The sequence below is a fragment of the Megascapheus bottae genome, chromosome 6 (assembly GCF_031878675.1).
Source record: "Megascapheus bottae isolate mThoBot1 chromosome 6, mThoBot2.hap1, whole genome shotgun sequence".
In the NCBI taxonomy this organism is placed as follows: Eukaryota; Metazoa; Chordata; class Mammalia; order Rodentia; family Geomyidae; genus Megascapheus; species Megascapheus bottae.
Genome location: NC_143514.1, coordinates 61,030,796 through 61,170,899, shown reverse-complemented (window position 1 = coordinate 61,170,899; position 140,104 = coordinate 61,030,796). Strand labels below are relative to the sequence as shown.

The 140,104-nt window shown below is 46.3% G+C and overlaps 6 protein-coding genes, 1 non-coding gene and 1 pseudogene across 13 annotated transcripts; 3 read left to right on the top strand and 5 right to left on the bottom strand.

Annotated features, from left to right (window-relative positions):
• Positions 1-1,238: 1,238 nt before the first annotated feature.
• Positions 1,239-1,487, top strand: LOC150062092 (cytochrome c oxidase subunit FA4 pseudogene; annotated as a pseudogene).
• Positions 1,488-11,695: 10,208 nt separating this feature from the next.
• Zc3h12a (zinc finger CCCH-type containing 12A) lies at positions 11,696-20,989 on the top strand. The gene is made up of 6 exons (XM_090335205.1): positions 11,696-11,794; positions 12,518-12,997; positions 16,996-17,135; positions 18,421-18,655; positions 19,063-19,169; positions 19,269-20,989. Exons 2-6 carry the CDS (start codon positions 12,552-12,554, stop codon positions 20,141-20,143), a joined length of 1,803 nt encoding a protein of 600 aa, XP_090191331.1. The 5' UTR covers positions 11,696-11,794; positions 12,518-12,551; the 3' UTR covers positions 20,144-20,989.
• Positions 20,990-32,333: 11,344 nt separating this feature from the next.
• On the bottom strand, positions 32,334-56,262 carry Meaf6 (MYST/Esa1 associated factor 6). 4 transcript variants are annotated; one of them, XR_016535992.1, is made up of 9 exons: positions 56,085-56,262; positions 54,112-54,227; positions 51,664-51,751; positions 51,524-51,569; positions 39,290-39,482; positions 35,484-35,513; positions 35,321-35,378; positions 34,674-34,707; positions 32,334-32,958 (listed from the first exon to the last, which is right to left on the bottom strand). XR_016535992.1 is itself a non-coding variant. In XM_090335202.1 (8 exons), exons 1-8 carry the CDS (start codon positions 56,172-56,174, stop codon positions 32,950-32,952), a joined length of 606 nt encoding a protein of 201 aa, XP_090191328.1. In that variant the 5' UTR covers positions 56,175-56,262; the 3' UTR covers positions 32,334-32,949. The 4 variants fall into 4 exon arrangements, 2 of the variants coding, with proteins under 2 accessions (XP_090191328.1, XP_090191329.1); XR_016535993.1 differs by lacking the exon at positions 35,484-35,513; XM_090335202.1 differs by lacking the exon at positions 35,321-35,378.
• A 3,357-nt stretch (positions 56,263-59,619) lies between these two features.
• Positions 59,620-67,472, bottom strand: Snip1 (Smad nuclear interacting protein 1). The gene is made up of 4 exons (XM_090335201.1): positions 67,167-67,472; positions 65,597-65,699; positions 62,156-62,748; positions 59,620-61,273 (listed from the first exon to the last, which is right to left on the bottom strand). The coding sequence occupies exons 1-4, from the start codon at positions 67,388-67,390 to the stop codon at positions 61,009-61,011; spliced, it is 1,185 nt and encodes a 394-aa protein (XP_090191327.1). The 5' UTR covers positions 67,391-67,472; the 3' UTR covers positions 59,620-61,008.
• On the bottom strand, positions 60,014-60,120 carry LOC150062089 (U6 spliceosomal RNA). Its single transcript, XR_016536080.1, has one exon. It is a non-coding gene; the product is annotated as a U6 spliceosomal RNA (small nuclear RNA).
• A 2,615-nt stretch (positions 67,473-70,087) lies between the features above and the next one.
• Positions 70,088-78,122, top strand: Dnali1 (dynein axonemal light intermediate chain 1). Its single transcript, XM_090335200.1, has 6 exons — positions 70,088-70,240; positions 70,661-70,806; positions 72,407-72,576; positions 73,601-73,779; positions 74,118-74,282; positions 76,958-78,122. Exons 1-6 carry the CDS (start codon positions 70,160-70,162, stop codon positions 76,991-76,993), a joined length of 777 nt encoding a protein of 258 aa, XP_090191326.1. The 5' UTR covers positions 70,088-70,159; the 3' UTR covers positions 76,994-78,122.
• A 421-nt stretch (positions 78,123-78,543) lies between these two features.
• Positions 78,544-103,245, bottom strand: Gnl2 (G protein nucleolar 2). Of its 2 annotated transcripts, none has more exons than XM_090335195.1 (16): positions 103,092-103,245; positions 101,634-101,718; positions 100,628-100,722; positions 98,347-98,486; positions 95,454-95,638; positions 95,013-95,079; positions 92,753-92,911; positions 92,100-92,213; positions 86,840-86,968; positions 85,792-85,896; positions 84,639-84,797; positions 84,338-84,451; positions 81,965-82,416; positions 80,498-80,595; positions 79,615-79,700; positions 78,544-78,711 (listed from the first exon to the last, which is right to left on the bottom strand). In XM_090335195.1, the coding sequence occupies exons 1-16, from the start codon at positions 103,153-103,155 to the stop codon at positions 78,559-78,561; spliced, it is 2,205 nt and encodes a 734-aa protein (XP_090191321.1). In that variant the 5' UTR covers positions 103,156-103,245; the 3' UTR covers positions 78,544-78,558. The 2 variants fall into 2 exon arrangements, with proteins under 2 accessions (XP_090191321.1, XP_090191322.1); XM_090335196.1 differs by lacking the exon at positions 103,092-103,245 and adding an exon at positions 102,630-102,893.
• Positions 103,246-119,807: 16,562 nt separating this feature from the next.
• On the bottom strand, positions 119,808-139,855 carry Rspo1 (R-spondin 1). Of its 3 annotated transcripts, none has more exons than XM_090335198.1 (6): positions 139,798-139,855; positions 134,833-135,214; positions 124,754-124,945; positions 121,870-122,031; positions 121,178-121,366; positions 119,808-120,414 (listed from the first exon to the last, which is right to left on the bottom strand). In XM_090335198.1, the coding sequence occupies exons 2-6, from the start codon at positions 134,924-134,926 to the stop codon at positions 120,251-120,253; spliced, it is 801 nt and encodes a 266-aa protein (XP_090191324.1). In that variant the 5' UTR covers positions 134,927-135,214; positions 139,798-139,855; the 3' UTR covers positions 119,808-120,250. The 3 variants fall into 3 exon arrangements, with proteins under 3 accessions (XP_090191324.1, XP_090191323.1, XP_090191325.1); XM_090335197.1 differs by lacking the exon at positions 139,798-139,855 and adding an exon at positions 136,029-136,280 and having other exon boundaries at positions 134,833-135,690; XM_090335199.1 differs by lacking the exon at positions 139,798-139,855 and adding an exon at positions 136,029-136,278 and having other exon boundaries at positions 121,870-122,019; positions 134,833-135,690.
• Between the last annotated feature and the right edge of the window lie 249 nt (positions 139,856-140,104).

Sequence of the window (140,104 nt, the reverse complement as noted above, 5' to 3'; positions counted from 1 at the left end):
GCTTTTCATCTTTTGAAAATAACAGCTATTCACAACTAAAATGAGTTCTTTGAAGGAGTGAGAGGCTCTTTCTATCTCTTCATTTAGAAAGAAAGCACATGATTTGTTTTTAAAACAACTAAAGAAATCACAAAAATAGAGTCCAAGATGCAAGAATTCTAACCCTCCGTGTAGTAAAAGCAAATAGATTCCTTTTTTAAAATTCATAGCCTGTAAGGTTTTGATCTGTAATGATCATTTCGATATACAGTCAGCTCTCAAAACAAGCCTAGCAAATTATTTTTAATCCACTTACCTATAAATCTTAGTTTTCTTGAGAAAACTAATTTAAATTCTATTAAACAATAAGCCTCATTTATTAAGTAGAAAACAATCAAAAGTAGCCTTTAAGAATAATGAATCTAAAGCCAGGAGCAGTGGTTCACACCTGTAATCCTAGCTACTCAGGAAGCTGATCACAGTTCAAAGCCAGCCCAGGCAGAAAAGTCCATGAGATTCTTATCTCTTATTAACCACCAAAAAATCAGAAGTGGCACTGTGACTCAAAGTGACAGAGCTCTAGCCTTGAGCAAAAGAGCTCAAGGACAGTACCCAGGCAGAGTTCAAGCCCCAAGACACACACACACACACAGAATAATGAATTTTTACACATAAAACTTTTTTTTTTGTCTTTCGTGGAGCTTGAACTCAGGACCTGGGCCCTGTCCCTGAGCTCTTTTGCTCAAAGCTAGTGTTCTACTGTTTTGAGCCATAACACCACTTCTGGCTTTCTGGTGGTTAACTAGAAATAAGCTTCTCATAGATTTTCCTACCTGGGCTGGCTTTAAACTGCTTTCCTCATATCTCAGCCTCCTGAGTAGCTAGGATTACAAGCGTGAGCCACTGGCACCTGGCCAATACATAAATTTTTTACTAGAACTTATGAATTGTACAAAGTGAGGGTTTTTCCTTGTGGTATTTCCATATGTGGATATGCGTGTATATACTCCTACCTATAACTCCCGGATAGCTGGTCTTACAGCTTCATAATTAATCTGAAGACCCATTAACTTTTTGCCTGAGCTGGTTTCCTGATCACTGTTTCCCACGTAGCTGCCATGACAGGCATGTGCCACCATGCTCACCTCCGACCTCCCTTTTCAAACTTCCTTACAAAAATCCTCTATGCGAGAGGCAGCCTGAGTCTCGCCTGAAAGATTTATTTATCCTCTTTTGAACACCAGGCCTCTGCTGCAAAGATGCTCCATCAGATCATCAATCAGGCCAGGAAGCATCCAAGCTTGGTCCCCCTTTTTGTATTTATTGGAGTGGGAGGTACTCGAGCAGTGCTGTCCGAGACATACCTGGCTCGGTTCATTTCGGATGTTAGTTGGGACAGGAAGAAAAACCCAGAATCCTGGAACAAACTGGGCCCCTGTGATCAGTACAAGTTTGACTCTGTGTATGTGGACTACAGCAAATGTAAGAATGAAGGTCCAGACTTCTAAATTTGAAAAAGCCTCGCAATAAAGCTACTGCAAATGAAGGTCCTTCAGAAGCCATCACAATTTTCCACTTCACCAGGAAATATCTCCTGCAAATGCATGCCATAATTATGTTGATTGGTTGGATTTATTACACTGATTAATAAACCTCTGAAACTTGAAAAAAATTCTGTACGCACCTCATCATGACTTTCTCACATGCGTATACAGGTGCTTTGATCATATTTTCCCCTCATCCCTTTTTCCCTTCCTACTTCCAAATGTATCCTCCCTCCCTGTAACAGTTGTCCATTTGTGTTTCTGTTGCTCTCTAATTGTATCCATTATTTTGCAAGTGACATTCATTTTTCATTATTCTTTATGACTGAATAATAACCCTACTTACACATAAACTTTCTAGTCTAGTCTTTGGATTAGACCCAACTAAAGTGCTATAAAGTTTCTCATTTTCTAGACCCTGTAAAAACACTAGAATGATTTTTTTCCCCTCTGATTCAAAATAAGGTTTGCGAGGTCATCCACTGCTGTGAAAATCATCTGAGTGTCTACACATATTGAGCAACGCAACTAGATCTGCCATGTGTGGTTGTACAGTACACATCAGAACCCACAATGCACAGTGTGCCACCTGTGTGGCCACACACACCGGGTATAGAAAATGTCAGCGAGACACAGATGACTTGAGAGGAAAGAGAGGGCCATTGTCCAGAGCTGGGGTCAGGAGGATTGTGAGGCCAAAGTCTCTCACATACAGCTTTAGGCTGACCTCCCTTTTGAAGGATCTGGCAACTGAAATGTCCTAGAGTTGCTATAAAGTTGAAGGGGAGGACTGGTTTGTCAGCTTCCCTATCTCTTTCTCCACCTGTGCAGCTTTTCAATCACTCAGGAGCTGAGAAGGAAGGCCAGGAGAGGGCCCACCATGCTCCACCCCTCTACTCCTACAGCTTCAAGCAAGGCTTGAATCTGTGCTCCTTCAATTTCTTAGTCCTATCTCCTCTTCTATGGCCTGACAGTCCTTGCTTTTATTCTTTCTTTCTTGCCAGTCCTGGGCCTTGAACTCAGGGTCTGGGCTCTGTCCCTGAACCTCTTATGATCAAGGATGAACCTGTACCACTCAAACCACAGCACCACTTCAAGCTCTCTTTCTGTTTATGTGGTACTGATGAATCGAACCCAGGGTTTCATGCATGCTAGACAAGCACTCTACCACTAAGCCACATTCCAGTCCATTCCTTGCTTTTATTTGTAATTGGCAAGAAAACATTGACTTCGCGGTTAGCTCAAAGAGGAGACCCTGAATTAAGACTCAGTAGCTCCAACTGGCCTAAATGGGGGCATGGGTCTTTTCTGGACCGATTACCATATCCTGGAAGAAGACTTTTTCTGGTTTGCTGAGCCCAGCTAGGCACCACCCCTCAAAGGAAATTCTCAGTCCAGTTAAGAAGAGCCAGCAGGTCTCAGTAACATGATTATCTGACCAGCTGGGGAGTGGCACAACTGTGGACCCCAAGGCCTTGGGATGCACCTGCAATGGCCTCTCCATTTCACCCAGCTGTGACTTTGCTTGCTTCAATGGACCCTGGCTCTGCATTCAGAACCGGTCTCATTGTTGGCCCATCCCTGCCCAGCTCCTATGGCATCTCCACACACAGCCCAGTTGGACCCCCCTCAAGCATTGTGCTCTCTCTCAGCTCTGAGTCCCCAGGCCTCTGACCCCAGGAGGTGACTCCAGAAGAGGTGGCCAGGCAAAGCAACATGGGAGCTGTTAGGCTCCTCCCACATCCACTTCCCAGGCATGAGCCAACCTGTGCCAAACCAGAGCCTTATCCTCAGGCCAGAGTTCCAGACAGAAAACATAGCGAGGAGACTTTCAACACCCCCCACCCCAGCCTGCAGACACAAATGCCCACCCAGGGCCCTACTTACCATGCCCAGAAGACACAGTTTTCTCTGGCAGCATCCAGTATATCACCAAAGCCAAGACCCCTAGTGCAGACCACGGACTTCAACCCAAACATGGGACCCAGGCCCTCTTGGCAGACCCAGGGCTATGCAGAATCCTCCCATGGGTAATGGCCTTAGGGCCTAGCTGGGAGGGGTAGAGACCATTAATCCTTTACCTACTTCTAGGTTCCACCTCTTCTAAGAGCTTCAAATCAGGTGGGATTCACCTGTGAGCAAAGGGCAAGAAGGTAGAACCTTCCACTCCATCAGCACTGAGGTTCTTCCCTTCCTTAAGTGTTACTCCTCACCAGGGCGCCAGGTGAGTCACAGGTACTTTGGTGGCCCTGTGTGGGTCTGGCTGCCATCAGATGAGGCCAGGGGTAGTCTTTGAGGTTTAAAGGAGCCTGGCATGTGGCCAGAAGCAAAGTCCTATCGTCCTTCCCTCCCTGATGTCTGTCTTTCCCTCTATAAACCCAAGTTTCAGGTTAATCAATCTCTAGGGGCTTTCCAGTTTCAGCAGTCAGACTCAAGGTTCAGAGAAGAGGGAGCAAAGGCAGCAGGACTGGGGGAGAGGGCATCAGGCTGGCAGGGAAGGCTGAGCAAAAAAGTTTAGACCTTGGACATCTTCCCAAATTGGAGTTGATTTAGCCATAAGAGAACTGAACCAGGGCTGGGAGTTTGGCCTAATGGTAGAGTGCTTGCCTAGCATGCATGAAGACCAGGGTTCAATTTCTCAGTACCACATACATAAGAAAAGCCAAAGTGGTGCTGTGGCTCAAGTGGTAGTGCTCTACCCTTGAGAAAGTCCAAGGACAGTGCTCAGGTCCTGAGTTCAAGCCCAGGACTGGAAAAGAGAGGGGGGGAGGCGGGAAGGGAACTGAACACACACACTGTGGATCTATAAGGGACATGAGCTCAAATTGTAGTTTCTAGGGCAAACATTTAGATTTGAGCATTAACTTTGGGTGTACAGGAGTTTCTGTCCTTCCTTGTGTGTGTGTGTGTGTGTGTGTGTGTGTGTGTGTGTGCTCGCGCGCGCGTGCGTGCGTGCGTGCGTGCGCGCACTCCCGCCAGTCAGTACTGAACTGAGGCTCTGAACTGAACTGAGCGCCGAACATAGGCACTGTCTTGTAGCTTTTCCTGTGTTCAGCCTGATGCTCTACCACTTGAACCACACACAAAAACCTCCACTTCCAGGTTTTTACTGATTAATTGGAGATACATCTCATAGATGTTTCCATCCTGGCTGACTTCAAACTTTGATCCTCAGATCTCAGCCTCCAGGGTAGCTAGGGTTACAGGCATGAGCCACCAGTGCCCAGCCATCTTCCTAACATCTGATACCACAAGGCTCAGGGATTCCTGGTAACTTACTTCCAGGTGTTGGTGATGTTTTTCCTCTGCTGTTTTCATCACTTCTCTTTCTGTCCCCAGTTCCAACGCTGGACACCTTTGCATCATGTCAGTATAGGTTCTTGGGTTTATGACCACTCTGGCCTGTCGGTGCTTCTCTTGACTGTAGACAGTTTTTGCGGAGCCCTCATCTGCTTTAATCTGGGTTTGCCTCAGGTGTTGCTCTGGGGTGTTGGGTACCACAGAGGCAAAGTGTCTATGGTCATAGCATCTCTTGGCAGGGAGAAACTTCTCGCTACTAAGTTTCTCCCTGCCAAGTTTATAACCTTGGCTTCCCAATTGACGTGCTGTCTCTGCAGATAAACTTACTGGCTTTCCTTTTCCTCACATGAGTGGTCTCCAATCTCCAATCAGCATCTCCAGAACACACCCAAGCTCCACCTCCTGGGGAAGCAGGATTATTTTGTAAGGAAGATTTGCCTCAGGCCAGCATGACTGTAACCCCAGTACAAGGAGGCTGAGGCAGGAGGATGGTAGGCTTGAGGTCTTAAGGAAAGAGCTGTGCTGGGGCCCAGAGTTTGGCCTAGTGGAAGAGTGCTTGCCTATCATCCACAAAGACCTGGGTTCGATTCCTCATACCACATACATAGAAAAGCCGGAAATGGCCAAGAGTTTGGCCTAGTGGTAGAGTGCTTGCCTAGCATGCACAAAGACCCGGGTTCAATTCCTCAGTACCACATACGTAGCAAAAAGCCAGAAGTGGTGCTGTGGCTCAAGTGGTAGAGCTCTAGCCTTGAGAAAAAAATCCAGGGACAGTGCTCAGGCCCTGAGCCCAAGCCCAGGACTGGAAAAAAAAAAAAGAAAAGAAAAAAAGAAAAGAAAAGAAAAGCCGGAAATGGTGCTGTGGCTCAAGTGGTAGAGTACTTTCCTTGAGGAAAGCCCAAGGACAGTGCTCTGACCTTGAGTACAGTCCCCAGGACTGGCAAGGAATGAAGAGGAAGAAAGGAAAGAAGGAAGGAAGTTGTGCTAAGTGTTAGTGGCTCATGCCTGTAATCCTAGCTATTCAGGAGCCTGTGAGACTCCTATTTCTAAATAACCACCAGAGAAACAGAAGTGGTGCTGTGGCTCCAACTAGTAGAAAGATAGCTTTGAGGAAAAAAAAAAGCTTAGGTAAAGTGCCCAGGCCCTGGTTCAAGCCCCATGACTGATAAAAGGAAAAGAAGGAGGAGGAGGAGGTGAAGGAGGAGGAGGGGGCGGGGAGAAAGAGAAGGAGGGAGAAAGTTACAGAGAGCTGCAGGGTGCTCTGAAACTAGGAAAATGTTTTCTTGGATTCAGACATCCAGGCATGCTGTGGCACCTGGGACTCAGAGATCCAGACATTCAAACTGACAAGAGGTATTAGTTTTGCACAGAGAGACCTTGTCTCAAAAGAGAGAGAGAGAGAGAAAGAGAGAAAGAGAGAGAGAGAGAGAGGGAAAAGATCCACCTCTTTGCCCTTCGCTGTATATTTAATACACTTGTGTCCATCCCCTGCTCCCGTGGCTAGCTGCTTTGGCTCAGGCACTCTGCTGTGCTACTCGGAACTGTTCTTTACCTTCTTGCACCACAAGAGGCTCCGGGCACACACTTCATAGCTCCATGCTTACAATCAGGTATGCCTTCAAGGAAATACTTTTAAAACAAATCCTCCAATCATCTTGCCAATAATCCAAATATACTGTGCCATATCTGAATGCATTCTTTTTTTTAAGTTAGCTGCTTGATTTTTGTAGCCCTACTGTGATGAATCTTTGTAAAATATACAGTCCTTTTGCCACTTCAGAAGGCCTTGCTGATTTTAAGGGTTAGCTCTGCAGCTAAGGCAAGGGAGTATTCCACCCCCCCACTCCCCCTCCTTCTTCTCTTGCTCCTCCTCATTCTCTTCCTCTTCATTTGTTCCATATCAGGGTTTAAACTGAGGGCCTGAGCACTGTCCCTTGGCTTTTTCATTCAAAGCTGGTGTTCTGTCATTTAAGCCACAGCTCCACTTCTAGCTTTTGATCAACTAATTGGAGATTAGTCTTTTCTTGCCCAGGGCAGGACTTTCCTGCCCTAGCTGGCTTCAAACTTTGTTCCTCAGATCTCAACCTCCTGAGTAGCTAGGATTACAAGCATGGCCTCCAGTGTCTGACCCAAACTTCTTACAGATTTGCCCGTCTCTGGAGTCCTCCCCAAGCTGAGATGCCCAAGGTCATTCCTGGGGAGGCCAGCTTTGTAGACTTCACACAGCTGTGTGGGAAGCAAGTGGGCAAGTGAAGCCCCCAAGTCATGCCTGGAGCGAAGCAGGCTCAGCTTCGTGACCAGCGCCATGAATCTAGTGGGTTTCTGAGGTCTGGGGCTGAGGTTTTCAAAATCCAGCTATAAATGGAGCAGGGCTTCCCCAGAGAAGCCCTGGGTTCTACAGAAGAGAGGCAGTTCACAGGAAGGAGCTACTGTCACCAAGAGCAAGAGAGAGACTGTGGTTCACGGAGGAGAGCAGAGAACTGCCTGACTCATCATCCAGTCCTGTGGGCTCCCCTGGCAAGGGCTGGCAAGCAGAGATCTGAGCCCATGAGGCAAGCTAGAAAAGGTCCTGGCAGGGACATCCCAGTGTGTAAAGAGGACACAGCAGGGAGCCAAGGAGGAGGCCACTCAACTTCTGGAAGGTCCCACAGAGAAGGTGACATCACCAAAAAGATGAATGGAATTGGGCAGAAGGTGGGGGGAGAAGGGCAGGAAAGGGCAGAGGGCAGCGTGAGACACTCCTAGCTTAGGAAAGTGCTGACAGAGAGGCACAGAAGTGTCTGCCATGGGCAGACATTCTGCCCACCACCAGGAGAGCACTGTCTACGTGTGAGGCATTATCACTGTGGTAGATCACGAGCACTACTTGTAGATGAACTCGGACATGTCATTTAGTGTAAGTATGTGTGTGTGTCCAGTCTTGGGGCTTGAACTCAGGGCCTGGGTACTGTCCTTGTGCTCTTTTTGTTCCAGGCTTTGAGTCACAGATCTACTTCCAGCTTTCTGGAAGCAGTTTATGGAGATAAGAGTCTCACATCCGGGCTGGGAGTTTGGCTTAGTGGTTAAAGTGCTTGCCTAGCATGCACGAAGACCCGGGTTCGATTCCTTGGTACCACATACATACAAAAAAAAAAAAGCCAGAAGTGGTGCTGAGGCTCAAGTGGTAGAGCTCTAGCCTTGAGAAAGTCCAAGGACAGTGCTCAAGCCCTGAGCCCAAGCACAGGACTGGCAAAAAAAAAAAAAAAAAAAAAAAGAGTCTCACATCCTTTCCCAGCTGGCTTTGAACTGTAATTCTCAGATCTCAGCCTGCTAAGGAACTAGGATTATAGGTGTGAGCCACTGAGGCCCTTCATGGTTTTACCACCCTAAAAGTAGTGAGCTCGGTGAAGAATCTGCCTTCACCAAGCTCTTCTGAAACAAAAGAGGGCCAGAGGCAGATGAGCAGACAGTATGCCTGGTGCTGGCTGTGGGAACTGGGGTAGATGAGGTACTCAGAATCAGGCTGGGGCTGGCACTTATAGTAGAGCAGCCTTGGCCCCCTCTCCCCTCATCCTGTGGACCCCAAGGGCAGTTGTGCTTGGGGGAATGCTTTGGGCTCTTCCAAGATGACTCAAACTCCAAAACAGACATAGGACTAGAGGAACAGCCGTGGGCTCTCCTCCCCTTCCCTGTGGTCTTCTGTGATCTCCCTGTCCAAGGTGAGACGCTCTGTGTCAGGGAGGGCTTGGGACTTCCAGCCCCCCAGACCCAACCTTCACATCCATTGCCTCAATTCTGCCACTAAATGCTACTTCATCCACTACATTAAGGTACGGGCATGTATAACCACGATATGCTGCATGTTTTTTAGTACCGAGTGCTTTCTTGGTTTGCTTGAACAAATGGCATTCCACCACTTCAGCCACATCTCAAGCCAGAGTTTTTGCTGTCTAATTGAAGAGTCTCATGGACATTATCTGCCCAGGTTGGTTTTGAAACATGCTCCTCCAGCCTCCTGGGTAGATAGGATTACAGGTGAGAGTCACTGCTTTTTTTTTTTTTAATTTTATTTTATTTTTGCCAGTCGTGGGGCTTGACTGCAGGGCCTGAGCACTGTCCTCGGACTTTTCTCAAGGCAAGAGCTCTACCACTTGAGCTACAGCACCACTTCCAGCTTTGTTCTATGCATGTGGTATGGAGGAATTGAACCCGGGTCTTCGTGCATGCTAGGCAAGCACTCTACCACTAGGCCAAACTCCTGCCCTCTCCCCGCCCCCAGCCACTTTTTTTTTTTTTTGGCCAATCCTGTGGCTTGAACTCAGAGCCTGGGCATTATCCGTGAATTCCTTTTGCTCAAGGCTAGCACTCTACTACTTGAGCCACAACTCCACTTCTGGCTTTTTCTGTGATTAATTGGCAATCAGAGTCTCACAGATTTTTCTGTCTTTGAACCCCAATCCTCAGATCTCAGCCTCCTGAGTAGCTAGGATTACAGGTGTAAGTCACTGGTACCTGGTGACGTGGATTTAAAAAAAAAACAAATTTATTTGCATGAAGTAAAAAGGAAGCAAAACTAAACAATATACTATGTAGGGAGTCCCACAAAGATGGTACATTTGAAAGTAAGGGAATGACTGCCAGAAAATTCAAGAAAACAGTTTTAGGAAGTAGGGAAGAAAGGGTACAGGGGCACCGACTATACCTCTCAAGCTGCTGGCACTGGCTTATTTTCTAAGTTAAATGATATGTGGGTTCTTTGAAATTATTGCTATTGATTGTTTTTCTTTTTCGTTTTTGTATGTGCTAGTACTGAGTCTTAAACTCAGGGATTGGATGTTGTCCTTTAGCTTTTTCACTCAAGCCTGGCACTAACCACTTGAGCCACAACTCCACTTCTGACTTTTTACTGATTTACTGAAGATAGGAGTCTCAGATTTCTCTGCCTGGGATGGCTTCAAACCACAACCCTCAGATCTTAGTTTCCTCAGTAGTCAGAATTATAGGTATGAACCACCAGCACCTAGCTATTATTATTCTCTAGGCTGTACAGATGCAGTTGTATCTATATTATCTTTCAAAATAAAAAAACATTTGATTCTCACAAGGATAGCACTTTGTGCTTTTGATAAGGTAGAGATTATGTAATTAAAGAGCCAGCACTCAGTAGTAGGCACTTAATTTTGAGGGCTCTGGCCCTCTGGACTTCAGTATCACCAGGTACAATGTAAGCCAGTGGTATGACTGAGACTTTGTCTTCTAGCTGTAGCTTCTGTTCCCTTTCTCCCTTTCCCCTTCCTCTTGCTCCTTTTTCTTTCACTTGCAGTGAAAGTATCTGCAGCCATGTATACTCACGCACTGAAAGCCAGGCTCTCTGGTCCTGGGGCACTGGGGTTTTCCCAAATGGCAAAGCAGACCCTTGAAACACTGGAGTAGGTGCTCTTGGTTCCAGTTCCATCCACAACTTTCTTGCTGGGGAAATGGGGCCTTTTCTGAGTTTCTCAAGGGTAAATGTATACAAGCCTGGTCAGCCTCCTTCATCTTAGCCTCTGGGTAAATCCCGTGAAGTGCTGAGGTCCCAGCTGGGCACTATGGTCTCACACCTGTAATCCTAGTTACTCACCAAGCCTGGGCAGGGAAGTTCTGGAGACTCTTATCTCCAATTCACCAGCAAAAAGCCAGAAGTGAATGGATGGCCCTAAAACAAATCAAGTTAAGTGGTAAGCCAAGCTAAGAGAGACAAATGGCACATATTTTCTCTCCTATGCAGAAGCTAGAGCTAAAATACACGGGGACATGATAAATGATACAGTACTCTAGGTATTCACACACAGTGAGGCCAAAGGATACTCTAAGGAGAGGAAAACAGGGGCTCAATGGCTATGTACCTCTGATCATACAAAATAGTATTTATTGAAATGAACTTCAGGAAAGGGAAAAAAGAGGTTTTTTTTCTTTGTTGCTTTTTTCTGTTGTTGTTTTCTTTCTTGTTTATTCCTGTAAATGGTAAAGAGGGCATAGGCATGGAGGGACAAAAAGTGAACAAATGTAGCCGAGGTATTCACTATGTTGAAAATGAATTATAAAGCTTGCAGGAGGGGAAAAATCTGGGAGAGGGTGCACGGGAAGGTACAAATAACACTGTCCAAAAAGAAATGTACTGGTACCGGACTTACAGAACTGTGACCTCTCTGTTCATCACCTTCCTAATAAGCAAAAAAAGAACTAAAAGTAATCCCGGTCCAAGAAAGACAAGTCAGAAGTGAAGCTGTGGCTCGAGTGCTGGCTCGAGGAGAAAAGCCGAGGTCCCCCACCAACACTGACCCCCGCAACTTCAGGTGGCAGCGATCTTTCCATCCTGGGGAGGGACTTATTTCGGAAAATCTGGACGGGGCCCCTGCGCGTGCGCCCACCTCTGCGGACTGGTCCTCAGTGTGGGACGGGGGCGGGGGCTCCGTCTGAAGGGTGCACCGGCTGGGTGGACCCGCTCTCCGGACCCCCTTCTCTGCCCCTACACCTCCGGCAGGCCAGTGTACCAGTCCAGTCTCTGGGTGGGGCTGCACCGGCCTCCCCGCACGCCGCCAAGCCTCAGTGGGTCGGTCGGTACCGACTAGGTGCGCACAGCTGGTGCTGCCGCGTGCTTGCCTGGCATGCGACGGGCCGTGCGCGCCCCGCAGCCGTGCGCAGCGTGGCCGCGGAGACCCGGGCCCCGGGGCTGCAGACTCAAAGCCCTGCTCTGACTCTCGGCCCACTGCACGCAGGCGGCGGGCGAGGCGGGCCGGGGGCGTGGCCTCGAGGGGGCGTGGCCTCGAGTGGGTGTGTTGGGGGCGTGGCGTCCCAGGGGCGGAGCAGGAAGGGGCGGTGGCCGCAGCCGGCTTCCGCGTCGAGGTCCTTAAAGCACCTGCTCGCCTCCCACTCGTACAAAAGCACCGCCTGCTGACCCCCGGGACGCGGCCCCATGGAGACGCCGCCAGCCGTGGCTGGCGCTTGGCAGGGTGAGTGGGCGGCGGGGAACGCGCGCGGCCGGCGGGATCCGGGCGGAAGGGGCTGGTGGGGGGTGGGGGCCTCCGGCGGGGTCGGAGCCCAGCGGAGGAACACGGGCTCGGGGATCGCAGCCTCGCCCGTCCGGCCCCCCCTCGCCTCGCCAGTCCTCAGGCGGCGCCCGGCAGCCAACCAGAGTCTCCCAGTAACTTTTCTCCCCGATTGGTCACCCCGGAAACTTGTCCTTCCCTTCCCCACCCCCACCCCCCCGTCCCGTCCGGTCCCGTCCGGGAATCCGGCTACGGGCCCGATCCCTCCTAGGCCAGGGCTGTGCGCGTGGGACGGGTGGACGGAGGGGATGGCTTCCACCGGGAACTCCCCGCCTGCCGTCCCCAGCCGTTCCTCCTCCCCCCTCCAGGGCACTAAACAACCCCAAGTTTCCATCTGAGAGCTCCGCCCCGGCCTTCTGGGTCCCCTGGGCTGACGTGGGGGTGGCTTTGGGTGGGGGATGTGAAATTAGACCAAGTTCAAACTCTTATGTCACCAGTGAACTGCAGAACGACCTTGAGCAAGTGCCTCCGTTTCCCCTTTATATCCTGAGAGGGGTGATGGTCCTCAACTGAGGAGATAGCTTGAGCTGACACATGTGGATGGCTTTGAGTAGTCAGTGTGGTGGGGCAGGCAGGAGAGAATGAAAGTGACGTTCCTGGTTCCTCAACTCTGTGGTTGTCCCACAGGAGCCATGACAGATGCCCTTCTGCAATCCGAGATATGAATGGCCCCCGTGACACAGACCAGCCCATCCAGGAAGCCAACCCCATCATGAGTTTGTGGGGTCCTGAGGACAGCCACAGCTGTCAGGGAACCCCACAGCCGGCCCAGGAACCTGCCACTGAAGAGGCCTTGGCTTCAGAACTGCAAATGAAGGTGGACTTCTTCCGGAAACTGGGCTATTCATCCTCTGAGATCCATGGAGTCCTACAGAAACTGGGGGCCCAAGCAGACACTAACACCGTGCTTGGGGAGCTAGTGAAACATGGCTCAGCCCCAGAGCGGGAGCATCAAGCCCCGCCAGACCCCTGCCCTCAGCCCCCTCTGGTGCCCCGGGGTGGGGGCACCCCTAAAGTTCCCACCCTGGAGCCCGTACTCCCAGAAGAGGACAAAGAAGGTAGCCACCTGAGGCCTGTGGTCATCGATGGAAGCAATGTCGCCATGAGGTATGTGCCACCTCAGGAGAGGATGTGTAGCATGGAATGGCTGTGGTATGCTCTGTCCCCTGTGGTAGAGGGGCATACAGGAAGGAGGCTGACCTCCCCCCATGGACTGCTGGTGAGGGGAAGGGGAAGTCCTCCGTGTGGCCCTACTGCATGCCAGCTGGCTTCTTGAAACCAAAGGACTTCATGTTCTTTGGCAATGGCCTAGGATTGAAAAACCGGGGTTCTCAAAGCCTTGTCCAGGGCCACAGTACTGCTGAGTAGTAAAGCAAGGATTCAAATCTCAAGATAGGTCTGTCCCCAGAACTCGCTTTTTTGCTGTGTGGTCTCTGATGGAGCCACTCTCTCAAACCTCCATTCCTCACTTGTGACAGGATGCCAGATGGTGCCAGGCGCCTGTAGCCTGTAGGCGCCCCAGCTCTCTGTAGGCGCCCCAGCTCTCTGTAGGCGCCCCAGCTCTCTGTAGGAGCCAATCACATAAATGAGCCTCATTTCCTCATCTGAAGAACCGAGCTAACCCTCAAGTGGTCCTCATGGGCAGTGACTGCACAGAACCTGGAGGGTCCTGAGTGTCTGGTAAACAGTAGTTGTTGTTATTCAAGAGCTAGGTATTCTTAGGCTTCCAGAGGAAGCAGGCCCAGGTAGGTTGTGGGCAGGTAGCTGATGCTCTGGCTGCAGGTGAATGCACAGTGATCCAGATGGACTATCTGGACTAGATTGGCCTCTAGGTGCTCCCAGCCCTTTACTTGTCCCCATGCACATCTCAGAGGGACTAGAATGAGGTAGAGGCAGAAGGTGAGGAGAAGCTGTCATTGACCTTAAAGAACCCTGACTTCTCCCTTCAATTTAGGCCCCACCCTCTGGCCCTCCTTTCTCCCAGTTGCCTGCACTTGTGTGGCTGGTGAGTCAAGTCTGGGTGGCTCACCCAGAAGGAAAAGTTCCTGTTTGACATAGACTTGGGGAGACCCCAGACACAGGAGGGGTGGGGAGGGTTTCTTTCCCTGCTAGCCTGAGGGATCAGGTGAGCCTCTGGAGGCTGGCATGATAGCAGCCTCTTCTCTCTGGCACTTGGCCACGCCTACTCCCAGCAAGTGAGCTGTTCAGCTGGCCATGACCCAGCTCAGCAGGCATGCATGTGAGCGCTCTCCCACCCCCCTAACATGTCTTCTGGTCTCTGAATATGAACCGACCCTGGGCAGGAAGCTGAGAAGCATTAGTCTCTGTGCTGGAGCGCAGCAGGTCACACCCTGTGCTTTGAGAGTTCAGGGTCCCCTCTCAGACTCGAGCCTGATCTGGGCTAGGAGGGTCTGTGACTTCTAGGTATGAGCCAGTGTGCCTCGGTGGGGGGAGAGGGGAGGTTGTGCTGCAAGTATTTATGTCTCAGCAGAAGGAGAAGGGGTCTGAGGGCAGGGAAGGAGGGCCCAGTGGTGGAGGGGCCGGAGGAACTGTGGACGACCTGAGGGTGCCTTTGCCTGCCCGTCTGACTGCTGGGGGTTTCTAGGCTGGGGTAGAGGCAAGAGGGGAATTCCAACCTCGTACTTCCTGTCTCAGCTGCCGCTAGGTTCCTGCCTTACTTGCCCCCCCCCCTCCAGTGCAGGCGGGCTAGCCCCTACCATATGCAAATTGTGGGGAAATTCACCTCCATTTCCTTCTAAGGGAATTTTTCTCCACTAGCCCAGCCCAGCCCAGGCATATCTTCTCACCTGAGGAACCTGGCCCAGCCCTGCCCTTCTGTCCTGGGGCGGGAGCCACAAAACTGGAGTCTCACACATAAATACATTTCTCCAATCTGGTTGAATGGGCTGGGCTGGGCTGGGCTGGGCTGCTGGGCTCCTGACCTTCAGGCAAGCTGGACTCTGTGGATAGAAACCTATCTAGTTTTTCCTGGGCCAGCCAGGTTCCTGAGTTGCTGTCTAAGGTACCCAGGCCTGGGTGTTGTAGTTCTGCCAAGAGTAGGGCTCCTGCCTACTTGCTAAAGGAACATTTCAGGTGCCAGGGCTCCTGAGAACAGACTCATTCCCAGTGTCCAGAGACAGCACACACCCTGGACACCCTGGCATGCCTCATTCCAGGCGTGGCAGTTCTGGCCTAGGAGAAGCAGGCCCATGTAGAGGAAGGTGGTGTGTGTGACCCGCGTAAAACTACCACCTGGGGAAGACAGCCGAGGGCCCACAGAAAGGGACCCCATGATGGGGGAGCACTGGATATGGCAAAGACACATCATTTCTCTTGTTCCCAGCCTGCTCTTCCCTTTTCTCTCAAAGAAGTTTTTGTGGGAACATACACCTATATTCTTAGCACTTAGGAGGCAGGAGCTTTGAGAGTTCAAAGTCAGCCTGGGCTACATAGAAAGTTTTGTCTAACTTGGGTAAAACCCTTTCTCCACACTTTCTCCGTGTCTTCTGTTTGAGGCAGAAAGGTAATCCAGTGGCACCATCTGTTCTTGGACCAGTCAGGGAGGAGGAAATGATGCTTCTGGCCTCGTGTTGGCGTCAGCCCTGCTCATACGTGTGTGAGCATCAGCAGAGTGGTTATGAACTATGGCTCTGGTTCTGCATCTCTGCTCCAGTATTGCTGTGTGACTTTAGTGACTAAGGACCCTCTCCGGGCCAGTTTCCTCATCTGAAAAAAAGGATGGAAAAGCCCATGACAGTACTCATGGGCTTGCTGCTGATTCAGTGTTGAAACTTAGACCACCAGGTTGGCAGCTTTTGATAAAAGTTAAACGTACATTCAAGGGAGTGCTAGGATGGCGCCAGGCAGGGGCGATGGTTGTCTTGGGGCTGGACTGTGTCTCCCTGCAATTTACACTAGACCCTGGAGCCCCACTCTACCCCTGGACAGCCTCCATGCCCTTCCCTGCTCCACTTCCCACTCTACCTTCTCTTGGGGATCCAGCTGTGCCCCCCGCCCCCACCAGCCACCCACAGGATGTGGTCTGCCATGGACTTGCCTCTTTTGCGTAACATTTATTCTGTCTTATTTACCAAACACAGGAGTCTGAGTTGCTCATTAAGGGGCCAATGATAGGCAAAGCTGTGGGCAGGGAACCCCCCCACCAGCCCCAGACCATCCCTCCCCTGCCAGGAAATCCACTTTGCTGGGCTGGCCTTGGCATCATGTCAACATGGAAGTTGTCCACTGGCATGGCCTGTGTAAGGAAACTACTTACGGTCCACTGGGCCTATTTTTCTGATGGAAAAACAGAGTCAGGGCAACCCGTTCAAGACTGTCTTCCCAGTCGCCCAGCCATAATTGGTGAGGTCTGGTCCACAGACCAGGGCTGGCAGGATACCCTTGCCCTAGCTCTCCTGGCCACCAGTGGACTCCAGCACTGTCTAGCCATGTTTTTGTCTCAGTCCCCGAGGGAGCAAAGGAGGCAGGGAATTGGCCTCTTGGGAGGAAAAGCTTTGCCTTTCACTTTCACACTGCGAGTCTAAAGACGCACTGTCACTTCCTGTCCCAAGTGTGGAAGGTAAACCGAGGCCCCTTTGGGGTCCTAGCCTGTGGCATGGTACACAGACTGAACTCTAATCCAGAAAGATCTGGTTTCTCTCTGGCGAGTCTGGCTGGTGCTTCCCCTGCCCCCACCGCAGCACAGTGCTGTGTCACGGCGTTTGTGTGGAGCCGTGGTGTTGGAGGGGGGTGACTCAGTGGGCGTGTGCACATGTGTCCCTGTGGTCCCAGCAGCGTGGGGCGGGGCTGGAACCCGGTACCTTTTCCTCACCCCCAGGTGTGTTGTAAGTGGTCCAACACTCAAGCATGGAGAACCACTGCTGCCAGATTCCTGGGTGGATCCTTGCTTTGAGGAGATGGAATCTCAGGGAAAGTCCCTGGGCTGGGGCTGGCCATGCTGGCAGGATGGGAACCAGGCCTCAGGCCCCACTGGCCACAGGCCAGAGGCTGGAGCAAGAGCTGCCTCGTGTTCCTTCTCAGACCATGGTGACAGCATGCTGGCTGGCTGCCCTTGGGAGCTGACCTGTCCTTCTCCTCCCTCCCAGCCACGGGAACAAGGAGATCTTCTCCTGCCGGGGCATCCTGCTGGCTGTGAACTGGTTTCTAGAGCGGGGCCACACCGACATCACAGTGTTTGTGCCCTCCTGGAGGAAGGAGCAGCCTCGGCCCGATGTGCCCATTACAGGTACGTGCACTTCCCCGGGCCCCCCTTTTCCCCAGGAGATCTAAGCCAGGAGCAGCAATTCTTGTCCCAGTTTTAACTCTCCTCCAAAATCACCTTTGTCAGCCAAGTGCTGGCGGCTCATGTCTGTAATCTTTAGCTACCCAAGAGGCTGAGATCAGAGGACTGCTGTTCATGTCAGCCTGGGCAGAAGAGCCTGTGAGACTCCACCTCCAGTTAACTAGCAAAAAGCAGGGCTGGAGGCATGACAAGCAGTAGAGCAAGCAAGCTGAGCAAAACTTTGAAACACTGAATTAAAAATAGGAAAAAAAAATAGGGCAAGAAATAGAATCACTTTAAGCTGGGAGTTTGGTCCAGTGGTAAGAGTGTTTGTCTATCATGCAGGAAGCCCAGGGTTCGATTCCACATACATAGAAAAAGCTAGAAGTGATGCTGTGGCTCAAGTGGTAGAGCACTAGCCTTGAGAAAACCCAAGGACAGTGCTCAGGGCCTGAGTTCAAGCCCCAGGACTGGCAAAAAAGAAATCAAATTGCGTGCAGCCTCTGCCTCCAATCCTATGTCACCCCCTCAATCTTACCAGTGGCAGAGGAATTTAATACTTGCAGCTGTGGGCACTGAAGCAGGGCAGCCAAGTTTGGAATGTGACTCTCTGCACCAGATAAGGACTTCGAATGGCCCTCTCTGTGGGCCTCTTGCCCAGAGGGTCAGGAGTGAGGTGAAGGCTGGGTGACAGCCCTCTTCCCAAGGCTGCACGCATCAGTCTAGGACTACTTAGGTGTGTGTTGGGTGTAGGGTGAGTGTTTAGTACATATGTGCTGCTTCTTTGTCCTTGCAAGACACCCCACCCCCCACACCAACTTCAGAGAGAAACTTGTTCCTCTCAGAGTCTGGAGTTGTAGAGGGCAGGGTAATGGGACTGTGGGCTTCCAGGAAGAGCTGTCCCTTCCAAACAGGAACTAGTAAGTAGCCTTGTTTTGCCTATGTAAGGGACTGAGCTTCTCCATGAACACCTACAGGATAGGCTGTTGAATAGCCAAAGCCAAGACCACCTCTGCCTCCAACAACCCCTGCCAACCAGAGCAGGGGAAGTAGACAGGCCTGTAGGACAGCCCTGGCACAGTTCTTGGCCTTCAGGCAGGCAGCAGACTCTGGCAGTGAACTTGGCACAGCTGGGTTTCTGCTGTACATTGAGCTGCTCACAGGCCCTGGCCACTAGGAGATTGGACAGCCCTGTGGGCGTGGCTCTGGGTCCCTGCGGGGCCCTGACCTCTGCCACGTCACCCCTCAGACCAGCACATCCTTCGGGAGCTGGAGAAGAAGAAGATCCTGGTGTTCACCCCGTCCCGGCGAGTGGGCGGCAAGCGGGTGGTGTGCTACGACGACCGCTTCATCGTGAAGCTGGCCTTCGAGTCTGATGGCGTCGTCGTCTCCAATGACACCTACCGCGACCTCCAGAGCGAGCGGCAGGAGTGGAAGCGCTTCATAGAGGAGCGGCTGCTCATGTACTCCTTCGTCAGTGACAAGTATGCTTCCAGAACCCTGGGGTCCCCGAGCTCTGGGCAGCAGGCATGCATCTCTGGGAGGAAAGTGGATGGGCAGAGTGCAGGCTGGGACCTAGCAGGATGATGATCTTGATTTGGGGGTGGCACAGACTAGGATGGCACAACTAGAATGCAGTCTCTTGACCACCTGGCCAGCTCCCAGCCTTGGAGTTGCCCTAGCGGTGTCCCTGGGCTGTGACCCTCTAGAGAGGGATCCCCCTTTCTTTTGGCTAACCCCACAGGCTTAGCAGAGCTTGGAGACTGGGACACGGGCACCCATGGCTACTCCCAGTCTTCTCAGTGAGGCTGCCCATCCAGCCTGGCCCTCCACACACGGAGGGCCCTCAGGTGCCTCACTCCTGTTGAGAGAGCTTTCTCCCCCTCTGTAGGTTCATGCCCCCCGATGACCCCCTGGGCAGGCATGGGCCCAGCCTAGACAATTTCCTGCGTAAGAAGCCACTGCCTTCTGAGCACAAGAAGCAGCCCTGTCCCTATGGTAAGACCAGCTCTGCCTTTACGCCTTCCTTACCCCTGCCCCTCTGCTCATCCGAGCCTGCCTCTGCCCCAGCTCACCTTGTCTCCCCTCCTCTGGCAGGGAGGAAGTGCACCTACGGGATCAAGTGCCGATTCTTCCACCCCGAGCGGCCAAGCCGTCCCCAGCGCTCTGTGGCTGACGAGCTCCGTGCCAATGCCCTCCTCTCACCCCCCCGGACCCCTGGCAAGGACAAAAGTAGCCAGCGGCCTTCATCTACCCTGAAGTCCACATCTGTGCCCCCAGACAGTGAGCACAACAGCCTGGATGGGAAGAAGCTGGGGGTCCAGGCATCCCCAGGGTCCCACCAGGACAGCCTGACACCAGGCTTTGCCCCAGCAGGCAGGAACGTCCCGCTTAGTGGCAGCGGCAGCAGCAGCAGCAGCAGCAGCAGCAGCTTCGGGCCCATAGATTGGCCCCCCCAAACCCTGGACTCACTCCCATACACCTCCCAGGACTGCCTGGATTCTGGCATTGGCTCCTTGGAGAGTCAGATGTCAGAACTGTGGGGCCTGCGAGGAGGTGGTGCTGGAGAGCCGGGGCCCCCTCCAGGCCCTTACTCTGGCTACCGCCCCTATGGATCTGAGCACCCAACCACACCTGCCTTCTCTGCTTTTGGTCACTTTAGTGTCCCTGCTGACTATGCACCTCCCCCACCTGCCTTTGCACCTCGAGAGTACTGGTCTGAGCCATACCCACTGCCCCCATCCACCCCAGGCCTTCAGAAGTCCCAGGTGCCTGGCCCAGGAACTGGCGCCATCCCCTGGGGCAGGGCAGACAGCCTTGCCAAAGAGCGAGCTGGTGTGTACACCAAGCTGTGTGGCGTCTTCCCCCCACACCTGGTGGAGGCTGTGATGGCCCGCTTCCCACAGCTCCTGGACCCCCAGCAGCTGGCCGCCGAGATCCTCTCCTATAAGTCCCAGCACCTCAACGAGTAAGCCAGCATGTGGCCCGTAGCCCCCAGGGGCTCTTCTAGTCCCCGGCAGAGGAAAAATTAGGGGAGGGAAAGGAACCCCAAACCAAAGATACTGTAGGATTGTTTCTGGCCTCTATGGCTCCTCTAGCTGCGTTGGTCAGAAGCGATCACCCTGTTGATACACATTGTATCTCTGTCATTTAGGCCCTCGGTCCACGGCTGAGGCCCAAACCCTCTTTTCTCAGTGGGTGAGGAAGAAGGCCTTGGGGGAGCAGAGGCCTCAGCAGGGGTCCTATGCTCAGCTCCTCTCCTGCCCCCCCTCACCGCTGAGATGCCGGTGTGGTCGGCTAGTTGGGCACTGTGTGCCTTCCCTCCAGAAACCCTCCTCAAAGCCTATGCAGCCTCAGCCCTGTTCTTGCAGGCCGTGAGGCTTCATGTTAGTAAGCAAGATGCTCCTTAATAACCCACCTCTGCCCCTCCACTCTCCCCTCCCATCGCTCCCGCCAGGATCCAGGGCCCTCTGTCCAGTTCCTTCTCTCTCTCTCTCTCTCTTTCTCTCTCTCTCTCTCTCTCTCTCTCTCTCTCCCTCCTCCCCCACCTCGCCATTCTCCAAAAATGGGGGATGACATGTATGCTGTGTACAGACATAAGTTTAAAATATTTTAAGTGAAAAGTCCTTACCTCTTATAAGGCATCAATAAAGGACATCGGCCATTTAAAAAAGTCATCTTTGTTGTACATGGCCAGTGGGGGTGGCCTTGAGTGAGGGAAGGCAGGCTATTCCCAGCTTGCCCGGCCCAGGAGTGCTGTGTCCCTGTGTGGCTGGGGCGTCTTTCTTAAGGCTTAGGGCTGGCCTTAGTGCAAGCCTGGAGCAATGGACACACAGCAGGGGATCAGGCTGAGGGGGGGAGGGGGCAGGGAGGAGACAAAGTTGAAATGCAAAGGGTAGCACTGGGGGGACAGGATAGAGCTGTTGCTCTACGCTGTGCTGACCAGAGGTGAGGATGAGAAATGACCTGGCAGATAAAATGGCTTGTGAAGGAGCCCTAGGGTGCCCTCCAGCCCCTCCCAGATACTGTGTCCTTCAGCTTGCATCACAGAGCAGGGAAGGGCGGGCTGGGTGGCAGCAGCTTGGGGAGGTGATGCCAGGGGGCCCTCCAATAGGTGTGGGGGTCCTAGAACCAACTCAAGAGCAGGCTGTACCACTGGTTTTATCACCAGGAGCAAGTGGCTGTCCCACAGTGGGTCTCATCTGTGAAATGAAGCAGTTTCCTTACAGGGTTGTCATGAGGGTTCCACAAGGTGATACACACTGGGTGTGTGACCTGCCTACCACACAGGAACTGCTCATTAAGAGGCCTTGGATGTGAGTTCTGTGGGCTAGCTGTTTATCTGTGCCTGAAAGAGAGGCTGGGCATTCCAACATCCTTCCACCCCACCCCAGTTACAGCCAAGTAGTAATAATAATAATAATAATAATAATAATAATAATGATTCCTATATTAAATAGCTGAAGTAAAAAGCAGAGCTATCAGATGATCTCCCAAATACTATCATCTGGGGAAAATGGATGAATAATCACAATTTTGAATCTCAGATGATTTGCACTTGTTGGTGCAGTTTTTTTTTTGTAACTGTATCAGCTGTACAGTTTGTACAAGGATCACCCACTGTCTCCCTTGCATGCAGCAAAGCGAAGTTCACTCTTTACCATAAGCATGCTCAAACACAGGTGTAAGGCAGGGCTCAGGGCCAGGGAAACAGCTCTGGCAAGCAAGAGCTCAAAACCTCCCATCAAGTGTGCTTCAAGGTGTCTGGTGACTATTGCCTCTAGCCTCCTCATCAGGTTTTATCTGCACTAAGCAATGTCATTGCTTTGTTTTATATGTTAGTTTTCCCAATCAATTAGTACTTCTGGATTAAAAGGCTATTTATGGGCCTCTCTTTGTTTTTATGGGACAGGAAGTAAAAATACCAGACTGTCCAGTTCATTATCAGCCACTTGGCAATGTTGACTGACTTGTCCAAGGTGCCAGGAAGGACAGGCTAGGGCAGCACATGAGCATGAGTCCCCTGGCCCCAAAACCTGAGGGAATAAGGAACTGGGAGTACCCCAGCCCCATACTTCAACACCCTCTGAGTTGATGGCATTCACACAGGAGTCCCCAGCACAGCATCTGGAGTGACCACCCACCGGTCTGTTTGGGAGTCGAACCTACAGCCCCACCTGCCAAGGCCCATCTCTGCACACCTAGTGGAGCAACAGGCTATAAGGCCCAGGAGTCCTTGGAAGGAGAAACAGGGAGCTCTCTACACTTGCTTTTCTTTTACTTTTTTTTTGGCCTGTCCTAGGGCTTTAACTCAGGACCTAGATGCTGTCCCTAAGCCTTCTTTGTGCTCAAGGCTACTACTTGAGCCACAGCACCACTTCTGGCTTTTTCTGAGTAGTTTATTGGAGATAAGAGTCTCACCGATTTTCTGTCTGGGCTGGCTTCAAACCTCAATCCTTAGATCTCAGCCTCTTGAGTGGCTAGGATTATAGACATAAGCCACTAGCACCCCAAGACTCTTGATTTTCAAGATAGGTCTCAATACTAAGCTTGTGACCCATTCTGCTATTGAACAGGTTACAAATGTGTTTGACAATGGAGGGTCTTCTTTATTTAGTAACATTTGGAAAGACACATTTGCTGTTAGGCAAGAGCTGAACTCTAGTCATTTTCTGTTCCTGCTTCTGCAGGTATGAAGGGGTTAGGTGTTCCTACAGCAGATAAGCAATGGCATTTGTACCGGGAACTATGGGTAATGTAAGGAGGCTGTGTCCGACAGTTCTCATTCAGTAGGCAGCCATAAGGAATGGGGAATCCGTGAGGCAAGTGCCAGCCAGGGCTAGGCCTGGGGTCAGGTCATGGCGTTCAATACCTTTAATGGCCCACATTGGCATTCTATGCTTTCTGGACAGGCCTGGTCTGGCTAAGCAGGCCTGCCAAGGATCAGAACCTCCCTTCCAGGTCTCTTTCCCAATCTAGCCTCTGGCAGAGGCACTCAGAAACTTTAGGTCCCAATGCCAAGGCTGTTTCTTTCCCTTGATTTGGGTTTTAACTCTTAAGTTTTCCCTTCCATCCCCTCTACCACTGCCCACTCAAGTCTCCCCACTTGTGCAAGGGACAGTGTTCACTGCCTGTCTGGATGTGACAAGAGGATACTTCAGTTCACGGTAGCAGCAGGAGGGAGTAGAAGCCCATTCCCTAGCTGTGTGGAGCTGGGCAGCCCACTCCCTTGCCAGGGTCTCAGCTGTCTACCTACAACAGCTCCATGTATGCACAGCAAGCGAGAGACTGGCAAGGAAGGAATGTGATTCCTGAGACCAAAGCTCAAGCCACGGAGGCGGGTGTGCTGGAAGGGATCAAATTCCGAGTAGCTGCCCCACTTGCTCTTTCCGCCTCCATTTTCCTGGTTCTAGGAGCCAAGAAACGGATGGGGAAACCAGAGTATGCAAATTCCTGCACTGTTGAGAAATAAGCCTGGGGAGCACTGAGGACAGCCACTTTTCCCCACGTCCACCACCCCCATCTCACCACAGGAACAGACCTTCAGCTTTCCTCTTAAGTTCCGCCAGACAATGTTAACACCAGCAGGGCACAGGTTACCCGGTAGCCAGGACAGCAGCCTGGCTCCCTTGTGGGCCAATTCAGCTCACAATGGAATGGAATAAATACCTGTTGTAGATACCCTGCCCACTTGTCCAGCTAGGGAAAACTCCAAGTCTCCAAATCCCTCAAGATCTAGGCACCAAATCTAAGAGCAGGAAAGCTGGGGCTCGGGGAGTGGGGAGAGGCCTTCCCAGTGCTGATCCTCAAGACCGGCTATACCCTTTAGGCTGGGAAGTATCAGGCCCACCTCTCCACTTCTAGCCCTTCCCACCAGCAGCCAAGTCCTCTGCACTCCCCTCTCCGGGATAAAAAGCTTAAAAAGAGCAAAGCCCTGCCTGCCACGGTGCTGGATCAGCCCTCTGACAAGAGTTGAGGGGGAAGACAGTAGTGTCATCAGTCTGAGCCCCAGGTTTCCTCCAACCCTGCCTCATCCTTTTTCCCTAGCCCTTAGCAGAGTGGGTGAGGCAGATTTGCATTCTAGCTTGTTCCAGTTCATGGGAAGGGTGTGGGAGATTTGGCTGAAAGAGGCAGGAAGTAGGGCCCAGTAATTAAGGAAACCCAAGCCATCCCAGGCCATGGCATGTAAAGACTTCCAGCTAGTTCCTGGAGGTGGAGGCGGCCCAGGCTGTCACCTTGGGTGTGGCCTCCTCACACTTCTCTCAAGGCCACTGGTAGTACTCTTAAAAACTGCTTCCCAATTTAAGAACTGTCAGTAAGACATAGTGGGAGGAAAGGCTCAAGGGCCCCAGCCCACACTACACTGGACCTGAGGCTGGGAACAGTCCAGTGGCAGATTCTGGCTGCTCTCCAAGGCCTTGCTGAAGGCGCCTGGTGGCCCACCTGCCATCTACTGGTAGCTCCTGGTAGTACTGCTGGTGGACAAGAACGTCCTTAGAGGCTGCTACCACTTAACGTGGGTGGCCTGAAGGAGGATCAAGAGGAGTAGTAACAAGTCAACAAAGTGCTAAGGCAAATGCAGAGTTAAAAAAAATATCTTGGCAAAGCCAGGTACTGGTGGCTCATATCTGTAATCACAGTTACTCAGGAGGCTGAAATCTGAGGATTGCAGTTCAAATTCAGCCCAGGCACAAAAGTCCGTGAGACTCTTCTCTCCAATTAACCACTAGAAAACTGGAAGTGGCGCTGTGACTCAAAGTGGCAGAGCACTGACTTTAAGCTAAAATGCTCAGGGACAGAGCCCAGCCCCAGAGTTCAACCAACCAAAAAAAAAAAAAAATGCGCTTTAGAGATCCATCATGACATCTACATTCTAACACTGCATGAAATTCAGTGGTAGGCAGACCACTGGCCTAGCATGAACAAGCCCTTAGGCTCCATTTCCAGCACCAGAGACCAACACAGGAACTAGAATAATAATGAAAGGAAAAGAGAAAAATATTCATACTTAGTGTAAAATCACAATGATATACCATTCTTTTGACTTTGTTATGGTAAGGAGGGGTGAGGGAAATGAGCCTATCAATACTCGGAACTTGAGGTTTTCCAAGACTCACATCTTCGACAGAGATCCCACTGCTATGAATGCAACCCATGTGCACACATCTGAAGGAAGTGTAGGGCTGTTCACCACAGGACTGAAATGGCAGAAGACAGGAAATAATACAGTACTGAGTCAAAGTGTGACAGTACCCCCCTGCTCTTATAAAAAGCACTTTGCGGGGCTGGGAGTTTGGCCTAGTGGTACAGTGCTTGCCTAGCATGCACGAAGACCCGGGTTCGATTCCTCAGTACCATATACATAGACAAAAAAAACCAGAAATGGTGCTGAGGCTCAAGAGGTAGAGCTCTAGCCTTGAGAAAGTCCAAGGACAGTGCTCAGGCCCTGAGCTCAAGCCCAGGACTGGCAAAAAAAAAAAAAGCACTTTGCAAATTTTTTATGATACACATACAAAAAGGTATTAAGGAGGGGGGGTGGGGGGGACGGTAATGGGTACCAAGACATGTGAAAGGGTATCAATGTATGTAAATTAATGCACCTTCTATCTGGCAAATATCATGTAACCCTTTCACTAATTACAATAAAAAATTAAAAAAAAATTTTAAAAAAAGATATTAAGGAGTCAATAAAAAGGAGGTAGCTGTAGTTGGAATGTTCACTAAGCCACATCTGTAGATGAACAGAGCAAATGCACACTGCTCACACATGTATACAAAGTTCCTGTAAAAGGAAAACATGCTTTTGGATAAAATGTGAGTCAATGCTCTTTCCAGGTTGTGTAGTCTGGTGCTCACCTCCTTCCCCAATTCCTCTTCCAACTCTAACCCCAGGACCAGATCATCTGGGTGTGGGAAATGACCAGATCACAAAGGCCTTCATGAGAGGGGCCACAGGAGCTTGCTCCCCTCCACCATCTGAGGACTCGGCAGAGGCCCTCTGTGAACCACCTGCTGGGCCTCACCTCGACCCCATTTTCCACAACTGCTAGAAATGGGTTAACATAAGCCATCTATTTTGTGCTTTTTGTTATAGAAGCCCAAAGAGACAAAGGCACATGTATTCATATATTTTAAACTCCCCGCCCCTCCAAGGATACAGAAATAAATTATTGGGTGGAAGTGTGGATCTGGGGAGACACAAGTATACTGTCCAGGGAAAATACTCCAGCACACAGGTTGTTAAACCATAACAACTGCCACTTTAGTAAACTAAAGCAATTGGAATACAACATCTGGTGGTTCAACCTAGTATTTATTTATAAATGATCTACATATATTAATGGACTAATACTTAGGCATATTATACAACACATTCAAAGTGAAGGGACTATATAAGACCGACCCCCAAAGAGAATACATGTCAAAGATCTAACCTCTCCTCACACCTGAGCATTCACACCCACCTGTTCCCTTGGAGACCAGCACCCTTAGTGTGGTCAGTGTCCCCAGTGAGGCCGGCATGGACTCCAGCAGAGCCCCCATTGGTGGTGACAACAGTCACGCCACAGAGACGGTTTCCCAAGTGGTAACTCTGCTTCACATCACAATGTTTACCACTTAAAGACGATTCAGTTGCAAACCTTCACTTAGATTGACACAGGAATGAATGCCTTCCTAGGCACTGAATGTGGCCCCAAACTAGGAGAAGTAAACATGAATCAGAGTCCTGCACTTTCCCCTACCCAAAAGGTATCCAGGGTTTACAGGTGACAATGCCTCTACAGCCTGGAATAGGGTTGAGGGGTAGAAAAATCAGAATAAACACAAAACATTAATTCAGAGCACTCAAAACAACACAAGTAACTATTGCCAAGCAAAGGCTATTTAACACTCATTTTAATTCTCTTATTTACCATGAGTCAAGGTATTAGAGCTCTAAGATGGGGACAGTGGTACACATTTGTAATCCCTGCTACTCAGGAGGCAGAGGCAGAGGCAGGAAGATCTTGAATCTGAACCAGCCTGGGCAAAATCAGCAAGACTTTGTGTCAAAGACAAAATAAAAGCTAGGTGCCAGTGGCTCATGCTGTAGCTACTCAGGAGGTTGACAGGATAACAGCTCAAAGCCAGCCAAAGTAGAATCTATAGATACTTCATCTTCAAAATAGCAAAAACAGCTGGTAGGCTGGAAGCATGGCTCAAGCATAGAGGACTAGGGGGGCTGGGAGTTTGGCCTAGTGGCAGAGTGCTTGCCTAGCACACACGAAGACTTGGATTCAATTCCTCGGTACCACATACACAGAAAAGCCAGAAGTGGTGCTGTGGCTCAAGTGGGAGAGCAGTAGCCTTGAGGAAAGCCCGAGGACTGTGCTCAGGCCCTGAGTTTAGTCCCCAGAATTGGCCAAAAAATAAAATAAATAAAAAGGCATAGAGGACCAGCAGGCCTGAGTCCAAAGCTCTGAGTTCAAGCCCTAGTACTAGCACTAAATAAATACATAAATGATGAGACCTAAAAGGACTACAATCACCCAGGGACTCATCACGGGGACTTTACCACTCTAATTTTTTCCTTTCTCCATTTTTACTCTTCTCTAGCTTTGATGCATACGTGCGTGTGCATGTGTGCAGATGTGTACATGCACCATTACTAGAGTTTGAACCCAGGTTCAAACTTCGAATTTTTGCTGAAAGCTAGCACTCTACCATTTGAGCCACATTTACACTTAATGCCTTCACATTGTTTAACCAAAATCTGTATTTGAAACTGTCTAATGGTAAATACATTATGGATAACTTTGTCACTTTTTTGTTGGTGGTGTGACTTTGAACTCTGGGCCTGGGTACTGTCCCTGAGCTCTTCAACTCAAGGCTACTGTCCTACCCCTCGAGTCACAGCCCTGCACTACTTCCAGTTTTCTGGTGGTTAAATGGAGATGATTTTCATGGACTTTTGTTGTGTGGGCTGTCTTTGAATCGTAACTCTCAGATGTCAGCCTCCAGAGTAGCTAGGATTACAGGCATGAGCCACTGGTGCCTGGCCAACTCTCACCTCTATGAGGCTTTTTTTTTTTTTTTGCCAGTCCTGGGTCTTGAACTCAGGACCTGGGCACTGCCCTTGGACACTTTTTGCTCAAGGCTATTGTCTTGCCACTTGAGCCACAGCACCACATCCAGCTTTTTCTGAGTATTTGAAAATCGAACCCAGGGCTTTGTGCATGCTAGGCAAGCACTCTACCACTAGGCTATGCTCCCAGCCCCCAAACTCTGGGCACTTTTAAACTGTCTTTCAATGTATCTTTTTCTGCATGTGTCCAAAAGGTCTCAAACATGCGGTGTAATTTTTACTATGGTTGCTTCAACTTCTCTTAGCAGCAATTATTCTGCATTGACTGTATAAAACATTAAAATTTATTCACATAATGGAGAAATAAGGGCTACAGGTGTGGTTTAAGTGGTAGGCAGGTGTAAAGCTCTAGGCTCAATCTTCAGTACCATCAAATAATAAATACTCTTAAGAAAAAAAAAAATCACACAATACTTAACAGACCTTGCACCCAAAGGCTTAAGTTTGGAAGAGGAAATAATCCTGGTGCCTGCTTCCTTTTCTTTCAGAATACAGGTCTTTCTTCGAAGCAAATAGTATTAACCCAATATGGCATGAACCTAAATAACAGCGGGGGTACTGTGAGAACAGCATGCCAAGGCCCCAAGTGGCCTATCCATACCAGTGGAGAGGGGACACCAGGCCTCACTCGGCTCACATCATCCTAAGCTTCCCTGCAGTCCCTCCTCCGACCCCATATGGCCTCCAATCACATACTCTGGTGGTTGCTCGGCTCTCCAGCCTCACCTTGTAGTCTGAGGGCATTCAGAGCCATCTGAGTTTAAGCAGAATGAACTACTTTTTCAGTCATTGGAAGAACATATTTGCAACCCCCGACACTTGATACTAGCGTTCTCCCAGTTAAAAACCAAAAATGTTAGCATAGAGGCTCTGGATATTTTTTTAATTAGGGGCTGAGAAAATGTGGCTAAGTGGTAGAGTGCATGCCTAGCATGCATGAAGCCCTGGGTTTGACTCCTCAGTACCATAGAAACAGAAAGATCCCTTACACAGCTGTGGCTCAAGTGGTAGAGTGCTGTGCTGTACCTCTGGAGCCAAGCTCCTAGCCTTTTGCTTTCGTTTTTTCAGATGTCTCCCACTTTTGCCTAGGCTACTTTCAGAACTTGATCCTCCTACCAACAACCCATCTGGTCCTCCAATTCTGAGTTTTTAAAAGCTATTTTTTCCATCCTTACAATGAGCAAGAGTAGACAGTACTGTTCTAAAAGCAGGTAATAAGCACCTTCATAGGGGATCTCAGCAACGCTCCAATTTAGGGGTGGCTGGTGGGCTAAGACAGTCGACACAGGTCATCCCACAGTCTCTCTGCACAGATATTCCCTGACATGAGCGTATCTGTTCTTTTGATCAATGACTTGAAAGGTATTACTTCGTTCTCATCTTCAACGTAGACAAACTTGGTTGATCACCAAAATAGGACAAGCATGGTATATGGCAGGCAAGGACCCCTTGGCATCTTTCTCTCCCCCACCTGGTACAGGGAAATTAAGCGATTGCTCACATCTTGGCTATCTTCAGTATTCCTTGCCATCTCATAGGCAAAATTGGAAGAACTTCTCATCAATGATGAAGTCTTGCAGAGAAAGTATAAATCAAGTAGACTGACCAGGTTTTGTTTTGTTTTTGCCAGTCTTGGGGCTTCTGGGCACTGTCCTTGGACACTTTCTGCTCAAGGCTAGTGCTCTGCCACTCGAGCCATCACACCACTTCCAGCTTTTTCTGAGTACGTGGTACCAAGGAATTGAACTCAGGGCTTGGTGAATGCTAGGCAAGCACTCTACCACTAAGCTATACTTCTGGCCCTGACTAGGGTTTTATATACACAGACAGGTGAAATCATATACAGACATGCTTTTAAAATAGCACACATTTCCAAGTACAGGTGGTTCTAACCATAATCTCACCATAGCCTTCTGAATACATGGGATCAAAAATACCATCACTCAGCTGTATGAACTGCGTTCCCCCCCTCAAATTTTTTTTGGCCAAGGCAAACCGCAACACCCCCCTCTCCCCATCCCAATGTCTACCTAAATATCTAGGATTAAAAGAATGGGCCACAACACCTGGCAAGACAAGGGCATACAAAAAGGACTATAACTAAATAAAATCAATGGGAAAGGAAGGCAAATCCCCAAATCTTATTCACTCAACTGATGCAAAGATAGTACTTAATATAGTGGATCCCAATTTGGATTTTAATGAGAATCTAAAGGGACTCTAAAAGGAATTTCCAACATCAAGGCTGCACCCCAGAGTCCATGGAGCTGGGGTCCAGGCGGCATATTTTGGCAGACATACCAGGTGACTGCAATATGCAACTGGGGGTACTGTTTCTAGAGACAGGATGTAACCATAATGGTTCAATTCCCTTGAATCATTGACCTTACAAAGGGGAGGATGCTCAGCTGGTAATGCTAGCTCACTGATGCCACCTTAGACTACTCAAGAAACCTTGCTTTGGGTGCAATTTTGAGCCTCTTATTGTCTTCATAATTTTAGAGCAATATTTAATCAGGTGAATACCAGCACATAGATGAAGGATGGAAAATGAAATTTCTACAAGGCATGACATGAATAAATGAAAATAAAAAACTTCAATGAGTCAGGCACGGTGGCTCATGCCACTGTAATTCTAGCTACTCAAGAAGCTGAGATCTGAGAATCCTGGTTCAAAGCCAGCCCATGCACTAAAGTCAGTGAGACTCTTATCTCCAATTAACCAGTGGAAAACCAGAAGTGGCGCTCTGGCTCCATGGGTAGGGCAGTACCCTTGAGCTGAAGAGCCCAGAGACAGCACTCAGGCCCAGAGTTCAAGTCCCAAGACTGACCAAAAAAAACCCCTAAAACCTCAAATTTAAAAATAAAGCATAAGGGCAAAGAGTTTGGCCTAGTGATAGAGTGCTTGCCTAGCATGCACGAAGGCCCGGTTCAAGTCCTTGGTACCACATACATAGAAAAAAGATGGAAGTGGTGCTGTGGCTCAAGTGGTAGACCTCTAGCCTTGAGAAAAGTCCATGGACAGTGCTCAGGCCCTGCAGTCAAGCCCCACGACTGGCAAAAATAAATAAAAATAAAGCATAGGCCAGGAGCGTAGCATAATGGTAGAGTGCTAAGCGAGCATGCATGCACGAAGCCCTAGGTTCAATTACTTGGTACCAAATACACAGAAAAAGCCAGAAGTGGCACTGTGACTCAAATGGCAGAACAATAATGTTGAGCAAAAAATGTCCAAGGACAGTGCCGAGGCCTCGAGTTCAAGCCCCAAACCTGGCAGAAAAACAAAAAAAAGTAAATAAAAAATAAAGCATAAAACAGTCCAAAGTAAAATCCAAGAAGTTTTAGTGTGTGTGTGTGTGTGTGTGTGCACGCACACTCGTGTGTGTTTGACTGTGGAGCTTGAACTCAGTCTGAGTGCTGTCCCTGGGCTCTTTTGCTCAAGGCTAGCACTCTACCCCTTGAAATCACAGCACCACTTCTGGTCTTCTGGTGGTTAATTGAAGACTTTCCTGCCTGAGCTGACTTTGAATAGCGATCCCCAGATCTCAGCCACCTGAGCAGCTAGGATTATAGGCATGAGCCACCAGCTCTCAGCTAATATTTTATTTTCATAAACTAATTTTTAAAATACCTATTTTTAAAAAATTAAACTTGCATTTCCCCCTTATTCTTATGTGTGGTGTGTGTGTGTGTGTGGGGGGTGTCATGGGGCTTGAACTTGGCCTGGACGCTGCCCCTGAGCTCTTCAGCTCAAGGCTATCACCCTACCCTTGAGCCAAGCCTCACTTCCCATTTTCTAGAGGTTAGAGATAAGAGTCTCAGGTCCTTTTGTGCCCAGGCTGGCTTTGAACCTTGACCCTCAGATCTCAGCCTCCTGAGTAGCTAGGATTATAGGCGTGAGCCACCTTGCTAGCTTCCCCCTTATCTTTTCTTTAACAAGAAACTGCTTCTAACTCAGAATGATTTAAGATTTAAATAAACACTATTAAACAAACACAAGCAGACAAACAAACACAAGCAGACAAACAAACAAAAAATAAATAAAACAGAGCCAAGTTGCCACTTTACTTATGGTAAACTACATTATTTTCAGGTAAGAATAGTGACAGCCACATTAAACAGATGATCAGATGTGTCATCAAGAAGGTATGAGCTGCACAAAGTCATTACAAAAAGTCCCAAAAGAAAATAAGATGGTAAAAACAACAGTAGAAAAACAATAAAACACACAACAAAAAAAGAGAATGCCAGATATTTACAGCCTCCATCCGAAAGGTGATGTGTGTTCTACTTTTAGCACAAAACAAAACCAGAGAGGATTTTTTGGTGGAATTACAGGTGCCGCTGGTGCCAGCCAGTCTGGGGGGAGATGGTCATTCTAAGGGAGAAAGATCAGTTAACCACTTGCTGGCATTAGAACCATGGAATGGTCTTCTTGCAGTTCTGTTGCTAAAAATGACACAGAAAAATGATCCAGTATCTTGCTGAAATGACTTGTCACCACATTTAGAACAAAGTACTGAGTCACAGGCACTGGGTCTGGGAGAGCAGAGGTGGGCGGCCACACACTCAAGTGAGGGACGTTTATCTCCGTGAGACTGGAGAGGGGAGGCAGGCCTCTACAGCCTGGACACTTCTGCACTAAACAGTCTTCTAATAGTCCTAAAAAGAAAAAAAGAGAAAAGTCCCAACTTACTCTCAGCAGAACTAAGAGAAAAAGAAAAACACATAACATTTGTGCTTGGGGATTGTTGTGTAGCTGAAGAGCTTATGTCAAATGCACTGAACTGTATTTCACATCTGAAAATGGACTGTCTTCCGTGTCCATAAAGGAACAGCAAACATCAATTCTGTTCTTAATAGAGCATCTAAACTAGAAAGTCAGAAAAAGAAAAAGCAAGAAAAAAGGGAGCTAGCATAAACAATCTATTAATAATCAACAGGAATTTTTCTTCACTAAAAATGTGTGTGAGCCAGGTGTTGGTGGTTCACTTGTAACTGTAGCTCCTCCAGAGGCTGAGACCTGAGGCTTGCAGTTCAAGGCCAGCCCAAGCAGGAAAGTTCATGAGACTATGATATCCAATTAAATACCAATATAGACCCAAAGCAGAGCTGTGGTTCAAGTGGTAGAAGGCCAGCTTTGAGCAAAAAAAAGCTCAGGGACAGTGCCTAGGCCCTGAGTACATGCCCCAGTATGAAAAACATTCAGTTGTGAGCCAGGCTCAGTGGCTCAGGCTTATAATCCTAGCTACTTGGGAGTTTGAGATTGGAGTATCGCTGGCCGTTCAAGGTTAGTTCTGACATAATGGTATGTAAGACTCCATCTCAACCAGGATGGGTGGCACCTGTTGGTCCTGCTACTGCCAGCGGAGTCATCCATGGCAATATAAAGAACAGGTAGAAGAAGCACAGCCCAGCCAGACATAAACTGAAACCCTACTCTAGAAGTAATCAATGCAAAAGGGGCTGTGTGAGGCATTGTGTTTAATGCCCAGTATCATCCATACCACACACAAAAAGCACATGACTTTTTTTTTCTCCAGTCCTGGGGCTTGAACTCAGGGCCTGGGTGCTATCCCTGAGCTCTTCAGCTCAAGGTTACCACCCTACCTCTTTGAGCCACATCACCACTTCCGGCTTTTTCTGAGTATGTGGTACGGAGGAATCGAACCCAGGGCTTTGTGCATGTGAGGTGACCACTCTACCACTAGGCTGTGCTCCTGGCCTATTTCTTTAAAATACAAAAAAATAAGTAACAACTGAAATGTATCTAGATGGATGGATAATCTTTTTTCTTTCTTTTTCTTTTTCTGGGGGGATGGTAGGGGGTTTTGGCAGGACCTCAGTTTGCTCTATCACTTGAGCAACACCTCCTCCAGCTCTTTCTTGCTTTCAGATATTTTTCAAATAGGGTAGAGTGGTTGTGCTCAGGCTGAATTCCTTCCATCTTCAGCCTCTGGTGGAGCTAGGATCACGGACATGCACCACCACAGCTGGCTTGTTACTTGAAACTGAGGGTGGAGGGGTGGATGGGATGTCATTAACTTTTTGCCTGGGCTAACCTTAAACTTCAATTCTCTCCATTTCCACTTCACCCTGAGACTTAGTGGTTCTAACACCTTTCAGACTATGGACAGGTAATAAACAATATATACATGACATGACTGCCTTTTCTTTCCCAGATTAGGAGCAATTCCAACTCTGAAGATATTACATTGCTCTAATCCAGATTGTGGGCTGGGGATGTAGCTCAGCGGTAGAGCACTCACCTAGTATGCATGAGGCCCTAGGTTTGATCCTCAGCACTAACAAAAAAAATTTTTTTAAGTAAACATGAAAATCTGCCGGCCTCCCTGAGTTATTTGGCTGATACTTACAGCTCGTGGCTTTTTGTTTAACTTCAGATCAATCCTGTGATAGGAAAAATTAAAAAATATTTGCATTTTAATTTACAGAAAAAGGGTCTAACAATCAGCTACTGTTTAGGACAAGCTATAACAAAGGCTATTTGGTTAAGTAAGATCCATATTCTTCATTAGACTATGTCACATTTAGTTGTTTACCCAAATACTATCAAGCAAATATTAAAAAATATAAGCAGATATTTTTGCCATAAGGTAAACTTAAGATAATTCAAAAAAAAGAAATATACTGCCATTATAAAGTCATATAATTTCCAAACACTATTTCAAAATTACATGTTAAAAAGATTGGATTAAGAAAGCATGCTCTATGTTAACATGTTAGCTCTATAACTTTATCACTGAGACAAACGGTGACTAGAAATACCAGAGAGACTGAGTTTCTACTCTGGATATGAAACACAACAGAAGTTACTACTTAAATCTCAACTTTTAAATCTTTCCAAAAATACAGATCAAAATCTTTAAACTATTCTTATGAAGCAAAGCCAGGAAACAATTTAAATATGAATTAAAAGTAAAGGTTATCTATTTAAAAGAAATTAAAAGGCATAAAAGTGAAGTTTACTTAATTTTGCTTAAGTTATTAAATAAAATGTTACCTCCATCACGTTTTTCTGTTTTTAAAAAAAACTTCCCAGCCTAACCTAATATACATACCTACAATTAAACAGATAAACTATGGGTTAGAAAGGTCTCAAAAAGGCATACCAGTATCTATACACTAAACAAAACAGCACAAATACTAATTCAAATTAAACTTACTCAAAGTCATAATCAAACATGCCAGACGGGCTGAGGGGCAGCATTTGAAAGGAAGAAAGCAATAGAAATTAATACACTAATTGAATAAATTAGTCGATTAGCCATCCTAGCAAGATTTATAGAAACACAATCAGCTTTAAGAACTTTAAGTCGCAAAGTTTCAAACATCAAAGAACCAAAGATTGTGTGATTCCCTTCCCTCCATAGAGTCGATAGAAGAACAGACGATGAAAGGAAGTTATTTCATTAGAAAACTAGATACCTAGAGCCCTTTTATGAGCTGCCAGATTCAGAGTTAGAACTTTTAAAACATTTGTACTGGAAAATACAATTAAGAGCATTAGAAAGGACAAAAGGAAGGAAAGTTTAGTCACATAAATGAAAGGTGCTCCTAACAATTCAGCACAATAGACTTTCATTAAAACAAAAGGTGACACAAATTATTTAAATCTTTAAAAAGGAAAAGCATTTTGTGAATTTTCTGCTTAAGCAATAAGTTCTAAACTTCTAAACATGTCCAACCAAGAACACTGTGCTCCTTTGCTACAGTAGCCAATCTAGAAGCCAAGGGGTCCACGAATAAACTCCAGCAGTAGTTATCTTGATCCAGGTGTGAAGAGCTGGTAATATTCTGCCTGGTAATTTGGTGATGGCAGTCACCTGTTTATGGCAGGGCAACAACTAGGGAATAGTGAAGTCTGCAGAGCCCTATCAAAACAAAACAAACTGACATCCACAAGCACCCAAGCCCCGGAGGATGCTTAAGAGAATGCATGGTGGAGGCCATTTTGCACTAACAGTCTGCATTCTGGGGGAGATCTCCAAAGCAAACATTAACCCACAGAATGACACCTGTCCCTTGCTTGTTTACTCAGGGTAAACAATATGCACATGCTGCATTTTCCGCCTAGATGTTTGTAATAGTGAAGGTGGAAAAAAGCCTAAGTCCTTCCTACTTCCTTCATTTTAACTTTGGAAAAGTATGTACTGAGTCTGAGTACATAAAACAAGTACAAAAATGCTTTTGACTTTTAGACTGACTTTACTATGTTCACAAACTGAGCTGGAGGTGGGGGGAAGAGGCAACTCACTGGAGAATGCATGCTAACTTTGCATAAGGCTCTAGATTCCATATCTAAATTAAAAGTAATGAGGGACCAGGAGTTTGGCCTAGTGGTAGAGTGCTTGCCTAGCATGCACAAAGACTGGGGTTCAATTCCTCAGTACCACATACATAGCAAAAAGCCAGAAATGGTGCTGTGGCTCAAGTGGTAGAGCTCTAGCCTTGAGAAAACCCATGGATAGTGCTCAGGCCCTGAGCTCAAGCCCAGGACTGGCAAAAAAAAAAATGAGTGTACCTACTTAGTCAAAATGTGGGTTTGATGCTGAAATAGCAGTAGGTGCATCTGGAAGGCTGACATATGAGTTCAAGACCAGCCCAGTACAGTCTACAAAGTAAGCCTGAAGCATACCTGAGTTACACAGTGAGACACTGTCTCAAAAGATTTCTTTAAAAAAGGGGGGAGTGGGGGAAGAGGAGCCAGGTGCTGGCGGCTCATGTCTGTAACCCTAAATACTCAGAAAGCTGAGATGTGAGGATAGGGATTCAAAGTCAGCCCAGGCAGGAGAGTTTGTGAGACTCACCTACAATTACTCACATAAAAACCTGGAAGTAGAGCTGTGACTCAAGGTGGTAAAGTGTGGGCCTTGAGTAAAAGGAGCTCAGGGATAGTGTCCCCAGAGGTCAAGCCCCAGGACCAAAAAGAAAAAGAAAAAAAAAAAGAGTGAGAGGAGAGGAAGGGGAGCAAAAGGTACCTATACCAAGAATAAGACCCTAAGTTCAAACCCCAGTACACCCCACAAAATGGGGGGGAGCTAGGATCTGAGGATCTAAGTCAGCCTGTGCAGAAACGTCTATGAGACTCTAATTAAGAGAGAGCTCAACGACCTGAGTTCAAGCACCAGTACTGGCACATACACAAAAAAATAGTAAAGCACATGATATGCATATATAGAAATAGCTCAATGAAGTCTTCAGTGTACAATTAATAATCCTTCTCTTAAATAGCATATTTACTTCACTACTAATCAGTGCCTGAAACATACTGACTCAAACATCTATTGAAACAGTTCACTGCTGTCTCTAAAGGAAAAAGCAGCACTGGTTCTGAAGGCCAACTTACCAGTGTATATGGACAAAATGCTCCATCCCACCCCAATCTGTCAGCAAACTAGCCATCAATCAGACAAGGGTATTGGGCCTATGTAACTGCCTATATAACTGCCAAGATTCCAACAACCTTCAATGCTCCCTGAGGAAGCACTCAGGCACACTAAACCTGGTTTCCTGAGAAATAAAAAGCAACTCAGCTCTTCTCTTCTCCCTTGGAGTGGTCAAGCACCTAAGGCCAAGGAGGGAGAGTAGCCAGATGTTAAATAGTGGGAAAGAATAAAAAGGCCAGGATCATGCATTCTGAATTAAAAAAAAAAAAACCAAACCATGTGTGAAAGCAATAACTAACACCAGCAATCTTCATGAATGTTAATTTGTCTGGAGTACCAGATTAAGAAAAAAGTGTTGTTCTCATGAAAATTTAAAACTTTCTTACTCCCTTTGATCAGCAACAGTTTGATCACATCATTAGTGAAATAACCACCGATCTAAAGTGGTTATTTAATTAGTAATGGAAATTCCCAGACATATTCTTTTCTTTTTTTTTTTTTTCTTAATGCTAATACTGGGATCTGAACTCAGGGCCCTTGAGCTCTTATTTGGCATTTTCTAATCTTGGCTGAAGCTCACCACTTATGCCATCCCTCCAATTCCAGTTTTTTGTTGGTTAAGCAGAGATGAAAGTCCCAGGGATTTATCTGCTCTGGCTGGCTTTGAATCTCAATACTCAGGTCTTAGCATCTTGAGTAGCTACAATTATAGGCATGAGCCACCAGCCATGGCTCCAGACACAAGGAATTTCCTCCCTATTCTAGACAACTTGAAATAAGAAAGGAACCATTTTAAAGGTCCAAGATGAGGACTCAAACTCAGTATCTGCCACTGCCTTTGCTCCTGGCGTGCTACCAACTAAGCCAGGCCTCCAACTCCAGAAATTACTATTATTAGTTTAATGGCAATGGAGTCAGGCACTGATGGCAACACCTATAATCTTACCTACTTAGGAGGACAGGACCTGAGAATCCCTGTTCTAAGTCAGCCAGAGCATGAAAGTCCATGAGACTCTGATGTCCAATAAACCAGCAAAACCACTGAAGTGGAGCTGTGGCTAAAGTGGCAGAGCACCAGCTTGAGAGAAAAAAGCCTGGGTATGGGAGATGGTCTTGAGTTCAAGTCCCAGCACTGGCACCACCACCCCCCCCCACCAAAAAAAAAGGCAGACCCAATCAGTTCTTCTGAAAATAGACAAGGGATCAGGAGCAAGAGCCAAACATTTTATCCTACTTGACAGCTTCCCTCCTTATTTATATACTAGGACCATTTTTCAAGTATTACTGAACAGATTCCATTTCCCTTTTCCTCTTCTCAAAGGACTTCCAATTGACCACATTAGCAGGTCGTTTTGGCAATTCCACTCTTCAAAACCAACAGCTGAAGGGGCCCTAGTCCTCCTTCAGAGTTACTCTACTGCCCACCAATTCCATCCTTAAGAGAGAAGAGCAAATAACTTTCTATCCCACCCCCTGGCCCTGGCAGCAGAAAGGCTCTCCAACAACCAGAAGCACTTTTACTCTCCAAATCCCTTCCCAACAATGGTCATGTAGTTCTGGGAGGCAGGGTTTTTGCCACTGACCTGTGCCGGTTTTTATTCTTCCGTTTTTTGTGGCTGCTGTGATGACTCCCTGAGGAGGTAGAAGAAGCCGCCTTCTGAGGCTTCACTCCCTGCACAGATCCATCTAGATCCTCAGGGTCCTCTTGGGCGGGTTCGTTTTCCTGATTATGGAAGTCTGGAGAGGTATCACTTTCTGTCCCACTTCCTGGCTCCCCTACAGAGTAAAACACAAGTTCCCAAAATTCTCATCAATACTCTTAGGCCCTAACATTGGCCATCATCAAGAATAAAAAAACAAATGCTGGTGGGAGAAGGGGAGGGAAGAACCCTAATGTAAGGTTAATAGGAATGTAAACCACAGCAACCACTCTACAAGATGGTTTGGAGATTTCTAAAAGAAAAAAGAAACAAACCCCACAGAACTACCCTGTGATCCGATGATACCACTCCTGGGCATTGCTCAAGAGCACTGCAGGTCAGAACACAGGAATGACACCTACAAATCCATGCTCTCTGCTGCACTATTCAAAGTAGCCAAGTTATGGAAAAGCCCAGCCGAGATGCCCTACAACAAATGAGTGGATCACCAAAATGTGGTACACATATATACAACAGAATTTTACTTATCCATTAGAATAAACTACGGCAAAAGCAAGGAAATAGATGGACCAAGGAAAAATTAAGTGAAGTTAAGCTCAAAGACAAACAGCACATTTTCTTTCATACGTGGAAATTATATCTACTGTAAAAATGTAATACATAACAACATACACAGGATTATATACATATGTACAAGTGACAAAACACCTGCTATATTCAGCATAAAGCCCTAAAGTTCAAGCCCAAGAACTGCCATAAAGAAAGAAATGGGGTTATGTGATCAACAGGACCAGGGATCAGTTGTCTTCCTTTTATATCTATTATGAATTTCTATGAAGAAGTATATGGATACCAGCAGTAGAAGAAAGACTGTCTCAAAAAAAAAGGGGGGGGGCAGGAGTTTGGCCTAGTGGTTAAAGTGCTTGCCTAGCATGCATGAAGACCCGGGTTCGATTCCTCCGTACCACATACATAGAAAAAAAAAAAAAAAAAAAGCCAGAAGTGGTGCTGAGGCTCAAGTGGCAGAGCTCTAGCCTTGAGAAAGTCCAAGGACAGTGCTCAGGCCCTGAGCTCAAGCCCAGGACTGGGGGAAAAAAAAAAAAAAAAAACAGCAAATAGACAAGCCAGATTTCAGTAATCCTGAAAGCTGTTTTGGACATTTCATGAAAGCAACAGAAGAGGGAGCTCAAGAGCTACCACAAATTGAAAAAATATTCTGAGCCGGGAGTTTTGCCTAGTGGTTTGGCCTAGCATGCACGAAGACGAGGGTTCAATTCCTCATTACCACATACATAGAAAAGCCAGAAGTGGTGCTATGGCTCAATTGGCAGAGTGTTAACCTTGAGGAAAAAGCCCAAGGACCATGCTCACGCCCTGAGTTCAAGCCCCAGGACTGGCAGAAATAAATAAATAAATGTATAAATAAATACAGGGGCCAGGAGCATGGTCTAGTGGTAGAGTGCTTGCCTAGCATGCACAAAGCCCTGATTTTCTTTGGTACCACATACACAGAAAAGACCAGAAGTGGTGCTGTGGCTCAAGTGGTAGAGTGCTAGCCTTGACAAAGACAGAGTTCAAGCCCCAGGGCTGGCAAAATACACACACACACACCACCATGAAAGTGAAAAAACAATTCCTAAGGCAGGAGAAAGTACTGCATATACCATACAAATTTTGACAAGAGATATACATCCAGATATATAAATAACTACCAGCTACTCCAGAGACAGAGACAGGAAGATTCCAGTTTGGAGACAGACAAGCCTAACCCCAGGTAAACAAGTTAGCAAGACCATATCTCAAAAAACAGGAATTGATGGCTCACCCCTGTAATTCTAGCTACACAGGAGGCTAAGATCTGAGAAGTTCAAAACTAGCCTAGACAGAATAGTTACTGACACCCTTATCTCCAACTAACCACTGAAAAAGCCAGAGGTAAAGCTGTAGCTCAAGTGACAGAGTGCTAGCCTGGAGCAAAAGAAACTGAGGGGCAGTGACAAAGCCTGAGTTCAAGCTCCATGGCTGGCAAGAACTGGTGGCTCACACCACTCAGGAGACTGAGATCTGGAAATAAACTTGTGGTAGAACACTTAGCCTTTAGCAAAAAGAGCTCAGGGACAGTGCCCAAGCCCTGAGTTCAAGCTTAACAACTGACCAAAAATATCATTTTTAAAACATAAATAGTGGAAGCACTGAGAATGGCTGACAGAACACAAGGCTACAAAGTAGAGACTCAACACAAAGCGAGAAAGGGACGAAGTAAAACATGAGAGACAAGCAAGGAAGCAAAGCAGGACAGCACAGTCGCCTACACTGCAATTCCACTGACAGGCAAAACCAACTGCTCATGCATTTGGAGTCAGCTGCTGTGGGAATACCAGGTACTTACACACTTACAAAACAGTGTCTATCTGGTCAAGATTAGAGAACTACCACTCTAATAAGGTAGCCTTCAAGAAAACAGCAGATATCCAAAGTACCATGGAAGTCAGAAAGTACACAATTTCAGCCCAGGAGTTTGGCCTAGTGGTTGAGTGCTTGTTTAGCACGCACGAAGACCCAGGTTCAATTCCTTGGTACCACATACATAGAAAAAATCCAGAAGTGGTGCTGTGGCTCATAGTGATAGAGCCCCAGCCTTGAAAAAGTCCAAAGACAGTGCTTAAGTCCTGAACTCAAGCCCAGGACTGTAAAAAAAAAAAAAAAAAAAAGCACAATTCAGAAGAAGCTTCAGTGTGTGTGTGTATTCATGCACACATGCCATTCCTGAGGCTTGAAATGGGGCTTGATCTCAGAGCCTGGACATTGTCCCTGAGCTTTTTAGCTCAAGGCTAGCAGTATTCTACAACTTGAGCCAAAGTTCTACTTCTGAATTTTTTTATTTATTTATTTTTGTTATAGGAGATAAAGAGTTTCACTGGTTTTCCTGCCCATGCTGGCTGTCTTCAACCCTCCTAACTCAGTCCTCCTGAGCAACTAGGATTACAGGTGTCAGCTTCAGTAGCCCCTGGGAGTGGAATTTTAAATGGACTCATAGGACTCCCTTAGTGGACGGGATGCTCTGAGCTCAATACCCAACACTGTTATCTAAGCATGGTGGCTATAATCCTAGCTCTATGAGAGGCTGAAACAAGAGGACTACAAATTTGAAGCCAGCTTACTAATTTAGTGAAACTGAAAGGACTGGAAGCAGTGCTTGAGCAGTAGAGTACCTGCCTAGCAAGTCTTGTGTTCAGAACTCCTAAGTACAGAAGGAAAAAAAAAAAAACTAGAAATGTATCCCAATGGTACAGAGCTTGTATGTAAGTTTACCAGGCCCTAAGTCCCTCCTCAGTTCCTCCACCCAATTAATTGGACTTTCAGAAATAAAAAGCCAAAATAAATACACACGTATCACAAAGGTACAGAAGAATCTGAGACTAATGATTCAATAGTTTCTCTTAAACAGAGAGAGACTGGGAACTAAAAGGTAAAATGGGAAGACATGTCATAAAATGCGAAACCTTGGGTAGCAGAAATGGGAACTTTTCCCTGCCAAAGGCCATTTGGATATTTGTAACACTATGTGAAGTCATCAATATAGGCACACATATCACATATCACAGGAAGCTGACGAGAAGTATAGTCATCTATCATGGACCAAAGGCTTTATATGGCCAACAACCCAGGCATCCCATCCCTGCCTAGGAAAACTATGTGAGGCAGAGGTAAGAGAATTCATTTGTTGCTATCCTTCTGAGCCTATCTCCCAAAAGTAAAGCAGGAATTCTCTATTGAGTGAACATCAGCTAGATACAGACTATAGCAATGTTCCCCACCCTTGTATAACCTACAATCTCATTCTCAAAGAGGAGCTACGAGGCTTAAAAAGGAGGTAGCAGAAGGGGCCGGGAGTTTGGCCTACTGGTAGAGTGCTTGCCTAGCATGCATCAATACCCGGGTTCAATTCCTCGGTACCACATACATAGAAAAAAGCTGGAAGTGGTGCTGAGGCTCAAGTGGTAGAGCTCTAGCCTTGAGAAAGTCCAAGGACAGTGCTCAGGCCCTGAGTCCAAGCCCAAGACTGGCAAAAAAAGAAAAAAGAAGTAGCACAAGTACTGACCAGAGTCAGTATCCCAGTAAGTATTCAAATCTCAGTATCCTTGAGATCTTCAAACATCCAAGTCAAATTCTAAATAAAGAGGTACAATGATCTGTAGATTCTTTTTTGTTGAGGAGTGGCAACAGGGTCTCATTATGCCGCCCACGCTGGACTAGAAGTTGTGAGCCTCCTGACTATGTCCCTATTATTGGGATTACAGGCATGTCTACCATGCCTGGCCCGAGCACTTACTCGTAGGAAAAGAACTGTGGGAAGCCATAAAAAAGGGAAAATTGGAGGAATTTCCAAACAGGAATGATATCTAACAGTACTGGGCTCTCAAAAAGGCCTGTGTTTTGGAATTACTAGGCTGGAAGTAGCATATAGCCAGCCCATGGAGAGCAGATGCTACCAATATACAAAAGCAGATCACAGGACTGTCAAAAAAAAAAGTTACATATCTCTAAGTGAAACAGCAAAGTTGATCATTATTTCAATGATGACACCACAAAAGACATATAAATTTGCTTCTTATGGACATAAAATATGAACAGCTCATTTTTAGTGCAAAGATCAAATTTTCACTAACTTAGTAAGCCTACAAATGAGGAAATCTACTTATAAAAGGTAGGATTAGCTGTAACTTTTGATAAGCACAAAAGGTTTAAAGGAGGAGGGCAAGATATCCAAAACACTTACTTGCCACTGGAATGATGTAAATGCAGGAGACTGGTTTAATGAAAGCTTCAAAGAAGCCCAATAAAAGAAAAAGTTAATCCTTTAAAGAATGCAAGATAAAAATAGGCCTGTTTTTCTTTTATTTTTTTTATAAAAAAACATACAAAATATTTCACAAATTTGCATGAAATTCCTCTCTGGCAACCATGCAAATCCCCTCTTTAGTCTGGGTATACATGTAGTCAAAAGAAGCAGAAAGTATGTAAAACATTTTTGAGGAAAATTTTCGGAATAGTTTAAAAGCAAAATGTCAAAAGTGCATAAATCCCAAATCCTTGAAATCTAAGAACATCCTAGGCAAAATTCTAAGGAGAATAAAATGTTTGTTTTATTCCCAAAAATCAAAGGGATTACAAGCACAGAAACACTGAGGCACTGAGGGGAGGGGGAAGGGGAAGAGGTTCCACCCAAAGGAAAAGGATTAAAAGGCAAAGAGGACAATTTCTCTCATGGAATTAAAGCTTGCTTTGAGCCTGAGCTTCAAACCCCCAAGGCTTAGACTGGTTTAAAAAGACTCTAGCACCTATCAGTAGTAAATCATGTCTTCTCTGGAAAACAGTACTTTCATTGTAGTCCTCAAGTTATTTCACTAAACCCCAAATCAACAACAACAAGAAAAACAAAACGGGGTCTGAGTAGTATAGGTTACCATAAGGTCCCTGGAAAACAGTACTTTGATTGTAGTCTTCAAGTTATTTCACTAAATCCAAAATCAACAACCACAAGAAAAACAAAATGGGGTCTGAGTAGTATAGGTTACCATAAGGCCCCATGCTTGATTCTCAGCAATAAAAAATAGATTAAAAAAAAAGCAGAGATATTAAAAAAAAAACAGATATTCAAAGCCAGAAAAATTAAAAGAAATACCTAGACACATTATAGTTAACTTAAAAAAATCCAAATGAAAATTGAATTTTGGAGAGACAGATGTGGTTATAAGGCAGGATAAATTAGGGAAAATAAGATGAGTATCACCCAGAAAATTAGAAACTATATTTCAAAACATAGCACTATCTTCTTTGTTTTAACCCTTGCACTCCTATATAAGTTGCAGTATTATTAACACATTGGGGGAAAAAACAGAATCAAGAGCAATTTTCTCCATGTGACCTTGCCTGATGACCCCAAGCAATCAGTATGCTCTAAAGCTGAGAAAGGATAACACAAAAAAAGACATGTAGGCCGGGAGTTTGGCCTAGTGGTTAAAGTGCTTGCCTGGCATGCACGAAGACCCGAGTTCGATTCCTCGGTACCACATACATAGCAAAAAGCCGGAGGTGGTGCTGAGGCTCAAGTGGTAGAGCTCTAGCCTTGAGAAAATCCAAGGACAGGACTCAGGCATTGAGCTCAAGCCCAGGACTGGCAAAAAAAAAAAAAAAAAAAAAAAAAAAAAGACATGTAGTGGGCTGGCTGCATGGCCTAGTGGTAAAGTGCTTGCCCTAGTATGTAAAAAGCCCTGGGTTTGATTTCTTGGTACCACAAACACAGAAAAAAGCCGTAGTAGTGCCCAAGTGGTAGAGCACAAGCCGTGAGAAAGCCCAAGGACAGTGCCCAGGCCCTGAGTGCAAGCCCCAGGATTGGCCAAAAAAAAAAAAAAAAAGACCAAGAGCTCAAATAATAAGACACTTGCTGTCAAGCAAAAGGCCATGAGTTAAAAGCCTAGTACTGTCAGAAAAGGCTGGGAAAGAGGGAGAGCTATTTGAATTAATGGATATTAATTAATAGTATTAATTGGGCCGGGAGTTTGGCCTAGTGGTTAAAGTGCTTGCCTCGCATGCATGAAGACTCGGGTTCGATTCCTCAGTACCCCACATACATAGAAAAAGCCAGAAGTGGTGCTGAGGCTCAAGTGGTAGAGCTCTAGCCTTGAGAAAGTCCAAGGACAGTGCTCAAGCCCTAAGCTCAAGCCCAGGACTGGCAAAAAAAAAAAAAAAATTAATAGTATTAATTAAGATTTGCATGCAATTCCCCATATCATGTTTTATCCCCAGAAGAATTCAAGGCAGCTTATCAAGACTCATATAATGAAACACAATAAAGTAAGGCCGATTATAGAGTTAAAAGCAATGAGAAATAGAAGAATAAAGCAAGCTGGATATTCTTCTAAGATTCAGTCTCAAAATACATGGTATAAATTTCTTTCTTTTTTTTTGGGGGGGGGGGGCCAGTCCTGGAGCTTGAACTCAGGGCCTGGGCACTGTCAGTCAACACTCTTTGCTCAAGGTTAGCACTCCGCCACTTAAGCCACAGCACCACTTCTGGCTTTTTCTGTGTATGTGGTACCAAGGAATCGAACCCAGTGCATGCTAGGCTAGCACTCTACCTCTACACTCCTGGCCCTGCATGGTATAAATTTCTATTTGCTCTATCAGAGGAAACCACAAATTTGGCTCTAGGATTTCAGCAAACAATATTTTGAATTAAAAACACAAAAAACTGGGGCCAGGAGTTTGGCCTAGTGGTAGAGTGCTTGCCTAGCATGCACAAAGACCGAGGTTCAATTCCTTGGTACCACATACATAGAAAAAATCCAGAAGTGGTGTTGTGGCTCAAGTGGTAGGGCTCTAGCCTTGAGAAAGTCCAAGGACAGTGCTCAGGCCCTGAGTGCAAGCCCAGGACTGGCAAAAAAAAACAAAAACAAAAACTGGTTGTATTCCTAAAGGAGATGGTAATAATTAGCAGTGATTAACAAAAATTATCTGAAACATTATTCTCTTATAACAGTGACATATTTTGTAGAATCAAATCAAAATTCAGAAACAAGTTTATGGAAAAATGAAGAAATATTAATTATATTGCCCTCCAGAATAGATTTTAGAGCAAACATTGGGTAACACTGGCCCACATCTGTAACTTACTGAAGCAGAGATTTGAGGATCCTGGTTTAAAGCCAGCATAGGTAAGAAATCCATGATATACCTTATTAACCACCAAAAAGCCAGAGTGAAGCTCTGGCTCAAATGGTAGTGTTTCAGACTAGAGTGAAAAAAAATTAAGTGACAGTGCACAGCACCTAGGCATTCTGGCTCTGGCTCTGAATTCAAGTCCCACAACCACCATCAACAACAACAACAAAAATTAATTAATTTAGGGCTGGGCACACATGGATCACTCCTGTAACCCTAACTACTCAGGAAGCTGAGATCTAAAGATCACAGCTCAAAGAGCCCCCAGAGTCCCCACACCAAAGTCCATAAGAAAGACTCTTATCTCCAATTATCCACCAGAAAACCAGAAGTGGTGTTGTGGCTCAAATGGCAAGAGTGCTAGCCTTGAGCTAAAGAGCTCAGGGACAGTACCCTGACCCAGTTCAAGCCACACGACCAACAAAAAAAAAAAAAAAAAAAAGAAAAAAGAAAGAAAGAAAGAAAAGAAAAAAGGAAAAGGGAAAAAAAATTTAGGTACATGGCCTATATATGCTTTATGAAATCTTTGATGCCTAATATTGCCCAATTCAAGCTTTTGAAAGCATTGACACTTTAAATAAGAGTCTTTTCTTAGGCTGGTTGCAGATAGCTGACTAAAGTCACAGGTCATAGCTAGCCCAGATAGAGAAATCTGTGGGGACTCTTCAGTTAACCACCTCAGTTAATCACTAAAGAGCCAAAACTGGAGGTATGGCACAAGTAGAACAGCAGCCTTGAGAAGAGACCTTGAGACACTGAATTCAAGCCTCAGTATTAGCATTTAAAAGTCTTTTCCTGATAAGTATCTCAGTATAGCTATGGGTAAAGAGGTACAGTCACATGATAAGCACTGGTGGCTCATGCCTGTAATCCTAGCTACTCAGAAGGCTGAGATCTGAGATCATGGATCAAAGCTAGCCCCAGAACAAAAACTTGAGACTCTTATCTACAATTAACCACTAGAAAACTGTGGTAGAGAGCTAGCCTCGAGCTGAAGAACTCAGGGACTGTACCCAGGCCCAGAGTTCAAGCCCCACAACTAACCCCCCCCCAAAAAAAAAGAGATACAGGCACTTTGTGCTGAACTGTCTGTCAGCTAACATGGGGCAGAATTACAGGCTCCTGTGAAAGCTGAGATGTCAAATATCATCCCATTTCCATTCACGGGAGACCGAGAGTAAAAAGGATTCTACAAAGGAGATGATACAGCTCTACATTCAAGAATGATATTAAGCCAGGCGCGGTGGCTCACGCCTGTAATCCTAGCTACTCAGGAGGTTGAAATCTGAGGATCATGGTTCAAAGCCAGTCCAGGCACTAAAGTCCATGAGACTCATCTCCAATTAACCACTAGAAAATGGGAAGTGGCATTTTGGTTCAAGGGGTAGGGCAGTAGCCTTGAACTGAAGAGCTCAGGGACAACACCCAGGCCCAGAGTTCAAGCCCCACAACCGACAAAAAAAAAAAAGTGACAATAATAAAATATGATTTACCAGTTTGGGCCGGGAGTTTGGCCTAGTGGTTAAAGTGCTTGCCTAGCATGCATGAAGACCCGGGTTCGATTCCTCGGTACCACATACATAGAAAAAAGCTGGAAGTGGTGCTGAGGCTCAAGTGGTAGAGCTCTAGTCTTGAGAAAGTCCAAGGACAGTGCTCAGGCCCTGAGCTCAAGCCCAGGACTGGCCAAAAAAAAAAAAAAAATATGATTTACCAGAGAATCATACCAACAGAAACCTCAGAAGCACCTGATTTAATACGTAAGTTGGCAGAAAGAAGGCAGAGTAACTTGAGTTCTAAATTCAAGAGAACAGAATAACCATAACATAAAAAAAAACCCAGTAACTCAAGTCTTCTGAGACAATGCCTCAAGAGAGAGGTTAGGGATAGGGCAAGAAATTTAGAAATCTAGGGCTGAGGGGCCGGGAGTTTGGCCTAGTGGTTAAAGTGCTTGCCTAGCATGCATGAAGACCCGGGTTCGATTCCTCGGTACCACATATAGAAAAAAGCCAGAAGTGGTGCTGAGGCTCAAGTGGTAGAGCTCTAGCCTTGAGAAAGTCCAAGGACAGTGCTCAGGCCCTGAGCTCAAGCCCAGGACTGGCAAAAAATAAATAAATAAATAAATAAATAAATAAATAAATAAATAAATAAATAAATAAATAAAAAGAAAAAGAAATCTAGGGCTGAGATGTGTAGTTCAACCAGTATTTACCTAACAAGTATGAAGCCCTGAGTTCAATACATACGGCCAAAAAAACATTGAAAAGCTGATAGTTTAAAGCTTGCAATCCTAGCACTCTGGATGCTAGAATATGGAGAATACCAGGCTCTACACTGGCAAAAAAAAAGTCTGAGAGACTAAATCTTCAATTAACCAGTAGAAAGCCGGACTGGAGATTAATCAAGTAGTGGAGCACTGAGCAGCTGTGTTGTGTTTTTTTTTTCTTCCCAGTCATGGAGCTTGAGCTTTGGGCCTGGGCATTGTCCCTGAGCTCTTCAGCTCAAGGCTACTAGCTAACCCCTTGAGTGCCATTTTCTGTTTTTTCTAGAGGTTAATTTGGAGATAGAGTTTTTTTTTTTTTAGTGCCTGGGTTTGACTTTGAACCGTGATCCTCAGATCTCAGCCTCCTGAGTAGCTAGGATTACAGGCTTGAGCCACTGTGCCTGAGCCTGGCTTAATGCTGCTTCTTGAATGCCTCACTATGTAGCCCACACTGGTCTCAAATTCATGATTCTATGTTAGCCTACTAAGTGCTAAGACTACAGATGTGCATCATAACGTTTGGCTTTGGACAGAAAACTTAAAAAGGAAACAGAACGGGCCGGGAGTTTGGCCTAGTGGTAGAGTGCTTGCTTAGCATGCACGAAGACCCGGGTTTGATTCCTCGGTACTCCACATACATAGCAAAAAGCTGGAAGTGGTGCTGAGGCTCAAGTGGTAGAGTGCTAGCCTTGAGAAAGTCCAAGGACAGTGCTCAGGCCCTGAGCTCAAGCCCAGGACTGGCAAAAAAAAAAAAAGAAAAAAAAGAAACAGAACTATTGTGTGTGCGTTTTGTTTTCTAAGAAAAAATGTTTATAAATATCTGAGTAGACATGTTTAAATTTTGGAAAATCAGAACTAAAGATGAAGTAGCTAAGTAGAGAGAGATAGGAGGAACTCAGAAAAAAAGGTAGAGGAAAAAAAGGTAGGTGAGTTCCTCTCTTGAAGAACAAACAGGGTTGGTCCAGGCCTATGATCATTGTCTGAGGCCAGCCTAGTCAATAACTCAAGACATTATGTGAAAAATTCCTCCAGAAAATAGGTCTGGAGACTTGGCTAGTGTAGTAAAGAACTAGACAAACAAACAGGAGGCCCAGTTTACAATCACCAAAAGAAAAAAAAAATCTACATCTGAGTGACAGTACATAGCAGCAATACATACATACACACACACACACACACACAATTTCAAAGAGTATTTCAACACTATCATAAGGTTTGATTTAGTGATAAATGTGCAAATCATATTAGATTAGACTAAGTGCTTTACATACCAAAAAATGCAAAGATGATGATAATAATCTGCTTAACCTGCTTTCAAAATAAATGGTATCTACTGCCCTTTCTATAAGAATGAATAGGAGGCCTGGAGCATGACCTAGAGGTAGAGTGCTTGATTAACATACTCAAAGCCCTCCATACCACATACTCAGAAAAAGCCCCAAGTTGATACTGTGGTTCAGAATGGTAGAGCACTAGCCTTGAAAGAGCCCAAAGACAGTGCCCAAGCCCTGAGATCAAGCCCCAGGATTGGCCAAAAAAATAAAATGAACACACAGGTACATATCTAAATTTACCATTTCCTAAAGGTATGAAAGCGCACTTCAGTGATCCCACCACACAGAGGTTTACTTGAGCTATCTGGTTAGTTCAAGGCACTGTCTCAAAAACATAAAATTTCCTAAAAATTATTCACTATTAGGGACATACCAGGTATATTTTAAATTTCCTATAAAACTTTACAAGACTTATCAGAAGCAAAGGCTAGAGCCAACCCTTCTGGAAAGAAGATCCAGGAAGGGAATGGAACCTTCTTCAAAACAAAGGATCAAGAGTGCCTCCAAAGCTTCCTAATGGGAAGGATGCAGCCACCCCCACCCTTTTATTTTGCCAGTCCTGGGGCTTGAACTTGGGGTCTGGGCACTGTCCCTGAGTTTCTTTTGCTCAAGGCTGACAATCTTGAGCTACAGTGCCACTTCCAGCTTTTTCTGTTTATGTGGTACATGAGGAATCATGCTTTATGCATGACGCTAGGCAAGCACTCTACCAGTAGGCCACAAATCACATTCCCAGCCCAGGATATAGCCCTGAAATACAGGAGTATACTAATATGAATTAAAGTTAAGGATTGTAACAGAATGAAAGGAACTGACAAGGTAAAAACATAAACTTACTCTTTTCAATGAGCTGGTCCTGAACTCCTGCCAATGCGCTTACTGCCTAAAAGAAAAGCCACTGGTTACTAGAAAAGTGACCACAGACCACAGAGAAAAGGGGGCCCTTGAGAAAGGCCACAGAAGACCACGTCACTTACAGCTGCTGAAGTAACTGAGGATTTACTGAAGAGTCGCTCAGCTTCCTTAAACTTCCGGTTCCTCCGGTCGTTTTTACTATTGGAGTTTCTAAAACATACAGAAGATCATTATAAGCATCCAGCTGTCTATACAGCTGGAGCTAGGGATAAGCAGGACAGTGGAAGACCTCTTTCTTCCTCTTAACCAAGTTTCACACAGAAATTCTGCATGAATTGGCCCAAACAATCCTACACACAAAGCTCTACTTCCAATGGATGGGATATGCCCCCACTGTAAAGCTGAGATTTCATTAGTTACTTCAGAAACATTCTCATTTATATTTATTTTTTTGGTTTTTCTGTCAGTTGTAGGGCTTGAACTTAGGGCCCACGCACTGTCCCTAAGAGCTCTTTTGCCCAAGGCTAGCACTCTACCATTTTGAGCCACAGCATCACTTCTGGTTTTTTGGTAGTTAATTGTCCTGCCTGAGCTGGTTTTGAACTACAAATCTTCAGATCTCAGCCTTCTGAGTCACTAGTATTACAGGTGTGAACCACCAGCACCTAGCTGTATTTTCTTTTTCTTTCTTTCTTTTTTTTTTTTGTTAATCCTGGAGCTTGAACTCAGGGCCTGAGTGCTGCCCTTGGGCTTTTCTCGAGGCTAGCACTTTACCACTTTAGTCACAGCACCACTTCTAGCTTTTTCTATGTCTGTGGTACCAAGGAATTGAACCCAGGGCCTCATGCATGCTAGGCAAGCATTCTACCATTAGGCCATGCTCCTGACCCTAAATTATTTTCTAAAGGTACTGAAGCGGCTGAAGGACTGAGGGACATGGGAGGCCTGTACTTCCCAGGGGGAGCAGCCAGGTGTATCACCAACCCCTCTCCCTACCTGTCCAAACCTCTCTATCCATTTCAAAATGCATTATTTTAATACTTATATCAAACGACTAGTACAAAAACTAGGTGTGGTAACACAGACCAGTAACCTCAGCTTTCAGAGACTAAGCCAGGAGGATCGTAGTTCAACACTAAACTATGCTATGTGCAAGGTCAATTAGCACAGACCAGTGATATTAAAGTGTCTTCTTGGGGCAGGGATTTTGGCCTAGTGGTAGAGTGCTTGCCTAGCATGCATAAAGACCAGGGTTCAATTCCTCAGTACCACATACATCGAAAAAGCCAGAAGTGGTGCTGTGGCTCAAGTGGAAGAGCTCTAATCTTGAGAAAGCCCCAGGTCAGTGCTCAGGCCCTGAGTCCAAGTCCCAGGACTGGCAAAAAAAAAAAAAAAATTTAAATAAAGTGTCTTGTTAACAAACTTATTTTTCAAACTTAAAAAATAATAAGATACTGAGCCAGAAAATTTGGCCTAGTAGTAGAGTGCTTGCCTAGCATGCACAAAGACCCAGGTTCGATTCCTCGGTACCACATACACTGAAAAGTGCCGGAAGTGGAGCTGTGGCTCAAGGCTCAAGATGTAGAGCTCTAGCCTTGAGAAAAGTCCAAGGACAGTGCTCAGGCCCTGAGCTCAAGCCCAGTTCTGGCCAAAAAAAAAAAAAAAAAAGGAATGAGGCTAGGGATTATGGGAGATAGGGATATATACCTCTGAACTGGGAGGCCAGCATGAGCTACATAGCGAGGCCTTGATTCAATAAAAGGAAGAAGGGGCCAGGAATTTGGCCTGGTGGTAGAGTGCTTACCTAGCATGCAGGAAGCCTGGGGTTCATTTCCTCGGTACCTCATACATAGAAAAAAGCTGGAAGTGGTGCTGAGGTTTAAGTGGTAGAGCTCTAGCCTTGAGAAAGCCTAAGAACAGTGCTCAGGCCCTGAGTTCAAGACCCAGGACAGGTGGCAAAAAAAAAAAAAATTAAACCCGGCCTAGGCACAAAAGTCCCTGAGACTCTTATCTACAATTAACCACCCTAACACTGGAAATGGCACTATAGCTCAAAACTGAAGAGCTCAGGACAAGGACCAGGCTCAAAGTTCAAGCCCCACGATGGACAAAACAACAAAAATAAAATAAAGAGGGAGCTGAGAATAAGGAAGGATATATACCTATCCAGACATAAACAGATATTGACAGAAAGAGGTAAAGAGAGACTACACATACAACCTGTAAATACAGGTGAAGGATAACAATTATTCAGGTACTAGATTCTTTCAGTATTTCTACCGCTGAAAAATTACCATGCTCACTAATTTGACAGAAATGTATTGCTATGGAAATAACAGGTACAGCTGGCTTCCAGAAATAGCAACAACTAGAAATGAAACATTAAGGAGAGCACTGCTTCCAAGCCTCATACAGCTCTGCTATAGATTCTTCTTTATTTACAAGTGTTGGCTCTGTCCAAGGTATACTCAGAGAAACAGTGGAAAAGAAAAGTTCAAGTTCAAGCCCAGACCATTTTTCTCACCTCCTACTTTCCTACTGCAAATATTACCAGAGAATCTGACACTCACTTTTGGTTAGTCAGATAACGATCCCAGCCACGAATAATATTGCCATACATCTGAGTGTCTTCCAGATAGCTCCCTTCAAAAGCATAGATCTGCCTCTCCAAGTTTGCAAGTGTTTCCTGAGAAAGAAAAACCAGGACATGGAAAACATGCTTAAATGTGAACAATAAATAGGAATAAATTGAAATCTTGCTGTTAAGACTTGTAAACCAGGCTCGGAGGATGGCCTAGTGGTAGAGTGCTTGCCTAGCATGCATGAAGTCCTGGGTTGGATTCCTTGCTACCACATACACAGAAAAAGCCAGAAGCAGCACTGTGGCTCGAGTGGTAGAGTGCTATATGCTAGTCTCTAGGAAAGTCCAAGAACAGTGCTCAGTCCCTGAGTTCAAGCCCCAAGACTAGCAAAAACACACACACGTAAATCCAGGCCAAGCATCCAAGGCTCACGCCTGTAATCTTAGCTGTTCAGGAGGTTGAGATCTGAGGACTGAACCCAACACAGGCAGGAAAGCTCTTAGGATCTCTTAGAATATCTCCAGTTAATCATCAAAAAGTAGAAGTGGAGCTGTGGCTCAAAGAGATAAAGCATTAATTGGAGGGGGAGGGGAGAACGGTGGCTCATGCCTATAAATCCTAGCTATTCAGGAGGCTGAGAAGTGAGGATTGTGGTTCAAAGCTAGCCTCAGCACTAAAGACCAAAGACTCTATCTCCAATTAACCACTAGAAAACCCGAAGTGGCATATGGCTCCTGGGGTAGGATGGTAGCCTTGAGCTGAAGAGCTCAGGGACAGCGCCCAGGCCCAGGGTTCAAGCCCCACAATCAACCAAAACAAGAAAAGGAGGGGAGAGGGCAAGGGGAGGGAAATGGGGACAAAAACACGAGAAGGAATGTTTGTGAAGTAATGCATCTTCCATCTGGCGGATATGACTGCAACCCTTCTATTAATAACAATTAGAAAAATTTAAAAAAAGAGAGCATTATTAGCCTGGAGCACTAAAAGCACAGGAAGAATGCTGAAGCCCAGTTCAAGTACCAGTATAGGCATTTTCAAAAAATGTTTTTTTTTTAAAAAGACGTAAATCCAAGGTTATCCACCTATAAATCCAAGGTTATCCACATAAAACTATCTTTATAGAAAGCTATGACGGTCCAGAATTGAAGGTGGGGACTTCTTTGTGAACAGACTGCAATGTGTAGAGCCTGTTCTTGGGGGCGGGGGGGCGGGGGGAAAGGGGGAGACAGAGGCGTAGAAATTTTGCACATCCTTCCCAGAAAAACAAACCTGGCAGTCAAGACAGGGCTGAAGCAGAACGAGGGCCGCCCCCACTCCGGCGGGAAGGATGAGCCGCCTTTCGGCTTCCACAGGCTCCCCCTCCCCGCAGGCTTTTCAGGAAGGCCCCCCACCCCCCCACCCCGCCCCGGTTGCCACGGAAACGTGGAAGGGCCGCGGCTGCTCAGCGAGAGGGGCCTCCCCGAGGGCGCCGCAAAATGCGGGGGTGGAAAGGGCCTCGCCACCCCCGGGCGGCCGGGAGAGCACCCCACGACTCCCCATCTCCCACACGGCTCACCTTCCAGATGGTCTCCGACACACCGGTCCGGCTCGCCGACCACCGTCCACGGCGCGTACCGAGGCCGCAGGCCCCGCCCCCCGGCCGCCCGCCCGCGCCCAGCGCGCCCACCCGAGCCGGCGGCGGCAGGCGGCGGCGGAGGCACCGCCCGCCCGCCCTTCCCCCGCCTGACACCGCCCGCCCGCGCTTCCGCTGCGTCCCCCCTCCCCGCCCCTCCCCGCCCCACCGCAAGCCGGCCTGGCCCGAGGCCCCGAAGCCCGAGCCGCCCGCGGCCCCGGAGGAGCGCACTGGGGACGCGGCCGCCGCACGCACGCCCACCGCGCTCGCTCTCTCGGCCAACGACCAGCCGTCGTCGCCCGGCGGGATCGCTCACGCCGCCATCACCGCCCCAGCTCCAGCTCCTCACCGCTAGCTCTTGTTTCCGTTTCACCAGCTCCGCCAGCTCTCGCCGAGTGTCTGGGATCTGCGGAGGGGCCGCCTTGTTATGCATCGCCATGTTGGGTTGAGGCGAAGGCGGCCGCCCGCGAAGCGCGACTGGAGGCCGGCCCTGAGCGTCGCCGGTACCGCCCACCCGAGGGCGCCACGCGCACTGCGCCTGCGTCAAGAGCTTCCGGAAAGGCGGGGCAGCGTGACTCACGGCTGGGGGCGGACCCTGCTCTACCTCGTCACCGCCCACCAGAGGCGGCTCCCGCACTGCGCCTGCGCGGTGATTCCCAGCGAGGCGGGCGATGCGACGCGCGGCGGGGCTTGTGCGCTTGTGCACTTCAGCCTGCGCGCGCGTCTAATGAAAATACTCAGTGAAGCGCCCCAGCCTTCTGGCCACCACCGGCTTATAATATTTTGTCTTTGAAAGACTCGTAACATCACTCAGAATAAGGGATTAAGCAGGCTGTGGCTCACGCCTGTCATCCTAACTACTCAGGAGGCTGAGATCTGAGCATCAAGGTTCAAAGACAGCCCAGGCACAGAAAAACCTGAGACTCTTATCTCCAATCAACCTCCAGAAAATGGGAAGTATGGCTTGGCTCAAGGGTAAGGCGGAAACCTTGAGCTGAAGAGGTCTGGGACAGCCCCCAGGCCAGGCTGAATTCAAGCCCCAAGACCCACCAAAAAAAAAAGCCAGTGTAGCATCCCCCTGTGTTTGAAACTTTCCAATAGCTCCCCTGGCCTTGTGTCTGCAGGGCAAATGTACAAAGTGGAGCTGAAACTACCTTGTTCTGAATCATTTTTATGGGGAGTGGTGGCCCCTGCACGTAATCCCAGCCCTCTAGAAATTGAGAGGGCAGGATCTTGACTTTGAGGTCAATGGGGTTCCAGACTAACTCAGAACACATAGAGGAGGCCTGTACATACAAGAGGAAGACAAAGTAGGAAAGTACAGGAAAGAGTAAATCCCACCATGTAAGTGACCAAATAGGTAAAAAAATATATATATATATATGTATGTATATATATCAGAAAATAGCAAGTTGACAGTAAATGCTAACATTGAATGTTAATGGTATGAATCCCCTAATTAAAAGGAGGGCCTGGGAATGTGGCCTAGTGGTAGAGTGCTTGCCTAGTGTGCATGAAGCCCTGGGTTCCATTCTTCAGTACCATATAAACAGAAAAAGCTGGAAGTGGCACTGTGGCTCAAAGGGTAGAGTGCTAGCCTTGAGCAAAAGAAGCTCAGGGACAGTGCCCTTGCCCTAAGTTCAAGCCCCAAGATTAGGAGGGAGAGGGAGAGAGAGAGAGATAGAGGGAGAGAGAGAGAGACAGACAGACAGACAGAAAGGAATGGCTAGCTGCTAGTGCCTGTAATGCTAGCTGTCCAACAGGCTGAGATCTGAGAATCCTAGTTCAAAGCCAGCCCAGACAAATAAGACTTGAAGATTCTTATCTCCAATTAAGCAGCAAAAAGCCAGAAACAGAGGTGTGGGTCAAGTGGTACAGCAGCAGCCTTGAGTGAAAAAGCTATGAGAGCACAAAGCCTTGAGTTCAAGCCCTAGTACTAGCACCAACACACACACACACACACACACACACACACACACACAGGTATTTAGAATAAACCCCATTTTAGCCCTCATAGCCTTACATTATCCTTATGTTTCTTTAACTATTTTGTATATTTATATATTGTTCAACTTTTTCCTTCTCTGGAAATTGGAAAGGACCAGACCCCATCCTCATGTGGGGGCAAGGAAGTGTTTGTGTTTTTCCACAGGATGCTGACAGTCCCATCTGGGTGCCAGGGAGACTGATATGTCAATGGTGGAGGCTCCTTGGAAGCATGTCGGTCAAGATGAAGGCTCTTCTACTTAGCACGAGTACGGTTCCCTGAATGAATCCACGCTGCAATGATACCCTACCCTACACGACCCTATCAACATCGCTGAGGACCATGCTGCTGGGAACCTGAACAATCTTGGCCACCCTCCGGGACTGCAAATGCTTTGAATACTATGGTGCAGACCCAAAAAGCCATTAATTAGCATGTGAGGACTGGAATTGTTATGCTTAATCAATGAGTTGATTTATTGCAAGAACAATTGAATTTCTGGAGCAGGTGATGAGCACCTCTTGTGTAGCTGCTTATTCCAGACTTTGCGTGATGGGAGTACCATATAACAATTTCAATCAAGCAGCTAATCTGTCTAAAGAACTTGGACATAACATGGAATGCTTGGGTTGATAACTTGACGGCGCAAATAATCAGACACATGTTGATATTCCAACCTTCGGTGATTGGTCATCTTTGAGACTGTTTTGGGATTTGGTCAAAGGTGGGCAGGATTGATAGGCTTGGGTTTGTTTTTATGTGTTATAATTGTGTCTCCCCTCAGGTCTGGCTTGCTTAAATGGACGGCTGGTAGTCAGAGACCGGAAAGTCCCAGCTTTTAGCCTATCAACCTAAGACAGGAGCCATGACGGGTAAGAAGATTAACGAGCTTGGAGACACCTAAGACAAGCACAGTCGATCTGATATGATGGTAGCCCCACATATCCTAGGTCTTTTTCCTTTTCTTTTCTAAAATAAAAAAGGGGAAGATGTTGGAGACATTGCTTTCAGCCTCCTGAGGAAGATGATAAGATGGCACCTGGCAGCTCACCAATGAGTCAGTACTTGCTGACCAGGAAGTTTCTTTGCATTTGTTATTTGTTTCTTCCATGCTTGTGGAGAGTGTGATCGCTAGATTTTTTTCTGTGTTTGTTTGCTGCTTGTGCAGATGAACTTTATTGTGATTGGCTGCTTAAGGATATAAATGGTGTAGGATTTCTGGGGGAGAGGAGGAGAAAGGCAAAGAGAAGGAGAAAGGCAGGGAGAGAAGAGAGAGAGAAATAAAAAAAACCTCTGCTTGCAGCTATTTGAGCCTGTGATCATTCCCAGTCCGCCTTCAAAGTCGTTGCGGCAGGCAGCGAGTTTTGTCATTAGACATGGGGCTTAAACTCAGGGCCTGAGTTCTTTGGCTCTTTCACTCAAGGCTAGCATTTTACCACTTTGAGCCACAGCTCTACTTCCAGTTTTCTGGTAGTTAACTGGAGGTGTGAGTCTCACAGACTTTCCTGCCTAGCCTGGCTTGGAACCATGATTCTTAGGTCTCAGCCTCCTGAGGCACTATGATTACAGGTGTAAGTCCCCTGGTGCTCACTAAGGATGGTATTTTGATGTATAAAATACAAGAGCCCAATACACATAGCCTGCTCTACAGTCTAATTGAAGGAAAACCTGTCTTTTCCTCCCTGTCCAGAAAGTACTATTTCTCCATGACCCATGTTCACCTGCTGAGACGGAAGGGATGGATTCCACTGTAGACCTGGGCCCATTTTTTCCATGTCCTGGAATCTCCCAATAACTCCTGACACAATTGCCTGTTTTATTCAATTTACAAAAACTTAGCAGCAAACAGTCTGTGAACTTAAATCCTCTATGCTTAGAAAGTTATCACCCTTTGAAATGGGGCTATATGTACAAATTTTATTTTTTTATCACAAAAATACATATAATCAAACCTTCTCTTCAAATGCAGAGAAGCCTTTGCCTATCATATGGTGTTACATCTATAACATAAGACATTGTCATATGAAAATCATCACACAGCTCTTGAACATATAATTGGTATATAATACACACACATACACTATATGTAAGTAGTACTTTTCTACTTACACATCATTCTCAGGTGAAAAATTAGGAAAATGGGCAGCCCCCTTTGCTTCCCTGCCTTGGAAGGTACAACTTCTCTGAATTCTCTGAATAACTTTTTTTTTTAAATAATGAAACCAACATTTATTTGCATTTATTTTATGCTAAATTTATTCTCGTGCCGTAAGTTTTTGTTTCTTCAGTTTAAAAACATGGAACGCTTCACGAATTTGCGTGTCATCCTTGTGCAGGGGCCATGCTAATCTTCTCTCTATCATTCCAATTTTAGTATATGTGCTGTCAAAGCGAGCACTCTGAACAACTTTTAAGGATGAAACATGTAGAAATGCTACACAACCTTTAGACATATATACATGTTGTTAGAATAAAGCAAGGCCCCTGTCACGTAGGTGATGGTGTATTTCTCAAAGGGGGGGGGTGGGTCAGGAGGAAGGAAGAAAAGAGCTAATGTTTGAATGGAAATGCAAAACTGAAGAACAAACCAGATGATCAAAATAGTTACATACATGCTCCATGGAGAAAGCAGGAATTCTCTATAGGAAACAGATCCACAAGCATTTCAGCCTCTCCCATTAAATCAGCACCCATTGATCGTAGCCATAATCTTCTTGTATGTCACGTGTTTAAGCAGGTGCCACAAAGCATGTTTACCTCAATGCCTCCCCCAACCTCAAGAAAAGTGCAAAATTAATAGGATGCAAGAGTTAAACCAGGTCAAAGCTTTGGTATATGTTAGAGGCTGTTCTGCAACCAAAGCTCAGTAAGATTCTCTGCTCAGGGATTTGCCCCCAAAACAACAACTCCTGGTCCACGAAGCTTAGTAACTATATAAATAAACAAACTGTACAAAGAGAACAAGCCACAATTCCCTTCAACCAAGGGTTCTGTTTCCTAGGCAGCAGTTCTCAAAGCACCAACTAAAGCCACAATGCTTCTACTAAAACACGATATACTGTAATTGGTGAGACTGTTCAAAAACCAAATGACCACAGGCACATGATGATGTGCCACAGAACAAATCAACAAAACCTAAGTCAGGGTTCTCAACTCAGACTGGTCAGCAATAGAGGAAAGACTTAAGGCAGTAAGAGGCATTCCAGTGAGCACCTTAGTGCTCTTTTAAGTCAATCCCAAGCCTTTCAAGAACGAAAAAGTGTCAACAGAATGGGTTCTTAGTTTGCTAGCTGTCAGACACTGCTTCTTCTTCCTCCTCCTCCTCGTCTTCTTTCCTGTCTAGTTCGGAGGTATCTGATGATTCATGGAGCAAGACATACTCTCTGCTACTAAATCCAAACTTAAGTACGTCCTTCTCTTTCAGTTCGTAGTATCTCTGTGGCTCAATACGCTTGTTATTCAAGAAGGTTCCATTTCCTGAACCAAGGTCAATGATGTAGGGCTTTACTCTTCGGCCAACTGTACCATCAGCACGGGTGTACTCCACAAGCCTAGAAGAGATAAAGAAGAGAAGCTTGTCAACAAAACCCTGCCTCATCGTCCAGCTTTCCTAACACTTTGCTACCCAGCCTACATGATATAAGCAACCTAGCTTCAACATGATTCAAGTTAAAAATGCTAAGATGTAAAGGGAAACCAGGCACTGATGGCTCACACCTGTAATTTCATCTATTCAGAAGGCTGAGATCTGAGGGTCAAGGTTCAAAACCAGACAGGGCAGGAAAGTCGATGAGACTCATCTCCAAGTAGCTCTGTGGCTCAAACAGCAGGGCACGAGCCTTGAGTAAAAATGCTCAGGAACAGTGAATGCCCAGGCTCTGTGGACACAAGAAGCCCCAGGAATAGCACAAAACAAAAAAAGTTCTTGTGGATAAATAATAAAACGCTTTTGTCCATACATCAGTATTACTTTAGTTCTCATCCAAGTGGAAAAATCAGTGGATTAAGACTTCCGAGTCAGAGGCTAGATCTGAGTCAGTTCTATTTTATGCCCACCTTCACTTTCCTTGTCTTGTCAAATGGGATATTCACTCATCTTTCCTGCAGAGTTATTGAGTTTTCAAGATGCAAGTTCAGCTCATAAATACATCAACCATTTTCATTTGCATTTCCAATTAAACCTCACAGTGACCTTGAAAGGCAGGTACAAACAGGCCCAGAGTGGCTTGCCCCAGAGTCAAAAACTTGGCAAGTGGCAGGGGCATATTAAAAATCTGGGTTTCTGAAATGAAGTTGAAAGCTCTTATTCAGTGGGCAGCCAGACTACAATACTCTTGAATACTGCTATTTAGGCAAAAGAGGCACAGACTCAGCACTGCTAAGACAATTAGCCCTGATGACACTTCAGGGTCCTCCTCCAGGTGTATACCTACCGATACTGAAACACTGCATGCTGCTTTGAACAAGAGGGATGATCGATGGGAATGTCTGCAATGCGCCGGTGTCGACCCAAAAGGTAAGCACTCTGTCGATGGATGTACATGACTGGAAGTACTTCATCATTTTTAAAGGGGTAGAGACGCCAGCGTTTTTTGGGGATACGTGCTTCTGGGGGCTCACTGTATTTAATGACTACACCCCGGAAGGTGTTAGTGTCCTCAAGAAGTGCCCCAGAAAGTTCAAAGCTTGGTTTTTCTTTAACAGGCACTCCTTGGTTTCTACTGTTGCCACCAGGTGGAGGAACCATCTCTTGGGCCTCGTTAGCAGTACCACTGACTTCATTCCTCTGACGGTGCTCACGACGTCTGGCATTATAAAACTCTCCATCTTCCTCCTGAGCCTGCAAGTTCTGGCTGTCTCGGTCCCGCCCCTGTTCACCTCCAGGCCTTTCATCAGAGCTCCTCCGCGGGCGGGAACGGCCCCGATGCTTGTTTCGGTCACTGTTCCTAGATCTCCTGTGCTCCTGCTGTGATGGGTCCTGGTGCTGTCGGTCTTCCCGTCCTCTCCGGGGATGATCCTCACGTTCCTGAAATTCAAGCAATCTCTGAAGAAGCTGCTACAATCAAAAAGTTACCTGGGGGCTGGTACTCAGAACAAAGTTTCCCACAGATGACAGGTTAATTGTGGTATTCATGTTCCCCTATAAAAGCCACTGAAGATATATCCCATGCTGCCACATAACTGCATTCCTAACAGCACAGCCATGCCCAGAGACTAAAAAATAAGAAAGCCTGACACCTAAGAAAAAAAAAAGGAAAAAAGAGCACACTCCCTTTCAGAGCACTTGTAACCACAGGCAACTTAAGAGACATGAACACAGAAAATAACTGAACAATTAAGTAGTCACACATGAGTTTTTTTGTTTTTTTTCCCCAGTCCTGGGCTTGAGCTCAGGGCCTGAGCCCTGTCCTTGGACTTTCTCAAGGCTAGAGCTCTATCACTTGAGCCTCAGCACCACTTCCAGCTTTTTTCTATGCATGTGGTCCCGAGGAATCAAACCCGGGTCTTTGTGCATGCTAGGCAAGCACTCTACAACTAGGCCAAACTCCTGGCCCCACATGAAGAGTTTTTTTTAAAGGTAGTTTCCTCTTATGTCAATAATGTAATCATAATACTCAATTTAAATAATTACTTCAGGAAGCAGTGCTGTGGCTCAAGTGGTAAAGCATGAGCCTTGAGCTGAAGAGCTCAGGGACAGCATGCAGGCCCAGAGTTCAAGCCCCACAACTGACCCCCACCAAAAAAAAAAAAACAACAACAACAATTACACTGCAACCCTAGATATGCATGAGGCTAAGATCTGAGGATCATGGTTCAAAGCAAGCATGGGTAGGAAGGTCCGTGAGACTCTTGTCTCCAATTAAACACCAAAAACAGACAAAAGTGGACCTATGGCTTAAATAGTAGAGTGCTAGCTTTGAGCAAACAAGTTCAGGAATACTGACCAACCCTGAATTCAAGCACCAAGACCAGCAACACTCCCCCCACACTCCCTGCAAAAAAAAAAAAAAAAAAAATTCCGCTTCAATAGTAGCAAACTTATTATCTAGGAATAAACCCAAGAAACAGGAAAGATGTAAGTAATCTGTAAAGATGCATTTGTAAAGACCTGAAAAATGAAGACACATATGATTTCTTGAAAAATGGGAATTAAAACTCAGCTTGGAGGGGGTGTGGGGGGGGAGGAAAATGGGTACCAAGACATGTGAAAGGGTATCAATGTATGTGAATTAATGCACCTTCTATCTGGCAAATATCATGTAACCCTTTTACTAATTACAATAAAAAAATATTAAATTAAAAAAAAAAAAAACTCAGCTTGGAGTTGGGAATGTGGCTTAGTGGTAGAAGGCTTGCCTAGCATTCATGAAACTGTGGGTTCAATTCCTCAGTACCACATAAACAGAAAAAGGCAGAAGTGGCACTGTGTCTGAAGTAGTAGAGTACTACACTTAAGCAAAAGAATGTTAGGGACAGGGCCCGGGAGTTTGGCCTAGTGGTAGAGTGCTTGCCTAGCATGCACAAAGACCCGGGTTCGATTCCTCGGTACCCCACATATATAGCAAAAAGCCAGAAGTGGTGCTGAGGCTCAAGTGGTAGAGTGGTAGCCTTGAGAAAGTCCAAAGACAGTGCTCAAGCTCTGAGCCCCAGCCCAGGACTGGCAAAAAAAAAAAAAAAAAAAAAGAATGTTAGGGACAATGCCCAGGCCCTGAGTTTAAACCCCAGGGCTAGCAAAAAAAAAAAGAAAGAAGAGAAAATTACAAATTCCTCACTACTAAGCAAAGCATCCGTGCTATAAGGAACATGAATTTTCTCTTCTTAGATTAGCAACAACATTAAGATCAATAATTGAGCCAAGCAGCAGTGGCTCACGCCACTTAAGAGGCTGAGATTTGAAGACTATAGTTCAAAGCTAGCCCAGGCATGAAAGGCCATGAGACTCTTATTTCCAATTAACCACCCAAAAAACAAAATACTAGAAGTCAAGCTGTGGCTCAAGTGGTAGAGGGATTTGAGCTAAAGAGGGGACAGCGCCCAGGCCTAAAGTTCAAGCCCTACAACTGACCCCCCCCCCAAAAAAAAAAGTTTTCTGGATTTTCTTGTCCAGGCTGGCTTTGCAATGGGCAGATCTCAGCCTCCTGAATAGCCTGTATAGTAGCATTCATCCCAACTGACTGTTCAGAAAGGAGCAAGACTTTTTTTTTGGGGGGGGGGGAGTGCTGGCTTGAATTCTCAGTGCACGTTTTCTTCTCATAGATTACACTCCACCACTTAAACTACATTTTTCTGCCTGAGTTGGCTTCAAACTACCATCTTCAGATCTCAGTCTTTTAAACAGATAGGATTACAGGTGTGAGCCACCATCACCTGGTGAAAAGCAACCTTCTCAATAAAGGTACGAAATCAAATGGTCATCCACAGGCCAAAACCTGCATCTCAATATAGTCCCAAATCTTAATACCAAGTTGAAACAAACCGAAAACCTATGACTTTAAAGACTCAAACAACAGAAGCAGCCTGGAATTAAGAAAGGATAAAAGTGGGAAAGAAGTGTGTGTGGCTCTAAAGTACCACATCAGGAATTCCTGCAGAGACAGAAATGTTCTATATCTAGACTATACCAATAACAATGTCCTGGTTGTGATTCTGTATTACAGTTCTGTAAGATGTGACCATTTGGAGAAGCAAGGTAGAGTAAACCTCTCTGAATCATTTCTGATAAATACAATTGTCAGACAGGAATCAACAATTACTACAAAATAAAAAAGCTTAAAATGAGCAAGTAAGCAGAACCACTCCCTGTATACACTTTTAGAAAAGCCTGCATGCACTCTAAATTTGGAGCCAATTATCAAACTCCTGGATCCATTTACCTGCTTCACTTTGACTGTTGAGTGGTGAGGACTCCGGCTTCTCTTAGTTCGAGGAGACTTGCTTCTTCTTCCAGAGGACTTGATTTTCTTTTTGCCTGGCGACCTATTGAGAGAATGGGACACTGGATTTTATTCAGATTTCCATTGCCTCACACAGATCAGTTTCTTACATCAGACTTATTTACTAAACATAAATGTCACATTTGGGAGGCTGCTGATCACTAAGAGTCAGGGGCTTAATTTCTTAACACTAAAAAGTCCTCCTCTAAATCCATGTTGACCCTTCTTGCTTAGATACCTCAACTTTTTTTTTTCCCAGTCCCAGGGCTTGAACTTAGGGTCTGAACACTGTCCTTAGCTTTCTCAAGGCCATCACTCTACCACTGGAGCCACAGCACCACTTCCAGCTTTTTCTATGTATATGGTACCCAGGAACCAAACCTGGGTCTTCATGAATGTTAGGGAAGCACTCTACAACTAGGCCAAACTCTTGACCCCAATACTTCAACTCTTGATTTCCAACTCCTGTAAACCTTTTCTCTCCCAGTCTTTGCCAGTTAATTAACCAACACCCAAAAGTTAACCTAGCCTCTTTTTTTTCCTCAGCAGCAACCAAGGGTCTCCCCTTTCACCAACAGTCACATTCAATCTATCACCAGGTCATCAGAGGGCTTTCCCCTGATCCTTCCTAGAACCACCACGATTCTACTTCAGGTTCTTTCCACAAATTGTTCCCTCTGCCTGGATCTTAAAAGCTGGATCAATCCAATCACTCAGCTCTCAGCTTAAAATAAATCATCAACTTCTTCCAATCGCCAACCCACTACTCTTTAAATAGTCTTACTATTTCTTTACCATCCATCTACTGGCTACCTATCCTGTCCATCTTGGGGCTACAAAAGTTTCCCTCCAGCCCCACCCACCGGCCAATTTCCAGGATTTTAGAGACTACCCTTCTTGCCCAGGAGTGTGGCCTGGTGGTAAAGTGCTTACCTAGCATGCACGAAGACCCAGGTTCGATTCCTCAGTAATACACACACACACACACACACACACACACACAGAAAACGCCGGAAGTGGTGCTGTGGCTCACGTGGTAGAGTTCTAGCCTTGAGAAAGTCCAAGGACAGTGCTCAGGCCCTGAGCTCAAGCCTCAGGACTGGCAAAAACAACAACAACAACAAAAACAACTTGTTGATCCTTGTGGTCCAGCACCGGAATGGCTCATGGGCCCTCAGTAGAAAAACGCTGGTTTTCCCCTCGGAGTTCCAGGTGTCCCGCCCCTAGAACTCGGCGTAGGAATCTCGGGGGAAACAGCCGTGGGAAGACAGCAGTCGCAACCCTCAGTGGGCGGGAAGAGGAGCGGGGATCTCGTTTTGACTTCTGAAGTGTTCGAGGTTACCTGATGAATGGGGACCCCGGCCGAAGACCCGGGACCCCCTTCGTTAGGCGGCGCCACAATGCAAGGGGCCGTGCTGGGATGAAGGCTCCGTAACCCACACCCGGATCGCGCCCTCCTTCACCACGGGGCTTCCCCCCAGTTTCTCCAGTCCGGCTGTCTCTCTCTTACCGGCTCGATCCCCGGGCTCGGCTCCCGCGGCGGCCCGGTGGCGGAGGAGGGCTGCTGCTGCCGCCGCCGCCGCCGGCGAGGTCCGGACGGCGCTGGGCGGGCGGCGCGGCTTCCGGGCTGAGGCGCTCCTGCTTCACCACGACAGCTGGCGCCACCGTCACCACGTCTCCGTTCCGATGCCTCCGCCGGCCCCCGCGCTCTCTCTCCTTCTTGGACTCCTTCATCCCGTCGCTTGGACGAAGCGAATGAAACCCAGGCCGTTGAGCTCTCCTTTACCTTCAGGAAATGACGCGCCTCCGCCTTGAACTTCCGCTTCCAGGAGAATGCGACTTCCCAGAAACCCTCACGGCCGAAGCGTTCTGGGCGTGAGACCACGCCCCTTGTGGGCGTGGCCCCAGGTAACCGGGGTGGGACGAGCGTATTTCAAGAGCTGCCTCTAGGTGGTTCCCTCCTATAGTCCTCGGCTCCAAGGGTAGGGTGGTAGCCCTGAGCTGAAGAGCTCAGGGACAGCACCCAGACCGAGTTCAAGCCCTATGACCCACAAGAAAAAAAAAAAAGCTGCATCTAGGGCTGTGGCTCAAGTAGTAGAGCGCCAGGAGCGTCACACCCTGACTTCTGAGCCCCAGGAAAAAACAAAAAACAGGCCGCATCCAAGTTTCCCTTCCCAGCGAAGGAACTTTCCAGCGTCTACTAGCCAGAATTTGGCTCCCACCCAGGTGCAGTTGATAGAATTTGGGGGCAGACAAGGTGGGGCTATCTCAAGGATGGGAAAACCACCAGGCCTTTTTTGTTTTGTTTTTGTGTCCCATGCTTCAACTCAGGGTCTGGGCACTGTCCCTGAGTCTTTTTTTTCCCCCTCAAAGCTAGCACTCTCCCACTTGATTCACAGTGCCACTTCCGGCTTTTTCTGTACTGGCTTTGTGCACGCTAGGCCAGTACTCTACAACTATACTACATTCCCAGCCCATCCACCAGGCATTTAAAAAAAAAAATTCAGAAAGGGCAGTAACAGGATGTCATGATTTCTGCACAACCTGGTCAGAAGTTGATGTCAGCCTGCCTGACCTCTGGAATATCTAGTTGGTGCTTATTTCGTGTGTAAACAGCTTGTATAAAACTCAGGGTCTCCCCTCACTTTGGAATCAAATTTCTTCTGGCACTAACCTAGTTCAGGTCGATGGAAATAAACTCCTTTATCTATTTTTCTAAAAAAGTGGCCTTGATCTTTGCTGGTCTACCTTGCTGTAGCAAAATGAATCAATAAATAGCAGAGGGCAGGTTGTCAACGCCTTTAATCTTAACTACTCAGGAGACTGAGAGCTGGGGATAATGGTTTGAAGGCAGCCTGAAGTCCATGAGATTTTATCTCCAAGTAACTAAAAAGGAAAAGAATAAAAGAGAAAAACAACTGGATTAGAAGTGAAAAAACTAGGGCCGGGAGTTTGGCCTAGTGGTTAAAGTGCTTGCCTAGCATGCATGAAGACCCAGGTTTGATTCCTTGGTACCACATACATAGAAAAAAAAGCCAGAAGTGGTGCTGAGGCTCAAGTGGTAGAGCTCTATCCTTGAGAAAGTCCAAGGACAGTGCTCAGGCCCTGAGCTCAAGCCCAGGACTGGCAAAAAAAAAAAAAAAAAAAAGTGAAAAAACTGGACTGGAGGTGTGGTACAAGTGTCTAGTAGAGAGGGAAAGGGCAGAAATAAAAAACTGAGTGAGGGCTGGGAGTTTGGCCTAGTGGTAGAGTGCTTGCCTAGTATGCACGAAGACCCGGGTTCGATTCCTCGGTACCACATACATAGAAAAAAGCTGGAAATGGTGCTGAGGCTCAAGTGGTAGAGCTCTAGCCTTGAAAAAGTCCAAGGACAGTGCTCAGGCCCTGAGCTCAAGCCCAGGACTGGCAAAAACAAACAAAGAAACAAAGATACAAGGATCGTGGTTCCAAGCAAGCCCAGATAGCCCAATTAACTGCATTAAAAAAAATATAATGAGAGGGCCCGGAGTGTGGTCTAGCGGTAGAGTGCTTGTGTAGCATGCACAAACCCCTGGGTTCAATTCCTCCATATCACATTCACAGAAAAGGCCAGAAGTGGTGCTGGGGCTCAAGTGATAGAGCACTAGCCTTGAGGAAGATCAAGGACAGTGCCTAGGCCCTGAGTTCAAGCCCCAGTAATAATTAATTACTACATAGATAGATAGATAGATAGATAGATAGATAGATAGATAGATAGATAGATAGAGGGAGAGAGTGTGCGCCTCAAGGCCTTGAGTCCAAGCCCAGTATCCCCAAGTAAAAGTAAATTTAAAAGCACACACTTTTAGAGATTCAGTATGCTCTTCAACAACTAAGGTAAAAAAAAAAATCACTATCAGCTGTTGAATTCTATACCTATTTTCTTCCAGTATCTTCCTGTAGAAGAGATCTCAGCCCTCTCAAACAGGAGTGCAAGTATTCCTTTCATCAGATGTGCTTTTCTGTTGGAGTAGGCTGAGAACCCCAACAGTTGGAATACGCCATTGCTTATTGACACCAAATATTTGCCTCCAACAAGAGACACTACTGTTCCCTTTTCGCTCTTTGCAGATTTACTTTCCCCCCCCCCCGCAAAAAAAAACAACAAAAAACACAAACTTTTCACCAGAGCAAACTGCAGAAAGAAACATATTAAGAAATGTAATCTTTACTTTGGAATGGATGTATTCATATTTATTTCTAAAATTTCTGTTAGAGGTGAACTGCCCTTGCCCCACTCACATTGGGAATTGGGCGCAGCGAACCCCTGTTCCCTGGGCATCCAAGAGTCCCTGGGCCTCCTCCTCCAGAGCCCAAGGTCCCAAACAAGCCCAGGACTGGAGGGACGGGGTAGAAGGAAAGCCCGGGACGGCTGGCCCCGCCCCCTCCGAAGCCCCGCCCCAGCCAAGAGGGGGTCTCCATGGTGACGGCAAACAAGGTCCTGCCTGGAGGGGCCGCCGCCGGACTGCTCCCCCTGCCGCCGCCATGATCCCCCCCGCGGATTCTCTGCTCAAGTATGACACTCCCGTGTTGGTGAGCCGGAACACGGAGAAACGGAGCCCCAAGGTAAGGGCAGGCCTCGGGAGAGCCTGCAAGGTCCCGTGCAGAGGGAGAGAGCGGCCACACGCAGGGTCAGGGATCTGCAGGGACAGCAGTGGCGGTGACTGGCAGGGAGGAGGGGGAGGAACAGGCCGAGAAGCCCAGATGTGGGTGTGACCCCGAGGACGGGTGGAGGACGAAAAGGGCCAGGGCGAGGAGATGGATGGAGCGCTGATGTGACAAGTGGAGGCCGGGACCACCCGTGTCAGCAGCAACTTGTGGGGGGAGGTTGGAACCTGAGACCCTTCATCACTCCCTTCAGCTCTTCCACCGGGAAGACAGATGGGGAAAGTGGGCTGGGAATGGGGAGGGAGGGGTGCGGAGGAGATGGGAAGCAATCCAGAATTCCTCAACTATCATCTACCCTCAGCTGTGCCTTCTTCTCAGGCTCGGCCACTGAAAGTCAGCCCTCAGCAGCCTGGACCCTCGGGCCCAGTCCCACAACCACCCAAGGCCAAACTTGGAGCAACTTCCTGTGTCTCAGATCCTACCAAGCAGGCAGAAGAAATCTTGAATGCCATCCTTCCACCAAGGTATTAAAAAAGGGGGTGGGGGAGTGAGACTCAGGCTTTTACTTTGCACAACTGAGGAGGAGAGGCAGTCTGTCTCTGTGTCTGGCCTGAATTTCCTCATAGGTCCCCCAACTCCTGCAGGGAAAGTTTAATTCTGCCCTTAGCCAGACACATGGCTTTTTTTTTTTTTTGGAGGGGGGGGTAGGGTCATAGGGCTGGAACTCTGGGCCTGGGCACTGTCTCTGAGCTCTTCAGCTCAAGGTTACTGCCCTACCCCTTGAACCACAGCACCACTTTTCCTTTTCTAATGATTACTTGGATATAGGAGTCTCACATTTTTTAAGTGCCCAGGCTGATTTGAACTGAGAGCCTCAGATCTCAGGCTCCTGAGTAGCTAGGATTACAATCATGAGCCACTGTGACAGATGCATGGCTTTAGATGCCCTCTGTATACTAATGGTTCCAGACATCATTGTCTTCTTCACGATGCCCAACACACATTCTCAAATGTGATGTGTCCAAACTAAACCACAGTGTTTTGCTTCTCTAACTACTTTGTCACACCTTTCCCAATAGAAACTAGGCCACCTTTGTTGCTTCTTTTTTGGTAATTGCTGTGTGTGTGTGTGTGTGTGTTACTGGGGGTTGATTCAGGACCTTGTACTTTTCCAAATCTGGTGCTCTACCACTTGAACCACAGCACCAATTCTGGCTTTTTTCTCTGTACGTGGTACAGAGGAATTGAACCTGGGTCTTTGTGCATGCTAGGCAAGTGCTCTACCTCTAGGCCAAAATCCTGGCCCCACTTCTAACCTTGCTGGGCAATTGGGGATGAGTCTCTTGCAGGCTAGCTTCATATCTTGATCTTTCAGATCTCAGCCTCCTGAGTGGCTACTGAGTAGGTAAGATTACAGGCATAGCCACCAGTGCCCAGAATTGGTGGCATTTTGTTGTGGTGGTGATTGTTGTTTGGGAGTTATTTTTGTGCTGGTTCTGGGGCTTGAACTCAGAGACTAAGGACTGTCCCTGCACTTTTTTTGCTTAAGGCTAGTGTTCTACCACTTGAGCCACAACTTCACATCTAGCTTTATGATGGTTCACTGGATATTAGGGTGGTCTTTCCTTCTCTAGAAAGCTTCAAACTGCATTCCTGTGGCTCCATGCATGTTAAGCCAAGCACTCTACAACTAAGCCATATTCCCAGCCCTGACTTATGGTATCTTGTGGGCCTTCTGTTCAGATGAGGCAGTAGGACTAAGTATCTCCTCACCATGCTAGGAGGGTACGATCTGGAATAGTGGTGGACGACTCGTGAAGGACCTGTGGAAGTAACCTCACCTACCAGCCCTGAAGTAGGGTCTCTGGGGAGACAGCTAGTGAGTGTTGCTTTGAAGCTGATACAGAGAGAGAGAGAGAGAGAGAGAGAGAGAGAGAGAGAGAGAGAGAGAAAGAGAGAGAGAGGGAGAGAGGGATAGATAGAGAGAGAAAGAGAGAGAGAGAAAGAGAGAGAGAGAAAGAGAGCGCGCGCAGAGTTCTCCTCCTGCTCAGGTTAAGAGCTTGGCCCGCCTTCTGACACCGATGAGTTCTCACTCTGCTCACTCTGGCTGTGTCTGTGCTACAGGGAATGGGTGGAAGACACGCAGCTATGGATCCAGCAGGTATCCAGCACGCCCAGCACCAGGATGGATGTGGTACACCTCCAGGAGCAACTGGACCTGAAGCTGCAGCAGCGCCAGGCCAGGGAGACTGGCATCTGCCCTGTCCGCAGAGAGCTCTACTCACAGTGCTTTGGTGAGTACTACACATCCTTGCCTCCTTCCCTCCTCTTTCAGCACAAACCCAAAGCCCTGAGCTCATCCAAGGGGAAGCCCACCCCATCACTGTCTGACTTACCCAGCAGCCCTCTTCCTCTCCCAGTAGCCCATCTGACAATCACTGTATTTTTGACAACCTGGCTTCCTTATTCTGTAGCAGATGTTTGGAGTAAGACAAGAACTTTCCACTTAAATCTTTGTGTTTTCAAGGATTTCTATGTTTATTATTATTATCATTATCATTTTGGTCGTGGAGCTTGAACTCTGGGGCTGGGAGCTATCACTGAGCTCTTCAGCTCAAAGCTTCTGTTCTACCACTTGAAGCCACAGCACCACTTCTGGTTTTCTGGTGATTAATTGGAGATAAGAGTCTCATGGACCAGGCTGGCTTTGAACCTCGATCCTCAGATCTCAACCTCCTAAGTAGCTAGGATTACAGGCATGAGCCACAAGTGCCTGGCATGCACTTATTTTTTAATCAGAAAAATTCATGTTCTATATATCCACCCATCAACATTTGGCCCTCCGTTAATCAACAGATACAAGAGATTTAAGATGTGCCATCTTGAGTGCTGGTATCAGTCTTGCTGGCACTCTGATCTACACAACACCTTGGTACGCTTGAGCAGCTGCAGGCTTCCCACAGCCTCAGTATGGATGTGGTTTTCCCTTTAGACGTTTAGAGAAAGACAGAGGCAAGTTCTAGACCCTGCTTTTCAAATCAGTCCAGCCAAAGGGACTGCTTTATCAAAACACCACCATATTCCCAATGAAAAGGTCAGCGATCTTTACGGGTATTTTGCTGGCAATATACTACTCTCAGATACAGAGTTCAGTAGAGCGTCTGCATGATTCGGCTTCTTGGGCTATGGAAGGGAGCCTCCCTGAGACTTAAGAACACATCCTAGAACCCTTCCCAAGAGATAGGATGGTTTACAGAAGAAAATGCACACCGTTCCCTGCTCTCCACCTTCTCTGTTCTCCCCTGTGCACATTGAAAGATGAGCTGATCCGGGAGGTCACCATCAACTGTGCGGAGAGGGGGCTGCTGCTGCTCCGAGTCCGGGATGAGATCCGCATGACCATTGCTGCCTACCAGACCTTGTATGAGAGCAGCGTGGCGTTTGGCATGAGGAAGGCACTGCAGGCGGAGCAGGGGAAGTCAGACATGGAGAGGAAAGTGAGTGGGGTTCCTCGTGATCTTGGGCCCTGAGCCTCTTTTGTCCCATCTCCTGGCACATGATTGTCCTGGCAGCACTGAATTCTGGCCTTTAGGCTGCTCTGGACCCGCAGCACTTCAGTGAGGCCTCTTGCTTGTGCTTGTAGGCTGGCCTGGTGATCTTGTCTGAGGCCACTTCCTGCCGATCACTGACCTCCCACTGGGTGGCAGTAGGTACTCTGACAATGTCTTGGGTTGGACACTTGTGTCCCAAGTCCTGGTTCCCCCCCACCCCCCATGTCCTTACACCATCTTCCCACTTGGTAACACATCAGGATGACTGGGCATTTTGTACTCAGATTGCAGATTTGGAGACAGAGAAGAGAGATCTGGAGAGGCAAGTGAATGAGCAGAAGGCAAAATGTGAGGCCACTGAGAAGCGGGAGAGCGAGAGGAGACAGGTGGAGGAGAAGAAACACAATGAGGAGATTCAGTTCCTAAAGCGGACAAATCAGCAGCTGAAGGTAAATGGAGGCACGGGGTTCTGGTATGAGGTACCCTGTCTGCTTCCCAAGCTAGACCATTGGATCTATTTCCACACTTGCCTTTTGATTTTTGGCCATGAAAGGGTTTGAACCCAGCACCTTACATTTGTTGAACAGTGTGCTCTACCACTTGAGCCACTCCACAGCCCTCACCCATGGCTTTAAACGTTGGTCCACGTGCACTGAGGAGACATAGGGAGACAGATATGGGGCACAGGGATCATTACTCTAGTACTCTTCCCCGCTAACTGTAGAAGGGGCTGCGTTCTCAACTTTGCCCATGGCACCACACCCTGGCTCTTCAGTGGGCAATTTCTAGAAGAGAACGGATATTGTAAAATGTGGAGCTATTGGAAGTGGAACTACAGCTCATGTGGTAGAGTGCTAGCCGTAAGTGAAAAAGCGGAGTACTCAGGTCCTAAGTTCAAGCCCTAGTTCTGGCACACAAACACACAAAATGTGGAGCTGCCTCTCTTTAAAGCTGGTGTTTGGAGCCTTCTTCCAGGGCCCCGATCTCCCCTGTATTTTGAGGGAAGTTCACCGAAGTAGGACCTGGGGCAAAAGCAGGAAAGGCCAGATGGAGTAGCAGGGCAAGTAAGCAAGGAAGGTTCTTTTTTTTTTTTTTTTTTTTTTTTTTTGCCAGTCCTGGGCTTGAGCTCAGGGCCTGAGCACTGTCCTTGGACTTTCTCAAGGTTAGAGCTCTACCACTTGAGCCTCAGCACCACTTCTGGCTTTTTTCTATATATGTGGTACCGAGGAATCGAACCCGGGTCTTCGTGCATGCTAGGCAAGCACTTTAACCACTAGGCCAAACTCCCGGCTGCAAGGAAGGTTCTTGAGGAAGAAACACTTGGAATCCTTCTCCAGGTGTGTGGTCAGAGGACCAGACGATAGTTAGTGCATCTGAGCTTACTTGCCAGTGGCAGTTTTTATTCAGCCAAGGGATCTGCAGGAAGGACTAGACTACAGGAGGCCAGAGCTCAGGCTTTTCGAAGGCTGAGCTCAGACCAACATCCTCATCAACTATTGGCACACTTAAGATCAGCTGAAAAATTAAGAGCCTATGACTCACGCCGGTAATAATAGCTACTCAGGAAGTTGAGATGTGAGGATTAAGGTTGAAGGTCAGCCCAAGTAGGAAGTCCACGAGACTCTTAGCTCCAAGTCACCACCAAATGCTGGAATTGAAGTTGTGGTTCCAGGGGCAGAGGGCAGAGTGCTGGCCTTGAGTAAAAAAGATGAGGGATGGTACCCAGGCCTAATACCAGCACACACACAGAAAAAGACTGAATAAGGTTCACGCCTGTAATCATAACTACTCAGGAGGCTGAGATCTGAGGATTGCAGTTCAGAGCAAACCTGGGCAGGAAAGTCCATGAGACCCTTTATCAACAATTAACCACCAGAAAACTAGAAGTGGCACTGTGGCTCAAAGTGGTAGAGTGCTAGCCTTAAGTTAAAAAAAAAAAAAAATCTCAGGGACAGCTCCAAGGCCCTGAGTTTAAGCCCCAACTTCATGACCAACCAAAAAACAAACCATGGGGTTGAGGTCCAGTCATTCATCTTAGGGTCTGAAGAAGCTATTCTGGGGTTTGGTGAGGTGTGAACATTACTCTCTAAACACATAGCCTATTTTATGTCTATAGCAGCTTCCTCCTGTGCCTTTTCTGGCACTGACCTCCCAGAAAGCTACATTCTTGAGATTGGTAGGCATACTGGCTCTGCAACCCCAAATCTGACCATCTGAAAAAGGCAGCTTTGTGTTACCACCAGCAGATGAGACTGTTGCAGAAGAGTTTAACAGAAACAAAAGGGACATGTGTTCATAGCCAGATGTGACTGTTTACTCAACAGCCTCTGAAGCTGTTTCCCTATTTGCCACATGGCTTTATCTGCTACATTCTTCTGTCACAAGTCCTTAGTTCCTCAGTTTTCCCTACAGTATCCCCAACAAGAGCAAAGCTGAACACCTTAACATCCAATATTCAAAGACAACCTTGTAATCCCTAGGGTGAAGGATTCTTTACAAGTGAGTTATTTTTTGTTGGCTCAAAGCTGCACTGCAAATAAAGCATTGTTTGCAGTCCCTCAGACTAAAAAGATCTGTCCACATATCCTGATAGTAAATTACTGCTCTGGCTGCCAAAGAAGCAGAGTAAATCCCAAGCGTCTCAAGCTTTATGTACAAGATGGACAGCTCCCTGCTCACTGGTAGTAATTTTCTCTAATTGGGTGTCAAGTTGTCCCAGTGGCTGATAATTTGCTGTTTCCCAAAACTCTGGTCCCAGTAGAGCTCCCAGAATCCTAAACTAGTCAGCCAGATGTTTAACTTGACATATTCAAGCCTAAAATCTAAGCAATGAAAAACCACTATTTCAACAACCTTTATTCAATTTCCTTTTCAATGCTTCCTATGATACACTAAGCCATTACAGTACGGAAACTAGGTGCTCTGGTTTCCCTAACATAGCAAGACTGTATGCCATACCAGAAGCCAGCTAATTTAGCAAATACAAAATTGGGAACGAAAGGACAAAGAACAATTGGAAGACATCATTTGGAGTTCTTTCCCCAGACTTCCTTCTATCACCTTTCAGCTATTTTTGTCAGATTGTAAGCTATAAGGATTAACGGAATTTGCTTTTGTTTTTCAGGCCCAACTGGAAGGCATTATCGCACCAAAGAAGTGATAATTTCCATATGGGTCTCAGCGACAGCTACTACCCCACCACAGCCCTTTGTAATTAAAAGCTAGTTTCCTGAGTGAACAAGCCCTCCCCTCCCAAGATCACCACCTATGCGTTTATCAGAAGTTATGCCATTTCCCCAGTGTTGTAAAATCCCTCAGGTCTGGCAGCCAGGCTTCTAGTTGAGCAGTGGAAAGTGGAGAAACCCTGGGTTCTAGTATTCAGCTTACAGCCACCACTCTGGGGATTGCCAATGGAAACTAATTTAGGCGGTAATTGCTTTTGTATCAGCATTCCTTACCAGCCCCTTCTGACCAAAGAAACTGCTCCTGTCCCTCAGATGTTCACCTTGCACTCTAACTTGGGTTCTCTGGCCTGTCCCTCCACCTTCACTTGCCTACTCTAAGGCATGTTTTAGTAACACATTTCCAAGTGGTGGTTATACTATATCAGCTTATCCCATCTGCCAAGTCAACAAGATCCCTCCTGCCTGAATTTTCTCACCTACTTTAGGAAGCAGCAGAATCCATGGCTGTAAAAAAACAAAATTAACTGCTGGAAATCAAACTCCCAAGTTTTTGAGCTCTGCACCTCAGCTCCCCGCAACCACAAATGCCACTTGTTTCTTGTTGTGCAAACTATCAAATCCTGATCCACATCCCTAATTAGCTGTTTAATACACCACATCTCACATTCAGTTCTAATTACTAATTGTCAGGCTATAGCCTGAAGACATCTTTTATAGACTGAGTAAATGAACAACTTATATCTTTATTCAGGGCAGCAAGCTGGGTGACACCCACCATTCAGCAAGTTTTATCTAAGTACTGCTGTCAGCACTAAGCCAAAGCATTCCATTCAGATGGGATGCCTCATACAGGCACTCAGTATCTTCTGAAGAGAGGCAAGAAGGCTTATTCCTGGGCAGAGCTTTGATATGTCATCTTTCCTGATCAGGGCTCCAAGGCTCTTTGGAAGAACTGATTCTACAGAAGGGCTGCTTTCTAAGTCAAGCATGTACTCACTCAATTCAAATTGGAAGGCACCGCTTTAACCATAACCAGGTGTCCACTAAAGAGACCTGCCTGTGCTGCCATCTTCCTGGGAAAGAATTCTTTGAGATGTCCTGGTTCCACGACTTCCTCAGTAAAGCAAGAATGTTCTAACCAGCCCGCTGAACATACTCAGTGAACTGAGATAGAAGTTACCGGAGCTTTGTCCTCATACTTTAAAGCCTAGTCCTGTGCACTTCTGTCCAAACCTGTACTAAAAGCACTAAAGCAATGGCATTCTATGGACGGACCACCTGTTTCTGTAGACATACTTTAAGGGCAGTCTCTCGAAGAACCCAAGACCATCGGAAATGCTTGATGTGCCATCAGACTGGACAGCAGAACTTAATGCCAAAGGCCTCTACCTTTGTTCTCACTAGCATTGGTGATGGCTTCAAACGCCAAACCTCAGAACTAGTGCACTGTGGCCTTAGTAATGACAACGGAACATGAAGAAAATGAATATAATCTTTAATTGACTATTTTTGTATAAGTTAATAAACAACGTTTTAGACGTTACTGCTTATGCCTGAATTTTTTGTGCTTGTGTTTCTGTCCCTCCGAGTCATCGCTCTTCTTCTTGTTCCTGTTTCTGTTTTTAACATTGTGTGTTTCATAGTAACGCACACCAACTCTTTTGGATCGCTGCTGTCGTTCTGCTCTCCTCCGCTATGAAAAAAAAAAGGACAAGAAAAAAAAAAATTCATCAAACACGGAGACCCATACATCTGAATGGCCTTCTTATCTCTGCTTTACTTCCTGTGCATTTCCACCACAGCTATTAGAAGCAGAGCTAAAAATGGGCAGGATCTGCCGGATAGACTAATTTTGATAAGAACTGAGTTCTGTGTAAGAAATGCCTAGAGATGTCAACACATTTCTGTGCCACTTGCAGAGAGAATTACATCATGGGTTCTGCTAATCTGCTGATGGGAGGAAAAACCTGAATACTGGGCGGTAGAGGAACATCCTACATGAAGAAAGGCCACTGGGGGGTGTGTCCTTGCTCTAAAGTCTTCCCTCACTGTCCGCTTCCTGTCCACCATGAGGTGGACAACATTCACCTAGCACATATTCACACAGCCTCGATGTTCTGCCCATCATGTGGGCCTCAGCAACCCAAGACTGAACCCACTGGAAATTCTCCTCTAAGCTGTCCTCCTAGGTATTTTTGTCACAAGTACACTAACTAAAGGTTGTTCATACCCAATAGTTAAATCCTTTCTGTGGCATTCTTGACAAAATATTGTCCTCCCCAGAGGGGCTGCTACAGTTCCACACATGATACAAAACTGCCATTTATCAAGATCACTGACCTTGCCAACCTAGCCAGCTCTGTGTCATCTTGAAAACTCTTCCAGCCAATAGGCCCATGTTCAAAATCAGTATACAGGAATTCCTTAAATATTCTTATGGCTATAAAGGACTGTTCTTGATTTAAAGTAACTTCAAGTCAAGGGATTCCTGGGCTTCAGACACAGGCCATATTTGTTTCAGAAAGAATAGGTCCTAAGAACTAGACTTCTTTCTACTTTCTATATGTACCTCTTATTAAAGAATCAAAACACATACTTCCTTTGATGTCACTGTCCTCTGAGTTTTATTTGAATGTTCGTCATCCCTCTGTGCCTTCCGCTTCCTTCCCTTTTTGGTGGGTGCTAGACACAAAAAAATACACAAAACATCCACAAGAAGAAGAAAAAAAAAAAACAAGCGTTTGTCAAAATTTGAGTCTTATCTGGAGAAAAAGGCTAATAAAGGGCCAACTGAAAGAGGAAGCCAAGGGGAATGAATGGGTAAGCAGAAAGCAAGTCAGATGCTGGGAGGGAGCCAGGTCAGCACAGACCACTTGGGACATGACAGTCCATACTTGTGTATATAAATACATTCTTACTACTGAAGCTGTCAGCAGAATTAACTTTGAAGAAGAAATACACAAAACATACCCCATCCCCTTTGACGATAGACCCTCCTTTAGATTTTAAAGATTAATGCTGGTACTAATGTAAAGCTGGCGGCTCACTTCTGTAATTCTACTCAGGAAGCTGAGATCTGAGGACTGTAGTTTGAAGCCAATTTTGACAGAAAAGTCCTTGAGACTCAGCACTAATTGAACAACAGAAAAAAGCTGGAAGTAAAGCTAAGGCTCAAATGATAGAACACTGGTCTTGAACAGTAAAGCTTAAGGACAGTGCCTTAAGCTCAAGATTCAGGACCAACCAGCACAAAAAAATAAGATAATGTTAAACAAAGCAAAGTCTCAGAACTGCCAATTTAATACTGACATGAGTGCAGGCTGAAAAATAGATCATCTAATTTATACGATGAGAGGAACTAGGGAAATCTGTCAGATGGAATAAATGGAGGACAGTAGAAATATTCTGGAAATGTAAACAGGTTCCAAAAATCCTAAACATGCAAATCATTCTGAACAACTTAAATAATTTATCTTCACCTTCATCATCCACATCTTCAAATGTTTTTTGTTGTTCAGGTGCTTTCCTTTGTTCTTCATATTTTGCAAAAATCTTTTCACTTAACCCCTTGGGGATTCTGAAAGAGAAAGGCAAAGCAACCATGGTGTCAACTAACACATTCCACTCAACTACCCAAATCAGGCAATTTAGAGACACCTGCACACTCCCTTAAACAAGTCCCTTTAGTGTGGGCCTGGTGGCTCACAGCTAATAATCCTAGCTACTTAGGAGGCTGAGATCTAAGGATCCTGATTCAAAGCCAGTCCAGGTACTAAAATCCGTAAAACTCTTATTTCCAATTAACCACCAGAAAACTGGAAGTAGCACTGTAGCTCAAGGGGTAGGGTGGCAGCCTTGAGCTGAAGAGTTCACGGACAGTGCCCAGGCCCAGAATTCAAGCCCCATGACCAACAATCGAACAAACAAAACAAAAAGTCCCCTTAGCTGAGTGCAGGTGGCTCATACATAATAATCTTAGCTACCCAAGAGGCTGAGATCTAAGGATGGAGGTTCAGAGCCAGCCCAGGCAGGCTCTTTGTCTCCAATTAACCACCAGAAAATGAGGAAAGTGTGGCTCAAAGTGGTAGAGTACTAGCCATGGGCAAAAAAGCTTAGGAGGAAGTGGCTCTATGGCTCAAAATAAAGTTGTAGAACACCAGCCTTCAGCAAAATTGCTCAGGGGCAGTGTGTAGGCGGAATTCAAGTCCCATGACCAACAACAAAGATTGAAAAAGGCTGAAGAACTGTTCTAAATTTAAAACAAAGACAAAGCTCAGGGACAGTGCCGCCCAGGCCCTGAGTTCAAGCCCCATAACCCACAAAAACAAAATAAAAAGAACTTGAGGTCCTATGTGAAATAATAAACCTAAAGAAAACCAAAGGAGGACCAGGAGTTTGGCCTAGTAGCAGAGTGCTTGCCTAGCATGCACCAAGACCTAGGTTCCATTCTTTGGTACTACATACATAGAAAAAGCTGGAAGTGGTGCTGTGGCTCAAGTGGTAGAGCTCTAGCCTTGAGAAAATCCAAGGACAGTGCTCAGGCCCAGAACTGACAAAATAGAAAACAAAACAAAAAAAGGACTAAAGGTATGGTTCAGCCTAGAAAGCCCGATAAATTGAACTTAAAAACAACAATGACAACAAAAACCATCATTCCCAGGCCGGGCATGGTGGCTCACAGCTGTAATCCTAGCTATACAGGAGGCTGAGATCTGAGGATCAAGGTTCAAAGCCAGCCTGGGCACTAAAGTCCGTGAGACTCCTATCTCCAATTAACCACCAGAAATCTTGAAGTGGTGCTATGGCTCAAGGGGTAGGGAGGTAACTTTGAGCTGAAGAGCTCAGGGACAATGTCCAGGCCCAGAGTTCAAGTCTCACAACCAAAAACCCTCATTCTCCTAGCAAGTTTTGGGCAAAGAAATGAACAAATTTTGACAAGATATTACCTGACTGCTGAAAACTTTTTAGCTTTGGCTTTATTTAAAAACTTCTGGTATTTGGCAATCTTTTCATCCAGAGCTCTAATCACTGCTTTGGTGTCATTTCCTATAGGCTCTTCTGGTGAATCCTGGAGAGATCCCTCCTCCTCCTCCTCCTCTTCCTTGTCTACTGTTGGCTCTGGCTCCGGTTCCTCCTCATCTGAAGAAAAGCTCTCCAGCTCTTCTTCCATGTCTGACATTTCCACAGGAGCCAAGTCATCCCCAGAAAATTGAGGCACAACGTTAATTTTTCCAAAGTTCTGGCGAACCCGGGCCAGGATCTGTTGCATCTCTGAGCTGGCATCACATGGATTGTTCTCTTCTTTTTCAAGTACAGGCTCTTTGCTTTCTGCAGGTTCCTCTTCTGGAATATTGTGGGACCCTTCTGTGATAACTTCTGAAGATGAGGAGGGTACAGGCTATTGAGGGACCAAATGGGGGTGGAGGTGGGAAGAGAAATAGAATCAGAAAAGGAAAACTTAGACTGGTACTTAACAAGGTGCTACTTCTGAATGCAATAATACTCGTATCCTCTGGAAGATTCCAAGGACTTTAGGAGTCTTGTACTGGGGCAAAGACTATATATGTCTGATACACCAAGAGCCAAGTGTGGGATGTCAGGAAGTCCTGCTAACCCAATTCAAGGTGGCGGGGTATTTTTGAGGAGGCCTGTGAGTAGTAGTCTATACACACCTTCATGACAGGAGGCAAAAGCCATCCTAGTCTCTTCTCCACAAAGGGAGCAAAGAGCACCCTACAGTGTACCTGGGACATCCAGAGTACCGAAAAGTCATTTGCTGAAGAGGGATGGCAAAGGGGAACTGGTATGATGGGAATCCACTCATGGAGTTTTGAGTATGAGCAACTAGATCCAAGTTTAGTGGTCCATACAGCTCTTGGAAAAATTATTCTGGTCCCTTATTCTGTCATTGTCTCCTTTTTTGTGTGTGAGGCAGAATTCTACTGAGATTCTAAAAACTGAAAAAAAAATCTCACTAGAAAATATACAAATTTTTATAGCATTTCCTGGACTTATGTAGCACTTTACTCAGCTGCTTTAACTGTGGAAAATCTCAAGTTCAGGAGTTCAAGTTGCATGGATAAGATGGTAGAGAGAAGCATCATGGGAAGCTTGGCATGTACAGTCATGACACTGATGCCTGTAACTGTGACCCTTTCTACCTCAGTTAGTTTGAAGCTAATATACAAATTCATTCATATTTAAGGCATGACCTCCAGTACCCACAAAGCTTGGCATACAACAGATGCTCCAACCACAGTCGTTGATTGCATATATCAAGAATGGCTGACTTCACCTATATTGGAAAGAAGGAACTGTTCTGTTTGGCTACCTGTGGTTTTAGGGGAGAGAGAGTATGGAAAGGAGATTAACATCAATTTTTGGTATGTTAAGTTTTTAATGCTGAGGTAAATATTCAACTGGTAACACCTCATTATAGTTCCAACTCTGGAAATTGATTCCTATGTAAAGAGCTAGATGGCCAGGAGTTTGGCCTAGTGGTTAAAGTGCTTGCCTAGCATGCATGAAGACCCGGGTTTGATTCCTCGGTACCACATACATAGAAAAAATGCCAGAAGTGTTGTTGAGGCTCAAGTGGTAGAGCTCTAGCCTTGAGAAAACCCAAGGACAGTGCAAAGGCCCTGAGCTCAAGCCCAGGACTGGCAAAAACAAAACAAAACAAAAAAAAAAAAGAGCTTGAGTATGGCTCAAGTGGCAAGAGCAAGGCCCCAAGTTTAAATCTTTCAGAAAAAATTACATGAACTCAAATGACATTAACATAGAAATAAAACTTGAAGCCATCTCTTAAGATTTGGCCTTAGAAAGAGAAAAGCCAAGTGCTGTTATGCCCTGGGGCATTCACTGCTGTGAAAAGGGAAAGGGACAAGAGAGAGGCTTCCTGACCAAACCTGAGTCCACTTTTGTGGAGCACCACTACATGCTCTATTCCCTACTTGAGCACACATTTCTTGAGGGCAAGAGCTATTACCCATTCCCCTCCCCCCACTTTTTTTGTGCCGGGCACATGTTTGGTTCTAGTAAATGTTTATTCAATAAATGAACCTGGGCAATGCATTTGTTCTTCACATGTAAGAAAGAGAATCAAGATGACCCTGACACTTAAAAGTGCCATCTTTTCACAAAGTGGTATCTAAGTTGATCTCTGATATATTTCTGCTTCTTAGTCTCTAAAGCCATTCCTGAGAGAACGAAGGTGGCAGTCCAGGATGACACACACAGCTAAAGTATTACCACAAAGGAAGAAAGAAGATGTGCCGCAGAGGGAGGCAATCAAAAGTTTCATTCCGTCCAGTTCTTACCTGAGGGGAGCTGGGAGATTCTGCACTGGGAGGCTTGACAAAGAAAGGAATCCGGCCCCTCTGCCAGTCATTAAGAACCATCTTACCCACAGTCTGCAAATCAGGCTCTCCACCCTGAAATGTCAAGAAATATTCTCAATTAACTTTCAGGAACCAAATCACCTCTCACTTTGAGGGCACTGTAGCTGGTCCTAGGTGCTCATCATCACCACCTGTTTACATGACACATACAAAACAGGTCCATAAACCTTCTTCCACAGCACCCAGCAGTTTATACCACATCCACACGGCCTTGGCTCACCTTTAATAACTTCCCAGTACGGAAAGCTAGCTTCTCAAGAAAGTCTTCAGCATTCTCCCAAGAATCAATCTTGTATGTCTTGCTAATATATTCTGGCTTTGCTCGTTCAAGAACAGCACCAATGTGATCTTCAGGAGTCTTAATTTTCTCAACTTGAACCTAAATGGTAATAGAAATCTGTTGCCTACAAACTAATGGTAGAGTGCTTGCCTAGCATGCATAAAGCCCTGGATTGGATTCCTTGGTATCACATATACAGAAAAGGTCAGAATTGATGCTACGGCTTAAGTAATTGAGCACTACTAGCCTTGAGAAAGCCCAAGGACAGTGCCCTGAATCCAAGACCAGTACGAAAGAAAGAAAAAGAAAGAAAGAAAGAAAGAAAGAAAGAAAGAAAGAAAGAAAGAAAGAAAGAAAGAAAGAAAGAAAGAAGTCTGCTGCCTACAAACTCTATTGTGGACTCAGAAAGTTCTGGTGTTTGTTGTAAGGCGAAATGAACTTCAATGTTACAAAGTGAGAGGAGCCTGGCAGCAGCATGTCTCTGGGGTGGCCAGACATGGTGGTCTACAAGAACCACTGACCACAGTCAAGAGCCCAGAACTCAGCTTTAATCCCAGCTTACCACAAACTGGCTGTGTGGCTTCTACAAGCAGTAGAGGCTTAGAACAATCTGTGTTACCCATATGTAGAAATGGTTAAAATCCTGCCAATACCAGGGCAGGAATATGCACAGAATGTGTGGCCAGAAGCATGGTTATGTTTAAGAAGAACAATTTAAAGTTTCTGGCTTATTCAGAAACAAGCAAAGAAATGACTGGGTTCCAAAACTATAAATCCAAGGAGATGAATGATCACTAAGCATAAATAGGCCCTGCTCCCCTCTGGATCGTATAGTTTCCACTACCCACTGTACCGTGGATGATACTGACCAGATTTGCCTATGGCCCCGTGACCTCCTCAGATAGACGGAGCCAAAGGAGGCTTCCTTGTTCCCCAGTTTCAGTAGACAAGCTGATCGACCCAAACTGCTTTACCAACAAGAAACGAAGGTCTTTGGGGCTCCAACCCCCTCTCCTACCCACCCCCCACCACACATTTATATAGTCCCACTACTACAGAAGGCCAGGAGAGGCTGCTATGACCAAATACTCACAACTCCTTTCAGCACAATGTCTGTCTCTGAATCTTCGGAGGGATATACCACACCTGGACAGTCAATCAGGAATATACGACGCATCAAGGTAATATACTGCCAGACCTGGAACATAAAATTCTAAATCAGAGACATCGACACTAAGAGTTTAACTTCAAACCCTTGAAGCTGTGGTTGAAGAGGGCAAAAGGGAAGGGCTGAAGGAAACCAATCTGCTAAGCAATCAAGTTTAAGAATACTCCTATTTATACCATATAAACTAGTTTCCATCAGGTTAAAAGTCTAAGAATAAAGCAAAGAGAGCATTTCCTTTTAGGACTGTACAGTAACAAAAAGTAGCTTTTAAAATTACTTTTAGAAGCACAGTACTGTTTTCTCTTTGCTTCTAGAGAGAATCACATTGTTTCCCTAGAGAAGAGTCTGTCCAGGTATTGACCCCTCAACTAAGACAATTTACTCTGGGTTACTTTTCTTAACTTAGGCATTGAATATTCCTGGGTTAGTTCTGTCCACCAAAGTAGAAGGCTGGAATGACAATATAAAATAGCCTTAAATCTGAATGTCACCCAGTAAAGCATGCAGGAGCCAATCAAAGGGTGTAGCTCTGGGAGCCAGTGGCTCAAGAATATAATCCTAGATACTCAGGAGTTTGGGATCTGAAAATCCTGGTTTGAAAGTAGCCCAAGCAGACAAATCTGCAAGATTCTTATAACCAGTTATCAGCAAAAAGCTAGAACCCACCCAAGCACTAGTGGCTCATGCCTGTAATCTTAGCTATTCAGGAGGCTGAGATATGAGGATTGTGGTCTGAAGCAAGCCTAGACAAAAAGCTCATGAGACTCTTCAATTAACCACTCAAAAATTGGAAGTGGAGCTGTGCCTCTTAAGTGGTAGAGTGTCAGTCTTGAAAAAAAGAAAAAAAGCCTAAGCCCTAGTTTAAGCGCTAGGACTAACACTAAAAACAAAACAAAAAACAAACTGCGTGTGTTAAACAACCACCCTCAATCAAAAATAAAACATGCAGGAGGATCCTGTAAGACAGACATACCTTTGTTTCACCTGCAATGGGAGCCACGCTGCAGACTTTCTTGGAGCGCAATGTATTAATTACAGAACTCTTGCCTACATTTGGATAGCCAATGAACCCCACACTGATCTGTTTCTTGTCTGTGTGCAACTGTGCAAAGAGAATACATATCATGAATAAATTACAATGATGAACCATGTTACTTTGCTAATATTAAAAAAAACTGGGGCTGGGAATGTGGCTTAGTGGTAGAGTGCTTGTCTAGCACGCATGAAGCCCTGGGCTCAATTCCTCAGTACCATATTAACAGAAAAAGCCGGAAGTGGTGCTATGGTCAAGTGACAGAGCGCTAGCCTTGAGCAAAAGATGCTCAGGAGTGGGGCTGGGAGTTTGGCCTAGTGTTAGAATGCTTGCCTAGCATGCACAAAAATACAGGTTTGATTCCTCCGTACCACATACAAAGAAAAAAATCGAAGTGGTGCTGTGGTTCAAGTGGTAGAGCGCTAGCCTTGAGAAAGCCCAAGGACAGTGCCCAAGGCCCTGAGTTCAAGCCCTAGGGCTGATCAAGAAAAAAAACAAAAAACAAAAAACACAGCACAAGTTGATAGAACTTAATGTAAAGCTTAAGACATACTGGTTACCCAGCTTGAGTGAGATGCACATACATACTTATTAAGGTAGAGGCAAATCATTTCCTTAGCCATTCAGGTAAAAACATCATCTTTGTTTGGAAGTCAACTGCCTATAGGTCAAGAAGAAAAAAAGAGGCCAGGTATGGAGCCTCACTCTTGCAATGGCAGCCCCTTGAGAGGCTGATGGGGAGGGTGACAGCTTCAGCCTGCATAGAGTGTTAAGAGACTACTGCAGCAGTAAGTTATTCAGGGTAGGTTACACTTGTTGGGTATACTTAGGAGAAATGCAGTTTGAGGTTGGCCCCAGCTAATAAACCTGAGACCCTTCCTGAAAATAACTGAAACAAGAGAGGTAGAATGTGGCTTAAAAGGTAGAAACCTGCCTAGCAAGCAGGAGACTGAGTTCAAACTCTAGTCCTGTCAAAATACAATCAAAATGACTGTTAAAACATGTTCAGAGTCAAGAAGCTTAAAAGATCCACTCAGGGCCAGGAGTGTGGCCTAGTCATACAGTGCCTAGCATGCACGAAGACCTGGGTTCAATTCCTTGATACCACATTAATAGAAAAAAAAGCTGGAAATGATGTTGCAGCTCAAGTGGTAGAGCTGTAGCCTTGAGAAGCCTAAGAACAGTGCTCAGGCCCTGAGTTCAAGCCCCAAAACTGGCAAAAAAAAAAAAAAAATCCACTCAGTGACAATCCTATGACTTCTCTCCTTTTTTTTTTTTCTTTTTTTTAAAATGTTGTACAATTCACATTTTCACTGCTGAAAGAAGCATCAAGAAAAAAAGGAAATGTTAAGACTCCTGGGTAAAAGCTCTTTTTACTCAAGGCCAGCACTCTCACCACTTTGACCCACAGCTCCCCTTCTGGTTTTCTAGTGGTTAACTGAATGGATTTCCCTATACAGGCTGGCTCTAAACCGCAATTCTCAAATACCAAGCTTCCCGAGTAGCTAGGATTACACATATGAGCCATCAGTGCCCAATCTCAATCTTTTAATAAAACCAACTACTTAGGAGGCTGAAGCAGAAAGATCTTTTGAGTGTAGAAGTTTGGAGCCAGCCTGAGCAATACAAAATAGGGTTAGAAAGAGAACAAACCTCTAACTAAAGAGGGTGGACTAAACATGTACATATGTGCTGATCTTACTCACTTACAAATGCCAGAAATTAAACACTGCAGTAATTAGAGACAGTTGCAGTAATTAAATACTTAAACCAGTAGAACAAAAACATAGGAAATTGAAGAACAAGGTGAAGAAACAAAGACAATAAAATATGAATAGCTAAAAAGTACTATCTAAAACCAGGCACTTGTGGCTCACACCTAGCAACTCAGAAGACTGAGATGTGAGGATTGCAGCTTAAAACCAGCCAGGGCAGGAAAGTCAGTAAGACTCTTATCACCAATTAAACACCACAAAAACCAGAAGTGAGTTGTGATTCAAGTAGTAAAGTGCTAGCCTTAAACAAAAAAGCTCAGGGATGGTACCCAAGCCCTGAGTTCAAGCCTAGGACTTGAATAATAAAAATAAAAAGTACCATATACTTAGCCCACTACATAGTATGACTGCAAATAGAGAACACTGAAAATCCTGTAATAATGCCAATCAACCACCCAAAACCTGGGAAACTGGTGGGTGGTATCTACAAGGACAGGACAAAGGACAAAAGGATTGGCAGCCAATCTGCCTAATGAGCCACTCTGTTCCCTTCAGCACTAGTACATAGTCATCTTCTCCATCAGAAACCCAGGGTCTGGAAAAACCATTTCAGAATCTCTGCTTGTCTGCAAATATCTTCACTTTCCAAACCTAAAGGGAACCTTGATTTAGAGAAAACACAGCAAAAGGGAAGTGCTCTCCAAGTCATTAATTAAGTCTAAACATCAACTAGACAAACCTTCTAACTCCTATTCTCATAGAACCCTGGTATCCAGTTTACAGACGCCCCAGAGCTGAAGACTGGAAGATTCTTTTCTGGAGAATCATGGACCAAGGGGAAAAAAAAACACTAACCCAAAAACTACAGACTATCCTACAACAAAATATCTGGCTCCCTATCTAATCACCACTACAGTGAAATCTACTACCACAGCCTACTCACTCCTCCCCAAAATACGTTGTTTCCCATATCTCCCTTTTGAGATAGTTTCTCTATGTAGGCCATGCTGGCCTTGAACTCATTATCCTTAACCTCCTAAATGCTAGGTATACCACCATCCTGGCTCTTTTTGGGGAGATATAGGTTCTTTTTTAGGATGTAAGTGCCCAGACATGTCGAACTCCTGAGCTCAGTTAATCTTCCTGCTTTTACCTCCCAAATAAATGGAACCACAGGTCCATCTTTGTGTCAACATAAAATCTTATTTTAAAATATGAATGGAAAAATCAAGATAATCAATATACAAAGTATTACTGTAACAAAAAAGTCAGGAAAAAAAAACAATGCAACTTGGAAGTAATAATAAGTCAATGTTGGGAGAGAGAAAATACTGTACCCATAAAATAAAATGGCAAAGGGTCAGAAAGGCAGTAAAACAAGAGCTTTCAAAAACTGATGTGGTTGAGCCTGCAAGAAGACCAAATGTCATATAGGCTCCAGAACATATACAATTTAAAACTTAAATCAAGAGGTAAAACCCAAATTCCTCAAAGGGAAAACAGATGACAAAGGGCAAAAACCAAACTTCAAAGAACCACACAGTATCAGAGTGTAAGTTCCACTGAATGCCTTGCTCACTTAACTAGTAAAAGACCCACCAGGCACAGTAATAAACAGGAATTAAAAAACAAAAACAAAAACAAAACCTAGCCACAAAAGATGAGAGTCAGAATGGTCTCAGATTTCTCAAGAGCAACAGACACCAAAAGACATGGCAGTAGTGTTTGTAATATCCTAAGAAGCAACACTGTAAGGTAAAATAAAAATGTTTTCAGCATGCAAAGTCTCTTAAAACTGTGTTAAGTATTCCTTCTGAGAAAACTGGGAAAACAAACCCATCAGAAGGAGGGAGCAATCTGGTGCTGGTGACTCATGTGTATAACCCTAGCAATCCAAGAGACTGAGATCTTGAGGTTATCAGTTTGAAGCCAGCTAGGCAGAAGGGATTGCAAGACTCCATATCCAAAATAACCAGCAAAAAGCTAGGCTGGACATGCGACTCAAGTGACAGTACCAGCTAAGCACTTGCTCAGAGTACTGGAAAATTTTTAAAAAAGGAGAGAGGGGAGCTGGGAGTTTGGCTTAGTGGTAGAGTACTTGCCTAGCATGCACGAAGACCCAGGTTTGATTCCTTGGTACCACATACATAGAAAAAAGCCAGGAGTGGTGCTGTGGCTCAAGTGGTAGAGCTCTAGCCTTGAGAAAGTACAAGGCCCTGAGCCCAAGCCCAGGACTCCCCCCCCCTCAAAAAAGGAGGGAGGGTAAGTAAAAGGACAAGTAAGACTTATAGCAGGCCTAGGAACAGCCAGTTCCTAATGAAGAGAGGGAAAAAGGTCTGATGGCCACAGTGGACTACCTATTATATTCAGAAACTCTCCAGGTTTCCACTCTACCAGAGCAGCTGCAGGCCTATCAGTGGTACATAGAAACAAAACAGAAAAAAATGGAAGTGGAGGTATAGCCAAATGATAAGAGCACCGTCCATTAGTAAAAAAGCTGAAGAACACAAAGTCCTGAGTTCAAGCCCTGGTATACATACAGACTCACAGACGCAGCAGGCAGGCACATACACACAGACAAACACACACAGGGTCTTCAAGACAAGCAAATTAAGACTAGGAAAAAAATGCTCCCATCAGAAAGGAATCCATTCAAATGTTTCCATCATAATAATATAACTTCTGAATAATACAGCCCAACACTTGTCTATAGACAAAGTAGATGAAGAATGTGTGAAGAGAGGACTATAAGAAACCTAATCCATGGGCCAGCAATTTGGCCTAGTGATAAGAGTGCTTGTCTAGCATACACAAAGACCCACGTTCAATTCCTCGGTACCACATAAAAAGAAAAGAAAAAAAAAAAAAAAGCTGGAAATGGTGCTGTGGCTCAAGTGGTAGGACTCTAGCCTTGAGAAAGCCCAAGGATAGTGCTCAGGCCCCAAATTCAGTCCCCAGGACTGGCAAAAAAGAAAAAGGAACCTAATCCTGGTTGGGGATTTTGTTTTCTTTTGTTTTTGTGCCAGTCCTCACTTTGAACTCAGGGCCTGAGCACTGTCCTTGGGCTTTTGTCAGTCCTGGGCTTAAGCTCAGGGCCTGAGCACTGTGCTTGGACTTTCTCAAGGCTAGAGCTCTACCACTTTAGCCACAGTACCACTTCTGGCTTTTTGTATGTGGTACCGAGGAATCAAATCAGGGTCTTTGTGCATGCTAGGCAAGCACTCTACCACTAGGCCAAACTCCCAGCCCTATCCTTGGGCTTTCTGAAAGCTCTTAGAGCTCTACGACTTGAGCCACAGCACCACTTCTGGCCTTTTCTATGTATGTGGTACCAAGGAATCGAACCATGGTCTTTGTCCATGCTAGGCAAGTAATCTACCACTAGGCCAAACTCCTGGCTCCCCAGCTGTACTTCACTGTTGCCCAGTCCTGCCTTTTAACTCAACGTATGTCCAGGAAAAGATTTTGAGGAGCAGTCTTCATACCTTCCCAAACTGCCGTAGAAGCTGAATGAATGCTCCTTTGCCAAAGGGATTAGTAAGACTTGCATGGAAAGCAAGTGTTGGGTAGTCCTGAGAGAGAACAGCAACCCATCGTTTCTAAAGGGAGAGAACAAAGCATGCTGGTAAATTTTACTTCCTTGAGTTATGATTTGCAGAAGAATCAGAGCTGGAATTACTGTGCTGGATTTCAAATACAGGTGTCTAAAAAAAGTTATTTATAATTCTTTGAAATGTTCTTTCAAGTATGACAGTGCTTTTCTTCTGAGTACTGCAAAACAGTATTTCCAAAATGCCTGCACTGCTACTACTTGCAATCAATGGAACACAATGTTTGCTGCAGTACAGCAGCTTCCTATCTGAAGGGCACACCATCACAGGTCCTGCAGATGTCCTGTAGCTGCTCCATAACACAACATGCCATCAGAGGAAGAAGGGTGACCCTATCTGTTATCAATATAGCACATGGCAGCTGTTTTCAGTAAGAACTCTGCAGACTAGAAACCACTTCAAGAGCACAAACACTTCAATTTCTGAAGTTATAAGAACCACAACAATGATGCATTAACAGATACTTAAAAGTCTACTTGAGCTAAAAGTGGTCTTTGGCATCTACTTTGAATAAAATCCATACTTACTGTTGCCCATGTTGGAACAAGATCACATTTGTTGAGCACAAAAATAAGGTGTTTCCAGGGTTTTTCCTTTTTCAAGTAAGCTTCAATGTGAGGGGAACGGGTACCCATTGGATCTCTAGCATCAAGAACTTGAACTACAACATCTGATGAATCTATTACCTGCAAATTCAAAGAGGAATATTTTGCTATAATACATAAAAATCCAAGATGGACGAACTATAAGGGAACCTGGGAAAATAATATTTAGAAATTGCAAAGCAACCTGTGAGGAGGGTAGGTATAGCCACTATCAATGCCAGCCAGCAGAACTCAATTTTGTTTTCATTCTATGAGTATTTGTGTGTGTGTGTGTGTGTATGTGTGTGCCAGCCCTGGGGTTTGAACTCAGGGCCTGAGCACTGCCCTTGGACTTTCTCAAAGCTAGGGCTCTACCACTTGAGCCATGGCACCATTTTTGGCTTTTTCTATGTATGTGGTACCAAGGAATCAAACCCTGGTCTTTATGCATACTAGGCAAGCACTCTACCACTAAGCCAAACGCCTGGCCCTCATCCTATGAATACTTAAAACTTGCTTTTTTGTGTGTGTCAGTCTTGGGGCCTGGGTGTCATCCAGGAATCTTTTGTGCTCAAAGCTAGTACTCTACCCACTTGAGCCACAGATCTACTTCTGGCTTCTTTTGATGGTTATGGAGGTTAAGAGTCTCATGGACTTTCCTGTGTGGGCTGGCTTCAAATAATGACCCTTCAGATCTCATCCTCCTGAGAAGCTAGATTTACAGAGGTGAAATAAGCTCCAGAGCTTAGCAAATTTTCCAAATTTTAAATACAAAAACTAATAGCCTGGTGCTGGTGGCTCACACCCGTAACTCAACTCAGGAGATTATGATCTGAGGATTGCAGTTTGAAGCCAGCCCAGGCAGAAAGTTAGTGAGAATCTTATCTCTAATTAGCTACCAAAAAAGCAGAAGTGATGCTGTGGCTCAAACTGATAGAACTCTAGCAAAAAAAAAAAAAAAAAAAAAAAAAAGCTTAGGGACAGTACACAGGCTCTGAGTTCAAGCCCCACAACTGACAAAACAAAACTAAAAACAACCCTAAATTACTGAGTTAACTCTTAATTTCCTAACTTCTAAGTATCTTAGGTTACATGTATTTCACACAAAAAAACTAATAAACTATATGTTTAAGTTTCTCTATTATTGTACTGTTTAGTTACATACTTCAAGGTCCTTCTTCCTAAAAATATTATTTTCATGGACATAGATCTCAGCCAGTTAAGAATCAATCAGGACTCAGGGGGAGAGAGCTGGGCAAAGTATCAACTTTTCCAGACATATGCTCTCACCTAGTAATTCTCATGGGGCCCAAGTAAGATAAGTGGTAATCTAAGGAAATATTGGACAGCAAAATATTCAGTGTAGGGCTAGGAGTATGGCCTAGGGGTCTAGGGGTAGAGTGCTTGCCTACCATGCATGCCTATCACATACACACAGAAAGCTCAAGTGGTAGAGCACTAGCCTTGAGAAAACCCAAGGACAGTGCACAGGCCCTGAGTTCAAGCCCCAGGACTGGCAAAAAAAATATTTTTTTTTCAGGAGCAATGGCTCATGCCTGTAAGCCTAGCTACTCAAGAGGCTCAGATTTGAGGATCCTGGTTCAGAGCCAGCCAGGTACTAAAGTCCATGAAACTCTTTTTATCTCCAATTAACTACCAAAAAACTGGAACTGGCACTATGGTTCAAGGGGTAGGTCGATAGCCTTGAGCTGAAGAGCTCAGGGACAGCGCCCAGGTGCAGAATTCAAGTCCCACACCAACAACAAAAATTCAGTGTATATAAAGTAGTTGTCATTTTTTTTTTTTTTTGCCAGTCCTGGGCTTGAGCTCAGGGCCTGAGCACTGTCCTTGGACTTTCTCAAGGCTAGAGCTCTACCTCTTGAGCCTCAGCACCACTTCTGGCTTTTTTTCTATGTATGTGGTACCAAGGAACCGAACCTGGGTCTTCATGCATCTAGGCAAGCACTTTAACCACTAGGCCAAACTCCCGGCCGTAGTTGTCATTCTTATGCAGGTAATTTTAAACATAGTTCCCTAGAACAATGGTATTAAGTGTGGCTGCCTTAGTCCTGGTTTCTTTGTGGAGGGAAGACAATGAACAGATAGCAGAGCCTGTACTTTATGTGACAGAGTGTCAATCTATTAAAATCAGGTGCTCACAAAAATCATGAAAGCCAAAGAACTAAGAATGGAAGAATCTTACCTTGTAGAGCTCACCCCATATTCTTTTGGACTGTCCCTTTTTATATATCTCTTCCTGGGCTTCATTTCTAAACAAGAAAGCACTCAAAATGAGCAACAGAAGCACCACCAAGATGAAAAGGATGCTTACCATGGAATACAATCCAGCTTCCAAAATAAAGCACACTCTAATATACAATATATATGAACCTTGACTACATTGTATAAAGTAAAAAAGCCAAATGCAAAAGGAGAAAATCTTGTATGATTCAACTTGTACAAGATCCCAAGGCAGGTCATGCTTACAAAACAAAGTAAGAACAGTAGTTACTGAGGCTTATCTCCTATTTGCCAATAAAAACAACAACAACGCAACAAACAGGCTGGAGGCATGGTTCAAGTGACAGAATAACATTGAAAAGAAGCAGAAGAACAAATGATACCAAACACTTCGAAAACATACCTCACACCAGTGTCCTCAGTTACCAAATCTCGATCCTTGCCCTGGTCATAGCTCTCTTTGGACATTTCAGCGTTTTCTACAAGAGACTGCATATCACTTGCAAATAAGTTTGGCCGCTTTCTCTGTGACTTCGGTCCAAATGTAGTTTCAAAACTTTCAGTATCAAGAATGTGCACCTTTGAATTCTACAAGCAAAGAATTACAGATAAAACTAAGAAAAAGAGTAAAAAAGTAAAATGCTAGTAAAACCACCTGCTTTACCCACAATAAAATCCGTAAGAACATGGATTCAGTCTGGTTGCAAATCAGATATGCCCACTTAAACAGTATACTTGTTCTTCTATTCTGAAGTACTCTAAGCTTCTTGGGAGAAATATAAAAGTAATACAAATAAAGCAAATATGAATAGTTGTGTGGTATTTGCCAAAAACTGTTTTATTTCATATATCATAAATTTTAGTCAAATGTAATTAAGGTTACAATGATGAAAATTAATGTATTTTTTTGGGGGGGGGGCAGTCCTGGGGTTGGGCTCAGGGCTTGAGCACTGTCCTTGGACTTTCTCAAGGCTAGCACTCTACCACTTGAGCATCAGCACCACTTCCGGCTTTTTGCTATGTATGTGGTACCGAGGAATAGAACCCGGGTCTTCGTGCATGCTAGGCAAGCACTCTACCACTAGGCCACACTCCTGGCCCGAAAATTAATGTATCTTTTCTGACTTTTTTTTCTTTTTAGCTTTCAAGCAAGTGCATAAAATTTGCCAAATTCATAGACTTTGTCAATGACAATTATACTCAAATTTATGTTTTTTTTTTAAACCAACTGTAAATGCCAACTTTTTCTTGGAAGTTCATTTCTTTCATGGCTAAAAGGAATTGCTTGTTTTGTAAGATGCATTTTCGTTTCAGATAACATTTTCCCCAATTTAGGTAACCTTTTTATTAAATGCACATGGAAAGAGTTCAGATGAAAAACATGTAGCAAAGTCCAAAAAGAATAGGTTAGATGTGATAAAAGAAACTTGATACTAACAAGAACTGGATGTGCTTGTAAAGGAATTACAGGCACAGGAATTCTTGAAGCAGGATAAAAGTTAAAGTCTGAGTTAGCATCTATCATATAACAGAATGTTAAGAGGCAGCAAAGAATCTCATTTAAAAAGAAAAAAAAAATCACTCTTTCCCTCAGTATGAGCTTGGTAAGCAACTGCTACAAAACTTGGAATTAGAATGAGCCTCACAGCTTCTGAACTTTAATTTTAACTTTAAGTCCCTTTGACTTCTAAGGTTCTTTAAACTTCTACTGTTTGCTTTTCCTTCGGTATTCCTTGCTAGCTCCCAAGTGAGGGAACAGCCTCAAACAAAGACTCATATTTTCCATGGGAACTCGGTTCTAAAGTCAAGTACAACCAAAGTTATTCTTGAAAATCTTATACCTATAAAATATAGTAAATAGTTTTGTGTGTATGCTGACACAATGTTCATATGTAAACCAAATTACATTATTTTTTACCACACAGCTACATAATTCTAATACACAAAGAGCTAAATGTGCAAAAGTTAAAGCATATTTGATTTTACTCCCCTGTTCAGAATAATCTTGGAGTTAGATCTCCTAATATGTCATGTCGCTATCACATTAAAATAGAACAAGTAAGCTTTTGAGGCTAACGTAGAAAATCCATCAGTAATTTTAGTGAAACTCCTGCTGTACCAAAATATAAGCTGACTGCTATAAATGCAGGTTCTCCATTCTACCTATCAGCTATCGAAGCACTAGATTTAAGGAGCACCCAATAACTAGAACAAAACAATAAATCCCTAACAGAACCTCTCTGTTCTTCCCAGAAACAGGATTCAATAGTTGGTCAGAAGATGGCTTTAGGGAGAAATGACAAAGAGAACAAGGGAAATGAGCAACTTGTCTGTGGTTCATGAATTACACTCATGTGTTTCCCTGAAAGAAAACAGTCACTTCACTAATAGGTGCCATTCTTCTAGTCCATCATAAAACAAAACATAATTGACAAAACCTGAGGCAATAACCAGGCCCTGGCTTTTATTTTGTTCTCCAAGTAAACACTGTTCTTTGAACTGTTTAATCCATGTATGCATGTCAATGTTTTCCTCTCCTCCTTATACTGGAACTGAAGCGTATATACTGGCTACGTTTCTGGGAATTATTATTCAATGTAAGTAAAAACGTGCAGGCAAACATTAGGCCATTTCTTTGTTCTATTTGAAACTCATTCCACTCTACTCCATCCAGATTCAGTTCTCATTGTACTTCAAACTTCAGCAATCAACAACTGTCTGACAGCCAGGGAAGAACAAAACACCAAAGGACTCCTTCCATTTCAATCCTAATGCTACATCTCTCTGTAGTCTGATGGAATTACCACTTAAAACAAGTATGCCTATCAACATAAAAAAGGGCTAGGGATGTAGCTCAGGGTTAGTACTTGTCAAGCATGTCCAATACCCAGTGTTCAATTCCCAGTACTGCAAGAAGGAAACATTAAAATTACTACCAGCTATACTGTCAACTTAGTTGTTATGAGGAAGTGGGCTATATGCTTACTTAGTAGGCCAAACACTTTACAGTTGCATCTGTGTCCATACAGGAAGACAAGTTGTCTTTACAGGCAGGAAAGTGAATGCTCATGGAGAAACCTAACTAAGGGTACTGAAGGGGACTGAGTAAGGTCCCATTCCAAACTCAGCATTTCAATCCAGTATGCCACTGTAGCTGCTTGGCAAAACTAAAAGTGTGAACCCTACCCAAAGGTGCAAAGAGAAAACTCTTCGAAGAAAAAATTTTAAAAAAGTTATAGAGTTCTCTCCAGGAAGTTGTTCATGCAATTCTATCTCCAGGATATCCTATATCTTACATGAGGCTGGATCCGATCATGGAGAAGAGACATTGGTAGCTTGCTTTGCTTCATGACAACTTTATATGGATCCTTCATAACTTTATCCATTTCCTCTTGAAACTTTTGTAATGATGACTGCTTAATCACACGTGTGTTTCCTGTTTTACAAGTAAAAACACTGCTATTTAATAACTTAGATTCGCTTACTTCAACATCCATTCCACCTGACACAGTGAAAGGTATTAAATAACTCTCACCCACCCAATCAACTACACATTATTCCTTATAGCTGCTTTCAACATAGGGGGAAAAAAAAATCTAACACCTTCTCCAGCACTCATCCACAGTGAGTGCTGATCTACCAACCCCAACACTCATGAATATCAATAGTTTTCCAAGCCTATTTCCTGACTAGATGTAACTGGAAAAAAAAAATCACTAAATGAAAATAAAATTCGACAATGTCCTTGTTGTTCTTGTTCTGGCAAAGAAATCTGGAGCTGGGCTATGAGTGTGGTCTAGTGGTAGAGTGCTTGCCTGGCATGTCTGCATGTCTGAAGCCCTGGGTTCAATTCCTTGGTACCATATAAATAGGAAAAGCTGGAAATGATGTTGGGGCTCAAATGGTAGAGCACTAGGCCGAATTCAGGCCCTAGGACTGGCAAAAAGAAGGAAAAGGATGGGGTGGGGAAGAGGGGAGAAGAGAGGAAGAAGAAATCTGGAGGCAATTATAGCTGATCAGTTTGTAGAGATAGGAATCTTGACACTCAGCAACTCCTCACAATTGTAATTTTTAGGATAATGAGGGCTTGAAGAAACTGTGAACCACTAAATCTATTCTAAAGAAAACAAAACAAAGCCCTGGAACACTATGTGGTGAACCCCTTATAACTGAGAAATCTAGAAGGAAATATTAAATTAAACAGCAATGCAGCACAAATGTAAACATCAGTGTGATGACAGTAGTTAATGTTTACACAATACTATTTGCTAGCATTTTTCAGACTTATTTAACTGACACAACAGTCTTGTGAGATACTATTCTTTTTGTGTTATGGGGTTTTGAACTCAGGGCTTTGAGTTTGTAGACAAGTGTTCTACCACTTGAGCTTTAGTTATTTTTTCAGATAGTCTTTTCTTTTTGGCTGGGTCAAGCTCAGACTGATAGGCTCCAACCTATGCCTATACCTATGTAGGTACATATGTACACCAGACTTGAGATGAGTGAGGTCTTGCTAAACCTCTTGCTCGAAATTGCTATCTCATGGTGGTACTACTCTTTTTGTTGCTGTTTTTGTCAGTCCTATCTTGAACTCAGGGCCTGAGCACTGTCCTTGGACTTTCTCGAGGCTAGAGCTCTACCACTTGAGCCACAGCACTAGTTCTGGCTTTGTTCTATGTATGTGGTACTAAGGAATTGAACCCAGGTCTTCATGCATGCTAGGAAAACCACTCTACTACTAGGCCAGACTCCTGGCTCCAATGATGGTACTACTCTTACTCCCATCTTTTGGAGATTATGAAGACTGATGGACAGACTTAATAAACAGTCTCATAATTGCCAGAACTTGATTTCAAATCCAGGCTCTATGGATCTGAAGTCACAATACTAGCAGACATGCTAAATGCCACCCTATATTATGTTGTAAACATTTTTCTCTTGTGATGGTGAAAACTGAATCTAGGCCTTGGTGCCTACACTGCAATGCTCTACCACTGAGCTCCATCCCCAGCCCCTTCCTTGATACTTTTCTGTGTTGCAGTTAAGGGTGTAGAGGTGTAAAGGATAACATCTCTCCTCAGGCACAGAGTCAAATAGCAAGCAAACAATGACCACCAAGTGCCTAAGTAAGAGCCAATTAAAGACTAAAAGGTGAGTTCCCAAAGGAAGATGTGCTCTGAGACTGGAGATACTTTTTATTCATAACTGGAAAAGCCAAAAAATGGGATCCATTCTGTTGCAGGCTGAAAGACTGCAAAGCCACCTATCAGATAGTACAACTAGAAAGTGAGAGGCAAGAGTTCCAAGATTGATGAATGTGAGTCATTAAGGACAGCTTTAATTGTTTAAGTGGCAAGGGGCTCACAATAAAGAATGAGGTGCTCTTTCAAATAGAAGTATTTAAGAAATCCACTAGTCTCAGAACTTTTTTTCCTACTGAAAAGATGTATCCTTTTCTTATAAAATCTTTGACAGTTTGACTAACCCAAAACATCTGTCTTTTAGGTATTTGCACACTCTATCCTTTTCTACATAGCATACATTTTACAGAACAAAGAAACAGGTGACAATACTCACCAAACCATTTAATATTTGGCTCTACTCGTGCCACCGTGCCAGAAGCCACTGTTGATTGATACTGCAGGGGCTTAATCACTTTACCACGACTGTTTCTAAATTGAGGAAATAACAGATTTGGGTTGACAACAGAAGAAAGGCAACAACAGCAAAGTTTGGCTTACAGAATACCCTTTCCATCAAAAGCCTTTTCTTTTTTTTAAATGATCATGAAATACAGCTTTCAATAAACAAAAAGCAGTTCTACATTTGAAACAGATTGTCCAAAAGACATTTACCCTCTTGCAACAGAGCACATAATGATTTCTGCTAGATGAATAACAATGCTGTTTAAAAATCCATTTATTGTTTGTTTGCCTCTTAAAAAAAAGTCACATACTTGAGTCTTTTGGGTAAATTAGTTGAGGGCTGGTTTAAATGAATTTCAAGTAGACAGTGATTTATCCTGGAACTCAAAACTCTAAAACAAATTGCAAAGAAGGTGACTAAGAGAGATTAACTTTACTGATGTTTGTGTTTAAGATACATCTTTTAGAAGAAATGAAGAATTTAATTACCAAACAAATTTCAATCAGCTAGCAAATGTCACACTCAGCAAGTCCCTAAAGTAGAGGATGCCTCAGCAGAATTCAGAGTTTTTAAGTGCCACAATATTGTGAAAATGGGTTTTGTGTGGTTTTTTTTTCCGGGAGGGGGGGGAGCATTCATAAATAATCCTGCATTATTTTTTTAAAATTTCTATCTGATGGTAATTACCTCTGAAATTTAATAATCCATTTGTGGAGACTAGCTTATAAGGAACAAAACTTCTACCTTGGGAAGTGTGGAACAATCACCATTTCACCACCCACTTTAACTAGGAATTGATAATTTTGGTATTTGAAAATATACTATTCCTATTTTGGGTAAAAGGGGGTGAGAACATCAGATACTTAACAAGTCCTAGCTGAAAGTCAAGGACATCATAAAAACAAAAAGGGCAAGGAAGTCAGTGCCCGAAGCTCACCTGCGCTCCTTTTGCCTGTACATATTCAGGCGCCGGATTGTGGCCCGGTCCCTCATGTTCTGGCCTCCTGCTCCCTGTACTCGATCTAGGAATAGCAGAAGTTGTCGGTATACTATTGGATAACCAAATGTCCCATCACTGTTTAAAATGTACCAAGCAATTAGGCAAGCTGCTAATACATCACAAAATTTCTACTCCAAGAAATTACTACTACTGCAGTGCAGCTATGTAGTACATCATGACTGACCGAATCTTTTAACTCCAAAAGGATTGGGTATTAACAATGACATCATCTCATTTAATCCATATGATAATCATATAAAGAGAAACATTATGCTGATGCTGCAGACGGAGAAATCTAGGCACGGTGCTCTGGCACTTCACCTACATGAAACATCTACAAACTGTCGGTGCCAGAATTTTAACACAAAAGCATGTGAACACCATCTTTGCCGTTAAGCATGTAGACACTTCCTTCCATGATCCGGTGTATGAAATCCTGAGCGTCCGCTGCATGCACTGTTTTAATACACACGTGTTCTTCATTTCTGAAGTGAAGAAGTTAAAATTGGTAGCAATTCTTGCCTTCCATGTCAGAGACAAAGAGAATGGCAAGGCAAATAAGCGAGGTACTTTTTACCTAGCTTCTCCTATCAGCTGTATGCACCTGAAGTCCTGGTAGCCCTACTTAGAAAAGCTATTTTTCCTATTTTGGTTCAGTTTCTTCACAAAAAAAAAAAAAAAAATCACAACCTCCGAGGGCCTAGATTCCAGGCTATTCAAACTGGATCGTTCATCCAGGGAAAACATCTGACACGTGTTAAGTAATTAAAAACAAACAAACAAAACCCCAACCTTCAAACCATAAAGTTTTATTAACTAAACTCGAATGGAAGAGACTACCCCATCTTTACCCCGCGGGGGGAAATCTGCCAGAACCTGTTCCGACCTGGGGAAAACACAGAACGCGATTGAAAACGATCGCCATCTCTCTACCTAGAGGCGTAGTTCCTCGGGTCAAACCTGCAATCGTTCACCTAGCTGGCCACAGCCAAGGTGGCCACGAAGCGTGGTCAAGGTATGAAAGACCGCCCGGCGGACCTGGCGTCTCTGCTGGCTCGCCACGCAGCTCCCCGAGCGCCGGGGGCCCCGTCCTCCTCACTTCCCACGGATTCCCGATTCTCCCGGGGGAAGGGCCTCCGAGGCAGCCCACGAGTTCCCCTTTTCCCGGCTCTGGGCCAGCCCGGCGTGGAGCTGTCAGGCCCGCCGGGCGCCCCCGGGGCGGCGGCACAACTTGAGGGGAGCCGCACTCGTGACTCGCTTTCCCCCTCCCCTCCGCACCCCCGAGCGGCGCCGCCAGGTGCTGCCCCCCCCCCCCCCGCTGCCCCCGCGCGGCTCCTCCTCCTCCCGCCATGCGTCCGTCAGGCCCCCACCCTCGGCGAGCCCCGGCCCCCGTACCCGGGTTGGTGCTGGCCTTGGAGGGGTTTATGGTGCTCCGTCCTTTGTACTTGGGCTTCACCATCTTGCCGGCGTGAACCAGGACGGTCCTGGCTTAGACTTTGGGTAAACGAGCTCCGAACCTCCTAGGCCCAGCAGACGTGCCCAGCGTAAACCACGCGCGACTACGCAGGTGGGGATACGTCACTTCCGTCCGCGCCGCGGCCCGCCCCCGTTCGACTTCCGGTGAACGCTCAGCAAGCTCTAGGACCCTCCCGGCTCTGGCTCCGCCCCTGACGCTCTGACGTCATCCGGATTGGAGCTCCGTCCCCTCCAACCCTAGCAACCGCCAAGCGGCCTCTCCATAGCAACCTTGTAATCACCCGGGACGGGCGACTTAGAACTCCAGATTCAAAAGCCATTTTTTTTCAGACCCATGACTCAGATTTGTCTCCTGAGTTTGTCCTTTACCTCTTCCAAAAATGATGGCTGAGCTGGGAGTTTGGCCTAGTGGTAGAGTGCTTGCCCAGCAGGCACCAAGACCCGGGTTCGATTCTACAGTATCACATACATAGAAAACAGAAAAGCTGGAAGTGGTGCTGAGGCGCAAGCCTTGGGAAAGTCCAAGGGCAGTGCTCAGGCCCTGAGCTCAAGCCCAGGACTGGCAAAAAAAAAGAATGATGGTGCTTAAGACATTCAGCAGTAAGGCACTCGCTTAGAATACACAAGGCTCCAAAAAGAAAAGAAGACCTCTTAATGGCCTGATGGTTTATCATCTAGAACAGGAAAGGAGAGAGAGAAAGAAAGAGAGGGCCAAACAGGAAAGTCAGAAGTAGCACTGTGGCTCAAAAAAGAAACTTGGGGACAATGTTCAGGCCCTGAGTTCAAGTCCCAGGACTAACAAAAAAGAAAAATCTTTTCTGTCTAAGATGTCTAAATCAGCTACCTTCTGAAGTGATTCAGTTAATTCTGCTTTATTGACTTTATAGTATTTAGTACAAGCTGAAATGATCTTATCTACAAGTATATATTGACTGTTTCCTCAAAACTAGAATGCAGAGTTCATTACAGCAGACACCTTACACATTTGTTTACTGTCAGCAACGCTTAGAATAAACACCTGAACTAAAATAAAGACTCCCTAGCCACTCATTGAATAAATAAGAAAGAATAGAAGAATTGGGAACCTGGCTGAAGAGGTACAGTGCTAGCCAAGTGTGAGGCAAAGAATACAAGGAAGTGTCTCTTGAACTGAGGACAAAGAAGGGCAAAGAGATACAACAATTTCTGTTCCTATAAACCAAAATGAAGCCTCTAAAGGGCAACGTTTCACCAAGAACCCTCCCTCTGCTGTTTGGAACTTCATGTTGTTTGAAATGACCACCAGTCATGCCCTTGGGATAAGCCGGAATACAGGGGAGAAAATGTGGATTTGTGCAGTGTAACACGTCATAAAACAATTGTTATAAAGTGAGATTCTCTAGTTGGAGAGATGATTGAACATTTCTCTGAATTTGAGACTAAGAAACCCCAAAATATTATTCTAGGCCATGTCTAGAAGAAAGCTGCATGTTCTTTCTGTTTCCTAATCTTTGCTTTGATTGCCCCAAAGGCAAGTGTTATGAGATTAAACATAATCTTTCTAGAAAGGCCCTTTCCCTGACATGTGTGTAAAAGAATCAGAGAGCTAGTGGGAGAAGGGTTGAGTTCAGTGACAATCTAAAGTGTCCCTTTCCGCTCTATACTGTCCTTTGATCCCCAAATGAGGGTTCAATAGCCTCCTCAAAGAGAGAAGATTAGGTTAATGTGTTTCTGCTGCCTCAACTTGGTACAAACCAGAATAAACACGAATGGCAAAAATCAGCCCATGAGCTCATGAGGGCTTTGATCAGAGACATAATTTCATTATGAAATTTTGAATCAAGCTGTTGTGAAGTCTTGCCAAAGAGTTTCATTTTCCCAGATGATATGGCGCGTTGTTTCTCTCCTGTTCTCATACTTTGCATTGATCATCCAAACTCCCCATCTATTTTTACAATCTGACCTATGGATTCTTTTACAGCAGAACTGACCATTCTGAGTCACCCTCAGTCCTACTGGGAGCTTGAGATGGGTCTAGCTCAAATTACTGCTTTGGTTTGTCAGCCTTGCTTCCCACAGTTGTAGTACAGTGACTATTTTTCACTTTTTTTCTGATGTCATGGCAACCAGAGGAGGCAAGACACCTCCAGGCCTACAGTTCCTCAGCCTTCAAACAGACGGAATAATTTAACTATCCTGAAAGCCTGCAATATGCTTACATGAGTTATGGTACACAAAGCCCCATAGAAAGCTGCATACCATGCAGATGGGGTTTTTCTTTTTCTTTCTTACTTTTTTTTTTCTCCAGACGTGGATGAGCATCTCACCCCAGTGCAATCTTGCTGCTAGTAATCACAGACCTGCGTGAATAGAGGAACCTCTTGATTCCAGCAGCCAGGTACCATGTCCCAGATGGATGTTTTCACAAGAAACAGAGAATACTGAACTCACATTCATCTTCCACCTGTAAAACCTGTCATTGGGGTTGGATAGGCAAATAGCGGCTGTTTCTAACACAGCATTTTTCAAAGTGGGGTCAGTCAGTCATTTGGGGGAGCTGGTTAGTAGTAACTATTATACTAGAAGTATCTATTATACCTTCATTTGGAGATTTAAGGAACAGTATAGGGTAGAAGAAGGCATTTGTGTGTGTGTGTGTGTGTGTGTGTGTGTGTGTGTGTGTGTGTGTGTTCTACTTTTTTATATACCATTATTGGAGCTTCAACTCAGGGCTTAGGGATTGTTTCTTAGCTTTTTCAGTCAAGGATGTTGCTCTACTTCTTGAACCACAGTTCCACTGCTGTTTTTTTTGCCAGTCCTGGGCGTGAGCTCAGGGTCTGATCACTGTCCTTGGACTTTCTCAAGGCTAGAGCTCTAGCACTTGAGCCTCAGCACCACTTCCGGCTTTTTTCTATATGTGGTAGCGAGGAATTGAACCCGGGTCTTCATGCATGCTAGGCAATCTCTTTAACCACTGGGCAAAACTCCCGGCCCTTTGGTTTGTTTTTTTTTAATGTTTAATTGGAGATAAGATTTTCATGTATTTTTATGCCCAGGCTGGCTTTAACCATGATCCTTAGAGCTCAACCTCTTGAGTAGCTAGGATCATAGGCATGAGCCACGAGTGCTTAGAGTGTTGTTTGTTTGTTTGTTGTTTTATTTTATTCCTTGCTAGGGATAAAAATAAGGCTTTATATATGCTAGGCAAGTGCTCGACCACTGAGCTATGCCCTCAGCCCCCCAGTTATTCTCATAACACTTTTAGATCTGAAAAAGCAAAGTTCTGCCCCCAGATAACCCTGAGCTTCTCCAACTGCCTTTTCAGAAGGCAGTTCTGGGAGACCGACTTCTTCTCTATCTATATTACATCCTCTCATTCTTCCCCCCGCAGAAGAGCAAGAGTGAGGAAGGCTGCAGTGGGATCTAACACTGTCTGAAAATATATGTCTTGGCTCTGTCCCAACCGTCTCGATATTTATGCTACAGCCAGAGAGCGTCGTTATCCTTTGGCAATGCTCCATTGTAAGGCCATTAGTCCTTAATTAGTGCCAGCTTGTTGGCTTATGCTTTCCCAGTTGAACTGTAGCAGACTCCTCTATTTTCTCCCCTTGGGTCTGTCCTCTGGCAAGTCCAGGATGCATTGACCCCTGTCTCCCTGGGCCAGGGTTAGACCCTGGGAGTGGCTGCTGCTGAATGCAAAACAGTTCTAGTCCTCAAGCAGAAGGCTCCGGACCCTGCACGAACAAAGATGGACTTGTAATGTGGTTTCAGGATTTTCTTATTTTGCTTCATTTATAGAGAATGAAGTAAGTGTCTTTGGAAATACAGCCTCAACAGTTTGCTAGCAAATATGAGAAAAGTAAGGTGCATCAAGGCTTCAGGGTGTCAGTGGTTCACATCTGTAACCTGGGCTACTAAGGAGGCTGAGATCTGAGAATCATGGTTCAAAGCCACCCCAGAAAAATCCGTGAGACTCTTATCTCCAACTAACCACAAAAAGCCCGTAGTGGAATTGAGGCTCCAGTGGTAGAGCACCAGCCTTGAGTACAAAAGATAAGGGACAGAGTCCAGGTAGAAAGGAAAGAAGAAAAGAAGGAAGGAGAGAGGGAGGGAGGAAGAGAAAAAAGGAAGGAGGAAGGAAGGAAGGAAGGAAGGAAGGAAGGAAGGAAGGAAGGAAGGAAGGAAGGAAGGAAAAGCTGGGCGCTGGTGGCTCATGCCTGAAATCCTAGCTACTCAAGAGGCTGAGATCCGAGGACTGTGAATCAAAGCCAGATCAAGCAGTCGGGAAAGTCCAGTTAACCACCAAAAAACCAGAGATGGAACTGGGACTTAAAGTGGTAGAGAGATAGCCTTAAGGAGAAGATCTCAGGGACAGCTCCCACATTGAGTTCAAACCCCAAGACAGAAGAGAGAGAGAGGGAGGGGGGAAGGGTTGTAGCAAGCTGGTGAAAAGTGACTGGGAGATTTATCTCTGAGAAGCCTCACAAAGATCTCTCATGGATGATGTATCTGGTTATCACTTGTACATGGGAAAAATATAGTCTTTATTAGTCTTGGCATCTGTGTCACTGCTGGGTAAAGAGCTCTTCAAAGGATTCCTAGGTTAAGCTCTGGAAATATAACTCGCAGTGTGTTACTTCTTCCTATCATTGGATCCCTGTGGTCCTCAGAAGAATCTGCTTAAGAAAAATCTGAGACGCACTTTTATGGAATGCTGTTAGCGCTCTCTAATTTTCAGCCTGGTTTAGAGAATTCAAAGCTGCTGGCTGCATCCTGAGAAATGGATCCAGAACACACACTGATGTGGGAATTTAAAGCAGAATTCCAAATTGTAGATAATTGCTTAAGCTCCAAAGAGGCTAGAGGGCCCATATTAAGTCATCTTTCCAGGATCAGTGTGTTTTCTACTACACTTGATATCTATCTGTCCAGTGATCCTTTTGATTTTTAAGCTGTTAGACTAAATCTTTGTGTAATTCTTTACCCTCTCATCTCCTGCCCACCTCCTCCTTTTTCCTAAGGAAAACATGCTAAAAATATTAACCAAGGCCCTTGGATTGTTTCCAGAGATACAATGTCACGTTCAAGGACCTGAAAAGTGGAGGCACCATAGCTCAAGTTTGGAGAGTTCTTGACTAGCTTTTGCAAAGCCCTGGGCTCAAGCTCCAGCAGCACCAGAAAAAAAAATCCAAAGTCTGCCCTTAAAAACAGTGTGTCATAGGACACTACCTAGCCAGTGTTGTTTTAGTGGCAGCTTCTACCCAGCAAGACATTGAGATTTTCCTCAACCTCTCCATCCATTTTGCTCCCTCCCTTGTCTAGTGTCAACTGGGAATAAAATCGTATTTCCAAAATAGGGATTTAGGCCGAGGAGTTTGAAGAAAGGTACATTTTCTTTTTTCTTTTTTTTTTTTTTTTTGCCAGTCCTGGGCTTGAGCTCAGGGCCTGAGCACTGTCCTTGGACTTTCTCAAGGTTAGAGCTCTACCACTTGAGCCTCAGCACCACTTCCGGCTTTTTTCTATGTATGTGGTACCGAGGAATCGAACCCAGGTCCTCATGCATGCTAGGCAGCACTTTAACCACTAGGCCAAACTCCCGGCCCGAAAGGTACATTTTCAAAGGGTCAAAAATAGAAGTAGGGGCCGGGAGTTTGGCCTAGTGGCAGAGCGCCTGCCTAGCATGCATGAAGACCCGTGAGCTCAAGCCCACGACTGGCAAAAAAAAATAGAAGTAAACTGAAAACCTGTGGTTTATACATGTCAACCTAGAGCTACTCAGGAAGCTGAGATCAGAGGCTCGTCATCTGAAGACAGCCCAAGAAGACAAATTCAAGAGATTCTTCTTATTATTTCCAAATAGCTAAAAGGTAGAAGTAGAGATGTGGCTCAAATTGTAGAATTCTAGCGTTGAGTAAAGTCATCTGTGGAAGAATGTGAGTTCAAGGAGCATACCAGAAAATAAAATAAATGTAACATTTTATGACATATAAAAGTGAGATAAAATTTAAATAAAGTTTTATTGGAACACAACCAGACCATATATTTACACATGGGTTTTGGCTACTTTTGCCCTACCAGGGAGAAACGGATTGCTGCAAAAGACAATATTTGGACTGCAAAGCCTAAAATATTTACTTCCTGGCCCTTTAAAGAAAAAATATTGTTTATGATTCCCATCCATCACTACTGGTGGTATTTTAGATGTTGACTGGGCATGTAACTGACTCCTGATTGATTATCTCGCTGCCATTGCTCTCTGAGAAAGTACATTGTCTATCTCAATATTGACAGTCCATTTTATTTCTGCCCTTGACATTCAAACCAGCACTACCACCACCCTCCATTAGTGGGCCAGCAGGGGGCCCTCTGCAGAGGTTTAAATTGTATGTGGAGAGGGAAGGAAGAAAGAGCCTGTGCTGAAGTAAAAATCAGGTCTTCGGGGAGGTACATGAAAAGGGACATGCCAGATGCCCTCTGATCCCAATGGAGAAGGGGTCTTCAAGTGAAATCTCAAATGGGCTGTTGACATCTGGGCACTAGTGACTCATACCTGCAATTCTAGTTGAGATCTGAGGACAGCCATTGGGAGTCACCTCAAGCAGGAAAAGTCCATGAGACTTATGTCTCCAATTAACCACTGAAAAAGCCAGAAGTAGAGCCATGGGTCAAGTGCAAGAGCACCAATCTTGAGCAATAAAGCTAAAAGATAGCACCCAGGCTCTGAGTTCAAGCCCCAATACTGGTGTGTGTGGGTGTGTGTGCACACATGTGCACACACAGACATACACACATACCTCCTTCATCTCTGTGAGACCAACTTTAGTGTTAGAGCCTGACACCAAGAGAAGAGGCGAGCAGAACTCCTCTGCCCAATGTAGTCCTGAGGCATTGGACTGGACAGCTTTGGGAGTATTCCCAAAGACACCACCAAGACAGCCGCTTGAGTATGACACTTGGCCACATATGGCAGCCATGGCTGTGGGGGCCGGGAGCAGTGGAGGCCGCTGTGGGCCCGATGGCATCTTTTACCATCACATGGATTCCTAGAGTGCTTCTTTCAGTAAACGAGTAAGACACTGGGTAGATTGGGTGTCATAGCCTCCTGGCTGGGAAAAGGACTTACCACTAGCTGATGGTAGCTAAGCTGCTTATGCTCCAGTCCTAACCTCAGTATTCATCAGTGGTGTGCTTTTGGGCACCTTTTTATCTTTCCATTTCTTTATATATCAGTTATCTGTAAAATGGGCATCCCCTCCCCACACACAGGACTGAACTAAGGGTAAACGGAAGCATTGCATATGACGGAGTTTAGAGTGGCTGCAAGTGTTGTATAAACGTTCATTATTGTGTTTGCAGCTGGATCTACACCATGGGAGAAGTGGGAAAGGACAGGAAACAGTAATGAACCGTGGAGCTGACAATCCGTTGAGGGCCACAGATACAGATGTGATGGATGGCAATAAAAGTGATGTAGGGTCATGGAAACACAGAGTGGGAGCCAGGCCTGTAATTATAGCTACAAAAGAAGCTGAGGTCTGAGGATCAAGGTTTGAAAGCAGCCTGGGCAAAAGATCTTGGGAGATTCTTATCTCCCATTAACTAGCAAAAAGCTGAAAGTGAAGCTTTGGCCCAAGAGGCAGAGCATCACCTTTGAGTTAAAAACAAAAACCAAAACCAATTAAAGAACAGTGCTCCAGCTGGGCTCTATGGCTCATGCCTGTAATCCTAGCTACTCAGGAGGTTGAGATCTGAGGAGCAAGGTTCAAAGTCGGCCCGGAGACTAAAGTCCATGAGACTATTATCTCCAATTAACCACCAGAAAACTGAAGTGGTGCTGTGGCTCAACATGGTAGAGCACTAGCCTTGAGCAGAAGAGATCAGGGACATTGCCCAGGCCCAGAGTTCAATCCCCTGGACCAACAAAAACAAAAACATAAGCAAAAAACAAAAACAAAAAAAACACAGTGCTCCAGTTGAGTTCAAGTCCCAGTGGTAGCATACAAACACATGCATGCATACACAGAAAGAAAAAGAAATACAAAAGGAGCCTTTGGAGGGCTGCTTCACAGAGGACAGGAATTTGCACAGGGTATTACATATTGGTGGAAATACAGGGAAACATTGTAGGGGAGGAAGCAGCACTGAAACATAGCAGTCCCTCAATGTAGGGGACTGGGGAGTAATTCTGAGCATAGGAGTGGATGGGACAGGGATGGAGGTAGTGGGAGATGTCCCTGAAATCTAGGTTGTCAAAATCAATACCATCTGAATGGCAGAAAAAAGTCAAGATCAGTTTGCTTTTGGTCCAGTGTTCCAATGATCTTTGATGTAGCTTTCATTTTCTTCCCAGAAAGCAAAATAAGCATCACCAATAACTATCATCTCTAGGGAAAAATAAGAAAAAAAATTCAAGCTGAAACTTTTTCATCCATTCACTTTTTTCCCCCCATTCATTCACCATTTAGCTATGGTAGCCAAAGGCAGAAGCCGTTGGTCAAATGGGGAAATCTGAACTTGACAAGTTATAGCCATGAAAAACTTGCAACTACCCATCAAAGGAAAACAAGGAAAGGCAGACAAAGAGTAGTATCACATGGGACTGTAAAGTGTAAGGCTTCTCCTGGAGAACAGAGACATCCAATTCCGCCAGCATGGAGAGGGACCAGAAGGATCTGAGGATGAAACAGATGGGGGTGAGGAAGAAAAGAAAAGATAGGAAAGGAAGGTGGAAGAGAGAGAAAAAGACAAAGGCAGGCAGGCAGAAAGGAAGGAGAGAGAGAGAGAGAGAGAGAGAGAGAGAGAGAGAGAGAGAGAGAGAGAGAGAGAGAGAGAGGAAGAAGGGAGGGAGAGAGGGAGAGAAGAGGGAAGGAAGGAAGGAAGAAGGAGAAAAAGAAAGGGAGGGAGAGATGGAGGAAGGAAAGGAGGGAAGGGGAAGAGAGGAAAGGAAGGGAAGGGAAACTGGAGAAGGGTAAACCATGGGAATGCAGTGAGAATGTGTTTGTGAGAAATTGAGATGCAATGTCTGTGGACATTCTGTTGGTTTGGTGGCAGGGAAAGAATTGTAAATATGCATGGTAGGCAAATACCTCGTACAATAAAATATCTTATGAGAATGAATGTGAGGGCATAAGAGAAATCAAACACAGTCTATCAGCACTGATCCTGCCCTTGGGAGAGAGGCCAAGTGTATATTCAAGGCAGTTGTTGCCAGAGTCTCCAAGCCCCAGGGCCATATGGGAGGTTGAAGCCAGATGGGTAATGCGTATCTTGACCTGGCACAAGCAACTTTTTGTCAGGCTCTTCCATCCAGAGTAGCTGGCAGGAGGGAGGTGTGGCATGCCCTCCTGCACCATGAGCCCACCTCGAGACAATAGGACAGGCTGGGGATTCTACTGGATGCACACAGAGAGGTGGCCTCAGCTTCAGGTAGTCCCAGGGGACGACTCACTTTCAGTCCTAAGTGCCACCAAGCATCACCAGGCTAAATGAGTCAAGGGCAGTCCAGTGTCCTTCAGAAAGGGCAATGAAAAGCGGGTTAGTTGTCTTTGTGTAGTGTCCTCAGAGACTAATGTAATAAGGAGAGATATTCAGATGGCCATGTTGAAGGGTGGCAGGGGGCACTGGTTGGTGGCTCATGCTTGTAATCCTAGCTACTCAGGAGGCTGAGATCTGAGGACTATGGTTTAAAGCCAGAAAAGTCTGCGAGATTTTTTTTTTTATTACCAGTCAACCAGCAAAAAGCTAGAGTGGAGGGAGTGACTCGAGTGATTGAGCAAAAAAGCCAGGTGAGAGCATGAGATCCCGAGTTCAAGCCCCAGTATTGACACACAAACAAAAGAATGTGGAACACTACAACAATCCTGCTTCAAATCCTTCCCCTTCAGAACCCCAAGATAACAGCAACGCCCCACTACTCAGATGGATATCTTTGCCCACCCTGGGGCAGGCTTGGGGCCAACTGAACTACCGGTAATCATTTCAACCTCTCTCCATTCACCTTGCTCAAGCCCTCAATCCTTGAAAGAACCCTTCTCATGGCCCTGGGATTGTGACACCATTATTGTCATCACTTTTGCCAAGAGAGTCTTCCAGGGCTGGCCTGCCTGGGAAAGTACGTCTGCTGTTCCTTGTTCTCTTGACAGGCTTGGATCTGGTCTGGCTGCTCCAGGATCACCTAGCTCCCTCTTCTGCCTCCCAACCTTTGCTCTCCCTCCTCCTGTTCCACTGCCCTAAGGCTGTCAGTTTATTCCTTTTGGAGATGAACTCATTGTTGATTTTAACTCACTTCGATGTTTCCCAGGGAAGCATGCTGGCAGGAGGCCCATACAGCTCCTTGAAGAAGACATCCAGGCCAGGGCCAAAATCGGGTGTGCCAGGGGCCTTGGAACTGCCAAGATGCCTCTCATTTTATGGACGGGTCTGGCTCAAACTGAAGACGTTCCAAGTATTCAATCAGCAGCCTGTCGTCCATATTGGGTTGCAGTAGGAACCCTCAGGAGCCAACCCTTTCGGAAGACAAAACTCAGCCGGAACAAGAGCTGGCCTTCTCCGTGGACCAGGCTGATGCTCAACAGATGGCAAAAATGCATCCCAATCCCAATAGTTCCTCATCAAAGGCTCGGAGCTAGACTGAAGGGGCACTTAGGGACTGGGTTCTGCTCTCTTTTCCACAGCAGAGTGAATCCAGCCAGCAATCCATCTCACCTACCTCCCTACACCAAGTTCCAGGAGAGAACAGGCGAGGGAGGAACCATTTTTCACATACTTTCTCTTTCAAAATGTAGTCTTGTTTCGCAATTTCCTACTTAAGTACTGGAAGGCTCCAGGGAATAACCCAATTCACCTTCTCCAGTCATTGGCTGGAGTCTCTTATCCACATCAACAACAACTTAGTAGACTTAGGGGTGCCAGAAAAAGGTAGGGACCCAGAATGTAGGCTCTACCAGCATCCATGCTAGATGCCCCCCAACCAAGTCTTGAGTCCAGCAAGATCTGTGCACCCTATGTTGGCTCTCTCCCTTGGAGGAGCCAGCAGGTGTGTCATACCAAAGCAGGTGCACCTAGCCCTGGTATGCTCATGGCTCCTCATCCCCTGAGGCATCTCATCTTCAGATCTCTTCTCTACTACAACTGGGCTTTTGTTCTTGCTAGCTTTGACTAGCCTATGGACAGTATCCTTACCATCTTCACTGAGTCCACTTAGCCTGTCAAGATGGAGCCTGTTTTCTCTGGTTGTTTTTCTCCTTCCTGAGCACCATTCAATAAGCTTTCCACCTGTTGCCCATTTAAATCTTGTCCAGTCCATAGCCAGAGGGGTCAGAGGCAGAATGCCAGCACTTGGGGTCCTGGCTCTGTGTCAGAGACTTGTAACAGAGCTCAAAGACACTGACCCTTTCCCTAAATTCTCTCTTCCTCCTCTTAAACAAAACCAAACAAATCAGAAAGGGGAAAAATCCCCACTTAGAAAAAAAAATCCAACAACAACAGATCCAGAAAATACAACCTCATCACCCAAAACAATGAAAGGAAAAACAAATTCATGCTCTAGAGAATCAGTCTGAAACATACCAGAGCTGGAACTGGGTAAGGTGGCCAGAAATGTGTTCATCTGAACAAGGCTGTGAGCCTGCAGAGGAAAAAGCTAACATTTTCCAAAAAAACAATGTGGTATACAATAACAACCAAGTACAATCACACGCTGTTGCTGCCTAAACCTGGGGAGAGATGTGGAAAACCCTGAATCTTAGTATACACAGACTACATCTCTCCAGAACGCACTCATCCCTAAAAAGTACTAAGTGTGATTTCAAAATCAACTCTAGTCCCTTTTTCTCTTCTTGGTCTTGGCCCCAAGGTTGGCTGCTTTTGGGGCTCTAAGAATTGCCCCTCCTTTTGAGACGTGCATCATCCTCCAGCTCAGCACAGGACAGGGTGAGGCTGATTAGAGAGAGAGATAAGAGGGAGAGCAAAGAAGGTGCCCGAAGGCAGAAAGAACAAAAGCCAAGGTGGAAGACTGCTAGGGACATAGAGACTGGTAAAGGCACAGGGAGGGTCAAGGAAATGATGCAAGGAAGAGTGGAGGGGAAAGGCTAGAGTGGGCTGTGGGGGGTTTGTGATACCCAGCTCCAGCACCAGCTATGAATCCTGACGGTCTGTGAGGAGGATGGGACCTGGGGGAATGTCAGGTATACAGCCCATGAGCCCCACTTTGACTCTGTAGAGCTGGCCCTCTCCACAGAAATCTTCCACTGAGGATTTCCCCCTTCCTCCTGTGTCTTTAACCTTTTCCTTCACTGGACTCTTCCCAGAGAGCTTGAAACATGTTTAAGATTTTCTGGTCCAAAAACACAAAATGAAGCGTGGTGGTTCATATCTGTTGTCCCAGCTACTTTGGATGCAGAAATTAGAAGGATCATGGTCTAAGCCTATCCTAGACAAAATGTTAGTGGGATTCCATCCCAATCAATAAGTTGGGCCTGGGTGGTGTGTGTGTGTGTGTGTGTGTGTGTGTGTGTGTGTGTGTGTGTGTGTCTGTCTGTCTGTCTGTCTGTCTGTCTATCTGCATCTGTGTCTGTGGTTCTAGATACAAGGGAGGCTGTACCCCCATCAAAACTGTGAGACCCTACCTGAAAAATAACTAAGGTACCAAAGGGGAGAAGGGTGAACAGAGGTGTGGTTCAAGTGATAGAGCACGTGGGAACCATAAGATCCTTTTCCTCAGGGAAACTTCCCCAAAGAATTATCTGCTTCCACTCCTCCCCTAAACAGCCCTGGGGAGAGTGTGAGCAGTCATTTCCCAGGCTAAGCCCTGAGCTCATCAGTGATTCCCTTTAGTTATCCTCTTCTAGGCCCCCAATTTCTTCCCTTTTTCTTTTTTTTTCTTTTTCCCCTTTTCCTCATCTTCCTTTCCTTCCTCCACTCCCCCCCTTTCCTCCTTTTTTTTTTTGTACTCAAACTTGCATTCAGGGCCCAGGCGACACCCTACCCACTTGAGCTACTTCAGGTTCCCGCTTCTGGCTTGTTTTTTTTGGAGATTAGAATCCTATAGATTTTGCTGCCCAGGATGTCCTCACACCATGATTTTCAAACTCCTGAGTAGCTAGGAGTACAGGTGTGAGGCACAGCTGAGTGACTTCTATACCTATGTGTGCTCCAGTGTGGTGCCCCCCAACACCCCCCCATGCCCTGTGGTTAGATTGGTCAGTGTTCTGTGCACCATCTCCACCAGCATGTCTCCAAGGCTCTTCAAACTCAATATGGCAAAGCCAAGTCTATATTTTTCCACCTCTTCCCTATTGGTCTTCCTTATAGGCTTCCCTTCTGGGCACACAGCACCATCATCTGTCTCTCTGAGCCAGAAAGAATGATTTTTGCCCTTGACACCCTCATTTCTCTGCACATTTCATTCCCAGAGTATGGCCCAACTCCATTAGCTTTTTTCTCCAAATACCTGTGACTTGCTCCACTTCCCTCCAAATTCACAACCCCCACTGTAGTCCAAGCTTCCAACATGGCTCCCTCCCCTGGACCATAGCAACAGCTTCCTGAGCAGTCTTGATTCAACCTGTCTTTCCTACTGCAGACAATAGGATCTTTGGACAAATGAAAACCTTTTCATGTCAAACCTATTGCTTATCACTTTTCAGCACCTTCCTGGGCTTGGAGAATAAAGGCTCCAGAAGGCCTTGCTGGAATCATCTCATCTCATTTTTTCTCCAGGTCTTTTCTTTCCTTCAGTACCACCCCTGTCTGCCACAGGACATTAACATATGTTGTCTCTCCCATATGGGACTGCGCTGTCCCCAGGCAGGGCCCACCAGATACATGTGGCTACTGAGCACTTGAACTATGGCCCCCATGCAACTGAAGAACTGAATTTTTAATGTCACATAATTTTAATTGACTAATGTTTTTTTTTTTTTTTTGCCAGTTGTGGAGCACTGTCTTTGGGCTTTCTCAAGGCCAGAGCTCTATCACTTGAGCCTCAGCACCACTTGCAGCTTTTTTCTATGTATGTGGTACCAAGGAATTGAACCCAGGCCTTCGTGCAGGCCAGGCAACCACTCTACCACTAGGCCAAATTTCTGGCCCCATTTAATTGACCAAATTTTAAATATTCAATTACTGGGAAACTTACTGTTGAAACAACTGGAGTATGCATGCCCACGTTTCCACTTCAGCCTTAATTTGTTAAGAAGTCTAAATACAAATCAAATATTTCTGGTGAAATTTTAACATCCAAATTAAGCTATGCTCACAGAATAATGAAATTTTTTTTAGTTATTTGTTTTGTTCTGCCAGTCCTGAGGGTTGAACTTGGAGCCTGGGTGCTGTCCCAAAGCTTCTTTTTTAAAGGCTAGTGTTCTACCACTTGAGCCACTGCTCCACTTCTTCTTTTAGCTTTTTGGGGTAATTTATTGGAGATAAGAAGAGCCTCATGGATTTTCTTTCTTTCTTTCTTTTTTTTTGCCAGTCCTGGTGCTTGAACTCATGGCCTAAGCACTGTCCTTTGGCTTTCCTCAAGGGTAGCACTCTACCACTTAAGCCACAGCACCAAGTCCAGCTTTTTTCATGCATGCTAGGCAAGCTCTCTACCACTAGGCCAAATTCCGGGTCCTCATGGATTTTCTTATTTTGAACTGTGATTTTGGATCTCAGCTTCCTGAGTAGCTAGGATTACTGATATGTACCACTGGTACCCTGCTCGGATTAGTTTTTTGCCAGTCCTGAGTACTGAACATAGGGCCTGAGCACTGTCCTTGGGCTTTCTCCAAGGCAAGTGCTCTACCACTTGAATCACAGCATCACTTCTGGCTTTTCTATATATGTGGTATCGAGGAATTGAGCTTGGGTCTTTGTGCATGCAAGGCAAACAATCTACCACTATGCCAAACTCCTGGCCCCCAGACTTTTTTTTAATGTGAAAAATTTTTTCTTTTTGCCAGTCCTGGGCCTTTGAATTCAGGGCCTGAGCACTATCCTTGGGCTTTTTCCTCAAGGCTAGCTTTCTACCACTTGAGCCACAGCACCACTTCGGTCTTTTTTCTATGTATGTGGTATTGAGGAATCGAAACCAGGTCTTCGTGCATGCTAGGCAAGCACTCTACCACTAGGCCAAACTCCCAGCCCCTAAAAGATTTTTCTAAAAATATTCATATGAGATCTGGAATGACATATATATGTATTATATATGTATATATATGTGTATGTGTGTGTGTGTGTGTGTGTGTGTTTGTGTGTCCAGGCTGGCTTTGAAAAGTGATCTATAATCTATGATTATAGATTTGAGCCCACTGGCACCTGACCTCTAATGATAATTCATTAAGATAATATTCTGCATGTACTTGGCTAGCTAAACTGTGGCTACTAGGGAAATTTAAATTATATATGTGGCTCACATACTTTTATTGGATACATTTGTCTAAAGTGTCAACCCACCAGTCTTTATCTTAAATTCTTCTACTCAGCTTTCAGAGCTTGGTTCAAATACCACCTCCTCTGAGAAGCCTCCTGGAGATGAATTCAACCTATTTCACTGTGGCTACACATATGTGTGGAATTTACCTGATTTCATTCAGTTGCAGTTATATATGTGTTCCTATCATCACGTGATACACACCTGTCTCTCCTGCCAATCTCTAAGTGCTAAGACAGCAAGGCCATGGCATAGCTCCCTGCTAGACATCAACCACCTCGTTCAGAGCCTGGCACGTGGTCAGTTGCCAGTGAATACCAGAATGCCACAAGAAATCATCCACTCACTGCCTTGCCTTCGAGGGGAGTATTCCCAACTATCTCCAAGAGATTGTCCTCCTAGCCGTAGCCCTTCAGTGGATACGCTACTCATCCCTTTCATTTATTTTTGAATAGGGTCTCCTATTTATTCCCAGGCTGACCGGTATTGTAATCTTACTATTTATGCTTCTCCCAGAGCTGAAATGACAGACAGGCATACACTACCATGCCCAGCTTTTATTGGTCAAAATGAAGTCTTGCAAACTTTTTGCTCTGCAAAAAAGTTTGATCTGCAGTCCTTCCCATCTCAGTGTCCCAAGGAGGTCTCTGGCTGAATGATCCTCCTTTAGAGCCAGTCTGGTCCCTTGGCTCTGCTGAGAGGTAATGAGAACAGTGTTCCTTAAACTTGGTTGTGCACATGAACCACCTGAAACCTTGTTGAAAGGCAGACCCTGGTTCATCAGGTCTAGGATGGGACTGATATTTACTTCTAACAAGCTTCTCTGTGGCCTATCACGTTCTGAGTAATCAGAATGCAGAGAACCTACTCGTCACTCTCAGATGATTCCTGAAGTTTTCTTTCTGTGCTGGCCCCTCTGTTACAGAGGCTATTCGGGTCTCTTGAAATTTGGTTTCCACCCTACCCTTTTTCTTTTCTTTTGCTATTACTGGTGCTTGAACTCAGAGCCGGGGCACTGTGCCTTAGCTTTTTTGCTCAAGGATAGCACTCTACCACTTGGGCCACGCCTCCACTTCTGGCTTTCTGGAGTTTACCTGGAGATAAAGAGTCTCATGGATTTTTCTGCAGAACTGACTTTGAATTATAATCCTTAGATTTCAACCTCCTTAGAGGCTAGCACTCAACTCTTGTTCCTTCCTGCTCCAAGTAAAAGAATGATACCTACTGACACTGGGTTTCTCTCTCTCTCTCTCTTTTCTTTTTAATTTGAAATGAACCGTTTAGTAGTTTTCTGAGTCAGGTCAGACCTGATGCTGTATCATGGATGTATAACAATTCTCTCCAATGATCAAGTCACAAAGCTAGGCATGCTGCCCTGGGGAGGGAGGAAGGCCACTCCTTGGAAGTCCTTGAACTTTGGCTCTTTGCCTGCCACACTCAGTAGATGTAATCTCAGCAGTTCTCCCAGAAAGTTCTGCTCTGCCACGTTGAGATTCGAGTGCTGGGAAATATTCTGATAGTCCATTGGGACCATCATAAATCCAGTGAGCATGTATGCATGGAGGTGTCTCCTGGTGGTGTCGTGTGTGGTGTCTACAGTGTGTATGGAAGAGCCCTTCCGACACTCCAGTCCTAGAAAGTGTTCATGATGCAGGGCAGAGCTGGGCCAGGCTGGATGCTATGCCTAGGTGGGTCCTGCAGATGTGGGTGGTCCCGCCGTCCCTGCTTGTGGCTGTGGCTTCCCTTTGCGCCTCCGAGAACCCAGGCCTGCCTTCTTGCTCTCCTTCCTGGCCAGGTTTCTGTTGGTGTTTTCCCTTCGGCCCTGGCCTCCCTTCCTTCGCTCTTGCCCTGCAACAATGGCAACAGCAAGAGGAACAATAAAAAGATGAGCAGAGAACTCCATCTCCACAACAGCCCTACTGAGGTGTAGCCAGGAGCTGGGCAGGGAGGCTGTGGGGATGTAGCCAGCTGCAGCTTCTGAGAACCCTACAGCCCGAGTCCTGGCAGGGTCTCAAGGGTCTTTCCCCTTCTTCTTCCTCAGTATATACCATACTGCCTCCACGTCCTCATCTTTAACTTATTTATTTATTTCTATCATGGGGCGTGAATTCAGGGCCTAGGTGTTGTCCCTGAGCTATTTTACTCAAGGCTAGCACATTACCAGTTTGAGCTACAGCACCACTTCCAGTTGTCTGGTGGCTAACTGGAGATAAGAGTTCCAGGAACTAATGTCTCTAGATTTTGTTCTGTTGTAAATCTCTGCTAGGAGAGCCCAAGGTTTCTACTGATTATGATAAATGAGGGAGACCCACCTCTGGGCCCAGATAAGGAGCAGCAGGCATCTTCACAGATGTCTCTGGGGTTCAGCCCCTCCCCCTCCCCACCTGATGGAGGTCCCTGGGGTGTGAATAGCACACAGACATGGGGGAAAGTGCAGGGATGGTGGCCTAGGAAGCTGCCAGCTCCTGCCACACTGCACCCTGCAGACACTGCTCTCAGTCCTCCCAGTTTGATAGCATGGGGCTGAGTGGAGCTCTGTCTGTTTGATCTTGCCTTGGGCAATGGCAAGACAGAAGTGACTGGACCCAGGAGGGCAGAGACCACAGCTCACCCTCAGGACACGGCGTCCTCCGCACTGTGCACCTCCGGGTCTCCTTGGTGTCGGAGCAGGTGGTGTGGTCCCCACCAGGAGCGTAGAGAACTCTGCGTGTCCGCTCCTCAAAGCCCTTCCGGAAACCACACAGCTTCTTCTTCTTGGAGCAGGGCCCCCATGGGGACCACTCGCTCAATTCACATTGTGCTGGCACAAAGAGAGGGAGAAGGGAAGTAGAAAGAGGAGGGGAACTCTCCTGGCTTACAGCTCCCCTCCCCCCACAGGAGCCTCATATACTTGTCCACTGCCTGGGCCTCAGACTGGAAATTCTTTTTGGTGCTGGACCCAAGGCTTGAACTCAGAACCTATGTGCTGTCCCTGGATTTCTTTTTGCTCAGGACTAAGTATTCTACCACTTAAACCACAGCTCTACTTCTGGATTTTTTTTTTTTTGAGTAGCTAATTAGAGGTAAGAGTCTTACGGATTTTTCTGCCTAGGCTGGCTTTGAACCACAATCCCTAGATCTCAGCCTCCTGAGTAGCTAAGATGACAGGTATGGGCCATTGGTGCCCGGCTTTAGGCTGGAATATCTCTAGCCTAGAAGGCCCAAAGCCTCAGAGAAATCCCAGGAGACATGCATGCTATGGGAAGCTTTCTCTACAAAGTGCCCCACTCACCCCTCTGCCCTCTACATGTGCATGCTGCTTACCAGGACTGCTGCACTCCAGGGTGCCATTGGTCGGGGTAGAGCCCTCAGGACAGGAAGGATAGCAGCGGCCCTTGTGCAAGTATAGGCCTTCCTGGCACTTGGTGCAGAAGTTGTGGCTGAAGCAGGCCTCGCAGTGCTCGATCTTGCATTCTGAGGATAGGACTAGACTTGGGTCTGGTCCAGCCCAGGGTGGCCATGACCTCTTATCCTCAGCCCTGATGCCCACCCACCCACCTAGAGACGAGCTCTCCCAGAGGGTTTTTGTTGTTCTTGTTATCGTCCGTTGTGGGGCTTGAACTCTTAGCCTAGATGCTGTCCCTGAGCTCTTTTGTTCAAAGTTAGAGCTCTACTTCTTGAGCCACAGCGCCACTTCCAGTGTTCTGGCATAGACTAGATTTGAAGCATAATCCTCAGATCTCAGCCTCCTGAGTAGCTAGGATTACAGGAGTGAGTGAGTCATCAGGGCCCAGCTTTGACTCCCGGGGCCTTCAAAAAAGAGAAAAGGATAGGGATGTGCAAGTGAAGGGGATGTTTTTGAGGGCTGGCTAATTCAAACCCAGATCTCGTTCCAGGCTCAGGAACCCAAGGTGAGACCCAAGTGAGACCGTTTCAGATGAAGAAGAGGGAGAGAAAGGGGTGTGCTCTGAGTTTGAGAATGGGAGACTCAAATTTCAGCAGATCATAGCATCTCAGGGCCCCTAGCCACAGTGGAAGCGAGGAGCAGAACAGTCTCCAGGAAGCAGCACCTTTCCCCTGTTGTTGGGTATCTACCACAACCCAATTCTCATTCCCCACCGCCTAGGGCAGAAAGAATCTGCTTGGAGGAAGGAGAGCAATCCCAGGGCAAATTCCTCTCCCAGTTCAAGGCTGAGTTCCAGGAACCCCCTTGGTTGGACTCTCAGGTTCCTCCCTTCCTTCCTCCTGCCAGTTCCCTCCTCTGGGGGAGCTGGGCTATGCAGGGCTTGGCTGAGAACAAGCAGGCCTTCCATCATCTCCCCATTCCCTGAGTGTAGGCAAGGCTGGCTTCTTCCCAGTCTTTGGTACCTTAAGCCCAGGCTGCCAGTCTCCCAAGTACTGGCACAACCAAGAACCCCTTTTCTCCAATGCCCTTAAGACCAAAAGGGCAAGTCCTAGGTCCTCCATCCTCTCAAGCCCCCACCTTGCCCTTCTCTGCACCCTTTAATCCTCCCTCCCCCATGGTCTAATCTTAGCCTCATGATGTTTTTTTTTTTTTTTAATTTCTGATGGATGGGATTGGTAGCCAGTAAAATAAGCAACAACCATTTACTGAGTGCCAGACACCAAGAGCTTTATAAGTACATTCTCACAGCATTCTCCCTGGTGAGAGAACTCATGCTGCCATTTTAGAGATGGGGGTTAAGAGGCTGCTACAATGGACTAGTAGTCAAGCTGGGATCAGAGCCAGGCCAGCAAAGTTTGGCTCCTTCAAATCATCTCTGGGCTTCTCCCTCCAAAGTTTTGTGGTGAGCCCCTCCCCCACGCCTGAGATTTGCCAGTGTTTCATACATACACCCCCCCCCCACTGAGTGGACTGAGAGGTGCGACATCAATCACCTGGGTGAGATCGCAGTATGTCTCCCAACGTGGCACAGAGATGCAGTTGCAGAGGTGAGATGGGGACAGAGCAGCAGGTATGTTGGAGCCTGCAGAACTATAATGGGGTGGGAAAGCGGAGCCTGAAGACTGGGGCTGAGAGTAGGATAGGGAGAGTGCTGCCACCCAGATTTAGACATTTATGGGCCTGATAAGAGGGCTTCCAGCAGAAGTGAGTGGGATGGGGTGAGTTAGGGTGTCTCAGAAGCATCTTTGTGGCTGCAGGGCAGAGGGAGGGTGGGGGAACCATGTGAGGGCTAGAGGACAGGTGGCCAGGCTACTGTCATGGTCCAGCGGGGAGGTGTTGTTGGAGGCCTGGGTAAGATGATGGCTGTGAGGATGGGAGGAAGTGAAACAGCCAGGATTTGATTATTGGCTGGGTGGGTGAAGGGAGCATGGCACCCATGAGAGGTTGGCAATCAGGTCTGTGGCTTGAGTGACAACTTGGGACACTGGGAATTACCCGTGGCACTAGAAGCATGTGTACATGTGGCAGGAAGAGACGGAATTCAGGCTTGGACACAACTGGAAGTAGGAGAGGAGCGTCTGGGAATCTATCTGGCCAGCAGTATGATATCTGAGTCAAGAACCTTGTCTCAAATGAATGATACAACTTGTGGGTGAGATGGGAGGTCAAAAGTGGGAGAGATTGAGGGAAGGGGTGACATTGTCCAAAAAGAAATATAATCCTGTAATCCTAGCTACTCAAGAGGCTGAAATTTGAGGATCATGGTTTAAAGCCATCTCAGGTAGCAAAGTCCATGAGACTCTTCTCTCCAATTAACCATCAGAAACAAGAGGCACTGTAGCTCAAAGTGGTAGAGTGCTAACCTTGAGTGAAAGAGCTCAGGGTTAGAGCCCAGGCCCAGAGTTCAAGCCCCATGACTGACCAAAAAGAAATGAACTGATTACCTAACTTATGTAACTGTACCTCCTCTGTACATCTCCTCAAAATAAAAACAAGCCAGGTGCTGGTGGCTTATGCCTATAATTCTAGCTACTTAAGATGCTGAGATAGAGGGATTACAGTTCAAAGCCAGTCCAGGCACAGAAGTCTGTGAGACTCTTCTCTCCAATTAATCACCAGAAAACTGGAAGTGGTGCTATGGCTTAAAGTGGTAGAGCACTAGCCTCGAGTGAAAGAGCTCAGACAGTGCCAAGGGCTAAGAGTTTAAGCTCCAGGACTGACACTAGGCACCAGCAGTTTACAGCACGCCCACCAGAAGTCTGGACCCTCCCACTATGGCACCCTTCTCTTGCCCACACTCACTGATGCACTTGTTCATGTCGGGGTTTCGGGCGTCGAAGTATCCAGGAGGGCAGGACGGCAAGCAGACGCCCACCTGGCGGATGTCGTTCCTCTCCAGCAGGATGAAGAGCTTGGGTGAGCACTTGAGGCAGCCGTTGACCTCGGAGCAGAGCTCACAGCCTTTGGTACAGGCCTGGCTTCCCTCTGCACTGACTGCAGGTACAACATGGGTGAGGCGGTCGCTACCAGGGAAGGTGCCTCTCCATAGGCTCCCACAAGAAGGGGGGTTTCACTGTACTGAGGGAATGTGCACAGGCCAGGCTGGCAGCTCTCTGGGATGAAGGGTATGTATGTGTATGTGTCTGTGTGTGCTTATTGGGGCTTGAATTTAGGCACTGGGTACTGTCCCTTAGCTTTTTCACTCAAGGCTTCTGCAGAGTGAACTCAGGCTCAGGTTGCAGATCTCACAGGACCTGAAACCAAACTCCCAGTCTGTAAATCTAAATACAATAGTGCATCACTGTGTCTGTCCCTTTCTACTCAGAAATAGAGAAGCAAGGGTCTCTCTAGATGGCTGTCTGGAGGTGTGTGTACTCTGGGACTGACTTCTGATTCTAGAGCAGGAGTAGAGGAAGCAGGAAGGAAAGCATTTGGGACAAGAGAAGAGAGTACCAAGCAACCACAATCACCAATAATCATACTAATGTAGCTTAGTTCTTTTCTTTTTTTTTCTTTTTTTTTGGTTGGTCATGGGGCTTGAACTCTGAGCCTGGGCATTATCCCTGAGCTCCTCAGCTCAAGGCTACCACTCTACCCCTGGCGCAACAGCTCCACCTCCTATTTTCTAGAGGTCAGTTGGAGATAAGAGCCTCAAGACTTTAGTGCCCAAGCTGGCTTTGAACCAAGATCCCTGGATCTCAGCCTCCTGAGTAGCTAGGATTATAGGTGTGAGCCACCACACCTGGCAAAGCAGCTTAGTTCTAAGTAGTAACATTAGTATCCTATTCTGTGACAAGGATTATCAGAGAAGTAATCAATCATCTCGTCTTTTCAATAAGCCACAGGTAAGGCTATTGCTATTCACATTAGTAATCTCCATTTGTAAAAATGGAGAAATTCCATTAATTCACCATGATTTCTCAATTGCTGTGTTTCACACATAGGGAACACAGAACAAAAAAGGAAGACGTAGCTAGGGGCTGATGTCTCACCCCTTTAATTGTAGCTACTAAGGAGGCTTAAATCTGGAGGATCATCATTCAAACCAGTAGAAAAGTCTGAGAACTCCATCGCTGAATAACCAGCAAAAAACAGGCTGGAGACATGGATCAAGTGGCAAAGCACCAGTCTAGCATGCATGAGGTTCTGAGTTCAAACTTCAGAATCTCCAAAAAAGATGCTGAATCCCTTGATTACTGAGTTTTCTCTAAACCCACTGTGGAAATAAATGCTTCCTCTGGACATTGGCTGCACTGTCAATGACTGAGGTGAGCCAGGTGGCCTCTGGAAGCCCTTCGTGGCTGTGCTGCCACAGCTGACTCCTCCTTACCATTTTGGGGATGGACAGGTTTGCAAAGGCCTTTGAAGAATCCCACTGCCCATTGCAGTTACCCAGTACTTCTTCAGTGTTGTCACTAGCAAGGAAAACGTGGTGCACTCTGGGCTCTGAAATGAGCTAAGCATAGTTGGAGCTTGGAGTGAGTGGCTAGACAGGAGCTGCGGGGGGAAAGAAGGACCTGGGAAAAGGAAAGGGATTGCTTTCCTTCAAGGAAGTGTCTCCAACCCAAAGAAAGGAGTATTGGGTAGAGACGGGTTGTAAGGATGGCAAAGGCGGATCCAAATTCCAGGGTGAGAATGGAAGCTGGGTGTGGTGGTAGTCATCCATAATTCCAGCATTTGGGAGCTGGGGAGGGAAGCAGGAGTTCAGGGGTGTGTGTGTGTGTGTGTGTGTGTGTGTGTGTGTGTGTGTGTGTGTGTGTGTGTGTGTGTGCACCAGTACTGGGGCTTGAACTCAGGCCCAAGTACTGTCCCTTAGCTTTTTCACTCAAGGCTAGCATTCTATCACTTGAGCCATTTCTGGTTTCACAGCTCCACTTCTGGCTTTTTAGTGGTTAATTGGAGATGAGAGTCGCACAGACTTTCCTGGTCAGGCTGGCTTCAAACTGAGATCCTCTGATCCCAGCCTCTTGAGTAGATTACAGGAATGAGACATCAGCACCCTGCTTTTATCTTTATGTTCTTTTTTATTTTTATTTTTTAGAATGGGCCTTACTACATAGCTCAAGCTATGGCATCAAACTTGAGACCCTTTATGTAACTGTAACCCCTCTATCCATCACCTTTATAATAACAACTAAAAAATAAAATAGTTGATGTCTTCCTGCCTCAGTCTCAGCCTGTTGCTGAGATTACAAGTGTGTACCATCATACTTGGTTTAGGATTGTCAATCCCAGGCCAACCTGAGAAAATCTTGTCTCAACAAAACATAAGACAGCATTGGAGATATAGCTCAATTGGTATAGAGCACCTTTCTAGCAAGTATGAAGCCCAGAGTTTGAACCTCAGTACTGACTCCCCTCTCCAAGGGAGAATAACGGGATCTGAAAGAATAGCAGGGAAAGGGCAGACACATGGAGATATTCACAGGTAGAACCAACAGTATTAGGCAATGCACCAGATGGAGGGGTGAGGGTCAGGGCAAAGCACAGGCGGTGGTGACCTTGAGACACTGAACCTGTGCAATATGGCAGTGGTTCTCCCTCATTGACACAGGGACCCCAGGGAGGAATGAGTGGGGAGGGGATGAAGGTGAGCATAGAGTGCTGGACTGTGAGGTGTCTTTGGGACATCCAGGGGTCAGGATGTTGAACACAGAAATGACCTCGTTGGAGCTAGACACATGAAAGCAGCCATTAAAAGCAAGTGAGCCCTTGAGTTGGCAGAGAGAATGGGTACTGAGGGTGGAAGAGACAGGATCAGAGAAAGAGGGACCGACTAAGAGTGAGAGGGGCGGCCGTGGAAAAGAACGTCTCACATGGAAGCCAGGATATGGAAGAGTGAGGCATCCACATACCATGCTCTGAGATGTCTAATAAGGAATGAGGAATGCACAGGTCAGCAACCCTGATGGGGCAGTTTCAGTGGTGGGATGGGTCAGGGGGAGGGCGGGCACAGCAGGCAGTGGCTGAAGAGGAAAAGGAAGGGAGGGAGTAGAGAGAGGAAGTAGTACCATCTTCTTCAAGAAGTTGGCTGTGGAGCAGACAACTTAAGGGTCAGTTGGGGCACAGGGTTATTGTTGGCTAGATTAGTTGCTGGGAGGAGAAGGGCAGTGACAGGATGAAGCTGTAAGGCTGGAGGAGGCTCAGAGTGAACTTCTGTGACATGCGCATTGGGCAGAGAAGCAGCCAGAGTCTTGGAAAGGAAGCTCAGGGAAGGAACACCGAGAATGGGGATTGAAACCAGGTTGAAAAGGGAAGTTCTTCAGGGGCCAGATCTGGGAGGAAGCCAAGGCTAGTGAGCTCTAAATCGGGTTAGTGATCCTAAAAAGGCAGCTTGAGTGAAAGCCAAACAAACTCCAATGAGCTGTGGACTAGGTGCAGATAAATGTAGAATATGATCCCAAGACCTAGAGGCAGGTATACTGATGGAATGACGACAGGAGGATATGAGAAAATCAAAAGACAGAGCTCAGGGGCCATACACGTGGCCTTGTGGTAGAGTACTCGTCTACCATGCACAAAGCTCTGGGTTCAATTCTTAGGTACCACATTCACAGAAAAAGCCAAAAGTGGTGCTGTGGCTTGAGAAAGCTCAAGGATAGTGCCAGGCTCTGAGGTTAATTCCCAGGATTGGGGTGGGATGGGAAAGGTTGTTTATCAAGGGGAAATGAAGCAGAAGGATGCTCTGAGCTTGAGGAGACAAGAGAGTCAGAGAGGAGGGTCTGTGAAGGTGAGGCTCACCTTGAATGGAGGATCTAAGGTTCTGCATGTTTGGATTCAAAAGGGGAAAACTGAGGCTCATTCTTTCCCCTGTGCACCTGACAGTTGCTCAGAGCTGGAAGGAGCTGGCCCAGCCAGCACTAGGGAGGCAGGGCTGGCTGCACAGTATGATGTGTAGCTTCGGAGGAATGGACCAGGTAGCCAAGGGAAGGTGACACGCCACAGGAAAGGACAGCTGTGCAAAGACCCTTGGGTACTGGGGGCCAGGAAGTGGCCACAGAGAAAAACACAGGACCCTGTTCCACTGATGAGGGGGTATGGAAAGCTCCCTTCTGCCACTTCCATGATGGGCCTCCATCTGCCCAGTGTACACCCTTGTCCAGCTGCTATGGCTATAATGAGCTTTGCCAGGCCAGGCCAACCCTGCAGGAGGAAAGACGTCTAGATCATAGCCCCTTCTCTCCAAAGTCCTCATTCCCAACTCCTGACTCATCCATCATCTTTGGGCATCTCTGATGAAGCCAGATGCTGGTAGCTTTCGTCTAAAATCTTAGCTACTTAGGAGGCTAAGATCGGAGCATCATGGTTTGAAGCCAACTCTGGGCAGGAAAGTCCAAGAGGTTCTTATCTCCAATTAATCACTGGAAAAACTGGAAGTGGTACTGTGGCTCAAGTGGTAGAGTGCTAGCCTTGAGCAAAACAAAGCTCGGGGAAAGTATCCAGGTCCAGAGTTCAAGCCCCAGGACTGCCGAAAGAAAAAGAAAAGAGTCAGATGGGCATCACATCCCTGCCTAAAACGATCAAGGGCTTTCTACTACCCACCAGAAGTCAGACCCAGCTCCTCACTGGATTTGAAAAACTTCTGTGAGTAGGTTTCGCCTGTCTCACCCCTCAACTCCACTGCTCAGCAGTAGATGTTTTTGTTCTCTCACACATCAGATTTTGCCCACATTGAAACCTTTGGTCTGGAATGCATGGCCTCCTCACACAGCACTCAAGTCACCTCCTCCACAAAGGCTCCCTCGATTTTACCACCCTGCAAGTAAAGACTGGGAATTCCTCTGGGTTCTGATGTCCCTAGTATCTATGAATCTATCATAATAAACATCACTTTATATTGTTTTCATTTTTTTTCTGGTCGTGGGGCTTGAACTCTTGGCCTGTGCGCTGTCCCTGAGCTCTTCTGCTCAAGATTTCCACCCTTGAATGACAGCCCCACTTCCTATTTTCTGGTGATTAATTGGAGATATGAGTCTCACAGACTTTAGTGCTCAGGCTGGCTTTGAACTGAAATCCTCAAATCTCAGCCTCCTAAGTAGCTAGGATTATAGGCGTGAGCCACCAAGCCTGGCTTTTTATTTATTTATTTTTTTGGTGCTGGTCCTGGCACTTGAACTCAGGACCTGGGCACTGTCCCTAAGATTCTTTTGCTCAACACTAACACTCTACCACTTAAGCCAAAGAACCACTTTTGGATTTTTGTTGTTGTTGCCAATCTGGGGTTTGAACTCAGGGACTGAACATGTCCTTGGGCTTTCTCAAGGCTAGCACTTTACCACTTGAGCCATAGCACCATTCCCAGCTTTTTCTATGGATATAGTACCAAGGAATCCAACCCAGGTCTTCATGCATGCTAGGCAAGCACTCTACCACTAGGCCAAACTCCTGGCCCTGGCATTTTTTTTTAAAGTAGTTTTTGGAGATAATAGTTTCACAGACTTTTCTGCCTGGGAAGCCTTTGAACCATGATCCTCAGATCTCAGCCTCTTGAGTAGCTAGGATTACAGGCGAGACCTACCAGCTCCACAGCTTACTTTATGTGATTGATATCTTCTAATATATCTTCTTCTCGTATTGGAAAGGGGTTTGGGGAGACAGACCGTCTTATTTCTCAATGGGATCCCTTGCGGGGAAGGGTTGAAACTGACAGGGGAAGGAGCTGGCAGGGAACAGAGTTGAGAGTATGGTGAATGGTGGATGAAGAGGGTCAGTGAAGGGCGCAGTGTGTACACAGATCTCAGGGAGAGTGCCCTACAGGGTGGGAATGAGACTTGGGACTCAATGGGCAGGGTCTAGCTACTCCCGAGGAGCCTGTAGGAGTGCTGAGTTATCCTGAGACCTCAGAGAGGAGGCCTGGGGAAAGAGCTGGCTGTTTCTCAGGAGCTGGATCTATTGCTGGAGCTTTGTGGTACCCAGGGGCCATCTCCTGCACACTCCACATCCCTGGCTTGGCCCCTGGGTGGAGCCAGGAATCTCTAAATCAACTGTGAGTTTAGTTAGAGCTTTGCTTTCCTCCCCAAGACAGAGATTTCCTTTCAGAAAGCCTGTCTATCCCCCGCAACCTCCACTGCAGCTGGATTGTGTGCCTCCCAAAACCTCTCAGCAGCTCCTCATCATTCCCAGCTCAGGTCAGGACAAATCTAGAACTCCCCATCCAGGACAGAGAGCACCAGGCTCTGACCTCTGCCCGTGTGCGGTAGCATCAGGCCCCTTGGCTCTGTTGGGACTATGAGGCTCTATGCGGTGGGTGCAAGCCTCAGGCTTCCATAGCATAGGCTCTGTGCACAAATCAGCTCTCTTTCCTCCAAGGGGGACTCCATTTCCTGATCAGACACTCTACCCCCGTCCCAGCTTCTCTAGGCTTTCCTAGTCCTCAAGTTCCTCCTGTCACATGGCCTGAGACAAGTAGATGGTCCCTTTCACATCACCACAGGCTCTTCTAGATCCACTCCTTCCCTCCATCCCTGGACTCCCAACCCAAGCTCTGCTGCTTCTCAATGAACATTTTCCGAATGACTCAGGAAGTGGCAGAGGATTCAGGGGGGAAAAGGACTCAGAGGCAAACAAGGTGAGAGACAAGAAGGGTCCCCTCTGGAGGGAGTCAGGGCTCAGGGAAGAAATGCATGTGGGTGGGCAGGACATAGCAGAGGGGTGCTGAAATCCAATAGAAGAGTACTCCGAAGTTCTCAAGTGTAAGAGCAAGGGAGGGGGGAGAGGGTGGGCTCAGTGAGATGCAGGGGTGAGGGCCAGAGAGAGGAGCAGGAGCTTTCTGAGCATAAAGGGACTTGACAAGATTCCCAGTGGGAGTGAAAAGGATGAGGAGGCCAGGCCAGGGATTTTCATAACTCAGAGCTGAAGAGATGTTTTTAACTCTACCATCCAATGGATGGCAAGATCAGACATTTCTGGGTTCAAAATCGGTGTAAAGAACTGGGTACTAGGACTTGACCTCAGGACCTTGCACTTGCTATATGACCTTTCTACTACTTGAGTCACACCTCCAAGTCTCTCACTTGTTTGATGAACATGGCTGAGGCCCTAGGTTTGGTATTCCACAGACAAAAACAATATGTGCCAATCATTCATGTAAGATTTACTATATTCCAGATTGCATTTGTAGTTTTACTATATTCATTTACTTCTCTTTTTCTTGTGGCCAGACTTGGATTTGAACACAGAGCTTCATATTTGGCAAACACTCTATTACATGGGCCACAGCCCTCAGTCTGGATTCCAGCTTTACAACTGTGATTATTTATTTATTATCATTTTTTGCCAGTCCTGGGGTTTGAACTCAGGACCTGAGTACTGTCCTTGGGCCTTCTCAAGGCTAGAACTCTACCATTTGAGCTACAGTACCATTTTTGACTTTTTCTGTATATGTGATACTGAAGAATCGAATCCAGGTCCTCATGCGTGCTAGGCAAGCATTCTACCACTAGGCTAAACTCCTGGCCCTACCATTGTGATTTTTATAGTCATTAGGTAACAAGATGACATAACAGCTACACCCTCATTCCTCCCCAGCCTTGGTTCATCCTGGACACTCACTGCACCCATGTTACACCCTCTCCCCAACCTAGACATTCACCATCACCACACCACTGGGTATGGCCATGGGCAAAGTGGGCACATCAAAAGGCTATATTCAAGTTAGGAACTGGTAGCTCATACCTGTCATCCTAGCTACTCAGGAAGCTGAGATGTGCGAATAGTGGTTCAGAAATTGCATGAAAAGGAAAGTCCATGAGGCTCATCTCCAATTAACTGCCAAAAGTGGAGCTGTGGCTCAAGTGGCAGAGTGCCAGTCTTGAGTGAAAAAGCTAAGGGCTAGTACTCAGGCTCTAGGTTCCAGCTCCAGTAGCAGTCCATAAAAACAAAAAGTTACATCATATGACCACTGCAGGACACAGCTCTACTGATGCCTAGTCCATGACTTTTTTAGTTCACCTCAAACCCAAGGCTGATGGTTCCTGGATCAGATCCTGGTATATTCCTGTACATGTGAGCATAGGTGGAAACACTTGTGCATATTGGGTTAGTGTGAGCATTCTATCTTGCTCGATTGCTTGTTCACTCTCTCTCAAACAGAGGAGAGTGATTACAAACCACTAAACCACATCTGGCCTGTGAAGTCTAAAACACTGTCCCTAACAGAGAAGGGAGGAAAATCAAGGCTTTGCTGCTGATTGAACATAACCGTCTCTAATTGTTTGTTAAGCTAGGGATTTTCAGCTTCACCAGTTCTCTGAGCTTCTCTCCCGGCTGAGTTCTGCCCTTGGCTTCTCCAAGGAGACCTAACTGTTTTTCAGCCTTCCCTGGCCCAAGAGAAGCGAGAGGGAGACTTCAGGGAGACTTCTTGCCTTCTGGCATAACATTTCTTTAAGGGGAGAGTTCAGAGGGCTTCACCCACTCCTCAGCAGGGGCTGCCCACGAACCTGGTCACTGCCATGCTATAGATGGCTAGCCACCATCACTGAAAATACGGAGCACAAGGAATGTCTAGGGGTGCGGCAGGTTCATCTTGAACTTTTATCAAGCTCTGTGTTTAAGAAAACTGTAAGCCAGGTGCTGGTAGCTTAAGCCTATAATCCTAGTGACTCAGGAGGCTGTGAGGATCCTGGTTTGAAGCCAGCGTAGGCAGACGAATCTGATAGACACTTTACCTCCAATTAAGCAGAAAGTGGAGGCATGACTCAAGAAACAAAGCACCAGCCTTGAGTGGAAAAGCCAAGTGAGAAAGAGTGTAAGTTCAAAGTGTCAGTACTGGCAGAGCACATGCACACACACATGCATGCACACATATGCACACGCACATGCATGCACAGATATGTGCACACACACGAATAAAAAGAAAATTGAGTTCACAGATTTCAAGAGACCTAAGCTCTAATACTCATTGTGGGTTCTTTGGCCTATATCTTCTCTTAGCATTTACACAAGAATGGATGTGTGTGTGTGTGTGTGTGTGTGTGTGTGTGTACATACACACATTCTCATGTACATGCCACTTCTGGGGCTTGAACTCAGGGCCTGAGCACTGTCCCTTAGCTTTTCACTCAAGGCTGGTGCTCTACCACATGAGCCACAGCTCCACTTCTGGCTTTTTGCTGGTTAATTGGAGTTAAGAATCTCATGGGTTTGCTTGCCTGGGCTGGCTTTGAACCATAATCCTTGTATCTCAGCCTCTGGAGTAGCTAGGATTACAGGTATGAGCCACCTTGGCCTGGCTTGCTTTTCTTTTCAAACCTTCTTTTTGCCTTACCACCTTACACGGAAGGTTATTTTGAAAGCAGAGAAACATGATGTCACCTGGCTTGGAGGGCCTGGCTTCTGCTTGCCTTACCATCTCTGCCTCACCACAGCTCCCTGAACCCCGCTGGCCTGGTTAAAAGCCATGGGATGGGAGAATCTCCTGGCTTTCCCACCCCCGCTGTTCCTGCCCATGATCTGCCAGGGAAACCCCTGGTACCCATTCCCCAGATGTGCTGGGTTCCTGCCCCAAGGGACCACACTTCTGCCAATTGGACAAGAAAGATGCCCTGAATGGCTTTGTGGGTGAGGAAGGAAGGAAGGAGCATGCTGGGGTGGGGCCAGGAAGCATTGCCATGGATACCATACAAAGCTAAAGGATGTAATATACAAACTGGACCCTCACAAGGGAGCTTGATCCAGACAGCAGCCCTCAGAGAGAAAGGCAAACAAAGGGAGTACTCCCAGAGTAGGGAATTTCAACAAGTTAATCCACTACCGCAGCTGTAAGATCTACTAACTACAAAGCAGTCATTAGCCATCCCAGAGAGAGCCACCTAAAGCCTCTAGTCCTCCGCCCTCCCCTGCAACCCCCTCCCGTGCCATGCCCCCCCCCCCCAGGTACTCACTCCGTCTGTGCCTCTTGCCCTTGATCCCCCGGTTGCCAACAGCAAGGTGCACCCAGCTCAGAACCAGGGCCACCACACACAGTCCAAGCCTCATAGTCACTTGGCAGCCCCAGGCCCCTGGCAGGAGGGGTGGTCTTGGCAGGGCTCTGGCTAATGCCTCTGGGGCTGAGACTGGGGCTGGGTCAGCAGCTGGAGGCCCTGGCCTGGGCTGGAGCCCAAATCCACCATAATCTCAGCTGGGGACAGAGAGAGTGTGGGAAGCTGGGTCCTCCATCAGCTTACAGAGGTCCTCGGAGACAGTGGTCCCTGGAGCCACCTCGGAGCGTCACTTGGGGAATTTCCTTATGGCATCAGCAAGGAAGATTCTCCCCCAAAAGCCAACCTGTCAGGAAGGAGACAGAAGAGTTCATTTTGCAATACTCCTCATCTTATAGCTTCTACCTCCCCATGTGTTTCACCACCCAGGAAGTCATGAGAGTGTTTGGGTACTACAAGGACCCCCCCCACCTGTACGCTGGGCAAAGAAATGTATTCCTCTATTGTGCAGAATTTTCTCAGCCTGCCATTAGCGCCAGCTACCTGAGTAGCTAGACAATGTGAGCACCCAAAGCAAACCCCTAGATCACTGGAATTTTCTCAATAGTGGGAACCAAATGACCCCATTCCTGACAAACATTAGCCAGCTCTACTGGAAGTCCTTCTTTAAGTCTACTCTACAGCTCTCATGCTACAATAATAGCCTGTCATTTGAAGAGGAGCTTTCTTTGTCCTTCCATGAGTGACCATTCTTCAGCCTTCTCTTCCCAGGTGCCGTTCACCTGTCCTGGAGCTGGAGCACTGGCCCCTGGCAAGCTGGCCCTACAGGGTTGGTGGGAGAAAAGGAAGTAAGGCTTCCCCAGGCCACAGAAACTCTGACACAGCAGGCTGGGCGAGCCTGGCCTTTGTGAACAGGATAAAAGAGGCAGCAATGCCCGCCCTGGCCAGAGATAATCCCTCAGCCCAGAGAGCCAGGGCTGTGGACCAGGGCTGGGGTGATGGGGGTGGGGAGCTGGGAGCCCGATGGGAAGTTGAACATCTGGGCGTTGGAGCCCAATTTGGGAGTGAGGAACAGAGCTCCACTTCCCACTCACAAAGCCACATTCAGATCCACACACTCACCACCCTGGCCCACTCCCCACTCCCCACATTCCCCATACCCACACTCCAGAGACACGGAGGTCACAGTAAACATTTGGCCTGTGGGACAGGAAGCTCTGTGGATGCTGGGGGGGTGGTTGCCACACTGAACGTCTTGTCTCTTCATCTATGAGAGGGAGATAACTGACTTCCTAAATGACACCTTTGAGGTGCTAGCACAGGGGTGCCCTCTACCCCTCTCCTCCCCTATTCTTTCATCTCAGTTTCCAAGTACCCAGTCTACCCTACCCCCCTGGCCTCTCACAGAGGCCCCCAAGGCGCCCACCTGCATGGCAGATAAATCATTATCCCCCCAGAGGAGTTTGGCACCTCCCTCTCAGCCTCTCCCACTGGCTTTGAAGGCCAGACACACTCAAGTGGTTAAGCTGCCTGTGAGAAGTGTTTACACGAGGCTGATGGATCCCACCTGGTGCTGTAGCCCGAGCCAGCAGAGATGCCCCCAGCCACCCCCAGTACCCCACTGGCTGCCAACCCCTCCCAGCCCCTTCCAACACTCCTTGTGTGACCTGCCAAAACCTTTCCACTTTCTCCAGCCTCCATACACACTCCCATCACCCACTGACTGTGGCCAACTTGACCAGCCAAGCTCAGCTCTCACATGGGCTCGGAGGCTAAGTGGCAAAGCAGGATGGCTGCAGGCATGAACCTGAGAGTTAAGATTGCCTGGCTTGGATTGCAGGCTCTGCTACTTTTTAGCTATGTTTCTTTGGGTTAGTTGCTTAGTTGGTCTGAGCTCATTTTCTTATCTGCATGAGGGTTGTTTATAGTTTACATGAGTTGGTATGGATTACGTGAGTTATAGTTTATGAGTTAGGATAGCTTACATGAGTTAATTATAAATTACATAGTGGCTCATGCCAGTTATCCTAACTATTTGGGGAAGGATTATGGTAGCCAAATCCAAGAGTTTGTATCTCAAATAAGTCAGACTGCTAGGCATAATGTAAGTGGTAGAGTACCAGCCGTGAGCAAGTAAGTCCAATGAGTGTGAGGCCCTGAGTTCAAGCTGAGACAGAGGAGAGAAAGGAGAGAGGAGATGGAGAATGAGAGAAATAAAAGGAAAGAAGGAAGGAGAAAGAAAAAGAAAGAATAAAGGGGGTGGGGGAAAGCAAGCTTAGAACAGTGCTGGCTCATAGCAAGGGCTACCTGTTGCATTTCTCCTGACAAAAAAATTGGAGTCTACTAGTCCTAGAGTCACTCAAAAAGCAATATAATTTTCTGTATCACCTGAATCAAACCTTACTATTGAGCCCTAACATGCCATTTCCTTATCTGCCTTCCTCTTTATGGTTGATGGTTCCTGCAACCAGTGACCTCTCTCCATCTGTTTTCCCTCTGACAGCAGCATTGGTTGGGGTGGAGGTTGGCAGACCTGCATCAGACAAAGGAGGCACAAACCTGGGTCTGAGACTTTCTTCTCATTGTGTGTGCAGACTCCTGGGGTCCTCAGGGTGGAAAAGGCCTCCCAAGCACTTCTGTGTTCTTTGTGAACCCCTCATCAACTAGGATCATTAGCCCCCCCCAACCTTGCCTCCTCCCTAGCCCCCCTCAGACCTTACCCACTCACCCAGGCTTGCCTGCAATCAGCTTCTAGACCATACCCATCTGATCTGCAGGAAAACAGTCACTGGAGTAGGTGACACTAGCTAGCACGTTTTCAAGGAGCTGATTGCCTTGAAATTCACAGGAAGAGCTTTAAGCAGTTTGGGGAGGGAAATGCATACATATGTATTTTACATATGTATGTGTATACATACACATATAATATATATACATATGTATAATATATATGGAGAGAGATTTATATATGTACATATGCATATATACATGTGCTGAGGACATCTACACTGGCTTTACATATACATATGTGTGTATATACATACATATATATATATATATATAGGTGTGTGTGCAGACTTACAAGCAATAAGTAGGAGTAAATTTAGGTGTGTTGTGGGCAAATACGAGTGGGTCAGCTAAGGAAGCATCTACTATTCGTCTCTAGCTCAAGGCTTACAGGCAAAACTCACGGCCCAATGCAACCAGGTCTTCCCCTTTCCAGAGTTGAAAATTCAGGCTGTTTATGTGAAGTTTGGTTTTGAACACTGGGCAGGTCTGAGCTAGAAACCTTGCAGTTCCAAGCTCCAGACGGCCCAGCTCCTTTTTTTTTTCCTCAGAGGCTCCCCCATCTCTCAGGGAGACTCTGGCTCCACAAGGAGCCAAGGGGTTCGAGGACCAGAGCTGGGGCAGGAGCTGGGGATCCCACGCCTCTCTTTTATGACTCGGGACTCATTCCCATCACCGTTTTCAGCCTGATTTCCCCTGGATCTTGGGCTGCTTGGCATCAGTTTACTTGGGGGGGGCATTATTCTACCCAGATGGAAAGGGTACAGCTGGGATGAGGGCACTCCTCTCTCCCTAGGTGCGGTGAGCAAGTCACACCTTTTGAGTGTCTGCTCCTCTCACCTGCCACCCTCCCCTATTGACCCTATCATAACTAGAGAGGCAGAACTGTCCCATTTTATGGAGGGAAAAACTGGCGCTGAGACATTAAGGGTCTGGGTGGACATGGATCTAATAAGGCTGGGGAGCTGAGTGGAGACCATCTCTGGGCTTTGGGGAGCAGACCTGCGCTGTGGATAAGGGGACGGGGGGGAGGGGCTGCGCTGGCGGGAGACCGCGGAGGGAGGCCCGGAGGCGGCCGGGTGGAGGCCCGGAGGATCTAGGTTGGGAGGGAGGAGCAGCGGAAGGTGGAGACTCGCTGGCTTCACTTTCTCCCCTGCCACCGTACTAGGATAAATTGGTACTCCGTCAGGGACCGGATACAGACCCAAAAATGTAAACTATCCAGATAATTTCTCATCAGCCCTCCCCAGGACCGGCCTGGGGCTGGACAGTGTCGGCCGCGGGCGGGCGGGCGGGCGGGCGGGGCGGAGGGCTGCTGGGCTGCGGGCGGGCCGAAAACGGGGTGAGCCGGTCCACCCGAACCGAGCCAGGTGTTCGGGCACCCCCTCCCCTCCCGCTCCCCCAAACCCAGGGCAGCGCAGCGCCGCTCCATCCCACCACTCCGCCTCGGCCCCCCACGAGCTCACATCCATCTTCCCCTCACTCCCCGCGAGGGGCCCCGACAGGTGCCCGGGGAGGGGCGGGCCTGAAGCCCCGCTGCCCCCCCCATCCGTGCGAGGCCCGTCTGTACAAGAACACCTGCCCCCCAAATTCATCGCAGCGCGGCGATGGTCCCGGGCCCTCCCGGCCCTCCGGCCCACCCATCCTCGCTCCCCGCCGGCCGCCGAAGTCGACGGCTCACTGCGCACCCAGGGCCGTGGCGCACACAGCCTGCCACGTCCGGACCGTGGGACAGGACAGGGGGTCACCCGGGATCTTGGGACGGGGATAAGGGGTCTCGAGGCGTGTGAAGGGACGGATGGACCGGGGCTGGGCGGGGGCGGGGGCAGCAGTAAGTTAGGGGCTTTGGGGAACTAAGGAGAACCCGAGGTAGCAATCCAAAGGCGGCAGGACCGGGGGTCGGAGAGGGATCCTTGCTCGCTGGTTAGCCAGGGCAGCGGACACCCCTTCCCCTACCTCCTCCCCACACACCCACGGGAGCTCTCCAAGCCGGAGAGGCCAATTTCACAAGACCCCTACCCCCCCCAGAATACATCCCTGCTCCGCTGGGGTCCAGGGGCTGGGCCGAGCCCCGACGGGAGGCGCCCCGGGTCCCTGGGTCAGGGGGCGCAGGGGTGGACGGAGCGGGACGAGGGGACTCACCTCCGCGCAGCCGGCCGTGGCGGGGCAGGCCCGGGAGGGGCGAGGGCGCGGCCGCTGTCCCGCCACAGGACCGTCCTACGCGCCCGCCCGTCCCCCAGTTGCTCAATCTGGGGGTGGCTCACACCCTCCGGGGCCAGCGCCCCACCCGGCGCTCTGGTCCTGGGGGTGGCTGGGGCGGCCTCGTTCTCTGCAGTCCCGCCTCGGACCCCGCTCTCCCGTCTGTCCCCCGGCTTCTCCACCCCGCGCGCGAGCTCGCGCTCCCCGCGGTCGCTTCTCCGCTCTGCCGGAGCTCCGGGCGGAGAGGGGC

Excerpts from the sequence above, each read along its gene's own strand:
- Zc3h12a (XM_090335205.1), top strand. The coding sequence starts at position 12,552 with ATGAATGGCCCCCGTGACACAGACCAGCCCATCCAGGAAGCCAACCCC. Across the intron at positions 18,656-19,062 it reads TACTCCTTCGTCAGTGACAA|GTTCATGCCCCCCGATGACC; the intron begins GTATGCTTCCAG and ends CCCCCTCTGTAG. Across the intron at positions 19,170-19,268 it reads GAAGCAGCCCTGTCCCTATG|GGAGGAAGTGCACCTACGGG; the intron begins GTAAGACCAGCT and ends CTCCTCTGGCAG.
- Rspo1 (XM_090335198.1), bottom strand. The coding sequence starts at position 134,926 with ATGAGGCTTGGACTGTGTGTGGTGGCCCTGGTTCTGAGCTGGGTGCAC. Across the intron at positions 124,946-134,832 it reads GGGCAAGAGGCACAGACGGA|TCAGTGCAGAGGGAAGCCAG; the intron begins GTGAGTACCTGG and ends TTGTACCTGCAG. Across the intron at positions 122,032-124,753 it reads CGACATGAACAAGTGCATCA|TCCTATCCTCAGAATGCAAG; the intron begins GTGAGTGTGGGC and ends ACCCAAGTCTAG.
- Dnali1 (XM_090335200.1), top strand. The coding sequence starts at position 70,160 with ATGATCCCCCCCGCGGATTCTCTGCTCAAGTATGACACTCCCGTGTTG. Across the intron at positions 70,807-72,406 it reads AATGCCATCCTTCCACCAAG|GGAATGGGTGGAAGACACGC; the intron begins GTATTAAAAAAG and ends TCTGTGCTACAG. Across the intron at positions 72,577-73,600 it reads GCTCTACTCACAGTGCTTTG|ATGAGCTGATCCGGGAGGTC; the intron begins GTGAGTACTACA and ends GCACATTGAAAG.
- Snip1 (XM_090335201.1), bottom strand. The coding sequence starts at position 67,390 with ATGAAGGAGTCCAAGAAGGAGAGAGAGCGCGGGGGCCGGCGGAGGCAT. Across the intron at positions 65,700-67,166 it reads CGAGCCCGGGGATCGAGCCG|GTCGCCAGGCAAAAAGAAAA; the intron begins GTAAGAGAGAGA and ends TTCTCTCAATAG. Across the intron at positions 62,749-65,596 it reads CAACAGTCAAAGTGAAGCAG|GAACGTGAGGATCATCCCCG; the intron begins GTAAATGGATCC and ends CTTGAATTTCAG.
- Meaf6 (XM_090335202.1), bottom strand. The coding sequence starts at position 56,174 with ATGGCGATGCATAACAAGGCGGCCCCTCCGCAGATCCCAGACACTCGG. Across the intron at positions 54,228-56,084 it reads AACGGAAACAAGAGCTAGCG|GAAACACTTGCAAACTTGGA; the intron begins GTGAGGAGCTGG and ends TTTCTTTCTCAG. Across the intron at positions 51,752-54,111 it reads CGTTATCTGACTAACCAAAA|AAACTCCAATAGTAAAAACG; the intron begins GTGAGTGTCAGA and ends TGTATGTTTTAG.
- Gnl2 (XM_090335195.1), bottom strand. The coding sequence starts at position 103,155 with ATGGTGAAGCCCAAGTACAAAGGACGGAGCACCATAAACCCCTCCAAG. Across the intron at positions 100,723-101,633 it reads TACAGGCAAAAGGAGCGCAG|AAACAGTCGTGGTAAAGTGA; the intron begins GTGAGCTTCGGG and ends TCCTCAATTTAG. Across the intron at positions 95,080-95,453 it reads ACTGAGGACACTGGTGTGAG|AAATGAAGCCCAGGAAGAGA; the intron begins GTATGTTTTCGA and ends TTTCTTGTTTAG.